This window comes from Tinamus guttatus, unplaced genomic scaffold (assembly GCF_059628265.1).
Source record: "Tinamus guttatus ecotype Peru unplaced genomic scaffold, ASM5962826v1 Tinamus_guttatus_pri_ptg000055l, whole genome shotgun sequence".
NCBI classification, from domain to species: domain Eukaryota; kingdom Metazoa; phylum Chordata; class Aves; order Tinamiformes; family Tinamidae; genus Tinamus; species Tinamus guttatus.
In genome coordinates, this window is record NW_028288589.1 from 232,974 (window position 1) to 374,754 (window position 141,781).

The 141,781-nt window shown below is 40.0% G+C and overlaps 8 protein-coding genes and 1 pseudogene across 9 annotated transcripts; 3 read left to right on the plus strand and 6 right to left on the minus strand.

Moving 5' to 3' along the window:
* Positions 1–1,170: 1,170 nt before the first annotated feature.
* Positions 1,171–6,376, plus strand: LOC104576288 (opsin-5). Its single transcript, XM_088540086.1, has 4 exons — positions 1,171–1,243; positions 3,326–3,619; positions 5,040–5,371; positions 6,029–6,376. Exons 1-4 carry the CDS (start codon positions 1,171–1,173, stop codon positions 6,374–6,376), a joined length of 1,047 nt encoding a protein of 348 aa, XP_088396212.1.
* Positions 6,377–11,165: 4,789 nt separating this feature from the next.
* Positions 11,166–27,163, minus strand: MMUT (methylmalonyl-CoA mutase). The gene is made up of 13 exons (XM_010223662.2): positions 27,149–27,163; positions 26,159–26,570; positions 23,947–24,314; positions 23,081–23,238; positions 21,631–21,802; positions 19,852–20,100; positions 18,778–18,889; positions 17,527–17,642; positions 16,724–16,839; positions 14,150–14,281; positions 12,490–12,637; positions 12,198–12,365; positions 11,166–11,569 (listed from the first exon to the last, which is right to left on the minus strand). The coding sequence occupies exons 2-13, from the start codon at positions 26,535–26,537 to the stop codon at positions 11,441–11,443; spliced, it is 2,247 nt and encodes a 748-aa protein (XP_010221964.2). The 5' UTR covers positions 26,538–26,570; positions 27,149–27,163; the 3' UTR covers positions 11,166–11,440.
* A 601-nt stretch (positions 27,164–27,764) lies between these two features.
* CENPQ (centromere protein Q) lies at positions 27,765–31,606 on the plus strand. Its single transcript, XM_088540089.1, has 8 exons — positions 27,765–27,939; positions 28,785–28,842; positions 29,414–29,537; positions 29,722–29,790; positions 29,977–30,106; positions 30,516–30,635; positions 30,889–30,966; positions 31,427–31,606. The coding sequence occupies exons 1-8, from the start codon at positions 27,787–27,789 to the stop codon at positions 31,553–31,555; spliced, it is 861 nt and encodes a 286-aa protein (XP_088396215.1). The 5' UTR covers positions 27,765–27,786; the 3' UTR covers positions 31,556–31,606.
* Positions 31,607–34,817: 3,211 nt separating this feature from the next.
* GLYATL3 (glycine-N-acyltransferase like 3) lies at positions 34,818–38,051 on the plus strand. Its single transcript, XM_010225191.2, has 5 exons — positions 34,818–34,904; positions 35,351–35,458; positions 35,762–35,888; positions 36,573–36,699; positions 37,587–38,051. Exons 1-5 carry the CDS (start codon positions 34,827–34,829, stop codon positions 38,011–38,013), a joined length of 867 nt encoding a protein of 288 aa, XP_010223493.2. The 5' UTR covers positions 34,818–34,826; the 3' UTR covers positions 38,014–38,051.
* A 5,810-nt stretch (positions 38,052–43,861) lies between these two features.
* LOC104567297 (cytochrome P450 2K1-like) lies at positions 43,862–54,569 on the minus strand (annotated as a pseudogene). The gene is made up of 10 exons (XR_015914407.1): positions 54,361–54,569; positions 51,535–51,697; positions 50,314–50,461; positions 49,059–49,221; positions 47,685–47,857; positions 47,333–47,339; positions 47,092–47,233; positions 46,201–46,381; positions 45,836–45,977; positions 43,862–44,100 (listed from the first exon to the last, which is right to left on the minus strand). The product of XR_015914407.1 is annotated as a cytochrome P450 2K1-like (transcript).
* A 3,387-nt stretch (positions 54,570–57,956) lies between these two features.
* Positions 57,957–63,540, minus strand: LOC104579399 (cytochrome P450 2K1-like). The gene is made up of 9 exons (XM_088540090.1): positions 63,351–63,540; positions 62,339–62,501; positions 61,482–61,631; positions 61,019–61,179; positions 60,246–60,419; positions 59,822–59,963; positions 59,471–59,655; positions 59,101–59,242; positions 57,957–58,295 (listed from the first exon to the last, which is right to left on the minus strand). Exons 1-9 carry the CDS (start codon positions 63,534–63,536, stop codon positions 58,108–58,110), a joined length of 1,491 nt encoding a protein of 496 aa, XP_088396216.1. The 5' UTR covers positions 63,537–63,540; the 3' UTR covers positions 57,957–58,107.
* Positions 63,541–73,109: 9,569 nt separating this feature from the next.
* LOC148595843 (cytochrome P450 2K1-like) lies at positions 73,110–78,607 on the minus strand. Its single transcript, XM_088540099.1, has 9 exons — positions 78,401–78,607; positions 77,393–77,555; positions 76,536–76,685; positions 76,069–76,229; positions 75,296–75,469; positions 74,873–75,014; positions 74,522–74,706; positions 74,152–74,293; positions 73,110–73,344 (listed from the first exon to the last, which is right to left on the minus strand). Exons 1-9 carry the CDS (start codon positions 78,590–78,592, stop codon positions 73,157–73,159), a joined length of 1,497 nt encoding a protein of 498 aa, XP_088396225.1. The 5' UTR covers positions 78,593–78,607; the 3' UTR covers positions 73,110–73,156.
* An 8,458-nt stretch (positions 78,608–87,065) lies between these two features.
* RHAG (Rh associated glycoprotein) lies at positions 87,066–100,781 on the minus strand. The gene is made up of 10 exons (XM_010212680.2): positions 100,611–100,781; positions 95,105–95,288; positions 94,317–94,467; positions 93,152–93,299; positions 92,188–92,354; positions 91,137–91,274; positions 90,163–90,284; positions 89,439–89,524; positions 88,816–88,889; positions 87,066–87,152 (listed from the first exon to the last, which is right to left on the minus strand). The coding sequence occupies exons 1-10, from the start codon at positions 100,747–100,749 to the stop codon at positions 87,078–87,080; spliced, it is 1,284 nt and encodes a 427-aa protein (XP_010210982.2). The 5' UTR covers positions 100,750–100,781; the 3' UTR covers positions 87,066–87,077.
* A 16,476-nt stretch (positions 100,782–117,257) lies between these two features.
* On the minus strand, positions 117,258–123,563 carry LOC104570687 (cysteine-rich venom protein TEL1-like). The gene is made up of 7 exons (XM_088540098.1): positions 123,504–123,563; positions 122,123–122,245; positions 121,123–121,213; positions 120,458–120,603; positions 119,469–119,563; positions 118,642–118,730; positions 117,258–117,513 (listed from the first exon to the last, which is right to left on the minus strand). The coding sequence occupies exons 1-7, from the start codon at positions 123,561–123,563 to the stop codon at positions 117,386–117,388; spliced, it is 732 nt and encodes a 243-aa protein (XP_088396224.1). The 3' UTR covers positions 117,258–117,385.
* Between the last annotated feature and the right edge of the window lie 18,218 nt (positions 123,564–141,781).

Here is a 141,781-nt window from a genome sequence, read left to right on the forward strand (position 1 = left end):
CCCCTCTGCACCATCCTAGAGAGTCAAGTACCATCTGTTTTCTTGCTCACTCCACCTTGGGACCTATGTATAGAGTGATCCAGCTTCAACTGGAGAAGGAAGCATCTTTCCCTTACCTTGTTTTTCCCAAGACATTTATAAACTGCAGGAAAAAAAAGGAAAAAAAAAAGTGTATTTAATCCTATGAAACCAGAGGAAGGGACCGAGTATTCTTTTGAGGAGAGGATGGCTGTACTTTTAGCATAATTTAGAATAACTCAGCTCATCAATGTATTGCCTGGATGCCACCCAGGCTAAAAGCCAAGTTAATGGCATTTTAACCACAGGTCTGTAGACTGCATGCACTAAAATCAAGACTCGCATGTGCGAATTGATAGATGAGCCTATAACACCTGTTTGGAACCTGGAACAAAAGTTGGCATTGATTCTTGAGGGAGCATTATGGTGATTTTTAGACTCACACATTATAAGGAGAAGATGGGTTTGGATGTGAGGCTTTGTTCTCTCCAGTTCCTCACCAAATAATCACAAAAAGACCTAGAGCAACTCAGGATGTGATTCTGATTTGCAGCTCTGCTGTTGTGAGCAGACTGAGAGCATCCTCTGCTTCTGCACATCTGTCCTGCATGCAGCTGTGAAAGCCTTGCCATCAGCAGCACCACTGCGACCTTCTGAACACTGCTGGTGAACAGCTTTCCTCTCATAATTCAACATAGAGACCCTCCTGCCCCCTCAACCCTGATCTCTTATTTCCCTGGGAAAAATCTGGGAAACAAAGCTCCTAAGGCCCCTTCCCCTGCCCGAGCTGCAGCCGGGATGTATCTGTCCCCCGAGCTGCCGGGAGCGGGATGGCACCGATTTTGCTCTGGCACTCAGGGGGTTTGCGGTGTGACGCGGCTGCAGAAGCGGTGGCGGGAGCGGGACAGGAGCAGGGTGGGAGGAGACCTGCGCGGCCAGGCGGGATGGCCCTGGCAGCGGCTCTGCTGGGCGCTCCCTGCGGCTCCCCAGGGACGGAGCCCGTCCTCGCTCCCGGCTTCTCCCACTCAAGAGGGGGCAGGAGAGGAGGAAGCAGCGGGTCCCCTCACACAGCAGCACCCACGCGCCGGCAGCAGACAAACCATGAGGAGAGAGCTTCTGATCTAAGAGCTTCTTCCACTTCCACGAGGGACAATGGAGGAGCAATATATTTCCAAACTCCACCCGCTTGTGGATTACGGAGCTGGGGTCTTCCTGCTGATCATAGGTGAGTTCACAAGCTGCCTGCTTCTTTAAGGATGCTAGGAATGCATGCATGGAAGCAGTCCAAGCTCGAGGGAGATGGGAGGCAATCTGCTGCAGCACAGGCTGTGCGTCCTCGCTGGTGGGGAGCCAGGATTAACCTCAGATTTGCGATCCTTTGCTCTGATGCCTGAGACTTGCCAGCACAGCTTCATCTCTGCAGCATCATGAGTACTCAGGATAAGTTCCTATCTCTTATCCCGACATCTCAGCCTGGCGTGTGGGACAAGGCAGGCTGTCACAGGAGTCTGCTCAGTCTGACCTTAGTGTTGCTTGGCGTGGGGAGGAAGGCTTTGTATGAGCAACAGCTGTGCTTTGGGAGGATAACATGGTAAAAAGCAGTAGTAGTTTCCAAATCACACTTCTTTCTGTCTAATGGCCTGTTTGCCCTGCCAAAGGCAAACATACATGAAATGCAGGTGGGGATGGGTACCACACATGGCTTTAGTGGAGCATTTTCTTCCTTGACTGTCGCATGTGTCCAGGTGATCTGTTGGACATAGATGCAGATTTGGAGGGGAGATTAAATGGTTTAGGCATGCAGTCCTGCTGAATTTTAACAAGATGTGAGCACCTCCCTGCCTTCAGCTCACTTGAAAACCCTGGATGAGGTAGATTTAAGAAAGACAACTCTGAAGAGCTCAGGGAACTTTTAAAGCATATACACAGGTGCCAAATAAATGTGTGTGATTAGAAAGCAAAGGCAAGAGATCACTTGAGTCTCAGATTTTTTTCTCTGTTCCACTTAATTCTTACTCTTATGTTTGCTGTCCTTTCTTGGGTTTGTGCCACTGTATTTGTTCCATTTTGTTGCATGTTACTTGATTCATTCCTCTGTGGGCACCTTTTAATGTAGTATCTGTTAGTAAATGCAACCTTCCTCCTCCTCAGCTACAAGGGGACACTGACAGAATCTTTTTCCATGTCTTTTTCATTTTCCATGTCTATTTCATTTCTGACCTTACAAGATACCTTCTCAGGAAAACCTTTGATTAAAACTTAGCTCCAGAAAAATATTCACTTGAAAGAAAAATGCAAATGAATTGTTTGCTGAATGTACTTCTGATACTATTGTTATAACAGTGTTATACTTTGAACTCCTATGGCATATCTGGATAATAAACGTCCTAGAGATCTGTGACACTTGCAGTGTAATCCCTGTTTTGTCACATGCCTCTGGCAAAACGACTTCTATGACTTGTCTCACCGCACTCAGAGAGCACCAGGACAGTGTGGGCACCTGAGCTGTGGCACATACTAATTCTCAGCTGCCAGGCAAGGGAGGACCCTGAGCTGCCCTGCCAACCAGTCCACTTAGTTCATCCAGGGAGCTGAGGCTGCACAACCAGGAGTAGCACCTTCTGCCCCAAGGAAATACACGTTCTGAGACAACAGTGGATGATACATTGCCAAGAAAGAGGAAGGTCTGGGGAAGTGGTGGGTGCCAGATGGGGACAAATGAGTGGGAGAGCTGAAGTTCTTCAGTAGGAAGAAGAGATAGGTGGGGATACTACTGGAGAACAATGAATAGTGGATTGGTACTTAATGGTATATTTATATAAGATACCGTATGAGAGTGGAGAAAAGGAGGTGGGCTGCTCAAATGAGATAGGAGCCACAGAGGAATAAGTGGGATCCAGCTCATGGAAGGGGGAGGTGGGTAACATGACAGTGGACAGCTATGCTGTGGCAGAAAGGAGGGCAAGATGTGGTCTAGTATTTATATAACAAAGTTTTCCCCAGTCATTATAAACTGTAAGAGGCTGTGAACAGGAATCTGAAGCCCTCTTTGCTCTAACTGATCCATATCAGCAACAGCCTGACAAGGTTGGGTAGGAGAGCATGGCAGATTCACACCAGCACATTTTGAAATCATCAGTGCAACAAAAGTTTGGCCTGGGCTGAGGCTGAATTCTAGCCAGTCTCCCGGTGTGTCCTGTGTTTGAGACCTTAGCTCCTGGCTAACGATGGGCATTTTTCAAATCCTTTGCATAGCCAAGCACTTCACAGGTGTGCTAACCACACAATTCTGATTCTTCTATTTTAGCTATCCTGACTATCCTTGGAAATTCAGCGGTCCTTGCTACAGCTCTGAGGCGCTCTTCGCTCCTGAAGTCACCGGAGCTGCTCACAGTAAATCTGGCAGTTGCAGATATTGGGATGGCCATCAGCATGTACCCCCTGGCTATTGCATCTGCCTGGAACCACGCTTGGCTGGGAGGAGATGCGTCCTGCGTGTATTATGCCCTGATGGGTTTCCTTTTTGGTGTGTGCAGCATGATGACCCTGTGTGCGATGGCTGTGATTCGATTCCTTGTTACCAATTCATCCAAATCTAACAGTAAGTCATGAATTACCTCTCTGGTACCCTAGTAGTGGTACATTTGGGCTGTATTGCTCAGAGAGGCACTCTGTTGCATATGGCATACAGTACCAGTTCAATAACTTTAGGTCTAAACAGCAAATTTCTAATGATCCTAGAAGGATCGATTAAATTCCTTATTCAGCAAAACATTCAGGCTCTTCTCTCTATACTTACATGAAAAAAACTGTCCAAAGCTGGAGAGTCTGGATGTTCTTCCTATTCATCTGCAAACTGACATATTGAAACTTAAAAGGAAGGAGAATGCTCTCCTGGTGTTCCTGGGCTGGGAGGTGTTTTTGTCAGCTTGATCTTGCAAAGCTGCCTCCCTGAGCAGATTGCAGATGGGCACACAGGGCTGCCCTCAGGTCTCAGCTGATCCAGGGACATTTTCTAAGGAGTTTCCCAAGAAGACTTATGCCTGTATAGCCTGTGAGACTTAGTGTGGGTAAAGGTTCTGTTCTGGACCTCAGAAACTGTCAGCTCAGGTCTCCCTGCCTCATAGGCATTTATATCTACCTGTGATGTAACAAGAAGCATCCAGAGCCCTTCTCCCAGATTATCCACAGTGGAGACCTATTAAGAGCATGATACAGCTTCCATATGCTCCAAACACCTGCAATTTTCATGGTGATTAAGGTCTGATAAAGTCTGAAAGTTGATGCATATCCAATATGGAACTGGGTTATAGCTGAAATGTTCAGTGACACTCAAGAAATGTTGACTGCTTCTCAGTCAGGCAGTCAGTCAGGTATTATAATCCGTGCTATTATATACCTTTGCTTACCATGCTTATATACCCTTGAAAAGAGGTATTACATACCTCTTTTCTGCATTTTTGACAGTAGTATTAAGAGATGACAGTAGTATTAGAGATTGGTATATGGATGCACAAGGTTCTTAAGGGTGGGAGAAGTGAGTCCACACGCCATCCCTCACACACCCACACAGACAGACGAAGCAGGGAGGTTTCCAGTCATATGAGCTGGTAGCAGCACACCTTGCCATCTAGAGCATGGGTCCATCCAGTCCTCTGTGTGTGTGTAAACATTAGCACAATGGTGCTGCAGCATTAGAAGGAATAATATGACATAGTTATGAAGATACTGCTCATTTATGAGGCATATCTAGTCCTTTAAAATGATGCAACACCTGAAAACTTGGCAGTATTAAGCATAGCACTATATTTTGATGAGTTTTGAGCTGCTGGAAGAGTACATTGGGAATAGTGCAGTTGCAATATCTATAAATTGAACCTTGATCATTGACTGGCAGCTGTTGATCCAATGGTTGGGGAGCTGCAGTAGAAGTACAGCCATCCTGCTGGAGAACAGGTTATGCCTCAAACTGTGCAGTTGAGGTGAGATCCATGCAGACTTGTGCTTCCTCTTTCTTGCAGGTAACAAAATCACCAAGAACACTGTTTGCATCGTCATTACTGTCATCTGGCTCTACTCCTTGCTCTGGGCCATTCTGCCCTTGATAGGCTGGGGCTACTATGGCCCTGAGCCGTTTGGGATCTCTTGTACAATAGCCTGGAGCAAATTCCACAACTCCTCCAATGGCTTTTCCTTCATCCTGAGCATGTTCCTCCTGTGCACAGTCCTGCCCGCACTGACCATTGTTGCCTGCTATTTGGGAATTGCCTGGAAGGTTCATAAAGCGTATCAGGAGATACAGAACATTGACAGGATTCCTAATGCAGCTAAACTGGAGAAGAAGCTGACTTTGGTGAGTTATCCAGGAGAGTCTGCAGTAACCAGGAGCTCACAGGGAACTGGCTGTGCTCATGCACAGCCCACGGTGACCTTCACTGCTTTTGTCTAGGACCAGCCCAAGGTGGGGACGGGCTCCAGGCTCATCCAGACTCTGAGTACTCCACTCAGAGTAGCAGAGGGTTCTTGGTAACCTTGATATTTCAGTAGCTTGATAACAATGGGTAAGATATCCTAGATACCATGCAGACTACTAAACATTCTTTAGAAGTTGCACACACAATTTGCAACTTTATATATACACATTATATACATTTATATATATACATATATAAAAATAATAAACATAAATATATTCAGTTGCTCATTTGCTTTGTAAATTCAAAAATGTCCCAAGTTTTCTATTGGCCACTCTACTTGATAAGATGTATTTTCTGGTGGGATGATGTCTCCCATGACATAATGCAGCCAGAGCCAAGGAAGGAGATAAAAATGATAGTTCCCTCGTAGGAATCTTCTGTGTAGACTTGCTAGATGGGCATTAGAGAATATAAGCACTCTCTGGAGTTACCTATGCTTATGTCACAACACAGAGAATACACTGTTTTGGGTATTTTATCAATTTAAAGTGTGGTTTCATCCATACACCATGTGCCTCCTGTTTCCCTTTCAGATGGCTGTACTCATCTCCGTTGGGTTCCTGAGCTCCTGGACACCGTATGCGGCAGCCAGCTTCTGGTCCATATTTAACTCCAGTGATTCCCTACAGCCCATCGTTACACTGCTGCCCTGTCTCTTTGCCAAATCTTCAACAGCATATAACCCTTTCATTTACTACATCTTCAGCAAAACTTTCCGCCACGAAATTAAACAACTGCAGTGTTGCTGTGGCTGGCAAGTTCGTTTCTCCAGCACCGACAACTCTGCTGAAAATCCTGTGTCAATGATGTGGAGTGGGAGAGACAACGGACGTCTCTCTCCAGCTGCAAAGGTGGAAAACCAGGGAGCCCCAGCTCACTGAAATGTAGTCAAGGTTCCAGAACACAGGTCAAAACCTGGACTCCCTCGTGAGTCTGAATGAATAGGGATGCAGCACATGGGGTGGCCACCGCATATCTTATGTCAAATACTCAAATTTCAGCACATATTTAAGTATATTTTAAGTATATATATTAAGCATATATTTTAAAATAACACCTGATGATTATTTTTAAGCTATGCAACAGAAAAGATTATTTTTTTCCAAGAATTTCCACTTTATAAAAAAATAGATAGATTTATGTCCTAAATAAAACCATTATAAGCTTTGGTGCCACTTATTTTCAGGAAAACAACTGCAACTACCAAAGAAAATGAATTATTTTTGTATTCTTTTCTTCTGCTTTTCACTTTCTGGTATAATCTACCTGCAAACTCTTAGCTCTGTCACTAAAACACCCGTCAGACAAAACGGTAGGTTGAACACAAGGTGCTAGCAAATGAATAAGACTGAGAATGTAGCTCTCAACAGTATGGGCAGAAAACCATATGGGTCACAGGAATATTCACTGCCAGGAAAACTTGTTAAGTAGCTGGTATCAGGATGTCTCAAAGAGATATCCTGTTCCTTGCTCCAGCAAAGGCAGTGTACCAGCTCCGCACATCCTAAGCTGGATGTGAGGAGTTTATAATGTGGCACAGCTGGGTATAACATGCCAAAAAGCTGCCGATTTGGTTTGAAACATATTTACAACCACAGGATCATACTGCTACCCCATTTTCACAAGAGATTCTGAGGTGGAAATGGTTAGATCTACAGTTTAAATCTCTCTCTGTCTTACTGTTTGCTGCTAAAGGGCACAAGGACAGCTCTAATTTCGAAATATGGATGCTGTACAACATATCGCTTCATAACTAGGTCTTGCTTTCACTGCTCACTCAGCTGAACACATCTGTCTTTGCTAAAGGTGCAGTGAAAATGGAGGAGTTAAATGAAAGGCAGATTTGACACAGATTTTTAACAAAAATCTGAAATAACGGAGAACACATTTAGAATTCTCAAAAACTTCTCTCACTCTCAAACCCTAATAATTAGTTTTATTGCCATAAACTACAGCTGAGGCCAGGAATAGGATTAAGACAGGGTGAAGCACTCTGTGGAATATAACATGCTGGGAAGGGGGCTGTTATGGTAAATGACAATTATTATTTTTGCTTTTGAGTTAAAAAATAATCCGATATGAAAATGAAGCTTTTTTTAATAATCATATCTCAGTTTTTGCTTTAACTGGCTCAGCTGCTTGATGTTTAAAAGAAACAGCAACACATACATTTTTACCTGGCAATTGCAGATTGTGAAAGGAACAATGGCATGTATGTTAAAAATGTAATATGAGATTCCCTGGTGAAAACCTAGAGCAGAACAGCTACACACCCTCACACAAACGCTTTTAAAGGAGGTGTCTGCAACGTAGAAAATATGCCACTCTATAATACATACAAAATTTCTGTAAAACTGAAAGATCTGTATTTTGCTAATGTTTAAGACAATGTTTTAATGGCTTGATCTATTACCTATATACTTATTTTTAAAAGTCTTTGTGTAAGAAATATGACTCAAATCTCTTTTTCCTTGTCTAGACTCAATGAGGATCAAATCTGAATTTCCCATGGGAGACTGTGCATTTTAGATGTTTTTATAATACACAGACAAAAAAAAAAAAAAAAAAGAGACAAAGGAAGGCTCCCCTTGGGGCAGAGAACTAGGCCAGGGGATTAGTCAGTTTTTGTTAAGTCTCATCAAGTTGATTTACAGTCCAATTATCATTCAGAATTCATAGTATTTCCTGTCCAACCCTGGACTGTGTTGTCAGCTAAGTGATGTTCTAGACGCTGAAGCACTTAGGGGTGAATCCACACCCTAATGTTCACAATGACCAGCACAATCATCTCATGATATAAACATTTAAGGTAAAAAGTTCAAAACATCTAACCTGATCACATTAGAGGTAAGAGTTACCTGACCAAGCTGCAGCAGTTTGCAATGCAGACATCCATATCTGAGCTAGTCACTTTTAGTTCCTTTTGCAATTCATAGGAAGGGATTAGTAGTTAGCAATCCATAGTTACAGATCAATTCCTCATCGGATAGACAGGTTGAAATGTGCCCTAGAAGTGCTGATTTATTTCCTTTGAGGATAAATGGTGATGAGACATGAAGTTAGTTAACATAAATACCACCCTGGCTTGCATGAAAGTGAAGTGGAATTCACTTTATTTTGAGAAGCCTTCTAAGCAGCCTTCTGTCCACGTAGGCTCAGAAATCCCTTACAGATCTAGCCCACTTCAGTTTTCTCATTTGCAAAATGAAACTAGACCCACTTCAGACCAAAGATAACTGTTTGATAGAGATCTTTGCTAAGGGGCAGTTAAGGAGCCAACTCTATAGAAACTTGGGTTCCACCCTTTCCTTTGCCAGAAATACTTGTGATCTTAGGCAAATTATTTTAACTTTGCCTGGAGTTCTTTCCCTACCCATACAGCAAGAGAGGGTCTTGTTGTTCATCACTGCAAAGCAGAGATTATTTGATAAAAAGCTAAACAGAAGTGTAAAAGCAGTAACACTGAAGGTGTGAAGCACTGAGAATGGAAAATGGACTACATTCCCCTTACAATGTTTTGCTCTCTGCAAGATCAAACTACTATGTTCTGCAAGCTACTCTTCAACTGAAAGTCAAGAGGAAAGTTTGTTTTGCAATTAGGTCACTGGCCTGGGATTTGGTACTGCACTCAAAATTCCTGCTTTTTCACAGCTTCTTTCCATAAGGGTAATGCACTGAGGCAAGGTAATTTCCATCTGTAAATCAGATGCCTTCCTCCAGCCTCTTGGCCTGTCTTCATCTTTAGGTGTTTTTAAAATATAAATCGCCTAACATATACAGAAAGATCTATTGCTTTGGAACTAGTATGACCATCGACTGTCTGACAAATAGTGACCTGTGAATAGTGACATATTTGCAATTATGTACTTGCTTTTGCCAATTCTCATTGGAATGAACAGAGTAGACTTAAAGCAGTCAGTAATGAAGACTGCCAGAGCTTTGATTTGATGACCATAAAATTGTTATCCAAGAGTACTCACAACCTGACATTAATTTATCAGTAGCACTACATTCATGCTTCTCCAGCAGCAAATACATGGAAAAACACAATAGATTTTAGCTTGCCATAACATAATGAATCGCTACCTAGGCAGTGAAGTGATGGCTAGCTTAAAGAAAAGTTCACTCAATTACTTTTTTTTCCCCCCTTAAAAGACCTAACGCAAATATTGCATGTGAAAGCCCTGGTGAGAAAACTACATTTTTTTTTTCCTTGATTCACCATTTTCTTTTCCCACTTTGATATGACAAGACAGAATCAATGTACTTCAGTCGCTCCTAATCTTCTACTTTAAATGTCCCCCCCTTGAACATTAAAGGCCTGGAGCGATTCCAATTGAAGTTGGTGGGAACTTTTTATTGAACTCAAAGGGAACACAATGCTGATTTTAAAGATTATTAGAATTTTAGAGTTTTTAAAAAAGAATCTGTAAGGCAAGTCTCTCTAAATGATATACATTACCAAAGAGTGCAGAAGCCATAAACAGGAAGAAACAGATAAAACTAAAGTCATAACAAAGTTTAGAGGTCAAAAACACTTTGACTACATCTTTTCCAGTTGACTGGCAAGACAGGTTGGTCTTGTGCAAAGATAGAACATAGTATTTTTACTGCTGATGCTACTGTGTCTTCTGATTTCAACCATAGCAACATGCCCTGAATCAGATGCTAATAAATAATCAAAGATAAAACCTCATGGAGTTTTAAAGACAAAGATTTGCTTAGGTGTCAATACTGTCAACTTTAATTAGAAATACAGAGAGAAGAACACAGCAAGCCAATTAACCTGTTTAGTTCTGAGCAATGTGAGAGTACGAGCACAGATGCTTTCCTAAGGAAGCTTCTTTTAATTAAAGATCTCATCAGCTGCAATCCTTGAAGGGAGGGCAAGGTGCTATTGACTGGATGTGCTAATTCCAGCCAACTGCAGAAAATCTCACTTTATGTAAAGAATGATGGTGCTGAGCCTCTCAGAAGTGCACTACATGCTCTTTCATGGCAGCTATGTGAGTGTTATCACATAGAGGCTTTAGTATTTTATGAGGTGACACAATGAGCAACGAGGCAAAATGAAATGAAGGAGGGTAAGTCCAGAACGTCAGGGACTGACCCCAGCAGACCCTCACACCTTTGTTTCCTTTCTAAGGATACCACAAAGGATTTTGCCCTACTCTTTGCCTTTTATATGTATTAATTCAATTCCTCCTCGAAGGGACATAAAAATGGCAAAAAAATCACTGATGTGAAGAGTCCAAATGCTAAGTATATTGGAATAGCAAGAGCAATACTGGACACAAGCACAGAATTAAGAGAGATGGAAGGAAATTAACTCCATTTAAGGAAGACGACAGCATCAGGAAAGAGCAGCAATGTACACGGGCCATCGCTGCACAGCTGCTTCTGTATGGATAACTGCCAGATACAGGATTTGTATCCTATCAAACAAAATATGAACTTTGAAACACTACGGTTTATCTACTTGGACCTTTCTAAATGAGCTGAGTCAGATTAACACTAAGATCTAAGTGTTGTAGGAGTCAATCATGTCTCTGCTGAACTTTAGTGATTTTGGCTGAAGACTTCTATCTCTAAAATGTCTGTCTAATATATGATTCCAACATTTCAAAAGTAATTCATATGTAAAAGGGATCTATGGAATAACCAAACAGCTGAAACAGTTATTTTATTTAGCAGTACACATGGAAAAAAAAAAAACAAAAAAACATTTACTAAGTTCCCTCCATAGTTCTAGAGATAAAATTTTAATGTGGATACATACATAAATAATCTTCAAATAGAACAAGCCATAGAATTAATAACTTTCTTAGAAAGCACATAACACCATGCCACTGGGCAGTGGAACCAAAGGTATGTGGCTGGCCAACTCTTGCTGATGATTAGAAGCAATTGCTATAAGACTGGTTGAATTGTGCGAAATTTCAGCATTACAAAGATTGCTGCCTCTTATCCAGGCACTTCTCAATATTATCGAGCACTTGGACAGCTGCTTTTGGAATACGAGTCCCTGGACCAAACACACTGGTCACGCCAGCTTCGTAGAGGAAGTCATAATCCTGTTCAAAAGAAATTTAAGATCTATAGTTAATATTGCAACAGAAAATTGACTATTGCAGTAGGTGTGTGCCCAATCCCATATGCTGGGCCTGAGAAAGCATTTCCATCACCTCTCAGTGAGGGCATGACAACATCAAGGGAAACAGAAAGAAAAAACAGTTAAGAAAAAAGAAATACTAAAAAAGCACCAGCAGGAAAGGTTTCACCTGTTTAGCATCAGATTAATGGCAGATCCTTGAAGATATTCAATAAACAATTGGATGTGACACTGAACTAACCAAGCGAACTTTCATGAGAGGAGATAGTCTTTATCAGTAACACACAAAGTACTGGTAATCAGAAACAACCGAGTATAAAGAATATCTCCTCTGAAGCTGGTCTTTATACAACACAACTTAATATTCCAGCCAGCAAACACTGTTAAACCAGGACAGGGTGTACAAGAAGACACATCGATGAGAGCTGACAGCACTGTGACCATCCTGCAGATCTATACTGACCCTGGTGAACACACACAGCACCTTTCAACAGTGTAACTCGACTCTGGCATATAGGAAATAGCTAAAAATGGCAGAAACTGAAATAAAGCAGTCTCCTGGTTTTCATGGAACTGGATATTGACCTTACCTGAGGCGGGATGACGCCTCCACATATGACAAGAATGTCTGGGCGGCCCAGGGCATTGAGTTCTTTGATAAGCTCAGGCACAAGAGCTTTATGACCTGCTGCCAGGGTGCTCACACCAACACAGTGCACATCTGCATCGACCGCCTGCTGGGCCACTTCTCGAGGTGTCTATTTAAAAGAGGAATTAAATTACAGATCACATTTAGGCTCAACCTGGTTGCTGAGCAAGCATCACAGGGAGAATCCCTGCATTCAGAATACACTGAAATGGACACGGTTAATTCAGTCATACCTGGAAGAGGGGACCTATGTCCACGTCAAAGCCAATGTCTGCAAATCCTGTAGCAATAACTTTAGCTCCTCTGTCATGGCCATCTTGACCCATCTTTGCAACAAGCACACGAGGCCTGCGCCCTTCGCGATCCATGAACTTGTTAACTCTGATTGGAAACACACGTTGCAGCACTAAGTCACTGAGATCCATTAAAAGCATTTCCACAAATAAAAACAAACAAACAAAAAACACTGTCTGCAACTGTAGCATAATTTCTGTACCTTAAATCAAAGAACTTCCAGGTCATGGTTGGTCTATGTAGTCTACATGCTACTTTTAACACATATGTTAAATGATTACTCATGAATTTCTTATATTTAGTACCCTTAACAATATATACAAGAAAAACCCTCCACTATTTTTAGGCTCGGCAACAATACAAACACTGCAAAGAATTCCAAACAACTAAAGCATAAATCTCAGATTTTTAGTAACAAGCCATGACTTCAAAAGTACTCACATGGCACACAGGATAAAGAGATGGGTCCTGGACCTGTGCATTTACACATCATCATTCAACTGGGCACAAGGATGACTAGGCACTCATTCCAGTGCCTCCCTTTTTCCTAGGTTAGTGGCAGTCCAGATTTCTGTTTGATTAAAGAACTGTATAACCACAGCCTCAGAAAACAATCTTTCATTTTACATCTTACTGTCAGTCAGAGTGCCAGTCTCCATCTTGTACTAGGACACTAAGATTACTCTCAGAAATACTACTAAAAGGGTTTTTTTTATTTAAATATTGTACTTTTATGCATTCTATTAATGACAGACTGTATGGATGTGAAACCATCTGCTGACATGGCTGGGGCAGTCACCATAGGAATCCAGCGACTCGAGTACTCAAGCGACTCAAGTGACTCAAAATAAAGCACTTAATGACTAAGGCTTGAACAGCCCCAGGAGGTGATGTCAGGACAGGAAAAAGCTTCACAAAGTGGTGGTGAGGGAGACTTGGCCAGTTTAGAAAGGAATAGGTCAAGGGAGCTGGGAAACCAGAGAAAGACTGACAAAGCTTCTGCTTGAGGATCTAAGGCCAAAATAAGAATATGGGAACGCAAAATAATACAAAGAAGAGGATTTTAAGAAATCACATATGAAGTCAGATGCCTACTACTTAGCACCCCTTCTATTCTGCAGGCCAAGCTTCTTTAGAATTTTAGGAACATTAAGAGTGAAACTGCAGGGATAACTTATGGACTGAACAAAACCCCATTTTGAAAATATGAATTCCTGGAGTTATTTATAGAGATTATTATTACATAGCCTTTGAAAGAAGCAATGCAGTATATGAGAATTTCAGGCAAAGTTTCTCAAATTCTTAATCTTTAGGCTGACTGGTCTATTTGAACAAAATCCTCAAAACATTAAACCACCTGGTGAATTTTGCTTATAAGCCAATAAAAGCTTTGACTGCCCTCTTATTGCACTGTACTCTTTTCATTCTGCTTACAGGCACGAGAATGTGTGTGCAATGCTTGTTTTGTTCTGCAATCATTTTTGGGATTGATTACTGCTAACTTGTACCCATGTCTCGGGGAACGCTTCAAGCACTATTACAAAAGCCAAATGGATTCAGTGTGACGCTGCGTTCAGTTTCTTTAGGAGTTATTCTTACCTATTGATGGCATAAAGAATTTCATCACTCTCTCCAAACTCCTGGCGATAAGCTCCACTCACCATTCGGTCACTAGCTTTATGCTCCCCAAACACCTTCTTCATTGCATCTGTTATTTCTCCAACGGTGCACCTAAAGTACAGAAGCAAATCATTAATGCTATCAGTATTATATAAAAACAGCGGATACAGTGGCCCAATTATTTGCCTTGAGCCAGGAGCAGATTCAATCATACACAGCTCTCCTTCGGCTCTACAACTGTAAGCATCTGACTTTCTCTACTGTCATCCACTAATAGAACATTTAAGAGTATTTATTAAAAAATATAATAAAAATCTCACACATTTTTCTGATGTGAAAAGTAATGTTACAAAGGACAATGCAACTAAGGCTGTTTCACAGCAAAATGTTTCAGCAAATTAAATTTTAAATTCTCTGCCTCAAAGCATGTAAAAATCTTCTACTTATCTTTCTGTGAAAAATCTATCATGCAGATCTGCTGAGCATCTCATGATATTTTTCATCAATATATTCAGCAAAATTATGTGTGAATGGGAAGAGAATAAGGAATGCACACATAAATACATACATACAAAGAAGTGAATACAATTTGTTACATACTCTGTCAAAGTGAAATGAAGAAAAATACTACCCTTATAATAGTTTGAAACCCCATCCAATCTGGTCACTGATAAATACATTTCATCAGGTGGAATTTATACTTTTTCTTGCCATTATAGCTAAATGTAAATTTAGGTACAAACTAGTCTTAGCCAAAACCAGATTAACTATCCTCCATGCTTTTAAAATAGGATAGTAATTGTTTTTTTGGACAAGTTACAACTTCTTGCCCACATGCTTTCAGAAAGAGATGGCCAGTGAATTGTACTCAAGACTGTACTCTCTGCCACACACACTCTCTGGAAGTATATTTTGCAAGCTCTCTGCTTTTATCCATTTTTTTGTTTTGTTTCTCAGCATACTAAGGAATTCACATCTGGACTCATGAGGACCACCGTCTAGAAGAGTAACTAATGTTAAATAGTACCAAATGGACAGTATCTGTGCAGCTCTGTGTGAACATAACTTAGTCTGCCACTCTTTTCAGAATTATTTCAGTAATGCTTTAGATTTAGTCAGTATGAGTTATAAAGCAACTTGTCTGTGTTTGTCTCAGAATTGACTGATACCATTAAGTAATACTTCAATTTTGCAACACCTGTGGGATCCCAGAAAGTTTATCAAACACTACCTGAACCACAGTGAAGAGCCTTCACAGCAGTTTTCTTTTCAGAGCATCTAAATAATCAATTCTCTGGTGTTTAGCAGTTTGTCTAGTAGATTTTGAAGTGGAGAATAGAAGAATAGCTATATTCTCTGTTCTGTATTCTATTAATCTGTAGCCCTTAAAATTACTTTCCTTCATCCTGAAAACCCATCTTTTCCATTCAGTTAGAGGCAGGCGTTGGTCTCTAACATGCCAGTAGCACTGGCCTCCATCCACCCCTGTTAAGACTTGAAGTATCTTCACTTAAACATCTTTTATCCGGTGTTGTCCGTTACAGAAGAGCTCCCTGTAGACACTCACAGAACTCACAAAACTCCTTCACTCTTTATCAGATATAATGATGATTTCCTCCTATGGTCATACCATAGGGGACACAGGCTACACAGTTCTACAGGCAGATGCAAGATTTTTATTTTGTATTTGCACCTTACTTACAAAAAGGAGTTGCAGTGCACTACTGCATTTACAAATATTAAAAAAAGGTCAGTGAGTAGAGAAACTGGAAGACACGAATCTCTGCTAGCATTATCCTCTAATGACCTCCACAGTTCAAAGACAAATGCTGACATACTGCTGAGAGTCCTGACAAGCTCTCTTTGGAAGCAAATGTATTAAATATGTGGCTATTAGTGTTGAACAAAGAGGAATGAAGGATTTTGAAAAAAATCACAGTAAAAAATAAGACAGTACTCAGTAAAGAATAGGTTCAGTTTGCTCATTTCAGGGCCACTGGATTAGAACAGTCTTAAATACCTTAGATAAAAAGAGTATGTGTTCTGCAAGACTCTAAAGGATGCCTCACTCTCCTTTTACATTTTAACATCTTGGCCTGACAAAGTGAGCTTATTTCTCCTGCAACCAAAAAATGTTTTCACACCAATTTGTGGTGCAAGGAAGGATGAAGCAGCAGACCAGGAGACTGTGTGCATCCCTTTGCACATTTCAAACACTTTAAATCTCTCTGACCTACAAAACAGAAGGGTGGCAAATCAGGGAAATCTAGTTACATTCTGAAACTGGAAAAAGCTTGTGCTTTGTGATAACTCAATTATATCCATATGGGTTCTTAATAGTATCCATGCTGTTCTTAAAAAGATATTAAAGCATAGCTTTAAGAGACTGCAAACCATAACAGTCAAACTGCAACCACCTTTTACTTCCACCTCTGAATAGAAAGCCCAAATATCTTGACAGGTCAAACTTCAGAAGACTTCAAAACTGTTGAGAGATGAAAATGAACATTAAAAATTTAATAGAAGTTAGATATTTCAATCCCCCCGCCATACCTTGCACGTGCTGCATCCACTGCAACTGCCAGTAAGTTGCCTTCCCCAGTGGCAGCACACTGTGTTAGAGCATCAAGACACTGCTGGGCTGCTGCTTGGTCTCTACTAGCCTTCACCTTCAGTGGAGAGTAAACAAATTAAATCAAACAAGGTGAAGTCCAGCATGTTCTGCTAAGATCTTCTGTTTTCAGATATTTATGTTGGAGACACTAATTCAACCATTGTCAACCTACACCTTATTTTTCAAAAAGGCTAAAATTAAAAAGGCTGTTCTGGTTGTAAAGCATGTGTACAAGTCCATTAAGTAACTCTAAAGCAATTTTCTCCACTTTTTTTTTTAACTAATTGTAAAACTCAATCTTGACTACTGATTGTAAACAGCATTTCTTAATAGTATCTGACAGACTGCACCAAGTAGTCTGAGTGTTGAAATGTTACACACTTTTAGAAAAAAAATTACAGTTATTTTCTATTTTCAGAAAATGTAAAGCTCTTGATTTGAAAGATCAGATATATTTCTGAGACATTCCAAATGCTCCAATGATTAAAACCAAATGAACATACTGAAAACATTTTTGTTACAAATACAAAACATTTTTGGATTTTAATACTGTGTTTCTTTGAGGTCTCCATCAATCTACGCTAAAGCTGTTAAACAGAAATCCAGCTTCTCCACTAGGTTTTAGACTCGATCCTCCCAAATTTGAGAGTCATTTTTATTTGGCAAGCCACATTCCCCTAATATTTACTTTTGTACTCTCTGAAAGTATAAGGACTTTTACTTTTGGGAAGGTAAGTCCCACCTTATTAATCTTCTCAATCTGCTTGTTACGGACTGAAGTATTATCAATAGCCAGAACTTCAACTGTCTCCTCTTTTTCTAGCTGGTGCTTGTTTACTCCAACAATTACTTCAGAACCTATTTCCAACAGAAACACCAGAAACTAGAGTTGTAAACTGTTGTGAAAGAACACAATAATTATATCACAGGAAAATTTTGAGCTTTGCTTTAGAACAGTTTTGACATTTCAAATATTCAAAATTTGCTTTTTTCAGGAAGGATCTAGGCCTGTATTTTTCATTATGATTAAAGATGGTTAGATGTAAGAATATTCAGTTCAGTGAATACTAACATAGAAAACCAATTCAAAAAAGAATACTGCTTAGCTTACAAACTAATTTAGTAAGAACACACTAACATATATTACCTTCTAAAATTTGCATAGTTTAATCTTACAGAAATGAGCAGAGACACCCCTCTCTAGCACAGCACCAGATTTACTCTTCTGATTTACCAGAAGAATAAGAAAATGAAGTTTCCATCTTAAACTATTCCTCATGAATAAAAATAAATTTATCAAGTTGCAGTTTTCTGCCAATATGGATGCCAACGTGAAGTAATTCACCTTGGGAGAGGAGATACAGAGCTTTTTACAGAATATTGATTTTATTATTCTCTAATGGTCTTAGCACCTGCTTCAAACTTATCTTCCAAATGAAAAAGCTTATATATCTCTTTTTATGTTAGAGTTATTTCTGGTTTCTGCTACTGGAACACAAACTATAAAACGTAGAATACGCACACACAGGGATATATATACATACATACATACATATATACAAACAGTGCATGAAGAACTGTATCCCCTCTGATTTGAGATAACTGCAGTTTTCTGGTCTTCAGTAAAAATTAGAATTTCTCAAGCAAAAACAGAATTCTGGCCATATATATTCCATACTGCCATCTGCTGGTGGCCACATTTTTATATTCAGAAGACATAATTCACAATTTAAAGATAATTTTTCTACAGCTTTATCTAGTCTAGTTTTAAATTTGTCAAGCAAGACTGTTTTCATTCATTTTTCTTGACAGACTCCCATGCACTGATATTTACTTGAGAATCTTTCACTGTTATTCAACTGAAATCCTTCTGTTCTACTAGTAACAATCTGTTAAACTTAATCAAAGAAGTGAAAAGAAATGAAAATGTGTGTGTAAAAAAAAAAAACTCTTAAACGGAATTCTTCATTTCTTACATCTTCCTGCTCCCTACCAGAGTCAATCCTGGCTTGTCTCCGAGCTGCACACTCTTCAATCCGAAGTTTGGGGATTCCTTCAGCTACAGCTTTGGCCATTCCACCCATTTCTTCAATCTCCTCAATGAGCTGAGAAATTAAAAGAATGGAAAAAAAATATGTAGTAAAAAGTTTCAGAAATCTAGCTTTTCTTCTTCTGTTCTTCTGCTATTAAAAATTTGGATACACAATTACAGCCCCTTCCTCACCAAAACAGTTTGACTGTATTGCAATTACCTACTGAAAATGGTCCTCAGAGCATGCCTAGGTCCTGTCTAGAAACGTTTTAGTTGACATGGACTAAAACCACAGGGTGATAATACAGCAGTGTGTACAGTCCCAGGTTAGAGTTTAAATCTATTTTAGTTAATTTACAGGCTTAGAGACTTTTCATAAAAGCAGTAATTTGCTCAAAAGGAGAATCACTAAAAGATTTAGCTTCACAGCCTAATCTTGCAGATATATAGGTAGATAAATTTCTTTGGGATTGCCCCAGACCACTCCTGTGCAGAAAGAAACAAAAACCCTGGGTTCTACATAACGAGCCCATCATATGTATGGCCAGACAGCTGCCTGCCTACATGCTCAGTTATAAAATTTTGCAGTTAAGAACTAGTTTTAAGGTTTTGAGCAGAATACCACAGACATGCATCTAGTAGACTGGTTTGACTTCTTCTATAGAATCTTTGTTTTTATGGACAAACTACAGAGATACAAGAAAATGAGGAAATGAGGAATCCCCACAGCACATGAGAAGTTGACAGATTCTGATTATTTGTTCCAAATGGAAATATTTCCTTTCTAAACATAACCTGCTGAAAGGTTGAAGTCCATATAGATACACACACACAAACACAAACACACACATATAGTGTATTTTTATCAGGTTCACTTACAAAAAAGTAATAGAGCAGGACTGTAAAAGAATTCCTTCACAGTAAGCTAATAATATGCCAAATAACCCCTAAAAAGACATTTCTGAAATAAAACGTGATGCTCCTAAACCAGATTATAACAAATAAATAAATAAAACAAAAAACATGCAGTCTGACCTTTAAAGCAGCTTCATAGACATCATTGGTGAGGCACTCCATGAGGTAAGATCCCCCCCAGGGGTCTGCCACTTTAGGAATACCTGATTCCTCTTGTATTATGATCTGCGTGTTCCGAGCAATGCGAGCGCTCTTCACTGTAGGCAAACCCAAGGCTTCATCGAATGAATTTGTGTGCAAGGACTGTGTACCTCCAAACACCGCAGCCATTGCTTCGATTGCAGTACGAATAATATTGTTGAAGGGATCCTGGGAGGAAAAGGAGAGAATTAAAGCATAAACGTCCTGCCAAGTGCCTGAGGCATATTACAGCTTAAGAAGGAATGGTTAGTCTGAAGAACTTCCATCCCGGAATTCCAAAAGTCTTGGAGGTATGAAAAGCATATCTGGCAGGTAGGTTACTAGTCAAGATCCTCAAGATCTGTTTTGGAACAAAACGTATTTAATATTTTCATTAATAACAGCATTACAAAAGATAGGAGTTAGTGCTGAAACTTCATGATGCTGTAAAATTGAAAGACATCAACAGGAGAACTGGGATATTAACCAAAACAATTTAACAGAATATAATTTAGCCTTTTGACCAAGATTTTTCTCAGCTCATTTTAAACATCTTGATAGTCAAGATTTATTTATGTGTCCTTATAGTCAAAGAATAGTTATGATGATCTCCGGCGAGGGGACTCGTATGCTAAAACGGGGTAAAGAATCACCTGCTGCATATGTCTGTTATTGTTAATTATTTTAACTCACACAACTGTTCTAATCTGAGAACCCATAAAGGCCACTGTTACAAAAGTCAGTTTTACTGTATTCCTGTGACAGAAATATTGTATATTGCATTTAAGGAAAAAAAATAAAATAAAACCAAGACAAGGAAGTTAAATAACAATGTTCGCAATCAGAATAGAATCTAAACATAAGACTTATCACATGACTTTTTTCGGGAAGCAGTCCTCACAGTAAGAACTGAAATCCAGTTCTGATGTCATTTAAGTAACTATATATGTAGTACTCAGAGTTATTTTCTTGTTGTAAAGTAGCATAACTCAAAAGAAATAGCAGAAAGAGTACCCATTTTCAGAAAAGCTGAGGAGCTGTAACCAGCACTGGTCTCTCAAGCAACTAGAGATAGGGGTGTAAATGACTTCCTTGACTACCAGAATGCATTTTCAACAAAGTGAGTTTGAGACAAGGGTGCTGCTAACTGCTCCATTTGGCCACATTCTCAAAGGATAACTAATATAATCAATCCATGAGAGAGCTTAATCAGTCATTCCTGCATTAATATAAGCACCTCTCTGCATTTACCTATCCACTCAACTGTTTGGGATCATATTTTCATTTCAGTATCTTAGAATAGGAGCACAGATGCTTAAGACAGTGAGCCCAATATGAAAATGAAACGAGACTGTGAAAAGTTAGGCAGCACTGAGACTCTGGATATCACCACATCTAAATTATTTTGTGATTATAATCTAAAGCCTTTAATTTCAATGCTTTTAATTGAGCAATTTAGGGTAGCCCAAAATATTGAAGTGTTCCCAAAGAAGCAATTTGGAAAGCAACACTGCTGGTGTTCAACAGCCTTCCTTTTTTTGTAATCAAAAAGATGGATCAAATATTAGCGTGTGCACCTGTCAAAATAAAATAAGTTGTCTCATTTAGAAAGCTGCATCTTTGCTAGTAAAAGCAGTAACACCCTTTAGATATATGAAGCTTGAGGACTTACATAAATCATGTACATTATAAATCACAAATTGAAGACCAATTTCTAACCTGCTCAGTGAGTGACCAGCCTGAAGTCTGACAATGAGCTCTCAGAAGAAGAGACTTGGGATCCTTGGGCTTAAACATTTTCTCTATTAGATGAGCCCACAGCCGCCTCCCAGCTCTTAGCTTAGCTATTTCCATATAGAAGTTCATGCCAATTCCCCAGAAGAAAGAAAGTCTGAAATGAGAGCACATGGACAGGATAAAATACTAAACAATTCTAATAATTCTATTTAAGTAATGGAAGAGTCATGTGGCAAGTTGATTTATTTTAAATATATAACTCTTATATAAGATGATGGGAATGATCTCAGACACCGATGCCACTTGTAATGGAATGGCACAGATCCACACTAATAAATGTAGTCTCCAAACAGGATGAGTGCAGGCCAATAGCAGTAGCAATGGTGTCAATATAATTGTTAAAGTGTCTTCAGCAAATGTCACTGGCACAGGTCACTAATACAGACAATCAGCATCCACTAGAATAGGAGCACTACTCTAGTGCCAGGGAAAGCTCCTAGGCACAATTTACTGCAGTGTATAAGGTTCATGAGCTAATTAGAATAAGAAAATGTTGCAAGTGTGCATTCATCCTTCTCCTGAAGAATTTAATTAAAACCCAAATCAAGCAACAGTTCCAAACTGGACCATATAACAAGAAACAGTGATGAACTACTTTTCCCCATTTATACTTTCTTTGACCTATGAAAGTAAATATGTACAGTTAAAACAAGTACTACTCTTTATACAAAAGCACACTTTTTAACAGTCAATTTGTTACCAAAACAATCTGCTAAGGCTCTTTATATTTCCTGGTGAGAAAGAATCTATGAAATAAAGCATTTTCTTTTTCTGTAAATCCAATTTCAGTGTTGTCACAAATCTTGGAAACAGGGGTTAATTCACCTGATTTGGACAGCCTGTTGCAGAGTCAAGCTATATATGATGCACGCTGGCCAAAAAGAAAGAGACTTTTTAGGAAACTTCTAACCTGCAAATGCTGTAAATGCTCAATTACCTGAACTTTTCTTTGATAAGTAGATTTTTTCCAAATAAATCAAAGTAGTGTTAGTGATCAGAAGATTCAATGATACTTTAGCATAAAACAACAACCAGAGCTCTTGACGGATTCTGAAATCTGCACTAGATGTCATATAAAGACTATGGGTCTTTCTGGCCCCAAGACCAATTGTCACAACAGACCTTGGCAATGTTTGGGCTTCTGAATAAGCTTTATTCAGTTTATTAGCATAGATGTAAATTACGTGTCTACTGAACCACACATATTTTCACACTGCTGAAATTGCATAACAAACAAACAAAAAAAGATCCACCTGCAATATGGGCATTGATAATGTTACTTGTGCAGAAATACTGAAGTACATTTCAAGTTCTAGAGATTTTATTCACCCTTCTGGAGTGAGTTTTGCATTTGCAGATCTGTTTTTCTCACCTTGGTGCAAATTCATCAATGGTAAGGCCTGCTTTAAGTCCAGTTCTGCAGTATTCCAAGCCATCAGCTATAGTATAAGCTAATTCCAGAATGGCATCAGCTCCTGCCTCTTGCATATGGTATCCACTAATTGAAATTGAATTAAATTTTGGCATATGCTGCAAAAATAAAAAACAACAGTGTATTACAACAGAAAGGAGGAAACTGTACTATCAGTGTTCACAAATAGTCCATTCCTTGTAAAACACCATTAAAATATATCTCCATTAGGCTGTGTTTGCGGGCGTGAATTTCACTTCAGAGTAGTATTTCCCTCTCGATATAGTAAATATGCTTTTTTTTTTTTTGCATTATTCATTGTGCTTATACTATCATTCACCATGATAAGCCTCTTTCTCTTTTGACTTGATTACAGGCTGTGTTCCATCTCTCCAAAGAAATTGCAAATAAGAAAATATTTGGTACCATCAAACTTTCTTCCTTTCTTATCTCCTTCTTGTGCTCCATTTCATAGCTGAAGTCCCCAGATGTCTTATCTTTTTGCTCCAACTTATAGCTGCGCTATACTTCTTAACCATGTGATTTCTTTTATCACTTTTTGTGTAAAATATAGCCTCTCTACTCCTTGCCTACAAGCTTCCTGACTTCCTTTCAGGCTTAGCCTTATCTTAAGAGTTGAGGTTGCCTTAATAACCCTAGAGAGCACACTTCAAGTGATTTGGGATCTTAACTTCTCCTCCCTCCTCTTTCCACGACCATTTAATCTTCACTATGAGAAGTCTCTCTCTCTTCTGCCTTGTTCTACAAAGAGCTCTGCCAAGTACAGTTAACTTGATAGAACAGAAGTAATTAGACTTCAACAATACCTTTGAGGTATACTGAAAAATGTCAGCAATAATCCGCATTGATGGTTCTGGGGGGAAAATATATGTATTTCGGACCATGAACTCCTTCAATATGTCATTTTGGATTGTCCCTGTCAGTTTGGCTTGGGGCACTCCCTGCTCTTCTCCAGTTACAATGAATGTTGCCAGCACAGGAATCACTGCCCCATTCATAGTCATAGAAACGGACATTTTCTCCAAAGGTATTCCATCAAAAAGGATTTTGGTGTCCTCCACGGTATCAATGGCAACTCCAGCCATTCCAACATCCCCTCGAACTCGTGGATTGTCTGAATCATAACCACGATGGGTGGCTAGATCAAAAGCAACTGACAATCCCTGCTGGCCAGCTGGAAAAAAAGACAAAGAGAGATTGATTCCAAAGTGTTAAACAGGTTTGCTTTAAGAAAAGGGTTATTTTTATTTCAAATCACCTAGGCTTGGCTGATAAAACATTTTTGATGTTGAAGACAGTTCCCTCCCCAAACTTGCCCAAAGTTTTCTAACCTATGCAGAACTTAAGCTTTAAATGAAAAAGTTTTTAACTAAGAAAAAAAGATGTGGTCTGTTGACCTGAACCACACAATCAAAACATGGTTATTAAATCAGTGAGTAGCTGCTCATCCAATAAGTTAAATGTGGATACATGGACAGTATTGTGGCTCACATACACTAACTGTACTTGGCTTAGCTGGAGACAAGTGCAAATCATATTATCTCATCTTTATTGCAGTTTAAACACAAGCAAACACACTGATACCCTGCTCGCTGCTCACATATGTTGTTTATTCCTAATGTGAAGTGCTGCATTACTAAAATCTGCACTAAGTTATTCATATAAAGCAGTGAATTAGGCAGTTCAAGCTCTGTCAGACTTGTTTCAGCAACGTAAAAACAGTATTTGAAACCTCACTAAATACAGTCACTGGTGTTGCTGCTTCTGAAGAAAAACTCTATCTACTACTTTGGCAACTCAGCATCAGCAGAACTCTTGTCAGATACCAGCTACTCTTGTTGGTCTAAAAAGCTACATGTTAGCTTTGAAGTACAGTGACAGCAGTTTAAATTTTTATTGATTTCATAGCTTGGCCCACTGATAGGAATTCAGTGATTCTGTGGATGGATAATGAAATCTCCTCCAGCATTCCTCTAATTGCAGAGTGATTAAATGATTTAAATTGCTTTACGAACAACTAGGCCAAATTCACATAGTAACATAGTACAAGCATAAGTTTTTCTGTTAAAATATTTGTTTGCAGATCTTTAATGTTCTATATTTGTGATTTGTTAATTTACTGAGGTTTTAATAAATGGATGGAATCAAAAAGACATACTTGCAAGAATATGATGGCAGTCAATATTAGTCTGCTTCCTCCTAGCAAACACTGGTAAGGAAACCAGCGCTTCCTGCCATCCGAGAATTGACATTTTGAGCAGGAACATCAATAAATGGGGATAAAAAAAACTTCTCAGAGTTTTTCCCAGAATGCAAATTTTAGACTGGCAAGGTTATAATTAGCTACTCTTCAAAGGTACTAGGTGCAAACCAATGGCTGTTGCAAAACGAATGCTGCATTCTGTCGAGATCAGACCACTTTTTAGCAGTGGCTTTGATAATATACTATTCATGTCTGAATAGTATATTATGATGATACTTTAGCTATTATCCAAAAGAACTGCTATAAAGCACAATACTCTGCAGAAATACTGTTCTCAAGGAAATTATCAAACTTTAGGGACGTAGTTTTACTAATACCCTACTCATATACTATCATATGAATACATTTAAAACTAACAATACGAGAGGAAAACAAAATGTCAGAATGCACTATCAGAAGTTTAACCAAGTGACAAAGTTCAGCAGATTTTTCCACTGCAAACCTCTCTCATGATCACAAAATGAGACTAAAGTGCTCCACACTCTGCTGGCTGGACCCTGGGATGATGCCAAATTTTGTCTCTGTCAATGTCAAAGCAGAATATCTAAAAATAGCACATAACAGACATTTTTCCATCTCAACGGTAAAATCAAACCAGGATAGTCAGAGAAACGATCTAAAAAGTGCAACCGAAAAGAAGCTAGCAGAAGTCAAAACTTGGAAGGCTGAATGATCACATTCATTATATAGTTCCCCATGTGGTCGCTCTCTGTTGCTTTGCCAGAGCATGTCCTCTACCAAACAACCTGTCTTACCTTTAATGTTGTCCTTGTAGAACTTGTTGCTCTCCTCCACGGTGCTGAAGCCAGCATACTGGCGGATGGTCCACGGCCTGTACGTGTACATGGTTGGGTAGGGTCCTCGTGTGAAAGGCTTCACCCCCGGCAGCTCCTCAGGAAGGTTCTCCGTGTCCCTCTTGGAATACAAGGGCTTGATGTCGATGCCTTCGGGGGTGCGCCAGATTAAATCCTTCGGGTTCTTGCCTTTCAGCTGCTTCTCAGCAAGGGCTGCCCACTCGGGGTGCAGAGGCTGCCGGTGCAGCGAGCGCCGGGCCAGGCGGGAGGCTGGAAGTTGTGCCAGGCACGCGCAGCAGCAGGGCCGGAGGCGCCGGAGGGCATCCTGGGCTCTTAGCATGCCTGCCCCAGCAGGTTGGCAATGAGAGATAAGCTGAAGGAATTAAAAATGCAGAACACTGTGTTTTGCACTGCTATACAAATCCAAGGCGAGGAGAGTGTGAGAAGTCAACTTGTTCCAGTTAAGCCAATTACTCAGGAGAAGACAGAATTGAATTTATTTACTTCACAGAAAAATCTCCAATCAGACCATGCATAAAGCAGAAGTAAAAACAGAGAAAACATCCCCCCCCCCCAACTTCTCCAGCTCACCTGAGACATACACATAACTTATGGCAACCCCTAACTTGGTACCATCACTATTAACCAGGCAGTGCAAACCTAGTATAGCATAGCGAGGCCAATAACTCTCCCACCCCCTTCTCCCTCAATCTCCTAAGGGCTCCCTTAATAATACGCACTGCTGATTTTGTCCTACCAGGCACCACAGAGGCAGGAGGGGAGCAACAGGGAAAGCCAAGCTGCTGCTCCCCAGCCCTACACTTCCTCCCAAGCGGTACAGCCAGAAACTCTACGATAGCGTTTTTAATACCATAAATGTTACAGAAAATACATACATGAAGCACTACGGGGGCCCCAAAATGCAACCGCCCCCTCCCCTCCAACCCCTACCTGCCCCCAGCCCCTCAGCAGGGCCCCAACGGCCGCCAGCGGCAGTGCGCATGCGCAGTGCCACGCCCCGCGCAGGGGCCCGGGTGCTGCAGTGCGCATGCGCCTGGCTACTTGCGCGGGAAAAACGGTTTCCTAACGACTCGGCGGGGATCGCGCGCAGTCCGTCCTGGCGGGAGTGCTGAGGAGACGCCGAGGACGGTGAGTCCCGTCGCAGGTAGCCCCGATGAGGGGGGTTGTGGAGATCTACCCTGTGTAAACCGGCAGCCACGGGGAGACGGAGTATTTTTTGGGGGGGGGGGGGGGAGTTTGGCAGAAACTACAACTCCCGGCATGCCTCCCGTCCTGAGGGTGGAGGGCGTGAGGGCGGCTGAGCAGCGTTGCATGCTGGGAGTTGTAGTCCTCCGCCCTCCATGTGCAAGAGGTTGCCTGCTGTCGCGACAGCCGCAACCTCGGCGATATGGCGGACCGCGACCCTGTGTTTCAGTGGGCTCTCGGTTGTAGCTGTGGCTGTCGCTACTGCCAATGTGAGCACCTGTTGTGTCGTGACAGGGGCTGCTGTATGTCAATGGGTGCCGTTTCTGATAATTGCTATTTTTCTTGTGTGGGGTGCTTCTTCCCTTCCATTTGGTTTACAGATAATGAAACGCTGCCACGCTTCTTCCAATAAGACTGGGGAGACCTCTGTTGAGGGAACAGTGAAAAAGTCCCGTAAGTCAATACATGGACGAGGGTCTTCCAGCAAAAAAACAGGAACAGGTGGAGGAAGAAAAAAACAAAGTCAAAAAGCAGAGGTAATTACTACTTTGAGTCAAACAGATGTGAAAAGTAACATTAGAGAAAATAGGGATTTTGCCTTTTTTTTCTTTTTTTTTTTTTTTGCCCTTTTTATTTATTTATTTATTTTTATTATTTTCTGGGGGAATGTCAGAGAATATTTCACAAATTCACAAAGAGAGAGTATTTCACAAAATCGAGGTAGTGCTCTTGAGGAAGTATTTGTACAAACATTTCCTTAGAGAAGCACTGCTGTATCTATGAAATATGGAAACCAGAAAGCAACATGTGCTATTATGTGTGTGACCAATAGAGGGAAGTATTGTCTGAAAATTAAAAAAAAAAAAGGGGGGGGGGGGTGGGGGGGAAAACTGGCTGTGCTTTTGAGCAGATTGATGAAATGTGTTCCTTCAGCTTAAGTGAAGCTGGGTCAATTCCAGAGAATATCCTTTGCACATCTTAAAGTTGGCCTAAAGAGCTTTCTATTGGAAAAAGCCTGCTTGACAGCTCATATCATGAGCATCATTGTCTTAAGATGTGTCTGGATAGAAAAAAAAAAAAAAACTTTCTTAGTGCATTTGTTATTTCATTATCTTAGTTTTGGAATAAGTGGAAGTAAAAAGTGGCTTTATTTGCTTTAGAGGAATACTATTTCCTAGTTCACAAAGCCTTAGCTATAGTCACTAGTAGCAGACCTCTGTCAAGCACTGAAGTGCCTTCACAACTTCTTCTGTAGCAAGTTATAGTACAGTATACAGTAGTTCTTATTATACTTTTATTTACAGTATAGTCTACAGTAAATAAATGGTTCTGCAGCAGCAGATGACTCCTAGTCGCTTTTGATTTAAACTTTTCTTCTCAGCAGGTCACTCAGACAGTCAAATGGAAAGCTAAGGAACACAGGAACTATTCTCCTGCAGGTAAGAATATATTTCCTTATGTTTATCTCACAACACTTTAATGTTTTGGGAAGCACTAAAATGAAAAAGTAATAACTGATATTTTGAACTGATAGATTTATGAAATATGCCATTGAAATAAGTTTCATGATTTTCTTTCTAAACAGTAAAAATGATTAATCACAGTAAAGTTTTAGTCACTGTGTATTCATATAATATATGATGTATATGCATGTACTAATTGTATACTTTATTTGTAGGTAGTGTTCTCTGGTTCTGGATGCTTGTGATAGATTATTTTACATTTTAACTCTATTTCGTTCTTGGTTTTCTTGCTTGTATCACAAATGATTTGAGGAGGAACCTACTATTTTGTGCTTATTGCACAACACACTACTTAAAACTGTGAAGTACAAATCAGTACCACTTAATATTGAAAGATAGTGAGATGATATATTTGTTGAGAAGGAAAAATCTTAGCTAATACATTTTTGACCACCATGTGGTTGAATTTTTTTTACTACAAAGCTGTTTATCTACACTTGAAAAATCCCCCCCAATTTCTCTTTCCCCTTCTCCCTCCTTTTACTAGTACAAACAAAAGAAAATGGTTCTTCAAAAGAGATGAAACTAAGCAGTGCTGAAGTAGCATCTTGGCAGACTCTGTCGGAGAGCAGCAAGCAGTTTCTGGAAACTATGATGAATTCAGTAATACTGTAAGTGCAAAATATTCTGGTGATTCTTTTCTGTCTGCTTCTCTAAGCAATAAAGTAAAACACAAATACTTATCCGAAGTTGTAAATTCTCACCTAGGCAAGGTTTGACTATTTACTCTGCTTGCTGAGTTCTTTGTGCTGCCTGGGTCTGTGATTAAAAATTATGCCTTTATTTTATTTCCAGTTCTCTTTTGTGCCAACAAAGAGAGAGGAAAGAAGATGTTCAGAAACACCTCAATTTACTGAAACAAAGGTAAGAAATTTAAAAAGGGGGCAGAGAAGATGTGTGGAAATGGAATGTGGTTTATCCAGTTATTTTTGTACCACGCTGATAGGATTGCTTCTGAGAGCAATCCTATCAGAAGGAAAAGTTGATGGAAAATCAAGGAGGGAATCATCTTGATAGTACAATTCAGGCTTTCCTTTTTTCCTAATGCAGGATATTGAGATTTTTCAAGACCTTAAAGGCACCACCAAGGAAACTGGGCAACCTGAAGAGTTTGCTGAGTCTTCAAGTGGCAGAGAAACAAATGCTTGAGACAAATGAAGAGTCTTTGGTACAATTAGAGGTATGAAAAATAAGAATGGGAAGAAGATGTATCTTTTCTGTCTTTGGCTTTTTAGTGTGTTGCAACCTTTTAGCAAAGGTGCTGCCCCTCTAGTCATTATTGTCATCCACTTTCTTATTAAGCAGTGTGTCTTTTTGACTGTTTTCTCAGTTATTTAGCTGGTGCTTTGGAGAAGGAACTTAGAAGAATTGGGAAGTTTTGAATACTCTATCAACAGATAGAGATGATAGTTCTTTAATCCTGTTAACTTTTTGTTCTACTTTGTTATTTGTTTGTTTTTGTGAATCCTCCTCTCTAGTCTTAAGGACAATTTGTTTGGGAACTCCTGCACAGTATTTGATACACAAATGGGTCACTACCTCTAGAGAAATTTTTATTGCTGTTCTCTCTTTCTGTCTTTTTACTTCAGGAAGAAATAAATGAGGCTAAACGATCAGCAGAACGCATAGAGGAAACTGTACAGCAACTACAGTACAAAATCCAGGTGCTCAGGAACCAGTTGGAGGAAGATGAAAAAAAGGCTAGCAAGGTATTTGCAACAAATATTGCTGCCTTCAGATAAGGAGAAGGTGTGTTTCTTGTGTTAGCCCATCCATGTTGTTTCCACTGACAGCTTAATAAAAGGGAGGTCTCATCTATCTTTTGGAATTGTACCTTTTCAGTCGTTCTAAGCTCAATTGTAAAGCTAAGATTTTTTTTTTAAAGAAGTTGAGTGATAGCAGGCAATTTCTTTTTTTTTCCTACTTCCATCTCTTTTTTTTTTTTTTTAATTCACACCATAGGTATTCCAGCAAGACTGCAGTGGAGCACTCCACCTTCCGGAACTCCCTACGCGTAGTTTAGAGGCACCCACTCTGCAGGTGAGCAGGGAGTGTATTTTTAAAAACAGCGTGGCAAGGAGAAGGAGTGGCACAGAAACTGCCTTTATCACTTAGCTTTCTTAGCCAGAAGGGGCAATATATATTAATCTTTTTTTGTTGTTGTTTGTTTTGTTTTTCATTCAGAACTATATGCCTGTGTGGGTTGTTTGAGTGAGTGTGGATTTGTTTGTTGTGTTTTTTGTTTGTTTTTGCCTCTCTAGAAAGCATACAATGTAAGGATCCCTTGCATCTTTCTAGTGGCACTGTGGTTCTAGGGAGCATGTAATCATTTCTGAAATAAACCACAATGTAGCTCCAGAAAGAAAGTGTAGTTGCTTAAGTTTAGAGAGGGATTAAAGATGCACATTTATTAGTCTGATGGAGTGAATTTCCTGTTGGAGTCAGTAAAATAAGTCTCCTTATTGCCTCTTATTCTTAATAATTTTTTTTCTTTCTTTAGAAAGAAATTTTGAAGATAAAAAACAAGAATGGTCTTCTAAAGGATATGAGCATTATTCAGCAGTCAGCTGAAATGAAGGACATGTTAACCCTCATGGAAAAGATCTATGAAAAGGTGGACTTCATTTGAGAGACCAAAATATATGGCAGCTGCTTTGAAGCAAGATAACCTCTGCCAGTATTCTATACTATACTGACATGTAAATACTTTTGAAGACTCTCGTGATTTATGTACTCCATCAGGAAATTTTTTGACCAGGGAGGTCCTCTTCCAATGAAGATACATATTTTCTTAGAGGAAGAGAGATTTATTTGCATTTTTATAGGCTTGGGCAATGTCAAATTAGAAAATGCAGTGCTGCTTGTGAAACTATCACATATTTCAGAGTTAAAATCCTCTTTAAACTTGAAGCACCTAGTAAAGTTAAGTCTATGTAAAGCAGAGTTGCAAATCCCCTTTCCAGCTTCATTACCTTTTTTTAATAAAAAGGCCTATACTGCAGGAGACTGAGTTATTTTTATCAACTATAGAGGTTTTCTTACCTTGTTTTAAGCAGTAAGTTGAAAATGTATTTATACCTCGTTTATGACTGGGGAAAGCAGATGAGAACATTATGCAGTAAAATTTTCTCAATAAAAATCTCAGTTACGTACTCCATATTTCATTAATTGCCAGGTATCCTTCAGCCTTAGAAAATGAAGCTAACTGTACACTTTCCTTCTGCACTTCCTTGTCGGCAGTAGAATTTCTCTATTAAAGGATCCAGTTATTATATAGCACTTTCCCTAGCTGAATTATCATTTAGAAAACTTAGCAGTGTTTTTAATGTTGACTTACCAAGAAAACATTTGTGCGTTTGTTTATAAGCTCCTAGTACCTTTAATGAGGCACAAGATAATTATCTCTATTTCCCTCTGAGAGATGGGTTGCTATGTTTCGAATCAGGACAAATGGGTATGAAAAAGAAGCAGACAAGTTTATGATGGGTATTATCTATCAGTGGCTATTAAATGGTTAGAAAGCAGTGTTGATCCAGGAAATCCCTGAACTGCTGATTTAATCATACATAATGATATTCTGAAGGATAAGATACTGAGTTCAAATGAATTATTGTTTGTATCTGTAGCATTTCTTATCTTCCTACTAGAAAGGCTGTAATCAGAGTGCTTTGCAGTTGTTCCTGTTTGATTAGATCTTGATTTTTGTATCATCAGGCTGGTCTGACAGGAACGAACAAAGAGTCAGGCAAGGGGCCAAGAGGGCTGCAATCCTGCTGTCCCAAGACAATACTTGTGGCTGCTTTGTTAGGTTGATTTCCTCTTGGGCAGAATACGTCTCAGTTTACTTCAGGTTCCAATTCCTCATGGCATGCAGCTTAGCACTGAGCATAAATCTGATCCCTGAGAGGAAGAAAGATAAGTATGTATAAAGCGGTTCATTGATTGATACCAATGTGGAGAGATTAACTTCCCAAGGAAAAATTAAAGGTTCTTATTGGAGCTCTGTACTTTTGTACAAACCACTTAACACTGAATTAGCTCTGCTTATGGAGTCCCTCCTCCTTAGGAGGTGTGGTTGGCTCTTGCTTTCATTTCTGTGCTTCCCAAAAGAAATAAACAGTAAAGCTTTTAGGAAAAATACACCACTTTGGAACAATACAACTATATTTTCAGTGTCAGTTTTTTCTCTGCTTGTGCAGAAGTCAAGTGCATGCATTTTCTCGTAACTTCAAGCTCATCATTACGCTTTGGAAGTACGAGGTACGAGACTGATCAGGTAATAAGGTAAGTGATCAGTTGATCTATCAGTGCAATATTTATTTTCACTCTAAATGTATTTCTAGACATAGAACTATAAGAGGCATCCTTCTGTAAAAGTAAGCATACACTCAAGCACATCAACATTGTCTTTAGTTATAGATGCACATGCACACTGACTGCACTTTTGTGACATGGAAGCAATTTATGCCTTGGAAAGGGTTAGAAAATGGCTTTATGAAAGGTGGATATGCTCATGTTATTGTAGGTATTTTTTTGTGTGCATGTGAAATGAAATAGGGAACTAGGAGAGAGCTTGAAACTCATGATAGACCATATTGATCTTGAAAGATGTTTTCCTGTCTAAGGCACAAGTATGTTGGTGTGACCACGTAAGCTTCACTACATTGTTAATATTCCTTAGCATTTATCGGGGGAGCAAATTGCCTGTACACGTGTTGTTAAATACTGTGGCTTACTCGGTAAGGACACCAATAAGCAACTCGATTACTGTTGATTGTTAGTTGTTTTCCCAAATGACACCTGTCATTTAGAAATTGGACTGGCTTGAAATATACTCAGCCTGAAGCAATTTCAAGCACGCAAAAAAAAAAAAAAAAAAAGTGGAATATAATCTTAGAAGAAAGGCAGGTGAGTCCATTTGTATTTAAAATAAGTCCATAGAAGCCTTTTTCTATAGGCAACAGATCAACCACAATACAGTGATCTCGGGAAGACTCCATGCTCCGTGATTCATTTTTGGCAGAAGATCTGCTACAAGGCTCACAGGTATTCTGATTTATGTCACCATGTCAAGACCCTTCTATATTTATAGCAATTAGTACTTATTTCCTACAAAATCATAGGAAAATCATGTTAATTAACACCAACCCTATTTTTTTTTTGTCTGAGTTATCTCTCTGTTGGATGAATCCCTTTGAAGCAGCTGTGTGTGTCTGATAGACAAACAGGATTTGGAGATGGATGATCACAGAACCCTTTGTTACAGGATTTGCTGTTCCATCTACAATCTTAAGTTGTGATTAATTTCAAGACCTTTATTAGGTGAAGACTGAAGGTGTTTGATGGCTACAATGTAAGGTTATGCTTATAAAGGTAAAATACCATAAGATGTGATAGGTTATATAGTGAGCTGCAGCAAACGGATTTTTTTTTTTATGTAGATTGGTATAGATTGGAGGAGTCAAAAAAAAAATAGTGGATGTGATAGTTTTGGGAAATTGCTCATTAGTAGTTAGTAAGAGTTCAGCCATATATAGGCTTAAAGACTTTAATGTTAACAGTTTACTTATGACACTTATTTCTGACATTCACCAGCAAAGGTTAATGTGTTTTCTTGTCAAATGTTAGAAACACTTCTTTGAATCTCTCTGTAAGCTACCTGGCTAATGTTGCCAAACACCATCCCATCTCACTGATCTCTGCACGTACATCTATTGAAAAATAAAAAATATATTTATCCCCCAAAGCTTTCCATAGGAAAATGGTGAAAGGGAGGACTTGTAGGAGCTACTGTATTTTATGAAGCTGTCAGTTATATCACCCAGTTCCCACTTTTTTTTTTTTTTTTAACATGACTCTTCACACCTTGTCTGTATTTCCCAAGCAGGTCTGCAGGAAATATGCTGGTGCTGAACTCTTCCACTAAACTGCAGATGCTGGAGAAAATGTTAATGTGGAGTTTTCCCGAGTCCCTCAAGGTAGCACAAAATTGCTAGTCTTTTAATGGTGTTTTATCCATGCATTAGGACATTTGTCAGGGAATTAAAGCTACAGGCAGATGATTGTGGTTCTTGTGGACTGGCTGAAGACTACACCTGAGATATCTGTTTGCTTCTGCTTACTAAACCGCTTCCACATACTTAAGAATGAAGCAAACCAACTATTCCCCTCTCCAAAACAACTAGAGTTGCTACAATGGATGGAGCAACTAGAGTTGGACAATGGTTTATTTGTCCAGTAATATGCCTTACAGATCTACGTGTATGTATGCATCTATAGCATATGTGTGCCTCCAACTGAGAATCTGAATGTGTACTTTCAACTCTGTGTTCCTGGTTCAGTCCTTGGTTTATGAGGAGGGCTGACAGATACCACATTAACATGTCTCAAGCTGCCTTTCTTCCCTTGGCTCTTTATCCTGCAGGTTTATGGGGCTGTGATGAATATCAACCGAGGGAATCCCTTCAGGAAGGAGGTGGTGGTGGACAAGTGGCCAGACTTCAAAGCTGTTATCACCCGGCCACAGAGGGAGGTCAGTTGAGGTGTTTTATCTCTGTTCCTGAGCTGCAGATAAAGCTTCTTCTCAGCTTCGACAGAGCAATAGTATAGCTATAGAGCAAAGCTCTATAAATAAATCTCTCTTGCTTGAGAGTCCCTGCTGAGAATACCAAAATAGTTATCCTAAAAAAACACTCTTTCAATCTCCAACTATCTGTTGGATTTGTGGGGATGGATTTTTCTGAGTCTTGGAAAATGGAAAAAATGCAGGGAAGAGGGGGAGAATTTTTAATTCTTTTAAGTTTTTTTTTTTTTTTTTTTTTTTTTTTTCCTCCAGAGTGACATGGATGACCTTGACCATTACACCAATGCGTATGCAGTTTTCTACAAGGAGCTGCAAGCTTACAAGGAGCTACTGGAAAACACAAATACTATTAACTGGGGGCAAATTTTTCAGATACAAGGTATAGTAGAGCTCTAATTTATTTTAAAAAAGCAAAATAGATGAAGTAGGTGGTTTAAAAAGTCTTAAGTCAGTGTGGATCCTGTCATTCTACTTTTTATATAAAAGTTTATTTCAGTTATTTCTTTGATCTAAGATTTTTTTTTTTCTTTTTTCCCTTTTGGTCACAGGATTCTGTAGATGACATACAGACTGAGCAGTAGTGATTGTAAATGTGGTAATTAGAGGTCCTTTAAAAGTCAGTGGTTGGAAGCTAAGCCTAAACAAGATCAGAATGGGAAACAAGACTGAAAATTTTAGTAGTGAAGGATACTAACTAGTAAAAACAAAAACTTGCCTATGCAGTAGGTGAATTTTCTGACGTGAAATTTTTGTATTAGGCCTGTCTACATTACTAGGGTTCTAGCTGAGTATTAGATTTAGATGGGGAGGTCATGGGGAGAGTGACTGTGTGTTTTAGGAGGTTCAGATTAGATGAATAGCATGACAGCTACTGATCTTTAGTTATACAAAGTTATGACCAGAGTGTGGAGAGTTGTAAGTTTGGAGGTCTTGTATACCTGCATTGTTCCATAAAAGGTGTAATCTTGAGCTTTTATTTTCAAAATATGCTTTATTTTAAAGGTGTATTACTTTTATTTATATATATATATATGCACACGCCTATATATATATACACACATAGGGCTCCAGGATGGAATATGGGAAGTATCTAGAACTGTGGCTTTAACTAAGGAGGTACATGTGAAAACATCCTCTTTCAGGGCGATTATCCATTCAGATCCGGATACACTGCCAGCTATCAATTTCCAGTATGTATAATCCTGTTGATAAATCTTATTACTCTCATATTATATTTACAGCAAGTACTTTTTTTCTGCTTTATATTCTAGAATAGTTCTCATCCCTTCCTCTCTTGACAAATGAATAGCTTCCAGAGGTCCCCTTTCCATCTTATTGGAGTTTCCTGTGTTGAAGCTCATTAGGTTTCCTAGATGGATCTGGGATTTCTGCAAAGTTTCAATACAGGGCTGTACAGAATTGTTTGAAGGACTTCTATATTTTCTAATGTTCTCTGCTTATCAGATATTGGTCTGCCATCAGAGAAGAAGAGCAGGGGAACCAGAGGACCAGTTTTTCCTGGAATGTCTGAGTAGCAAACTTGTAAACTAGAGTGAATCCACCAGTCTGGGAGGCTGAGAGATTAGAAATCAAATCCCTTCCACTCTCCTGTGGTAGCTAGGATGACACTTTGGCTACTTGCCTTCCTTAACATGTTGTCCACTCTTCCTGCAAGGATTAAAACACCCCTGGCCTGTGTCATACATACTTAGGATTTCACATGTGCAAAGACATAAAATAGTCTGGAGTTGAATAGTTGAGAAAACATTTTATTCAAAAGAAACAATGCAATTTACAAATGTTCCAGGAGGGAGTTTAAAACATTACTTCAATTATGTTGTTAGTAGGACTGGAAGATAACTTGCCAATTATTTGCATGGCAAATTTAGAGAGGCCCTCCCCTACCCAGTGATTCCCAGACCTCCAGCTGAAGGAATTCAGTTGTCTTTGGTTCCCTTTTCTGATAAGGAGCTGGAAATCTATTCAGCTGTAGAATGTGTCTTTAAATCTAGTGCAGTTGCTTGGAGAATGTTAGGAACAGCTTTCTGCCTAATACATTTACTCTACTGTTTCTTAGGATGGACCCTAAACTAACAGTGTCTTATCTGGACATCTCCCACGCCAGCCTGCTCAATGAAACGTGGTCGCGCAGAGGCAACCCAAGGTGCCAGCGGTACCTTGCTAACCTCATTTGCTGCTTCCCCAGTGTCTGTATCTTGGATGACAAAGGGTGCCCCCTCTCCTGGAGCCTGACAGACCAGTTTGCCACCATGATTCATGGTTATACTCTTCCAGAGCATCGAAGGAAGGGTTACAGTCGGCTTGTGGCTACCACTTTAGCTAAGAAATTACATAGTCAGGGCTTTCCGGCACAGGGCAATGTTGTGGAGACAAATATGCCATCTGTAACAATGCTGAAAAGCATGAATGCCCGATTTCTTCCCTGCTCCTTTTTTAGAATGATTCATACGCCTTTTCATTTTTTATCTAAACCTCGCTTATAGCTCTGTACTCAATTTGTGCGCTATAGAATTATTGGTGACACTTAACAAATTGAGTTATATCTGAAATCAGACAGAAGAATCTGGTTCAAGCCTAAAGTCAAACATGGAAATTGCTTGTGCCTTCTCTGCTCATGGCAAGCTGCTTACGGCAAGTCCAAAAGACTTAGAAATGCGTGTAAGTTTAATAGCTGTACTTGATATTTCCTTTGTACTGCCCCTATTGAAGAATTATTCCTTCTGTGTAACCTTCATAGTTGAGGAATTAGCTATCTACAACAACATCCTTCGACATCTGTTTCACTTGATGTCAGCCCTCAGGCCTCTTCTTTCCCTAGGATGACTTAGAAGACATTAGTCTGTGAAATTATGAAGCAGAGAAAACCGTAAGATTATTTTTTAAAAAAATGAAATAAAACTGAATTAAAAAATAAAATAATAATAGAAAAAAACAAACTTTAGTAAATAAGTCTTTCAAGATCCAGTTCAGGAAAAAAATCCTTTCTTTACTGTATCTCCTTTGTAATCAAGGTACATTTATCAAGGTCACTTTTTTTGCTAAATCTTAATCCTGAATCCTTTAGATCCTAACCAAGATCACACAGCAAGACATAATGCAAAGCACTGAGCCTGGGTCAGGGGAGACCCACGCTGGTGCTTTCACTATGGCATCAATAGCAAAGTCCTGCTTTGATTTCAGGTAGTTACGCAATAACAATCCCTTAGCTTTGTAATCTCGTTAAGTAATAATGAAATAAATACTTAAAAAAACAACCATTTTGGCAAATACTATTTTGTTTTTAGCGAGGAGTTAAGTAGTGGGTCAATTCTACTCAATTCTCTGTCTACATGGTGCAATAGTACCCAATACAATGGGGTTACACAGTGTTACAAGCATTACATAGTAAAGGGGTCAGACATTGGTCACACAGAGCACTCTAACAGACATGCATGTTTAGATATAGGAATTACACCACTGAAAATCTCTAAGTCTGGGGGAATAAAATTGTCTTCTTTCTAAAAGTTTCTGTATTACAGTATAATGCAGATTCCCACTTAATAGTGATAAAGTTCTTTTATAAATTAACAGGACCTCCTAAATCTGAAATTATTTTCTTAGTGTTGCTCGACATTTTTCTGTGAATAAAAGAGAAGGTAAAGCCTGCTGCTTGGTTAAGATGGATCTAGAGCAGTATGTAAAGCTCCCATGTATGACATCCCAGTAAACCTGACCATAGAGCAGTGAAACATCTCCCAGATGCACCTCTTCCACTGCCCTGCTCATGCAGGAGATGACATTTGAAGCCCTTTCTATTTGGGTCTGTCCTTCCCATCTCCTTTGCCCTTCTCAGCATAGCGTGAAAGAGTGATTTATGCGAGGTAGGAATCCAATCTGTACTGCTTTTTTGCTATCAGTTAGATCAGTCATTACATGATTAAGTGCAAAAGATTTGCTTCCTAGTTTTCACAGGCATATTAATTTTCACACATGGGTGTGGGATTCACACAACACTCGCCTGCCTCATGCTCCCCTGAGATTAGACCTATTTTTGCAGCCTAACTCTGGTATTGTCCTTCCACTACAAACTGCACTCCCTGGGGTCCAGATGTACATGGTCACTCTGATCTGGGATTAGAGGCCCAGCTGAAGGGTGCAGCCAAGTGCTGTGATTTTTTTTCCTTTTTTTTTTTTTTTGTAACCCTTTCATTATATAGCAGAATAATTCAGAAACCACCAGCTTGCTTGAGTATAAAAAACCTCTGTGGGGCTTAGATAAGTGAGTTTTATATTACAGTTTGCTCATGCAGAATAGTGAATGCAATGATAAGTAGTTGCTAGTGCATCAAGGTGTAGGTTGACCCTGTTTCAGAATAATTGGCACTGAAAAAAAAAAGGTTTCTGCTTCTTGAGTTTGTTATAATAGGAGATTAGTTACAGACATGATTTGCTGAGTTGGAATGATGTCGAATTGCCCTGACAGGTCTATTTTTATGTATAGATGGAGAAGTTCAAATTTAGATTAAAAATAATAGTAATTGCAAAACTGGAGCAAGCATCTTCTGCTTTGCTCATTAGGTGAATTTCAGTTTCAGTGCACCAAGGCAGAACTTTGGCATACATCTGAAACATACCAAAAGCTTTTCAAATTTTATAGTAAGAAATCTCTAGACCATTACAATACAACTCTATGCAAAGAGCTTCACTGTGGAGAGAATCATTTCTCCTACTTCTGCAGGTGAGCACTGGTGAACTTAGTACCGTGGAGCTGGAGAATGATACTAAGCCAGTTCTCCATAAGGGACATATAAGGGACATAAGGACAGTGCACAACTTTAACTTTGAGTCAGGCCCCAAATCTCATTTTTTTTTGCTGTTCCAAGACTTTACATGCTCATGAATCCATTAAAAAAGGAAAACTGTCAAAGGTTTTAAATTCCTATTAAGAAATTACATTTCATTTACAATTGCATTAGTCTAAATCATCCAGTGATGATTTAGATACATTTAGATTTATTTAGGCTTAAATCCCTAGGCTTTTGTCAATTGAAGTAAAGTACATGTTTTACAAAATCTTTTCTTCATGGTGTTTGTACAGTGAGAAGTCCTGTATTTTTCTACTAGATAACATAAGCTCTTTCTATTCAACATCTCATCTGTGTCATCTCATCAACTGTCTCATCTCTGACACATTTTTTGCACCTTTTTTCAAATTTTCAGCGGTTTGTTTTTTTAATCTTAATTATGACTGCAGTGGGTAATACAACATGGATAATATATCAGTAAATATGGTACAAAAAGCACAGTTGAGGAAAAAACTCATTCTCAGCTGGATCTGCTGGGGCATGGAAATTATGTCTTCCTGTCTGGTTACTATTCCAAAACTCATGGAAGAAATGGACTTACGGTCATAAGTTTGGTGAATGCAGTTAGTCTTAAGTCTGCTGGGAAGAGAAGCTTTTAGCTGTGTGTCTCCTGTCATGCAGTAATCTGTGGTGTGGATACCTGGAAGCTGACTGCAAAGCATCACTCTTGAGAGTACTGAAGTCTATTGGATGAGATGGGAACAAGGACTTAATGCGAGTGCTTTAGAATCTGGTTTTATTTCCAGATTCATTTCCAAAACAAATTTCAGAGGACATTCATAACTTTTATATTTCCTCTAGGTTTCTGGTGTTGTATAAAGGTAGTTCAGCTACCTTTGGAGGACTACTCCTTTTCTAAAGATGTGGGTATCGCCCACTTCTCCAGTACCTTGCAGAAGCTAGTTTCAAATGGGAAGACTAATGTTTCACAGGGCATCTGGTATGTCCTCATTGGTTCTTTTTTTGTACTTTAAAATTTACTAGACTTTATTATTTAATATATATTTTTTTCATGTCACAATCTCCAGTTGGAGCGTATATGTTTACCCATCTATCTCCAGAGACGAGCAAAGTAGCGATGAAGAGCAGTTTCCTCAGGATGATTTGACTTGTGGGCAAGGCAAACATCCTTGTGATGATTTGCCTTCACTGTTTTGGAAACTGCTTTTACCACACTGTGCTGGTGCCTTTTGCTCATGATAACGTGCACGATAAAGCATCATACCATAAAATGTCATCTAAAAAGCACAAATCTTAGCGCAAATCAGACCACCCTGGGAAAGTGGATGGTAAAAGACTTACCACACCACCCTGTCAGTGAGGTTTGACCTTGCAAAAGGTTTGACCTTGTGCTGTTCCTGTCTGAATTCAAAACCATAGTGGTGGAAGCCTCGGGCCTGGTCTGAACTGGCAGCTGACCCTCTTTTGAGCAGGAGCCAAGAAACAGGCCCAGAGCCCTCCTGCAATCCCTTCCAACGAGATTATCCTGTGGTCATATGAATCTATCTGTCTTCCAGTTTTGTGCCACAAGGTTACTTTTTCCAATTAAGGAGAATTTGAATTGGTATAACTAGAAGCAGGATGTGACTGTGGAGGGAATATTTGTGTTTGCAGTTGCTGTATTCTGCTGAATTTGCTCGATATCTCTAGTATTTGGGGATATCTCTGTGTAAGCATGTTTCTAGAACTGCTGGCAAGGTTCCTAGCAGATCTAAGTTGAGATTCAGTCATTAAATACTAATAGAAGACTTAATATTTAGGTTTAAACTTGTGTTTACCTACCAAGGTTTAAGCTTGTGTTTACCTACCAAACTGGAAGGGGTCATGTTCACAGCACCTCAGAGGAGTCAGGTGCAGAATAAAAGGCTTCTTATTTCTCTTTTCAAAGGAGGATTAACTAAAGCTTGAGATAGAACCAGCTCTTGCAAATCTAGTTGGCAAGGAAGGAGAACAGAAAAGTGGATCAGAGCCAAAAGTAGAACAAAGAATCCAGGTGTTGGAAAGGACTGTGTAAGTCTGTGAAGGTTCCTGTAATTATCTGAGAAATAGAAAATGTGAGGAAAGGAGAGAAGAATGAAGGTTTGAGGGGTTAGCCTGCTGGAGAGACCAGACTTTGTACTTGAGAAAATGACCCGTGAATTTTAGGATAAGGAACTAAGCCTACAGAATGATGAGACTTGGAGAGGAAATGAGGGACTACTCGTTATATTATTTGCATCTGCTTATTTCTCCTGGTACTTACAGATATGGTGGTTTTAGTCCTGTATGAAATCTAAGATAATTAGATTCTGTTTCTGCAAAGGTTTAATACACAAAACATATGCCCTGGAGGTGTATCATAGAAAGCAAGAGAAAAATGTTGTCTATACAGATCCAAGAAAACGTAGATTACTTAATTACCCAAAGACTTTTGGCTCTTCTTCCAAGGTTTGCCTCTCCTCTAAGCAACTAGCTCAATTTATGCCAACCCTATCACTCAGATCTTCTTTGATTCAGGCAACCTGGACTAGAAGCCCAACAGTGGCATGTTGCTGGCCAAATAATTTCCAGGGAGGCTCTGAACAACAGCTGTCAAGCTGCTAAAAATTCAAAGAACAGGAGCTGTGGTTTCACGCAAGTGCAGATCTTCGCATGTTACCTGGCTGGATGGCTTGCTTATGCATGCTGCTTTTCTCCCTTGCATCTGCTTTGGCATCACTAGCTGTGTGATCTAAACGTGTTAACTAACAATATCTCAGGTAAACAGCCTACATGTGTAGACCTGTAGAAGGGTCAGGGTCTCTACAGGGCTGAGTGCCTCCAGGTCTGGGAGAAGGTTGTGCTCAGTGCATCTACCTATTAATTCCAGGGCGATTTGACCTACCACATGTGCCTCACAGGATGGTACTAATGGGTGCCTCTCCCCTTGCTAAATCGATGCCTGGAGCAGAGTTGGGAGCAAAAGTGTTTTTCCATGAAGGATTTTAAAATATCTGCAGATCCTGGACTAGAAATTCCAGAATTCTCTAAAAGGAGGAAAAAAAGATTGAGACATTTCATTTTCCTAAAAGGCAAATATTCCATTATTATTTTGGCTTCTTAAGTTTCATGTTGTCTTTAAATAGATGAATGCACAAACCGGTGCAAAGCTAAAGATGTTCTCCCTTGTATGTGCTCTGCCATTTGAAACACTGTGTGTTTGAGTTACTTATGCAGGGCTGGCAGAGGTGGTTATTCTTAACAAGGGTAGTATAAGTTGACAAAACTTCACGGTCCATAAATGTAATTATAAATCTGGGCTTGGGAGCCTTCCAGGGGAATATGCTTTCAAGAAATACACATTATTAAGTGAAAATTAAAGTAAGAAGGGGAGAGCTGAGGGTCTCTATTGCTTTGTCCGTAGGAAGTGACATCCCCACAGTAAAAATAATAATAAAAAAACCTTTATTTTAGAGGTACTGGTAATGTTCATTCAGATATAATGTTGTGAATGATTTGGGCTGAGGAATTAAGAAGGCAAAAATCATGAAAATGTAAGCTGAAAAATTTTGAAATAAACTCTAAGAACGCTTTACAGCACAGATTTTATAGGGTTTTGGGACAACGTTAAACCCAACTGCAGGAGTGAGGTCCAGGTCTGAAGAAGAAACTCCAAGGGGAGGGTGGAAGGTGAACCGCTGCAGGAGGCTGGTGAAGAAGAGGAAGAGCTCCATTTGGCAAGAGTTTCACCAGCGCAGATCCTCTGCCCTAGAACAAAATGTGGAACATCCATAAGACCATCATAGCAGCTGCCTTTTCAATGATGGGAGGGAATAAAATCTTCTGAGCAGCTGTAATTCTGAGGAAGAATGGCAGGAATCCATAATACATGGAATACTACATCCCAAGTAGTATTCCATGTATTAGTAGTGAAAGAACAAAGTAGCACTTAAAATAGCATTGACTAGTAAATCAAAGAATGGAAGATACAAGAATCATCTAAGAGGAGACCTTGTCTTCAGAAGCATCATAATGAAGCCACCATGTGAGATTTATTTTTTCCTTTTCTTTGTATAAATGGGCTAGTTCCCATTTATATATACTATACATGCTATAAGCATCCATATATGCTTATATTTGGGGGGAGATATATGGAAATCCCATCTCTATTTCTTCTTTTTTTTAAAAAAAAAAAAAAGGTTTTTTCTTCATTTTCAGGTCTTGACTTTAATCAGGGTCAGTTTGCTTTTTGTATCCCACGCCAACTTAGGTCACAGGTAATATGTTTAAATTAAATTTTGTCTGAACAGACCTGGGAAATTCATGAATGTTGGCTAGGGAGGAAGAGAACGGGGAAGTAGTGGAGATAGTGTCTGGAACCCCTAGTATAACTTGTCTTCCAGTACACAGTGAATGTATGTTTTTTTTCAATCTGGGACATATTCAGCAAATTATAAACTTCCTTAATCACAGCACAATCATTTAAAGCCTGAATTTACAATGACATGAACTAAAACTTGATTTTAGCTCCCTCATGTGACAGAAAGTGGAAAAAAAAATGAGGAGTTACTATTTGACTATGCTATGAATTAGGCTGTCAGGAAATGCTCAGGCCTGACAATTCCTGTATGTGCTTTTAGCTAGGACATGGTGGGAAGAATTTGGGCCTGAAGATGGTGAAAAAGGGATCTGTGCACCGTGTCTCTGTTCCTTGGTTAGTAAAAGGAGTGTTTTGAATCCAATCTGAAGCTGACAGGGTGAAAGATGTTTCGCAGACCTCAGTCTAAAACTGAAGTCATATGAGTTTGGAACATTTAAATTTTACTTAATGAAAGAATGGATTTTATTGTGTTGGGTGGTGAGTATCACAAGAACAGGCTATATTCAGACACCATACAGAATTAAAAATAAACACATATAGCCTGGAAAAACTCCAAGGTATTATGGGTATGAGAAAAAATTAACCAGAGACTGATGGATTTAATTGAACAATGACAGAGCCTGAAGAGGAGGGAAAAAAATGCCAGAGAAGTAACAGTCATTATAGTAGTAGAAATCTCCCATTCTTTGGGCTATGATGTTGTCATGTAGATGTGCAGGCTTAAGTGAATGCAGCTGTTTGCAGAAGTCTCAAAAGGCAACCATATTATCTTCCTCTTCTTTGATTTTATAGGGAACCTTTTTTTTTTCTTTTTCTTTTATATACAGGTATTTATTAAAGGGAAACCTTTTGCACAGGAACAGGATATGAGGACTTAATCTCAGTAGTTACTCAAGACTTTCATATATACTAGTTGAGAAACTAAGAACACCTGGAGGTTGAAAGAATTAGTAAAGTACTCGACCTGAGCAGAAGTGTGTCCTGAGAAATTTGTGACTTCTGAAATATGAAATGGCCCATGTAAAAAACCGTGTGAGGAAGCCAGGCTTCGGTAACAAAGAGCCTCTCGTGAATTAATCTTGTCTAAGATCTGTACTTCCAATGGCAATTAAGAGAAAGTACCTGCTGAAAAAGGCATGAAATCTTCTTTCCTTGTGAACTTTCCCTGAGAATCAAGGAAATGCTCAGGATAGAACATCTCTGCTTTCTCCCACTGCAATTTGTCTTGCAGGACAGAGGTCAGCAAGGGGATGATGTAGGTTCCCTGAAAAATTATACAGTGGAGTTATTCTGGGGAAAAAATATGTTCTGTGGGGAAGGGATGGTGATAAAATCTTAACCTAAAGAAATTCTCCTGAACATCGAAATTATTCTCACTGCTGCCTTATGATTTCGCAAAAGTTTGTGTTTATCGTGGTTTCATAACTGATATTAACACTTTTGAAATAGGAGAAAATATAGGAAAAGCACTGCTGTAGGTATCTCACCTTGGGAATGAAATAGCCTTTGAGAGTGACGTCTGCAGCCGTCTCATGAGGCAAGTCCAATGGCAGGATGTTAGCAAATCGCTGAACTTCATGGATAACAGCATCTGTGTATGGCATTTGAGTTCGATGCTCAGTTCTTGGGGGGTTTGACCCTGTTACTCTATCTCTTCTTGGACTTTTCCTGAGGAGAAAATCCACAGCATAAAAGACATGGACTCATTTGTCCCTGAGACATACTGTGCTTTAAGTATGGCTTAGGCTTTTTTAAGTATAAAAAACCTCAAGGGAAAATAATGACTTCTCTCCAAATCTGTTTTTTTCTTTCAGAAATAACAAGATGTGAATGGTATTACAATGTCTGATAATTTCTTTACCAATAGGAAAGGTTAATGGGCAATTTCAGAAGACTTTAGTGATCAGTATTTTCCCTTGTCAAACATACTTGTTGATACAGAAGCGTATGTTCTTACAGTAGAACAATAAAAATAGTAATAATTATATATTTTTTTAAAAAAATTCATATTCAGTTTTGGACCTTGTGCTTTTATTTGACTTCTAGAAGGTGGAAGACAGTAACTTTGAATGATTTCCAATCATGATGCACTGGAATGTCCCTTTTTGAAACTTAGACATGGTACAAGTCCCCTGCCTGCATGTTCTGCAAGCTTCTATGGGCTCAGATAGAGAGCAGATTGTCATTTGTGTGTGAATCTCTGCAGCCCCTGTCAGTTACAGGTACACGGAAATGAAACCTAGTGACTTCATACCTAAAATGTTACAGAGGTAGCCAGGGTTTCTAAATTATCATTTCATGCTACAACATAGCGTAATATCCCAGTCCAAAGAAAAATAATAAATATGTCTTTGCTTTCGTCCATTCTTAACATTCACTCTGAATTTCAGGATACTTTAACATCAGCAGAAAGCTCCAGTTTAGTGTGGTAGAAATAGTCTCAGCACCAGCAGTAAACAAATTGCTCACCAAGCTTAGCAAGTTCCCATTATGGAAATACCTATAGGTAGTGGATTTCTCCTGAAAGAAGTAGTAGGTGAGATTAAAGGATGAAATCTTAAAGGTTTTCTTTGTGTGTGTGTGTGTGTGTGTGTGAAAATGCAGTTTAGTTAGCTAAACATTTTTACTTAGAAACAAATCTTGTATTAAAAAAAAAAAAAGAAAGAGAAGGAAAATCTTTGAGTTTGGTCCTTGAGAAATCTGCTGATAATGATTCTATTTTGCATGATTTTATGGGAACCAGCTGCAAGGAGAGTTAGGCTTTTGCGTGAAAAAGGTGACCAAAATATGTACTAATCACCAAACAAGGATCCCTATAAGGCCTAGGGACTGTTTTTGGTTCTGTAATCGCTTATGTATGTTGTAGAGTCAGAAGCACAAGAGAATAGATAAGATAAAGCCTCAATAAATATAAAATCATATGGAGAAAACCTGAGAGAAAAGATCAGGTCATGAGAAAAGATTCAGTTACCTCTGCTGTTTAACAAGCAAAGCATCAATAAAACTTCTCTGATCATTTTTATCTAACCTTTTGAGATGTTCTACAAAAGTAACTTTTATATAAGCATGGAATTCATCTCTGTTTTGAAGAAGAGTCTTCTGAGCCCTTAGGAGGAATCCAAGGCATGGAAAGATGTTGTACATCTACAAGAGCAAAAAGCATTATATGGAATTTACCAGCCAAAGGTCTGAAAGCACTTACAGAAACAAATGAATACTATTGTGGTGATTTCACAGATAAAATAAAGACGTGATGGTGGAACAGAGGGATCTTGGCCCAGATCTGGGTTATGTTATTGACAAATGCTTCCTTCTCACAGACCAAATCTACCATGGCATTAATGGCAATTAATATCACAGATGCAAAGGCCACAAAGACAGTTATTTCGTATGCATTTTAGACTCATGATTTGGACTCTGTGACCACACAAACATATACGGAGCACAGTTTCAAAATAGGAGTAAGAAATCAGGGACAAAGCCTTATTTTACTACTATTGTAGCAGTGTGAATGGTGAAAGGTAAAACTCTTGTCCTTTTGTGAATGAAATTCAATGTTCAGACATATACAGTGGGATCTATGCAGATGAGTGGGTTTTTTTTTGGTAAAAAAACGACCTATAAAACCTACCAATTGAAATGCTGTCTTTAAACTTATTATTTTGGCCAGTAATTCTGTAGTATCTTTTTCTTTTTCAAAGCACGAAGCAACAGAAGTGGAGCTAGTTTTGCTAGTTGCTGCTGCAGAATTAATTCAAGTAGCATGGTCCAAACTGCCATTTTTTCCCCCATGGTTCCTGTCCCAACTCAAGGATGGAGTAATCACCCTGGCAAAAGTAGCCATCTCTTCACCGCTGTCTTTAAGGACCATCATGCCTCTTTCCTGATGTGTAATTAGCTTTGTGCTCCAAGACCGAAGTTCCTGCTGCCTCCACAATAATTATTCCAGCCTGTATCCTAGTCCAGAGCGGCCTGGGGCACAGAATAACTTCTGTCCTGGCACTCATTTTGTGGTCCCTGAGAAGGATTATTTTCTACATCTGTATCAGTCACACCAAGAGAACAAACAACTTAGAGCAGGAAGAAACTGAGAATAGTTTGATTTTTTTAAACACACTCATCAAAATATGGCTCAAGCTTTTTTTTGAGAGAGATGAGTTTTAACTGTTCACTTCAAGATGGCAAAATTGTCTCTCAAGCTTTGCTTTGTCTCAAATACTGATAAACTTAAATAGTATCTCTCAGTATCTCCGATTTTTCTGGTTATTACAAATGACTGACCACCAGAATAACTATGTTCATATTGCATCTAGTGGAATAACAGCAAAAAAATCTTCAACATTACCATAACAAAAGGGTTCCCAGTAAGTCTCACACTTTCATTGGTCAAATTTAGTAGTCTTAGAAATCTGGAGTCTTTATAGTCAAATCATTTTCCAAGTAATATTGACACTATTATATTAGCAACTGCAGAGTTGATGATTTTACTAGCATCAAAGGGTTTTCCTATATAACAAAGAAAAGAATATATAGCATTGTGGCAAAAGGCTGTGTAAATACTAGATTATTGATATTTACTATTCTCATTGTTGATTGTTTTTATGATTATTGTTATTTTCTTTTAGAGAACGATGCCAGCAAACAAAATTTACTAGACACAAACAGACGTGATGGGTATCCTTAGGTGTCTGAAACAGTGCTAGACCTCTAGTTTTATGCAACTGAATCCCATTCTAGATTCATTTCATTTGAATGAAATGGGAGCTGGGGCACCTGTCATCTGTGTCATCTCTTTGAAGAGACACCAAAGCTTAGAAAATCTCTTATCAAAGATTCCATCTTTTCTTTGGGATCTAGTGACCGCAAAGATTCAGAGCCATTTGACCAGGACCATGAAGATGTTTTCCAGTGAGATGTAAAGAGCTTGCTTTGTTCCCAGGAACAACAATCTAGGGTCAGTTCAGAGGTATCAGAAACTGAAGAGGGAGGCAAATGTAGGAACTTGTAACTCTCCACAGTGACTAGGTAGAGAGAGATCCCAGAAATGAATCATCCTCTTCTAAGTCAGGTGGGAAGAATCATCCTCTAAACATGCACCCGTTCGTCTTTTTCTCAACTACAAAATAAACGTAGCTGATTAGCTTAAACATCTGCCTTCTGGGTGACTCAAATTTGATCAGAAAAATTCCACCCCTGCAGATTTTTTCAATATCATGTACAGCAACCTGTTAATTTATTGCTGCTCTCTTTTATGCCTCATGTCTAGGTCGCCTCAGAAAGAACATATAAAATTCCCCATTCCTCAGTTTCTGCGTGTGCTATGTATGTCATGCCTTCCAACTGCAATTTTGATTTAGATCAGGAATACTTTGGGGCCAAAGACTACAAATCTACACAGAGCTCAGCCAGGTGGCATCTGCTAGACCATTCGAAGAAGCCTTTCACATTTGCAACAAGCAACTGGGAAGAGCCAAATCCAGCAAAGTTGTTTCAGACCTGAGAACAGCATTTCTTTTAAAGGTCAGAGTTTGAGAAGGCTTTGGGCCTCTGGGTGTTTGAACAAAACCTAGGGATTTGAAGAATGAATCATCTACCCATCATGGTGTGACCCAATGGCATCTGCCAGATACCCATATTTCTCCACAATGTGGTCTTCTATAGCCCTCTTTCCCATTCCAAAGTCTCGTAAGGTTGTGAGAGGAAATCTGCGTGTGACTTTCCAGTTGCCACCATGAGCAAATAAAACCCCTGAAGCAGTGAGAATGTTTCAGGACAGCAGAAGAATTTAAGTAACTAATCTGTAGATATATAATGTAGATATTTACTATCAATCACTTTTAAAACAGGTTAAATCCCAAGCTTTTCACTGCACAAAAAAAAGGGAAGCTATTTAATAGGTGTTTAATTAATTCTTAATGACTCTTCAGAGACACCTGTCAAAAAAAAAAAAAACACCTGGAAATTCAGATTCATAATACTTTGGAAACTGCAAGTTTCCAGAGGCAATTTCACTGATGACTGCAGTAAATACCAGACTAGGCACAGATGTCTTCACAGTTTAAGTTGGACCTTAAAACATTCTCAATGAAATTTTCATTGAAATTGCTACACAGCCTACAAACTACTCTACTTATACTTTTTTCCAAAAGAAAAAAAATAAGGTGTGAAGAAAGCTTACATGTGATTAAATGTTACAGGAAATTATGAAAATGCCTGCTTATGAATTATTCATGAATTTGTCAGAGAGGCTTTGGAGATGTAAATAGCAAATTCAGATGCAAAATCAGAATTAAGTTTGGGGGTCAAATTTTCATTTGGAAACCTGGGTTAGTATATAGGATTTCCCTCATTCACATAAATCACCAATTCTGTATGTGTTCCAACTTATTGTCACATGTAGATTTTAACACTACTACTACTACATATAAAATGAATGGTATATTAATCATATGATTTTTTTTTTAAAAAAAAAAGGTTTCATGATAAACTCCAAGTAACAGAAGCCCAAAAGTACATCATGAGAGTTAGAAATGCTTTCCCTGTGTGCTCCATTCCAGATCCTGAAAGTGTGGCACTGTCTCCATTAGCCTTTTGGTGGTGAGAAAAACTAGATGGACATTATTATTTTGCAGTTTTTACATGTTTTTGTTGTCACTGTCCACAGCTTCAAATTTGAATAAACCTGTTGACGTCAATGAACTTAGCCCCTATTCCCACTGCCTTATATGATCTTTGATCCAAAATGATATTAGTCTCTTCTTCATCTATACTAAAACCTTTCTTGAATAAGTCAAACAAGCAAACAAAAAAAATCAACTTACCATTTCCTCTGGTCAAATCTTAAAAGATTGGGATTTTAGGTCTCTCTGCAAATGCATCTGCCTGGTTTAGAAGAGCCTCCTTCACTGTCTCATACCCAGAGATCACAACTACTTTCCTTGGCCCCATCTGCACACTGAAGACTGGACCATATGCTTTGGACAGCTGATAGAAAAAGATAACAGGATTTACAGCCTTAATAGCTTACAAAGAAATTCACAGCCCTTCAGTGCTGCTTATCTTCCTGTCCTGCCTCTAGGTTGCTGCAGTATTAAATTCTTAATAGGAATTCTTAACAGAAAAAGAGAACTCACTTCAATAATACTAATGTGCCAGATATTGTATGACTAATGACTACATTGAGGAGTAGAATCTGATATGCTAAACAGAGCAGAAGTATTAGCAGCTTCAACCATGCCTCATTCAAGGATTGCACCCATGAGCTCCCTATGGTCTCCTCTGCTGACAGATCTGTCTTTCCATTTGTCTGAGAAAAATGCCCACAAAAGCTGCCTTTAGGCTTCAGGAACCCATGTGAATCGAGTTTTATGACTCATGTTTGCACTCTGATCCCTATGTTATTATGTTTCTTTTGTTCAGGCAGCTTCACTTCAGATGAATTCAACTATTCAATCCTTGACTATTGTAACGGTATAAAAAAGCAGAGCGTTCCTAGACCAGGCTATAGTCCTGGGTATGTTCTCACTATGTATGGCTACGTTTACCATGAATCTCTTTCCAAAGGGGATCACAGGGATGATGCTTGACACCAGCTGGTAGCTGCTTAACTTGCTTAACAGGCAGATTTATATTCACACAGTTCAATGATGTTCTTGATTCTCCTAACAAGAGGAGGTGTTTTTCCTGCCTGCACTTAATTTCTAATGTGCTTGGGCAGAGAAACACAAAGCAAATATTTACCAGTGGTATACAGAATGGTCATCAGCTGTTTTAAGAAAGGCCAGCCAACTATATGTAAGCACAGAGCATCGATGACACATGTTTGAGTTGAGGGTAACTTATCTGATGGTGAGATGGTTATTTCGGAGTAGTGTAGCTGCAGCAAAATCTCATATTTTCAAAGTGTGTTCTTCAGTCAGGGCTCTCCAACATTTGAAATGTCAGTGTTTTGGATTAGTATATGGCTTTCATTTGCATTTGGACATAGAGTATGTGTGAGTTTTAAAGCCTGCACTAAGCTTAAATCAGAAGACCAACCTCCTGCACTGGAATGGATCCACTGGAATTACAGCAGAGGCATGCTGGTTCTAGCATGTGAGCAGATGAAGACTGCTTTGGCCAACCCAATTTGAAGAACTACAGATGATTTTCCAGATATTCCGTCTGAGTGATCTTTGATCTGTATTTGTAACATACATGTGAACATATAAGTTCAAATATTCTTTTCAACATCATAAGCAAGTAGGATATGTGGAATTTCAGTGTCTAAGTAGGAAAAAGAGGTTGTGGAGTCTCCTTTGGAGATCTTCAGAACCCACCTGGATGCGACTCTGTGCGAAATGCTCTAGGTGTCCCTGCTGGAGCAGGGCAGTTAGATGAGATGATCTTCAGAGGTCCCTTCCAACCTCAACTATTCTGTGATTCGGTGAAAAATCCTGATATGTTCTTAGTTCTCCACCCAAAGAACAGTCTCCTGTTCCTTGCTACAGGTCTACATCATTTGTATGTGTTACATCCAGACTTTGGTAGAGGAAACTTTGATGTCTGTGGAACACAGAATCACAGAGTCACAGAATGGTTGAGGTTGGAAGGAACCTCTAGAGATCATCTAGTCCAACCCCCCTGCTCCAGCAGGGACACCTAGACCATGTGGCACAGGGTGGCATCCAGGCGGGTTTGGAAGATCTCCAGAGAAGGAGACTCCACAACCTCTCTGGGCAGCCTGTTCCAGGGCTCTGTCTCCCTAACAGGAAAGAAGTTATTCCTCACAAGGAGATGGAACTTCCTGTGTTTCAACTTGTACCCATTATCCCTTGTCCTGTCACTGGCCACCACTGAGAAGAGTTTGGCCCCATCCTCCCTACACTCTTCCCTCGGGAGTACATATGGATCAGATCCGCTCTCAATCTTCTTTTCTCTAGGCTAAACAGGCCCAGCTCACCTAGTCTTTCCTCATAAGATAGATGCTCCAGTCCCTTAATCTTCATGGCTCTCTGCTGGACCCTCTCTAGAAGATCCACATTCCTCTTGTTCCGGGGAGCCCAGAACTGCACCCAATACTCCAGGTGCAGCCTCACCAGAGCTGAGTAGAGGGGCAGGATCCCCTCCCTTGACCTGCTGGCAACGCTCCTCCTGATGCAGCCAGGATCCCATTGGCCTTCTTGCCATGAGGGCACATTGCTGCTTCATGGTTAACTTGCTGTCAACCAGAACTCCCAAATCCCTCTCTGGGGAGCTGCTTTCCAGCAGGTCAGCCCCTAGTCTGTACTGCTGCCTGGGGTTATTCCTCCCCCGGTGTAGGACCCTGCACTTGTCCTTCTTGAACCCCATAACGTTTCTCTCTGCCCCACTCTCCAACCTGCCCTGGTGCCTTTGAATGGCAGCACAGCCCTCAGGAGTGTCGGCCACTCCTTCCAGTTTTGTATCATCAGCAAACTTGCTGAGGGTGCACCCTGTTCCCTCGTCCAAGTCACTGATAAGCAAGTTGAACAGTACCAAGTCCAGTACTGATCCCATGGCGATACCACTGGCCACAGGCCTCCAACTAGACTCAGCCCCATTTATCAGCACTCTCTGGGCTCTGGCACCCAGCCAATGTGGCTTGATGATATGGGCAGTGATGTAATGGTATAAGAAGTAATGGTTACCTGCAAATAAGTCCTGTAGGGTCTCTTCAAATCAAACAGATGAAGATTTCCAATGATAGGTAATGCTCTTGGTCCTGGGGGGAAATTCTCCCTCAGGTAGCCATTCCAGAAACCTCCTATTTTCATAATGAATAGAAGAGTCACGATGAGCACTAAGCCCATGGAAGTACAGTTGTTCCAGTCCATTTCTATTCAGCCAAGTATTTGCTGCAGAAGAAGAAATGCTGCAGAAGAAGAAATTTGCTGCTGTCAAGAAGAAATGAAAATCTAGATCCCTATCTTCCTGCAGAAATTTGCTGAGACACACACTAACACTAGTCCAAAACTTCTTTTCCAGAGAAGACTATATTTTGCCTATGGTTTGTGGTAGGTTTGATCTGCTCCCCTGTGCTTGCTAATGCATCCTCACTGTGATACCCAGCCAGGTGAATGTTTGCAATACAGGCTTATGTGACTAAGTGTTTATTTCATGCTTTACAAGAATAAAAGTCCAAGAGGGGGAACTAAGGGTCACCTGCCTGGTGTGTGGGAAGCACTCATGCATTCTGTTCAGATTACTGATTGCAGATATATTTTCAAATATATTTTTCCTAATAGTGCAAGCACAGCACTGAAAACCCTGAGCATACTGAGCACTGAAATCAAAATCAAATAATCGAGTGATTAGTGAATACAGAGATATTTACTTCCAGTAAGTATTGGTAAAACTTTGCTCCCATTGAATTCTTTGGAGCTGCAAATGACTTCGCTGAAGGCGGGACTAGGCTAGCCCTAAACATTCAGATATCTGCCAGGGTTCCTAAAGAATTCAAACTTCTCTTTCTCTGCTGAGACATCAAACAGTTAAAAGTAGAAATCAGTCTCTGGTCTCCTCACTTGCGTTTGCCAATGATCTTTGTGCTTATGCTTGCCAATGAATCTTCAGAGCAGGGGACAGCCCAGGTAAATGTTTGCCAGGCAGACTTATGTAATTGGGTGGCAGACTCTTTTGTATGTCTTATTGTCCTAGATGAAAGTCCAACAGTCCAGATTAGCAAAGGTTCACTGACCATTTTGCCATATATGTAAACCTTATGAAATCTATAACCCTGGCCAAGTTAATAGTTTTCTATGGCTATGGCTTATTTAGAATTAAATAGTGACAAGACTTGGTCTCTGGTCTTCGAGTTAGCTAGTATGACTTGATTACAGACATATCAACAAGCAAACCATCTTTATGAAATTTTCCCTGAACGGTACCCAGGAGAAGCTGACCAAGAACAAATTCAGTATCAGTAATGATTATGTCACTTTTCTGGTATAATGGTAGAGTTCTAGTTCCTTTTAATTGACTAATACAAACATAGCCACCAAGTCCTTTCTCAGATATCATAGGGAATCACATTATAGTATAACTTATGCAGCCAGTACACCAACTCTTAAGCTTATTAAGGAGTTGCCCACAACTCCTACTTTCATATTTTAGAACCTTTTTCTTCTTTTTCTTTCTGCTTCACTGTGTTAACTAGTTTCTCTTCAGTTAATTATTTCTCAAACACACCTTTAAGCACATGTTATTTCTCTTCCTAGTGGTAACGTGGATTTTGAGCATGATAGAGGAACTGGACTCAGTTAAACAAGCACACTGACAATTTTTTGAAGCAGGGCTGAGCTATCAAACTATTTAGAGCCATTGCTGAAGAGTGAGGAGCATCTAATTCAGCATCCCAGAACATGCTGAAAGTTAAATAAGATTATTCCAAACACATCTATTTGAATCTTTCATATACAAAAACTTGGATTAAAATGGTATTAGTCTGTGTCAGATGCCTTTTGGTCATGAATGGTGGATGGGATTAGCTCCAGTTTAAACCAGATCCCCATAGGAGTCCACATGTCAGGTGACTATTGTAACTAACTGATTTTTGGAGTTATGGTTAGCCAGGTGGACTGCACTTAAGCTTTTAGTTTCAATTAAATTTAAAAGCTGCCGAACAACCTACATAATCATATGTAATTACCTTGGATTAAAACTAGTTTATCTTACTTCATTTGAGATGCCCCCTAGTTCCCACAGTTCTACTATTTTACCTTATTTCATTCGGGTTGCCTCTATAGTTCTAATGTTGCAGAAAGACTGGACAAAGGCAGAGAAGAAGAGTCAGTACCCCAGGGAATGGGGATCTGGAGTCCACTGTGAATAAAGAGAAAAGGCAGGTCCCTGGGCAGGAAGCTTGGAAGAGGAGTTAGAGCCTGCTGTTGCTCCAGATGTTGTCAGGGTCTTTGGAAACAGGTGGCCTATATCTACCCCACCTCCGCAAAGGAAGCAAAAAGACACAGTGCATGCTCATGCCTTCCACACATATTCACAATTTAATTATTAACAAGGAATGAATAAGCCGCCTCTTGAAGTGAAAGGGCAGTTCTATGTTGTCTCCTGAGAGATGTACTCTGAATTATGTCCATGCAGTATCTCAGAACAAGCAGTACCTCTAGCCACGTGTGCAAAACTCTGGCATTTTGGGAGGCAGCTGGGGGAGCAGGAGTGTGCTGAAATGCACTGGGAGGAAGAATCCAGCCCCCTGCACCATTCCCCTTGTCTGCTCCATCCTGCTGGATTCCTCCAGTGCTTGCTACCAGGCCTTCAGGCAGTGAGTGAGTTGAGCAGGGTGACATTATAACAAGCTCTGGTGACAAGCTGAGAGTTGTTTCCTTCCTATTCGGGGGCTTTTGTTTTGTCCCCCAGACTTATTTTGAGATGAGGACAGAATGACAGCTTGTTCACTATCTTGCTTCAGGCCAAAGCAGGATGATTCCTCTACCATCAGATGCCAAATACACTATTTAGATCTTAGGATACTCTATTTTACCAGCTTTCCAGCTTTCCTGTCCTGTGGATCCCTGCCAAGTTGTGTTTTTCCCATGTGAGTGGTCTGTGTTACAGAGGGTATTACCAACCTCCCCATTTCTGGGTTGTCCCTTTGGAATATTCCCCCAGGCTCATGCTATAGGCAGAGATATCTGTGTCTGTACTGGAAGGAGCACCTTTTAGTGTAGTTGTCCCAGATGTTATAATGGGAGTGGTTGTTCTGCTGGTGTTCTTACGATAAAACACTGCAGAAGGGGAGCATGAGCAAGAAGATGGTGGTTGCCCTCAAGGTTACACAGAACAGGTTCATCTATTTCCCACTGGAAGCACAGCACTGGTTGTCTGTTCTAAACAAGAGTGCCTCCACAGAAGACATTTTAAGGTGTGCAAGAGGATCTTGCAGCTTTTAAGACAACATTGAGAACAGCTTGATTCCTCAGTGGAGAAGGATTTTTTATTTTTTTCGAGGTTTAATCATTTTCATTAATATCTGCATTATTGCTGAAGTCAACAAAATCATTATCATCTTCCATCCAGTGGATTTCCGTATACTATCATGCAATGGTCTTCTGTGGATCTTCTCTGTGATTCTGAGTCAGACTGACATCTAATGTTGTTTTTCTACACTGTTAAGCTATACTTGTGTGTGCGTGTGTGTGATTTTGTTGTGTTTTGTGTGATATGCTCTTTCAGTGACCACCAGTTTCCCTTTCAAATAGTGTTTGAGAGTCAGAACTCGCCTCTGGAATAAAGGTGGGTGAAACACCTTGAGCTAAGATGTGAGATGTGGTTGGGCTATAAATCCCTTCTTGGATTCTGAAACTGCAGATGTGCGACTAGAGAAGAACTAGGATATTTTCTCTGGTGTCTTGGAAGAAGGATCACGTCCGAGAAAAGTTCTAGGAACGTCGAACTGCACAGACCTCATGACGCAGTGGAGGGGTTGTGATCCCAACGGCAGGAGTGAGGTCCAGATCTGAGATGGAAATACCAGCAGGAGGTTGGAATGTGAAGCGCTGCAGGAGACTTGTAAAGAAGAGGAAGAGTTCCATTTTGGCAAGAGTCTCGCCAGCGCAGATCCTCCGTCCTAGAATGAAATGCAGAATGGCATAAGAGTGTCAGTAAAAACTGCTTCTTGGACTGTTGTCAGGGGCTTTGAACTCTGAGTGGGCAAATTCAAAATTCAGGCTCTTTGGTAAAGCTGGACTTGTGAAATTAGCAGATGTGAGTGGAAAAGCAAAGAGGATATCTCTGGGAACTGTCAGAGGGGCATCTTATATTCATTCGGTAGGACCCTTATCCACCCCAAATCTGATTTTGCTTTAACAGATTAGTTCTTGTATTTATTGACCCTCGTTGGAAATAGCTATCCCCATACAGGATCAAGATACCCAGCATCAGAGGGACGTGATGCATCAGGCTGGACGGGTATTGAAGTGTCAAGGCCTGGCCTGACCAGTCAAGGCCTTCCTTGTTGTGAATGGATTGCAATGACCTTGTCTGACAGTGGGTGCAAACAGGGCTGATGTCTTTCCTAGATGCTATGCCTTCATTCAGTCCCCAGGAAGGCAGGGACACCACACTTTATCATTCGGATAATTAGATAGTTTTGCTGGACAGATTGTTGGCTCTGTGCTATTCCTGAGGAGTTTTGATGAGGAACTTATGTTGATGAGAGAGGTGCTACACGCTGAATGCCCAAGTAAAGGTAGAGAAGGTGCATTTGCCATGTTCCCATGATAGTCATGGGCAATACCATGGGACTTGGGGGAAGGCCACAAGACAAGAGACCTCAGGACAATGGCATTTAGTCCTGGGTATCTATTCACTGGGGAAAGTAAGTCTGAGATGCCCAGTTCCCCTCGGAGCCTGACAAGTAGAAGAGAAGGTACCTGCTGAAAAAGGCATGAAAGCATCCCTCTTTACAAACTTGCCCTGGGAGTCAAGGAAATGCTCAGGATAGAACATGTCAGGTTTCTCCCACTGGGATTTGTCTCGCAGGACAGAGGTCAGCAAGGGGATGACGTAGGTTCCCTGCAAGCCAAAGCAGAGTAGTTATTCCATTGCTAGCAGCCTTGCTGTGATTTTCACAGCAATGGTGAGTGTTGGAGCTCCAGAATACCACTTTGTTTAACATGGAAACTACTCTCACAGTAGCTTTGAGAATGCCAGAGTGAGCATCTCTTGACACAAGCAGGACCTAAAAGGGGATACTTTGCAGAAGAGACAAGGGCAAGAGAAGGAATGCCCTGAACTTCTCACCTTGGGGATGAAATAGCCTTTGAAAGTGACATCTGTCGTAGTCGCATGGGGCAAGTTCAATGGCACGATATTGGCAAATCGCTGAATTTCATGGATAACAGCATCTGTGTATGGCATTTGAGTTCGATGCTCAATTCTTGGGGCGTTTGATCCTATCACCTGCTCTATCTCTTCTTGGACTTTTTCTGTGGAAAGAATAGGGGTCATACACAGATTTCTCACTCCAAGCTCTCTCCTGCTAGGAATAATTAGAACTGGGGAATTCACTTTTTGTTTGGCCCTGCCCAGTGTGGAGTCCCATGCACCGTGACCTGGTAAGAAGCAGGCTGCTGGATGCCATGTGCCACTTACTCTGAATTTTAGGATATCTCATCATTAGCAGAAGGGCCCAGCGCAAAGTGGAGGATGTGGTCTCCATGCCAGCTGCAAATAGATTTCTCACAATCTCATTTAAGTTTTCATTATGGAAGTACCCATTGGGGTTACCTTTTTCCTGGAAAAAAAAATGAATTATTAACAATAGTACCTGATTAAATCTTTCAAATAGCCCTTTTAAACTGCAGGACCAGTGATTAATTTCATATGTAAATCTCATGAAAGAGTTAAGTTCCAGGGAATGGAAAGAAATGTGAAACTATAAGCAAAGATAGCATCTTTGCTTGGTGAAATAGGGATTTTATTTTACTTATGAACCAAGGGAGCAACAGAAAGCTGTCAATTCAAAGTGAGCAAAGGAAACCAAGGAGATTTGAAGAAGCTGCTGGGATTCTAGTACCTCTTGTTGTCGGACAAGAAAAGAGTCAATGAAACTCCTCTGGTCATTTTTGTCAAGAGTTTTGAGATGTTCTAAGAAAGTGACCTTGATAAATTCACCAACTTCATCTCTGTTCTTTATAACGGTTTTGCGGTTCTTCAGGAGGAATCCAAGGCCTGGGAATGTGTTGAACAGCTGCAAGATGCAGAGTTGGAGAGAAAGCAAAAATAACTGCTAAGAAAACACATCACAGCTCAGCAGTGCATATTGACAAAAGTCCTTATTGAAAATAGTGTGTGTTCATATGGTTATGATGCAAACTATCTCTTTGTCCTTTCTCCTCCCTGGACAACCATGAAAAATGGTTAAAATTTCTCCACTATGTCTTAATCATACTCATCAAAAGTAGTTGAAAAGTGTTGTATTTTTCTTTTCTGTAGGTGCCCTTGACTATAAACACAATTCCCTGGAGAAGGTTCAGACTTGTTCTCACGCTGTTTCTTGATCGTGTTGCTAGTTGTGGAAGATGGAGAAATTTGACTAACTTTTGTCTTGTGGGTACACATTCCTAGTATTGTATTACAGTCTTGGATTCCACTTGTTGAAATGAGGAACTAGCAATCTCTCAGGCCATGCTGGCAGGATAAATTCATAAGTTGTGTGAGAGGTCCCTTTGGGGAATCATCTGCTGTGTGCAGGTAGATGTGTTGTGATGGTGATGAGTGAGGGAGTGTGCGGTTACCATCTGTGTAATGCTTGCCTTTGAAGAGCACTATACAAACAATATGAATTACCAAAATTGATGGACTTCCAAGAAGCATGATATTTTCATTCACCAGAGACAGGAGCTTTTTGAATGTGGGATCTTCATAGTCATACCGTTTTCCAAGCAATATGGACACAATGACATTAGCAACAGCTGCATTCAGCGTAAGGGTCATCTCCAGGGGTTTCCCTAATATGGGAAAAGGTTGTGCATACATATGATTAATACTTATTCAGATAAATCAAAGTATTACAGTGGGAATACTCCATGCTCCATCTGACTGAATGAGGAACATTCGTGAAGCATGCAATTGCCAGGTAGACAGGCAGATAAACCTTTCTGTCAGATAGATGTAAACTCATGACATCATTGATACTGGAAAACAGAACATCTTTGAGGGAGCTATGACCTTCTTCTTCCTTATCCTTGGTATTCTTGTAGGAGACTTTAGGAAAATCAGAGAAGTTCTATTGAAGTAAAGTTCTGCTCACCTTTGTGCTTCTCAATGGTGTCTACCAGGCTTCTACACTCTTCTACAATGAAGTCCTCTATAGCCTTCTTGCCCATTCCGAAGTCTCGTAAGGTTGTGAGAGTAAATCTTCGCATCACTTTCCAGTTTTCCCCATTAGCGAATATAAGTCCTGAAATGGAAAACAAAAGCACAGAATTAGAAATTTCAGAAACAGGTAAAGATCCCTTTCCCACTCTGGATCCTGGCAAAGGAAACACTTGGAAAACTGGTAGGAAACACTTCAAACTCTCAAGGTACATTGCATCCTCACTTAGAGTGAAATGAGACAGGAAATAAATGCTGGGTGAAAGCTATGAGAGAAGCAGCCACTGCTCAGAGTTCACATGATTGCTGATGCCTTTCGATAGACTAAGGATTTTGTTCATCCCAGATTAGAGCAGAGACATAAACTTCTCTTCTTTGTGGAAGTTAGGTGTGCTTGTTATCACACATGTCCTCTTTGGGAATAGATGCAAATCCTGCTAGGGAGTGCAAGTGTTCTTCCATAAACCATAGGAAATAAGTGACAGCCTCTGATGTGGGTATCTGTGTGGAAAATATTCCCACTTGGTCAAGTGAATCCCATCCACATGCGTCTTAGCAAAGCCACAGGAATTCTCATTGACATTTTCAGAGAAGTTTAGATAAAGCAGGTGCTGCAATTTACTTTCCTTGCACCTATTCCTATCATACTCTCTTATTCTTGCTGAGAGCCTTTTCCAATAAACTTTCTCCAAGTCTCCAAGTCAACATGGCTTGACTTCTAACAACATGTAAGTTACTCACAGTTGGTCACCAGACACAAAAGCGTCCATCCTTGTTCACCAGCCAACTCACCAGTTCCTTTTACTCTTTTTCCAAGGACTGGGATTTCAGGTCTCCCTGCAAATGCATCTGCCTGGTTCACCAGAGCTTCCTTCACTGTTTCGTATCCTGACAGCACTACCATTTTTTTTTGCCCCATCTGAATGCTGAAGACTGAGCCGTACGTTTTGGACAGCTAGTGGGATGAAGGGAGACAGTGATGTCAGACAATAACCAGAAAGCCGCAAATAATTAATTCTCAGCCTGTTCAAGACTCTTTTTTACACCTTTCCATGCAACACTAGAATGTCCAGACTGTGGAGATCATGGAAATATTCATGGAAATGCTGTAACTGTTATGAAGATAATGCCTCATGTTAGGGTCTGCAATCTCCTCCATTTTGAAGAGAACAGCTTAAAGGCTCTGAGTGCCCAGGTAAGTGAGGATGGCATAGCAGAGTAGGACCATGCCTGAGGAGCATCCAACAATGGAAGGACAAAATACAGACTGTGGCATGGATGCAGCCCTGTTGGGAGAATACTCAAAAGCATGAAGCAGTCTAGGAATTTTAGTTTTGCATGCTAGCAGCGCTGAAAGGCCCTCAGAGAGAAACATTTCAGGGCCCTGACTTGGTAACTAAGATAATTCAGAGCTCTTTAGGCTAGCATAGGGCTGCTTGTAAGCATAGGTAAGCATAGATGTGCTTATCTATGCATGGCTTTAAAGAGATAAACACAAGGAGAATTTTTCAGTAATTTTTGTGAGAGCTGTTCAGTTCACAGTCAAACGCTTGACACCATGGGTAACTGCACTTCACTGAGTCCACAGTTACTGCTTTTAAGGGAACAATGCTAAGGCTCACATCACCCACAGCAACATCCTATCTTGAACTTCCAGTGATGGGAACAGCATTTAGAAGAAAGAGTAAATCTTGTTGCAGTTGAAGCTCTATGCTCAGAGAAATTTGTGTAGCTCTGACTGTGTATCAAAATCTTCCTTGGACTCACAGGGAGATGTAAGAAAAAGAATAACAGAAGAGGTTACCTCTAGCATTGTCCGATAAGGCCTCTTCAGATCCAGGATGTGCAGATTTCCTATGATGGGTAGAGGTGTAGGTCCTGGTGGAAAGGCCCCTTTTGCATGGTTCTTCCAGAAATATTCTCTATTCAGAACCAGCAGGAGAATCAGCACAACAACTAAGCCTGCAGGAGCGAAGCTGAACCAATCCATTGTCATTCAGCGGGGACTCGCTTAGCTGGAAAGAGGAAAATGCAAGGCAACGTGCAACCTCTTGTCAGAAGTCAGGAGTCTGAAGCACTAATATACTCATATACTAATAGAGATATTCCTTTCAATGCTAACAGATGACAGGAATTCTCTTCTGGGTTCGCTTCACTGCATAATTCCGACTAGGCACTCTCTGCACCGGGTGCAGTGCTTTGCTTTTCTTTGCTCCAAGCTGGCTACTCTTTAATGGGAGGCACGTGGCTTTCTAAACGAATCCTGTGCATTGGCACATAAGTCTTGGGGCATCAGTCCAATTCAATAACAGATTAAACAGGACTTTGAACTTAATGGGTTAAAGTACTGTCACAGAATGAGGGGTGGTGGGAGTGAGTGACACAATGCACTTCACTTGTGGGAAAGAAATAGTAATAGGTTTTCTTGATAATGACAGTGGTTTCATGAGATTCTATGGCAAGATGATTTATTATTTACTGCATGGATATACACAGATATACACAGATGTTCAAGATACACGCAGAATTACCTCTCGTTGGGTCACGAGGTTCAAATTGGACTCCCTTGCTTTCCAAACTCCTTCTGAGAGGAGTCTGGGTGCGGCTGGATCCAGTCCTAGTCGCAGACCTGGTCAACGGCTTATGACTAAAAGGGATTTGTGCACAAAGTAAGGTTTACCAGTTCAGAAAGAGAGTGCGCTATAGTCACTTCCCACGAATCTGTAGTGGCAAGGATCTCTCAACTCCGAGGAGTGTCCTTGAGAGGAGTCCCTGCTCCAGGGGAGATCCTGGCATGCAGCCCACTGCGATGCAAGGAGAGCTCAATGGGCTCTCGGATTGTCCCCATATTTATGGAATAAGACGATTGACTCAGTCATTCTTTCAATTCAGAAATGACCGTTGGCTGCTGTGTGCACAAATAGCCTTATCCCCCCATCAGGATGCAGCCGTCAGGACTGTTATTGATGGTTAATGTCCAAATGGGGGAAGATATCAGAGAGGCAACTACCAAGATCAGATAATGTGGTAGTTAACGCCTGAATAGGGCTACGTGTGAGAGGTCAGGTTTTGCTAGGGAAGGAGCACATCTGTCACAAGTTCATATCAAACAATAGTTGGCAGCAGAGGACATGGAACCCCAGCGAAACATGTTTGCAAAGCATATTCTGTGGTCATCCCTATCTGTTAAGGATGCCTCTTATGCCTTGCTGTCTCAATGTCTTCCTTAAAACTATCCAGACTTTGGTGGTATTAGATTATCAAAAGACTGCCTATTTATTATTATCATAAAAATTGTATTTATATACAATATCTATTGCTTTGCACTATACATTGAAAACTAGGTTCTTCTTGTCTGCCTCCTTTTCTGTCTTTCTCTATAAAGCTACTTGCAGCTTTGAAGCTTCTTTTTCACCAAACAAAACCTCTGGTAAAAACATTTCAAGTTCAATCTCTTTATATTATGAAATTATTATGCAGTAGGGCCTGGACTTGCGTCTTCAAAGGCAAGTTCCTTGCCTTGGACTTCTGACCATAGTAATTTCAAGAAGACGCAAGAGAGAAGAGTCTGCAGGATTCCCTGGGAGTGGAAAGTCAGCGTTGAAAATAAAACTGAGAAGAGATAGCCTTGTCTGAGGAAAGAGGGCTGAGGTAGAGTTTTTCTATGTATGTCTTCATGCCTGATAGAGTGAGGAACAGAGAAGTGAAGACACAGTGAAAAAATCATTCAGTGTTTTCACAGGCCCTGGCTGGTGCAGATGAGCTGTGGCTCTAGGATAGTGTTTGGAAGAGTTTTCTAGAACAAGAGTAGTGGGGGAAATCATACTTGGTTGTGGGGTGAGAATGTGTTGCCCATATGAGTTGAAGTGCTCGGGCAGATTTCCTTGCTCTTAACTCCCTAGCCATGATCCCTGCAGAGATAGGACCGAAGGCAAAGGAGAAGACTCAGCATCCTAAAGAATGGGCTCTAGGCTAAAGAGCAAGGCAGTGTGAGTCCCTGGGCGGAAACCCTGGAAGAGGATTTAGAGAGAGCCTGCTGTTGCTCCAGTCTGTGCTGTTATCAGAGTCTCTGGAGCAAAGGCTGAGCCATTTTGCCTACTTGGAAGGTGTCCTGGAAAACTGTCGAGGGGTTACGATCAGCTGTGTGCCAATCAGCTGTGAGACAAAAGGGCACAGTGCATGTTCATGCCTTCTACACATACTCACAATTTAACTGTTAATGAGGAATAAGTTAGATGCTGACTATTGAAATAAGAGAAAAGGGCAGTTCTGGGTTGTCTCCTGAGAGATGTGCACCAAGTTATGTGCATGCAGCGTTTCAGAACAAGCAGTGCCTCTAGCCACGTGTGCAAAACTCTGGCATTTTGGGAGGAAGCTGGGGGAGCAGGAGTGTGCTGAATTGCACTGGGAGGAAGAGTCCAGCCCCCTGCTCCATTCCTCTTACCTGTTCAGTCCTAATAATTGCTACAAGTTAGTACCTGTGAAGTGAGCAACAGTTATCATACGCATTGGTGACTGACTGTATTTCCTCTCATCCTGAAGTGCAGGAAGATGTTCAAATGTTTCATCTCGAATGTCTTGAGATATCTCAAATATCTTTTCCACTTCAGCCCAAATATTGGGGCTCCTCTAAGGTCTGATAGGTGATTTCTCTAGACATGTCGTGAACTGCCTGAGGTTTTAGCAGACCATTTGTTAAGGTCAAATATTGCAGTGCTCTATGCTTTTATAAAGTATAGGCGGGACAACTCATGCATTCTTTTAGCAGCATGAAAAATTTTTTCTGGTCCATCATTATCTCAGTAGCAAACTTAATAGATCAAGAACAACTCTTCTAAATTTCCCAGTTCTCTTTATGTAAAATGAACCAGAAAAAAATGAGCAGAGGTGTAGGAATCAGTGGTCTGGCCATCATTCAAACTTTCTGGAAATTTATGAGATCTGGACATACTGTCTTTGTCCCCTATATCCCTTGTAGTAAGGTAAGCTGTGCCAAGGCACTGGAACATGAGCTCGATTTTTTTTTCAAATCATCCTAGGTTTTCACATAGGCCAGGACCTGCATTTTTGGTGCAGGAACCTCATCCTAGAGGGGAAAAAGCAGTGTATTGGCATCCATGCATTGATGGTACTCACTGGATATCTGGCATCGAGTGAAGAGAATGTATCTTGTTTCCTGTTGAGGTTAATAGGATAGACACAGCCTCTGTGGCAGGTTCTAAACATATTGCACAGGCTGTTTCAAGAAAGGAGCAAGTGCTGGGCATCGCACTAATAAGTTGGTCCTTAGTTTGGGTAGAAGTCAAACTGCAATGGGAGCAACTGTGTGTGAAGAGATTTTGTGAGTACTTCTGGGTGCAGAGAAGACCTTCCCCTGCTAAAACCACCTGAAACTTTGACTCTGGCTTACAGTGCAAATTTGTGTTGTTTGGAAGATCTTGGATATTGAGGAACAGTGACTGTGTGGCACTTCAGCAGCTTGGCTGAGTATTTCGATGAGACACAACCATGAGCGGAGTCCTCTTCCACTGTGCCACAGCCTTCTGTCTGAACCGGTATGTCAAAACATGCTTCCTAATGCTTTAGGACAGTAGTCTTCAACAACTGATGAGTGCTGCTAGAAATTATATAATTTATATGTGCTCTTATTTTATTAGGGCTTTGTAAAGAAACAGGAACTTGTTCCAGTAGAATAAGCCATAGGAGTGCTTATATATTCTTTAAATTTAGTTGGAACACCTGATAGAGTGCTGGTAAGTAGTTTTGCAAGGTTCTTGTGATTAAGATGCTATGGCATGGGTTAATACGATGATGGAGGATTATCAGAACCATCAAAGAAGGACTAATTCACCTAGTAACCAGGGAAATCACAGCATTGGTTTCTGTTCTCTTCCTGAAGACTGTACGACATAGTTCTGTGTGCGTGTGTGTGTATTTGGGGTATTGTTGAAGGGTAAAATGTGTAAGGAATCATGGTCTGCCTTGGAGGAGAGGGAGGAGAAAGTCTTGTGAGTCTCTGTGATCTGGACAATGCCATTGGATCCTTGACTGAAAGACTACTTCCTGGCTTCTTTCCTTGATTTTAGCCATCTAAAATGCCTTTTTCCAGGCTAACTAGTGTTCTAAAATCTTCCTTTGTCAAATAAATAAATCAGTAAATACTCATCTCTAAATGATCTATAGTTTAGGTGGAATAAATCTCACTGTAGAAGGACTGATCCTTCAGTTTTTTTGAGGGAGCTAGAAGGACTAATTTCTCTGAGCAGCAGGTTTTGGAGAAAAGAATCAGCACTTGGTGGACAAGGTTCTAGGTAACTTTAGAAAGAATATAAGGCAGAATAGAAGAGCAAAACACTTTTATTTCTTTTCCTTTTTCTTTTAACTAGCTAAATATAAGTATTGAGGGCATCATTCTGAAAGATTTATTCACAGTACCTTCTCACATACACAAATAATCCATTGCATTGAACAACAGTCCCTGAAATTACCCCCAGTGGTGCAGGCGGACAATTTGAATCATCAAATAGGACTTTGAGGAATAAGATTTTTACGGTCTTTCTACATATGGCATCTGTTTTTCAAGTGTTTTGATCCTCTGCAAATTATGCACAAAATACTTAATAGAATCTACATATTCAACATTAACATTGTCAAATCCCTTCTCCATTTTCAAAAAAAAAAAAAAAAAAAAAAAAAAAAAAAAAGTGTGTCGCCGGCCGCTGTCTCCGGTCTCAGCTCGTGGCTGTATCCGGGCTCCGGTCAACATGGAGTGTATTCCGCCTGTTGCCAGCGGCTGTCTCCGGTCTCGGCTCGTGGCCTTCTCCGGGCCTGGCACCGAAACGTGTACACCTGGAGGTCGGTCCTCCGGGGACGTCCCCAGCCCGTGAGGGGACAAACCACGTAACACCAATATGGTTGAAGTGGAATGCCGTTTATTGCTTGTTGCTTACTACAGTTATACTCTTTTCAAATGCGGAAGCTGACTTAATAAGTGCTTAATGTGGAATGCAATTGCAGCCTTTCTATTTATGGTTAAAATTGTCCTTATCACTACTTCCCCCTAGACTTTCCCCCTAGACATCGTGATATCTTCCAACCACCGGACCCTTCCTCTTAGCCTAAGTCTGGTCAAGCCAGGCCGCTGTCTTGACTCTTTCCTTAAGCCGTGAGGCCAGCCTAAGCCTGATCTGGCTTCTCAAACTGGTCTCATCCACATCTCCCCCTCCCCATGCTAAGGGTTCCTCCTGTGGAGCTCGGAACATTCCAAGCCCTAGTTCGGGGTTCTGAATGACTTTCTTATAGGTCCTAATGGGCCTAGTGACAGACCTTTGGGCTTTATCAGGGGGCAAAGAGGACGGTGGGGCCGTCTCCCCCACCGGGCCGCTGGATGATGGAGTCCAGCTGTTATCAAAGCTGGTTTTGCACAGTGGGCAGAGAGCCTCTAGCATGGACTCTAATTCCTCCTTCTCCTGCCAGAGCCTAGCAACCTCTCTCTGTAGGCATACCTTTGCCCCCTGTAGCAGTTCAGCTTCCACGGCGAGTATCTCCACCCATTCTTAGGGATATGAGCGAGGGTACGGGCTCAACGCGGAGGTGGCAACCGTGGACTGGGCCATCCATTGCAGGTCTTGGCTGGTCGCGATGGCGTTGAAGGTCGGGGTAAAGGCGTCGCCTACTTTCTCATAATCCTCTGTCGTCAGACAACAGAAGGTGAGGTTAGTAAAGCCCAGGTATCTACATCCCCCCTACATGACAGCATCCATAACGACCAATATGGCTTCATGGAGGGATAGTAGGACAATCTCCGTCTAGAGACAAGGTGTCGACTTTCCTTGTCCCCTAATTATAATACTTTCTGTCCCACACCAACCCCTTTTCCTCAAGGGAACAGGGAGACGTCTCTCCCAATTCCCAGCCGACTCTCCTTCGGTGCGTCCACCTGGATTATTGTCGGCAACCCCAAGGCCTCTCCCAGTTTATTACCTTAGGCCTTACCGGTCTCCTGCATCCACTTCGGATCCCGGACTGTCTTAAGCACCTTGTTAGCCAGTTAAGAGCTCCAGGTCTTGACAGTCTTTCTCGGAATATTTATCTATACTATTTATCTATACTATTTATCTATATTGTAATATAGGGTATACGCAAAATATAACTAAGCCTCCGCAAAGCTAGACTACTGGCGGCTTAAAGCAGAATAGGCATCCTTATCGCAAGTAGCATTACCACAAGCGCATGTTTGGTTGCGCTGTTTGGCCTTATTGCATTACCGCAAGCGTAAGCAATATAGTACAATACTCTTTGCGGGGGCGCGTCCGTCACACACGCGCCCTGTGCCGCTTTTCTTCCTCATGCAGTCTTTCATATTTTTCTTCATACTTCTCTAGTTGCAGGAGCGACGCCTGCTCCTCCTTCTTCCTCTTCTTCCCGATCATTCGATCCTGTAGGCCAAGAAGCATCTCGGGTCTCGGTTAGCTCTGGTTTAATACACCTCGCTGGAACCCATTCCACCCGTTCACCCATCTGCACCACAGCATGCCCGCAACTCTCGGCATTTGCCCTGCTCCTTGCTTTCCTCTTTTGAAGTGAGCTCGGATGGGGCTTCCGACCCTTCCCCTCAGCTATGATGGTTTAGAATGTACAGCGCGCAGCTTAAAATTCTCTGCTCTTCTTTCTGGGGTACTCCTCCTGTACAACCCTCCCCCTCCCCAAGGTGGGTTATCTGTTGCTTGAGGGTGCGGTGGGCTTTTTCTACAATGGCCTGTCCTTGGTTGTTGTAAGGAATGCCGTGCTTTAGCCAAATGCCTCATTTCTTTTTAGGTTACAATCCCTAATCTAGTCTATTATTGGTATACACACATAGTGAAGCTATCTACTAACTCTCACTTGCGCAAGCTTAGCCTGTCATGTACATCTTTGCATCTGCATCCTGTTGGTCTGTGAGTTCTCATATCTATCTTCTCATCTCTGTGTCCCACTTAGCTATGTTAAGAGAGTTCCCTTTCTAATCCCGATCTGTACCGATCCCGCTCTTTTCCTTTATAAACTACAACATACGGTCCCTTGATCTCAGTAGGTTTACCCAAATTCTTCCCAATATTAATAAGATATACGGAGGGAAGTGTTCCGAATATTATCTTAAATGGAATAAACTCCAAAGCATACGGGGATCTAAAGACCACACACACACACACAAACAGCACAAACGCAGTTTCTATCCAGTGGCACGACCTCACGTAGCTGTGCACTCCACTAGTGAGTCCCACTGTTTCAACTGCCGAAGCCCATCCTCGTCGCCAATTACGTTGTGAGTGGGGTTGGGATTTGGCAATAATCACACAAAGAAAGTGGCTACAGAGAGCCTCTATTCAGGTGAAAGCACATTAAAGAAGCAAAGTATGAATAATTACTCTTAAGGTACCATTTGCTGGCAGCATACTGAGACTGAACGTTCTCTCAGGTGGGCAGATTGGAGGGTGGCCGACAGGCTCCCAACTTGGCGCCGGTGCTAGGAGTCTCGCCCCCCCCTCCTCTTTCTGCACTGTCTGTTTAAGCCCGGTGCATCCTGCCACGTAGGGCCAGTACGTGCCAGCAGGCAAACCGAGGGGCGGACAAACTCCGCCTTCAGTCACCTAACCTTCCCTCCTGGTCGCGCAGGTGCGCGTACCAGTAAGTGGTCCCAGCCGTCAGTCTGAGGCTCCTGCCTTTCTCATCTTCCTCCCTTTCGGGTGCTTGATCTGCAAACTAGTTTAGAGGAAGTTCGCCGTTAAGTTCGCTGCAAGCCCGGTCGAGCAGCCGCCTTCAACTGAGGTCGGCTGTGAGCCTGGCTGAGCAATTGCCCCTGTGCTTCTTATTGTGCAGGCCGGGCAGGCAAACATCTTCTTTCTGTGACTCTATAGATTATCCGAATCTCCACCTTTCAACCATACCTCACATCAGCATTATTATACAAAGGATACAACACATAATACAGACGAACACAGCAAATAGAGATAACAGCCCTAATAATGGTTTCTGCCCTCACTTAAGGTATTACAATTCTCCAACCTCCACTTTAAAGGGCAGATCAAATCCCTCTATGTCCCTTACGGTAGGGAAGGCAGTTATCGTCTCCCCGTACCCGGGAGCAGCCCTTGCCCCCTCCTCCTTCTCCAGTGTTTGCATTTGGCCCTCCTGGGTCCCAAAAGACCCCACCTCCACAAAGGAAGCAAAAAGACACAGTGTATGCTCATGCCTTCAACACATATTCACAATTTAATTATTAACAAGGAATGAATAAGCCGCCTCTTCAAATGAAAGGGCAGTTCTGTGTTGTCTCCTGAGAGATGTGCTCCGAGTTATGTCCGTGTAGTATCTCAGAACAAGCAGTGCCTCTAGCCACGTGTGCAAAACTCTGGCATTTTGGGAGGAAGCTAGGGGAGCAGGAGTGTGCTGAAATGCACTGGGAGGAAGAATCCAGCCCCCTGCACCATTCCCCTTGTCTGCTCCATCCTGCTGGATTCCTCCAGTGCTTGCTACCAGGCCTTCAGGCAGTGAGTGAGTTGAGCAGGGTGACATTATAACAAGCTCTGGTGACAAGCTGAGAGTTGTTTCCTTCCTATTGGGGGGCTTTTGTCCCCCAGACTTATTTTGAGATGAGGACAGAATGACAGCTTGTTCAAGCAGGATGATTCCTCTACCATCAGATGCCAAATACACTATTTAGATCTTAGGATACTCTATTTTACCAGCTTTCCAGCTTTCCTGTCCTGTGGATCCCTGCCAAGTTGTGTTTTTCCCATGTGAGTGAGTGGTATTACCAACCTCCCCATTTCTGGGTTGTCCCTTTGGAATATTCCCCCAGGCTCATGCTATAGGCAGAGATATCTGTGTCTGTACTGGAAGGAGCACCTTTTAGTGTAGTTGTCCCAGATGTTATAATGGGAGTGGTTGTTCTGCTGGTGTTCTTACGATAAAACACTGCAGAAGGGGAGCATGAGCAAGAAGATGGTGGTTGCCCTCAAGGTTACACAGAACAGGTTCATCTATTTCCCACTGGAAGCACAGCACTGGTTGTCTGTTCTAAACAAGAGTGCCTCCACAGAAGACATTTTAAGGTGTGCAAGAGGATCTTGCAGCTTTTAAGACAACATTGAGAACAGCTTGATTCCTCAGTGGAGAAGGATTTTTTATTTTTTTCAAGGTTTAATCATTTTCATTAATATCTGCATTATTGCTGAAGTCAACAAAATCATTATCAGCTTCCATCCAGTGGATTTCTGTATACTATCATGCAATGGTCTTTTGTGGATCTTCTCTGTGATTCTGAGTCAGACTGACATCTAATGTTGTTTTTCTACACTGTTAAGCTATACTTGTGTGTGCGTGTGTGTGATTTTGTTATGTTTTGTGTGATATGCTCTTTCAGTGACCACCACTTTCCCTTTCAAATAGTGTTTGAGAGTCAGAACTCGCCTCTGGAATAAAGGTGGGTGAAACACCTTGAGCTAAGATGTGAGATGTGGTTGGGCTATAAATCCCTTCTTGGATTCTGAAACTGCAGATGTGCGACTAGAGAAGAACTAGGATATTTTCTCTGGTGTCTTGGAAGAAGGATCACGTCTGAGAAAAGTTCTAGGAACGTCGAACTGCACAGACCTCATGACGCAGTGGAGGGGTTGTGATCCCAATGGCAGGAGTGAGGTCCAGATCTGAGGTGGAAACACCAGCAGGAGGTTGAAAGGTGAAGCGCTGCAGGAGACTTGTAAAGAAGAGGAAGAGTTCCATTTTGGCAAGATTCTCGCCAGCGCAGATCCTCCGTCCTAGAATGAAATGCAGAATGGCCATAAGAGTGTCAGTAAAAACTGCTTCTTGGACTGTTGTCAGGGGCTTTGAACTCTGAGTGGGCAAATTCAAAATTCAGGCTCTTTGGTAAAGCTGGACTTGTGAAATTAGCAGATGTGAGTGGAAAAGCAGAGAGGATATCTCTGGGAAGTGTCAGAGGGGCATCTTATATTCATTCGGTAGGACCCTTATCCACCCCAAATCTGATTTTGCTTTAACAGATTAGTTCTTGTATTTATTGACCCTTGTTGGAAATAGCTATCCCCATACAGGATCAAGATACCCAGCATCAGAGGGACGTGATGCATCAGGCTGGATGGGTATTGAAGTGTCAAGGCCTGGCCTGACCAGTCAAGGCATTCCTTGTTGTGAATGGATTGCAATGACCTTGTCTGACAGTGGGTGCAAACAGGGCTGATGTCTTTCCTAGATGCTATGCCTTCATTCAGTCCCCAGGAAGGCAGGGACACCACACTTTATCATTCGGATAATTAGATAAGTTTTGCTGGACAGATTGTTGGCTCTGTGCTATTCCTGAGGAGTTTTGATGAGGAACTTATGTTGATGAGAGAGGTGCTACACACTGAATGCCCAAGTAAAGGTAGAGAAGGTGCATTTGCCATGTTCCCATGATAGTCATGGGCAATACCATGTGACTTGGGGAAAGACCACAAGACAAGAGACCTCAGGACCATGGCATTTAGTCCTGGGTATCCATTCACTGGGGAAAGTAAGTCTGAGATGCTCAGTTCCCCTCAGAGCCTGACAAGTAGAAGAGAAGATACCTGCTGAAAAAGGCATGAAAGCATCCCTCTTTACAAACTTGCCCTGGGAGTCAAGGAAATGCTCAGGATAGAACATGTCAGGTTTCTCCCACTGGGATTTGTCTCGCAGGACAGAGGTCAGCAAGGGGATGACGTAGGTTCCCTGCAAGCCAAAGCAGAGTAGTTATTCCATTGCTAGCAGCCTTGCTGTGATTATCACAGCAATGGTGAGTGTTGGAGCTCCAGAATACCACTTTGTTTAACATGGAAACTACTCTCACAGTAGCTTTGAGAATGCCAGAGTGAGCATCTCTTGACACAAGCAGGACCTAAAAGGGGATACTTTGCAGAAGAGACAAGGGCAAGAGAAGGAATGCCCTGAACTTCTCACCTTGGGGATGAAATAGCCTTTGAAAGTGACATCTGTCGTAGTCGCATGGGGCAAGTTCAATGGCACGATATTAGCAAATCGCTGAACTTCATGGATAACAGCATCTGTGTATGGCATTTGAGTTCGATGCTCAATTCTTGGGGCGTTTGATCCTATCACCAGCTCTATCTCTTCTTGGACTTTTTCTGTGGAAAGAATAGGGGTCATACACAGATTTCTCACTCCAAGCTCTCTCCTGCTAGGAATAATTAGAACTGGGGAATTCACTTTTTGTTTGGCCCTGCCCAGTGTGGAGTCCCATGCACCGTGACCTGGTAAGAAGCAGGCTGCTGGATGCCATGTGCCACTTACTCTGAATTTCAGGATATCTCATCATTAGCAGAAGGGCCCAGCGCAAAGTGGAGGATGTGGTCTCCATGCCAGCTGCAAATAGATTTCTCACAATCCCATATAAGTTTTCGTTATGGAAGTACCCATTGGAGTTACCTTTTTCCTGGAAAAAAAATGAATTATTAACAATAGTACCTGATTAAATCTTTCAAATAGCCCTTTTAAACTGCAGGACCAGTGATTAATTTCATATGTAAATCTCATGAAAGAGTTAAGTTCCAGGGAATGGAAAGAAATGTGAAACTATAAGCAAAGATAGCATCTTTGCTTGGTGAAATAGGGATTTTATTTTACTTATGAACCAAGGGAGCAACAGAAAGCTGTCAATTCAAAGTGAGCAAAGGAAACCAAGGAGATTTGAAGAAGCTGCTGGGATTCTAGTACCTCTTGTTGTCGGACAAGAAAAGAGTCAATGAAACTCCTCTGGTCATTTTTGTCAAGAGTTTTGAGATGTTCTAAGAAAGTGACCTTGATAAATTCACCAACTTCATCTCTGTTCTTTATAACGGTTTTGCAGTTCTTCAGGAGGAATCCAAGGCCTGGGAATGTGTTGAACAGCTGCAAGATGCAGAGTTGGAGAGAAAGCAAAAATAACTGCTAAGAAAACACATCACAGGTCAGCAGTGCATATTGACAAAAGTCCTTATTGAAAATAGTGTGTGTTCATATGGTTATGATGCAAACTATCTCTTTGTCCTTTCTCCTCCCTGGACAACCATGAAAAATGGTTAAAATTTCTCCACTATGTCTTAATCATACTCATCAAAAGTAGTTGAAAAGTGTTGTATTTTTCTTTTCTGTAGGTGCCCTTGACTATAAACACAATTCCCTGGAGAAGGTTCAGACTTGTTCTCACGCTGTTTCTTGATCGTGTTGCTAGTTGTGGAAGATGGAGAAATTTGACTAACTTTTGTCTTGTGGGTACACATTCCTAGTATTGTATTACAGTCTTGGATTCCACTTGTTGAAATGAGGAACTAGCAATCTCTCAGGCCATGCTGGCAGGATAAATTCATAAGTTGTGTGAGAGGTCCCTTTGGGGAATCATTTGCCGTGTGCAGGTAGATGTGTTGTGATGCTGACGAGTGAGGGAGTGTGCAGTTAGCATCTGTGTAATGCTTGCCTTTGAAGAGCACTATACAAACAATATGAATTACCAAAATTGATGGACTTCCAAGAAGCATGATATTTTCATTCACCAGAGACAGGAGCTTTTTGAATGTGGGATCTTCATAGTCATACCGTTTTCCAAGCAATATGGACACAATGACATTAGCAACAGCTGCATTCAGCGTAAGGGTCATCTCCAGGGGTTTCCCTAATATGGGAAAAGGTTGTGCATACATATGATTAATACTTATTCAGATAAACCAAAGTATTACAGTGGGAATACTCCATGCTCCATCTGACTGAATGAGGAACATTCCTGAAGCATGCAATTGCCAGGTAGACAGACAGGCAGATAGACCTGTCTGTCAGATAGATGTAAACTCATGACATCATTGATACTGGAAAACAGAACATCTTTGAGGGAGCTATGACCTTCTTCTTCCTCATCCTTGGTATTCTTGTAGGAGACTTTAGGAAAATCAGAGAAGTTTTATTGAAGTAAAGTTCTGCTCACCTTTGTGCTTCTCAATGGTGTCTACCAGGCTTCTACACTCTTCTACAATGAAGTCCTCTATAGCCTTCTTGCCCATTCCGAAGTCTCGTAAGGTTGTGAGAGTAAATCTTCGCATCACTTTCCAGTTTTCCCCATTAGCGAATATAAGTCCTGAAATGGAAAACAAAAGCACAGAATTAGAAATTTCAGAAACAGGTAAAGATCCCTTTCCCACTCTGGATCCTGGCAAAGGAAACACTTGGAAAACTGGTAGGAAACACTTCAAACTCTCAAGGTACATTGCATCCTCACTTAGAGTGAAATGAGACAGGAAATAAATGCTGGGTGAAAGCTATGAGAGAAGCAGCCACTGCTCAGAGTTCACATGATTGCTGATGCCTTTCGATAGACTAAGGATTTTGTTCATCCCAGATTAGAGCAGAGACATAAACTTCTCTTCTTTGTGGAAGTTAGGTGTGCTTGTTATCACACATGTCCTCTTTGGGAATAGATGCAAATCCTGCTAGGGAGTGCAAGTGTTCTTCCATAAACCATAGGAAATAAGTGACAGCCTCTGATGTGGGTATCTGTGTGGAAAATATTCCCACTTGGTCAAGTGAATCCCACCCACATGCATCCTAGCAAAGCCACAGGAATTCTCATTGACATTTTCAGAGAAGTTTAGATAAAGCAGGTGCTGCAATTTACTTTCCTTGCACCTCTTCCTATCATACTCTCTTATTCTTGCTGAGAGCCTTTTCCAATAAACTTTCTCCAAGTCTCCAAGTCAACATGGCTTGACTTCTAACAACATGTAAGTTACTCACAGTTGGTCACCAGACACAAAAGCGTCCATCCTTGTTCACCAGCCAACTCACCAGTTCCTTTTACTCTTTTTCCAAGGACTGGGATTTCAGGTCTCCCTGCAAATGCATCTGCCTGGTTCACCAGAGCTTCCTTCACTGTTTCGTATCCTGACAGCACTACCATTTTTTTTTGCCCCATCTGAATGCTGAAGACTGGGCCGTACGTTTTGGACAGCTAGTGGGATGAAGGGAGACAGTGATGTCAGACAATAACCAGAAAGCCCCAAATAATCAATTCTCAGATTGTTCAAGACTCTTTTTTACACCTTTCCATGCAACACTAGAATGTCCAGACTGTGGAGATCATGGAAATATTCATGGAAATGCTGTAACTGTTATGAAGATAATGCCTCATGTTAGGGTCTGCAATCTCCTCCATTTTGAAGAGAACAGCTTAAAGGCTCTGAGTGCCCAGGTAAGTGAGGATGGCATGGCAGAGTAGGACCATGCCCGAGGAAGGTCCAATAATGGAAGGACAAAATACAGACTGTGGCATGGATGCAGCCCTGTTGGGAGAATACTCAAAAGCATGAAGCAGTCTAGGAATTTTAGTTTTGCATGCAGTGCTGAAAGGCCCTCAGAGAGAAACATTTCAGGGCCCTGACTTGGTAACTAAGATAAATCAGAGCTCTTTAGGCTAGCATAGTGCTGCTTGTAAGCATAGGTAAGCATAGATGTGCTTATCTATGCATGGCTTTAAAGAGATAAACACAAGGAGAATTTTTCAATAATTTTTGTGTGAGCTGTTCAGTTCACAGTCAAACGCTTGACACCATGGGTAACTGCACTTCACTGAGTCCACAGTTATTGCTTTTAAGGGGACAATGCTAGGACTCACATTACCCACAGCAACATCCTATCTTGCACTTCCAGTGATGGGAACAGCATTTAGAAGAAAGAGTAAATCTTGTTGCAGTTGAAGCTCTATGCTCAGAGAACTTTGTGTAGCTCTGACTGTGTATCAAAATCTTCCTTGGACTCACAGGGAGATGTAAGAAAAAGAATAACAGAAGAGGTTACCTCTAGCATTGTCCGATAAGGCCTCTTCAGATCCAGGACGTGCAGATTTCCTATGATGGGTAGAGGCGTAGGTCCTGGTGGAAAGACCCCTTTTGCATGGTTCTTCCAGAAATATTCTCTATTCAGAACCAGCAGGAGAATCAGCACAACAACTAAGCCTGCAGGAGCGAAGCTGAACCAATCCATTGTCATTCAGCGGGGACTTGCTTAGCTGGAAAGAGGAAAATGCAAGGCAACGTGCAACCTCTTGTCAGAAGTCAGAAGTCTGAAGCACTAATATACTCATATACTAATAGAGATATTCCTTTCAATGCTAACAGATGACAGGAATTCTCTTCTGGGTTCGCTTCACTGCATAATTCCGACTAGGCACTCTCTGCACCGGGTGCAGTGCTTTGCTTTTCTTTGCTCCAAGCTGGCTACTCTTTAATGGGGAGGCACGTGGCTTTCTAAACGAATCCTGTGCATTGGCAGGTAAGTCTTGGGACATCAGTCCAATTCAATAACAGATTAAACAGGACTTTGAACTTAGTGGGTTATAGTACTGTCACTGAATGAGTGGTGGTGGGAGTGAGTGACACAATGCACTTCACTTGTGGGAAAGAAATAGTAATAGGTTTTCTTGATAATGACAATGGTTTCATGAGATTCTATGGCAAGATCATTTATTATTTACTGCATGGATATACACAGATATACACAGATGTTCAAGATACACGCAGAATTACCTCTCGTTGGGTCACGAGGTTCAAATTGGACTCCCTTGCTTTCCAAACTCCTTCTGAGAGGAGTCTGGGTGCGGCTGGATCCAGTCCTAGTCGCAGACCTGGTCAACGGCTTATGACTAAAAGGGATTTGTGCACAAAGTAAGGTTTACCAGTTCAGAAAGAGAGTGCGCTATAGTCACTTCCCACGAATCTGTAGTGGCAAGGATCTCTCAACTCCGAGGAGTGTCCTTGAGAGGAGTCCCTGCTCAAGGGGAGATCCTGGCATGCAGCCCACTGCGATGCAAGGAGAGCTCAATGGGCTCTCGGATTGTCCCCATATTTATGGAATAAGACGATTGACTCAGTCATTCTTTCAATTCAGAAATGACCGTTGGCTGCTGTGTGCACAAATAGCCTTATCCCCCCATCAGGATGCAGCTGTCAGGATTGTTATTGATGGTTAATGTCCAAATGGGGGAAGATATCAGAGAGGCAACTACCAAGATCAGATAATGTGGTAGTTAACGCCTGAATAGGGCTACGTGTGAGAGGTCAGGTTTTGCTAGGGAAGGAGCACATCTGTCACAAGTTCATATCAAACAATAGTTGGCACCAGAGGACATGGAACCCCAGCGAAACATGTTTGCAAAGCATATTCTGCGGTCATCCCTATCTGTTAAGGATGCCTCTTATGCCTTGCTGTCTCAATGTCTTCCTTAAAACTATCCAGACTTTGGTGGTATTAGATTATCAAAAGATTGCCTATTTATTATTATCTTTAAAATTGTATTTATATACAATATCTATTGCTTTGCACTATACATTGAAAACTAGGTTCTTCTTGTCTACCTCCTTTTCTGTCTTTCTCTATAAAGCTACTTGCAGCTTTGAAGCTTCTTTTTCACCAAACAAAACCTCTGGTAAAAACATTTCAAGTTCAATCTCTTTATATTATGCAATTATTATGCAGTAGGGCCTGGACTTGCGTCTTCAAAGGCAAGTTCCTTGCCTTGGACTTCTGACCATAGTAATTTCAAGAAGAGGCAAGAGAGAAGAGTCTGCAGGATTCCCTGGGAATGGAGAGTCAGCGTTGAAAATAAAACTGAGAAGAGATAGCCTTGTCTGAGGAAAGAGGGCTGAGGTAGAGTTTTTCTATGTATGTCTTCATGCCTGATAGAGTGAGGAACAGAGAAGTGAAGACACAGTGAAAAAATCATTCAGTGTTTTCACAGGCCCTGGCTGGTGCAGATGAGCTGTGGCTCTAGGATAGTGTTTGGAAGAGTTTTCTAGAACAAGAGTAGTGGGGGAAATCATACTTGGTTGTGGGGTGAGAATGTGTTGCCCATATGAGTTGAAGTGCTCGGGCAGATTTCCTTGCTCTTAACTCCCTAGCCATGATCCCTGCAGAGATAGGACCAAAGGCAAAGGAGAAGACTCAGCATCCTAAAGAATGGGCTCTAGGCATAGAAAATCATAGGAAATGATCATAGGAAATGATCACAGAGGGTCCTCTTTCACCCCTCCTGGGAAACCTGTGGCCTCTGTTGCTTCCCTGAAATGCCTGTATACCAATGCGCGAAGCATGGGGAATAAGCAGGATGAACTGGAGATCTGTGTGCGGTCCCAGCGTCATGATCTCATTGGAATCACAGAGACATGGTGGGATAGCTCGCACGACTGGAGCGCTGCCATGGAAGGCTATGTGCTCTTTAGGAAGGACAGGCTGGGAAGGCGAGGTGGTGGAGTTGCTCTTTATGTGAGAGAGCAACTGGAATGCATGGAGCTCAACCTGGGAGTCGAGGATGAGCGAGTTGAGAGCTTGTGGGTAAGGATTAGAGGGCAGGCTAATGTGGGAGACACTGTGGTGGGTGTTTGCTACCGGCCACCTGACCAAGACGAGGAGGTTGATGAGGCCTTCTATAGGCAGCTGGATGTTGCCTCTCGGTCACAGGCCCTGGTTCTCATGGGGGACTTCAACTACCCCGACATCAACTGGGAGGACAACACAGCCAGGCATAAGCAGTCCTGGAGGTTCCTGCAGAGCGTCGACGATAACTTTTTGACGCAGGTTGTGGAGGAGCCGACGAGGAGAGATGGGCTACTGGACCTCGTGCTATCAAATAGGGAGGGCCTAGTAGGAGATGTTAAGGTGGGGGGTAGCCTCGGCTGCAGTGACCATGAGTTGGTGGAGTTCAGGATTCAACGAGGAGGAGGCAGGGCTGTAAGTAGCCTTGCGACGATGGACTTCAGGAGGGCCTACTTTAGCCTCTTCAGAGACCTCCTCGGTAGAATCCCATGGGCTAGTGCTCTAGAAGGCAGCGGGGCCCAAGAGAGCTGGTTAGTTTTCAAGCGGCACTTCCTCCACGCCCAGCAACAGTGCATCCCTGTGTGTAGGAAGGGAGGCAGAGGGGGCAGGCGACCTGCGTGGATGAGCCGGGAGCTTGTGGCAATGCTCAAGCAGAAGGCAGCGGTATACAGAATGTGGAAAAAAGGACAGGCCCCCTGGGAGAAATACAGGAACGTAGTCAGGGAGTGCAGAGATGCGACAAGGAAAGCTAAGGCACGTCTGGAAGGCAAGCTGGCAAGGGACGTTAAAAATAACAAAAAAAAATTCTTCAAATACATTAACAGCAAAAGGAAGATCAGGGAAAACGTGGGTCCGCTGGAGGACGGGATGGGCACCTTGGTTACAAATAACACAGAAAAAGCAGAGTTGCTCAATGCCTTCTTTGCTTCGGTGTTTACCAAGGGCAGCCCTTTAGACCCCCAGGCCCTAGAGGCAAGAGAAGAAGCTGGTGGAGAGGAAGACTTGCCCTGGGTAGAGGAAGATTGGGTCAGAGAGCACCTAAGGAACCTCGATACCCACAAATCCATGGGCCCTGATGGGATGCACCCCAGAGTGCTGCGGGAGCTGGCAGATGCCATAGCTAAGCCGCTCTCCATCATCTTTGAAAGATCCTGGAGAACGGGGGAGGTGCCGGAAGACTGGAAGAAGGCCAATGTCACGCCAGTCTTCAAAAAAGGCAAGAGGGAGGACCCAGGCAACTACAGGCCAGTCAGCCTCACCTCCGTCCCCGGAAAAGTGATGGAACGGCTCATACTGGCCGTTGTCTCCAGGCACATGGAGGACAAGAAGGTGCTCAAGAGTAGTCAGCATGGATTCACCAAGGGAAAATCTTGCCTGACTAACCTGATAGCCTTCTATGATGAAATGACCGGCTGGATAGACGAGGGGAGAGCGGTGGATGTCGTCTATCTCGACTTCACCAAGGCTTTTGACACCGTCCCTCACAACATCCTCCTGGGCAAGCTCCGGAAGTGTGGGATAGATGAGTGGACAGTGAGATGGATTAGGAACTGGCTGGATGGCAGGGCCCAGAGAGTGGTGATCAGCGGTGCAGAGTCTAGTTGGAGGCCTGTGGCTAGTGGGGTCCCCCAGGGGTCAGTCCTTGGTCCAGTCCTGTTCAATTTATTCATCAATGACCTGGATGAAGGCACAGAGTGCTCCCTCAGCAAGTTTGCTGATGATACCAAACTGGGAGGAGTAGCCGATACCCCAGAGGGCTGCGCTGCCATCCAGAGGGACCTGGACAGACTGGACAACTGGGCGGTGAAAAACCTCATGCAATTCAACAAGGCGAAGTGCAAGGTTCTGCACCTGGGGAGGAATAACCCCAGACACCAGTACAGGCTGGGGACCGACCTTCTGGAGAGCAGCTCTGCGGAGAAAGACCTGGGTGTCATGGTGGACGACAAGTTGACCATGAGGCAGCAGTGTGCCCTCGTGGCCAAGAAGGCCAATGGAATCCTGGGCTGCATTAAGAAGAGCGTCTCCAGCAGGTCGAGGGAGGTGATCCTGCCCCTCTACTCAGCCCTGGTGAGGCCGCATCTGGAGTACTGTGTCCAGTTCTGGGCTCCACAGTACAAGAGGGATGTGGAGCTGCTGGAGAGAGTCCAGCGCAGGGCTACAAGGATGATCAGGGGCCTGGAACATCTGCCCTATGAGGAGAGGCTGAGGGAGCTGGGCCTGTTCAGCCTGGAGAAGAGAAGGCTGAGAGGGGATCTAATCAGTGTATATAAATACCTCAAAGGAGGGAGTGCAGAGGACGGGGATGGTCTCTTTTCAGTGGTGGCCACTGATAGGACTAGAGGAAATGGCCGGAAACTGAAACATCAAAAATTCCATAGGAACTTAAGGAAAAATTTCTTAACAGTGAGGGTGACAGAGCACTGGAACAGGCTGCCCAGAGAGGTTGTGGAGTCTCCTTCTCTGGAGATCTTCAAAACCCGCTTGGATGCAGTCCTGTGCCATGTGCTTTAGGTGTCCCTGCGTATGCAGGGGGGTTGGACTAGATGATCTCTAGAGGTCCCTTCCAACCCTAAGCATTCTATGATTCTATGATTCTATGATTCTATGATTCTAGGCTAAAGAGCAAGGCAGTGTGAGTCCCTGGGCGGAAACCCTGGAAGAGGATTTAGAGAGAGCCTGCTGTTGCTCCAGTCTGTGCTGTTATCAGAGTCTCTGGAGCAAAGGCTGAGCCATTTTGCCTACTTGGAAGGTGTCCTGGAAAACTGTCGAGGGGTTACGATCAGCTGTGTGCCAATCAGCTGTGAGACAAAAGGGCACAGTGCATGTTCATGCCTTCTACACATACTCACAATTTAACTGTTAATGAGGAATAAGTTAGATGCTGACTATTGCAATAAGAGAAAAGGGCAGTTCTGGGTTGTCTCCTGAGAGATGTGCACCAAGTTATGTGCATGCAGCGTTTCAGAACAAGCAGTGCCTCTAGCCACGTGTGCAAAACTCTGGCATTTTGGGAGGAAGCTGGGGGAGCAGGAGTGTGCTGAATTGCACTGGGAGGAAGAGTCCAGCCCCCTGCTCCATTCCTCTTACCTGTTCAGTCCTAATAATTGCTACAAGTTAGTACCTGTGAAGTGAGCAACAGTTATCATACGCATTGGTGACTGACTGTATTTCCTCTCATCCTGAAGTGCAGGAAGATGTTCAAATGTTTCATCTCGAATGTCTTGAGATATCTCAAATATCTTTCCCACTTCAGCCCAAATATTGGGGCTCCTCTAAGGTCTGATAGGTGATTTCTCTAGACATGTCGTGAACCAACTGAGGTTTTAGCAGACCGTTTGTTAAGGTCAAATATTGCAGTGCTCTATGCTTTTATAAAGTGTAGGCGGGACAACTCATGCATTCTTTTAGCAGCATGAAATTTTTTTTTCTGGTCCATCATCATCTCAGTAGCAAACTTAATAGATCAAGAACAACTCTTTTAAATTTCCCAGTTCTCTTTACGTAAAATGAACCAGAAAAAAATGAGCAGAGGTGTAGGAATCAGTGGTCTGGCCATCATTCAAACTTTCTGGAAATTTATGAGATCTGGACATACTGTCTTTGTCCCCTATATCCCTTGTAGTAAGGTAAGCTGTGCCAAGGCACTGGAACATGAGCTTGATTTTTTTTTCAAATCATCCTAGGTTTTCACATAGGCCAGGACCTGCATTTTTGGTGCAGGAACCTCATCCTAGAGGGGAAAAAGCAGTGTATTGGCATCCATGCATTGATGGTACTCACTGGACATCTGGCATCGAGTGAAGAGAATGTATCTTGTTTCCTGTTGAGGTTAATAGGATAGGCACAGCCTCTGTGGCAGGTTCTAAACATATTGCACAGGCTGTTTCAGCAAGGAGCAAGTGCTGGGCATCGCACTAATAAGTTGATCCTTAGTTTGGGTAGAAGTCAAACTGCAATGGGAGCAACTGTGTGTGAAGAGATTTTGTGAGTACTTCTGGGTGCAGAGAAGACCTTCCCCTGCTTCCTGGCATCCTTGATTTTAGCCATCTAAAATGCCTTTTTCCAGACTAACTAGTGTTCTAAAATCTTCCTTTGTCAAATAAATAAATCAGTAAATACTCATCTCTAAATGATCTATAGTTTAGGTGGAATAAATCTCACTGTAGAAGGACTGATCCTTCAGTTTTTTTGAGGGAGCTAGAAGGACTAATTTCTCCGAGCAGCAGGTTTTGGAGAAAAGAATCAGCACTTGGTGGACAAGGTTCTAGGTAACTTTAGAAAGAATATAAGGCAGAATAGAAGAGCAAAACACTTTTATTTCTTTTCCTTTTTCTTTTAACTAGCTAAATATAAGTATTGAGGGCATCATTCTGAAAGATTTATTCACAGTACCTTCTCACATACACAAATAATCCATTGCATTGAACAACAGTCCCTGAAATTACCCCCAGTGGTGCAGGCGGACAATTTGAATCATCAAATAGGACTTTGAGGAGTAAGATTTTTGCAGTCTTTCTATATATGGCATCTGTTTTTCAAGTGTTTTGATCCTCTGCAAATTATGCACAAAATACTTAATAGAATCTACATATTCAACATTAACATTGCCAAATCCCTTCTCCATTTTCCAAAAAAAAAAAAAAAAAAAAAAAAGTGTGAAGGCTTTGAAAGGATAAACAATTTTTTTCCAACTAATAAAGTAGCTAACAATCCTTGCAAAAGAACATGTCTTAAATAGTGCAAAGTGTGCTACAATAATCATGATAATTGTAGATATAAATCTGACACACAAAGCAGTACACTGCTGAAATGTCATAAGAAACTGTCTTGTCTAGTATGTTTCTTAAGTTTTTCAAGGAAAAATATGGTAACAGAACAGAAAAAAAATCCTTTGCTATTTCATTTGAGATGTGGTTTCCCCTTAAATATGCTAACTAATACCTGAAATAAAATGCCAATACAAAAGTCTTGAAAGTTCATCCACTGTAGCTTGTTCTCCAGAGACCTTAGTGGTAGCTTTGTATGTATGAATAAAGCCTAGAGGCCCTATAACCATTTTGTTAGTTCTTCAGCTTTTATCCTTTGCCTCTTGATGGAGAACACCATTTAGGTATGCACAGATGCATGACGCAAATGATGATGCATTTACTGTTACCTCAGAGAACTCCTTCACTTTCCTCAATTTTTATCTTGCTTAGTGGATGGCTTGTATATGGATGGAATTAATTCACCTTGATTTAGCTTCAATTTTCTATTTCTGCTTTGTCTTAGTTAGGAGGCCATGATTTAGAATATAGAGAGTTGCCACTCAGATGTTCTCTCTGAAGTCTTCTGCAGTTTGAACATAGGTGCTTTATGACCTGTCCATAATAACACACACATTTTTTTTGGAGCTAGCATTTTATTCAGGTTCTATCCACGCACATTAACAGCTCTATTTTCTACTTATTAATGTTGGCTTTAGCACGACAGTACTGTATAATCATATTTTAGCTCCTTTATCCTGTCTTTGCAATAGCTTTATCAATTCTGCACTGATAATTTTATTTGTCACTAGTTCACTTCCTTCTTCTTTTAAATAAATATATTAACAAAAATCTTGTCCGTCATATTGCAACTTAGCATATTTCCTCGATCACTATATTCCATGCTTTGCAGTTCAAGTTATCTCAACACTTTGCTTCCTATTGTTTAATCATTCTTTGATTTATGGTAGTTTTTTTTCTCGTACAGCAAAATGACAATACACTTTCTTAAAAGTTGAATCTGAGATGCTCTGGTGAAAACCTTATTAAAATCCAAATAAAAATATCAATCCATTCCTTCACTATCATCTGCTTAATTATCTCTAAGTAGTTAAAAGATATCACTCAGTAATTTTGCATTTAAATATGGTGTATCCTGTAAAGGCTTGAAACACACAGATTATTTCAATGGTTATATTGTCTCAGTGATGACAAATGTTAACATACAGAAAACTTTCTTCTAGAACAATTCATGTTCTGGGATATATTGAAAGGAGCCAATTATTTCAACTGACCTTAGCGTAGTAGCAACATATTCTAAAACAAAGCTTGTTTTATACTACAAAAATGTAGCTATCTGCAGCTTGTTTTTGAAAATCAGGAGTGGTTAGGATGATACTCAGATTTTTTTTTTTCTACATCATGGTTTCAGATCTGCGCCCATCACGGTTATTGGTAAAAATCTCAGGTAGATTCATCTCTTCTGGAACCTGCCATGAAAACCAAAGAAGAGTTCAGTGCATAACATAAATAACTCATTTTGTCCTGAGAGGATATTAATGAGCACTCATAAGGTCATTCTCTTTATATGTATTACTTATTTATTAACAGTAATCCCGACTTACATCAGCCAGCAATCCTGAACTCTAAGGAATAAATTCAGGGTGTTACTAATAAAGGAACACCTTAACATTCACTCTAGAATCCAGTGTGCAAAAGAACTCTGAAGAAACAAGGTGTCTACCTCTAAGGAAACTGAAAGAAAGTTGTATACCAAACATAACCCCTCCTTTCCTATTAAAGTTCACTTATTTCTATGAGTACTTCTGCTGATTCTACAGGACCTTCGTCTGAGCACCACCGTATTGTTATCACTGCTGAGCGATAATTCAGTCATTCACATGCTGTGAATTCTTCAGTCACACTACAAAATGTTGTTTTTCCTGCCATTTTTCAGCATGTATATAAAGCAGCCTGTTTCAAGTCTTGCTGTAATGCCTGTGACTCAAGATCAAACAGCTAGTGACTTTCACAGATATTATTAAAAGGTCCTTTTTAGGTTTGCAACTTCCCCTTAGACCACAAGCTTTCTCTGGCCAAAAGCCAAATTGCATCATTTTTGTCAGAGGTTTATTCATGAGAAAATTTATAAATTCTCTTTTGGGTTCACAATGTTTTATTTACATGGAATTTATATACTGCCTTTTTTTTTTTTTTTTAATCTTGCCTTTTTTGAGCTTTCCTAGCTTAAAAGACAAACTTGAGACAGCCTAATTTAAGAATATATTGTCAGCCTATACTGAAGGGAGATGCAAGAAGCCTACGAACAGAACTGTGTCAGGTTAGTCAAGAAGACATGTATGTCTGAGTTTGTGCACCCAGTTGTAGTCATCTAACTCAGGGTCATGTGTGGGACTGATCAAATATGGATGTCTGCAGCACAGAGCTCCAAATTTGAGATAGTCAGTGAAGGGTCCATCATAATCAGAAGAGGGTTTATGGGCTTTTAAGATCCTAATCCATCTGACTTGAATATAGGTCTGAAAATGAACCTCAATCTAACACTATATTTCTTTAAGTGTAGAAGGACTACTTCAGATGTAGTTGTTTCTCATCCCCATCTGGGTCTTCATGCATAAACCAGTAATTCCAGGAGGCAGGTCTTCTTCTGAATATGACTTCAGTGGTCAGAGCACTCAGGAAGCTGGAGAGATTCTGCTCAGTTTAAGGAGACTGCCCTAATAAATTTTGAATATATGCTCTAAACGACACTAGAAGAGTAGCCAAGAATATTGCTAAATATATTCCTAAACATCAACAAGAAGAAGGAACTTGAAGAGTAAGCAATTAAAAGGGAGTTAAAAATAATTCTAGTCTCAATCAATTGGTTGTATTTCTACTTTTTTTCTTCTCAAGGCCCATCCGAAGTAAAAGAGACAAGAAAAGGTAAGAAGTCCAAAAAGGCCTTGGTAAAGTCAAAGGCAAGTCAACAGTTTCAAGTTCTTGTGTGAAAGTGATCCCTCGTATTTTAAAAAAGGGCCACACTGTGTTTTCACAAAACCCAGAGGACTTTAGTATACTCTAATTCTCTCTATGTAAGAAAATCAAACCTTCTCTAACAGGATTATTTTCCAATCAGAAATTATATCTTACCTCCCAATAAACAGAGTCATCAAAGCAATTTTCATCAGATGCTTGTCCCAAGAAGGGCAGCTTTAGAATGCTACCTGCAGAGAAATGGGTATCAGAGGTTAAAAAATGGACAATATGCCCCAAAATATGTTTCTTGTATGTGTCCTGGGGAGTCATGTAAGTTTTTTGCCTTCTTCTCTAGCCTACAGAAATTTCCAGTCCTCCTGGGACATCATACCTCTTATTGTTGGAGGTGATGCAAGTGATTTAGGTTGCTGCATGTTAACATTGATGAAGGGTTGCTTTTAATTATATTAATCCTTCCCAGATTTCATCCTGGCTTTTTTTTTTTTTTTTTTTTTTTGCTTCAACATGAACTTTTATTTGGAAAGTATACACTTGTTTTTGCTATGATGTGGGCTATGTCCTTAAGCAATCTGCACAAACACATTTCAGTTATCAGGCTTTGAATATCGTATTTGTCAGCTGCACAGTACAGGTTTATCTGAGATCGGTGGCTCAGAACATGTAAGTTTCCCTTTACATATACCAGAGTACCTGCACAAGTCCTACATTAGACTAAGGAATCCTCAGTTGAAGTCCATTTTTGGGGCGAATATGTTTAAGTGGTTTAGAGTACTGACCTGTGAATGATCCACCTGCCAGTGCCATTACGATTGTGCTGCCCAGGGCAGCAGCCTGCATGAGAGGAGTGAACTGGACGGCTGCCCTGAAAAGTACAGAAAAACAAAAACTGTGACACTCAGAGCCTGAACTTTTGTCTTACATCTCATTTCATGTTTGCTCTCTGCTGGACAGAATGGCCATCCTATCATCGCTGTGGCCAAGGCATAAACCATGTGAGATTGGTTTTATTTCAGCATTCATTTAGAATAAAATTCAGCATAAGTCTTTGAAAAGGTTATTAGTATCTTAGAAGCCTTCTGGGAATGTTCCTCTTTGTGAAAAAGACCATTTCATCTTCTTGTAGTTTTTGTCGTAAAAGAGTTCATAAAACTTTGTAAAAATCAATTTGCCAATTGATTTTTTTCTTGGATATTTTACAGCTGCCAGCAGTGTCATTGTAGAATCATGATAATGATTCTATTGTTTTTGATGCACTGTGCTGTGAGTTGTTGCTTTTTATGATTTTTTATTTTTTACCTGAGCTGTTAATTTGGAACAAACTTAGCATACAGACAGTGTATTAAAGGCAGGATATCAATAAGAGTTGTATATAACCAGAAGACCATGTCTGGCATCAAACCAAACGTACATTTTGTGAAAATAAATCGTATTTAGATCCAAGGGAAAAAAAAAAAGCCTTCCCTAAAGGAAACTTCCTTCTCTCTTCTTTCTATAACTTACCTTCTTTCGTTTCTCACTGCAGTTGCAATGATGCCTGCAACACCTCCCAGTATTCCAGGTAAACCATGTAAATTATGGACTCCACAAGTGTCTTGAATGTGCAGCTTGGAGGCCATTAAAGGCTGAAATAAAAGGGAACACAAAGTTAATGGTGAAGTTATAGTCTTCCATTATCTGTAGAACAACAGGCAAAAGAAATAAAGAGAGAATAACAAGTAAACATGCTCCATATAGGTAAAGTTTGACTATGAAATCTTCTGTCTTCCCCTTCATTATGAAACTATGCACATGGAGAAAGCCATGTAGCTGAGCATAATGGCACAAATATGCAGTGTGCATTTGTAAGTATAATGGTATAAAACATGGTGGTTCTGTGATGCTCCTGATGTTTTCAGACACTGTAATAATGCTACTACAGACATTCTGGTTATGAGTCTACTAGGCTCTTATTTTATTCCAGAGTGTTTCTCCATCAGGAAATTCTAGTTTGTTGAAATCAAAGCAAGCAGCTCTACCATAAGGCACCAAAATTAGTCAGAACATTTTGCTTTGACATTTTGTGTATGAAACACTTTCACTTCAAAATTATTTTCCATTACAGATTTATTTAGAAATCTTAAAACTCTGAAATTTGATTAATACGGTTTCAATATTAATCTGAAGCACAGTTCTTCTGATGGAAATTCTTAAGGAAACATGGACCTTGGAGTAAAATTCTACCAGTTTCTTGAGACTGAAAACACAGGTTCAATGAACTTTAATATCTATAGGATGAGTCTACATTTTTATCTAAATGATAAATTCAAGATGGTTCAGTGCCATATATTTAAATCACATTGATTTCAAAGTAAGTTAACTAGTATGTGCAGACTCTGTGTGTGCAGAATAAGGCAATTACTAAAATTCCTTTGTAGTAAACCAAGTCGATGAAGCGATAAAGTTAATGAGAGCAGAGGCTGGTCCCACATACTTACAGTCAAGAACTTGAACCCAAGGACAGAGATGATTGCAGCAAAGCTCCCAATGCACATGGCAGCAAAAGGGTAGATTGACATGTCAGCGCAGGTGCCTATAGCTACTCCTCCTGCCAGCGTGGCATTTTGAATGAGAACCTGCACAGGATATACAGCAGTGAAGATGATATATGCGGCATAAACACTTTGGTGGGGGGGAGATCGGAATGACTTGTAAGATGTGCTTGCATTTGTTGTTGTTGTTAGGTAGGAATTGTCCAATTAATATTGAATACAAATTTAAAATGTATCTCCAGATTACGTAATTGTGGGTTTTGTTCAAAATACTCTAAGCCAGTTTAGCTTGGGTCTGCTATGGGCTTGTCCTCCATCCTGGCTTCTGACAGCAAAATCCCTGTCCTTTGTTTGTGAAGTTACTGAAATTCATCTAGACTTCTGCTAAGCCTGAGTCAACAAGATCAACATCCCACAAAAAAAATCTGAAATTCATTAGGCTGGAGTGCCTCATGTTGGGCTTAGATGAGCTCTGCAACATCTTGAAAGTGAAAACATGGATTTTAGATCAAGGAGAGGAAAGCATGGAATCCTGACACCTCCAAAGTCATTTGACTTTGGCTGCTGCGCAGCTGAACTCTTAGATATCAGACCACTGGTCAGTGCCTTCAGAGAGTTATTTTAGCTATTTCAATAGAACAATTCATGTAAGAATTTATTAGGAATAAGGCCCCAAAGCCCACCTGAACTTTGGAGCAATTTGCCAATGGCTCTTGTCCACAGCTGGTTCTGTGGGCAAGCAAGAGCAAGGGAGCAGAAGTATAATGTCTGAGAGAATTGGATTTTCCAGCTGAGCTGATCCCACTAAGATAGCGCACACAAGGAGAGATGACTCATGGTCCAATCTGACATTGGCCCTTTTAGAAGCACATATTAGTGCTAATTTTGCCTAAAATATGAGGAAAGGCCCAAATAGCTCATAGATGTTGGATATCTACAGCATTTTCTTTACTTTATAGGGTTGACTCAATTTAACAGAGGGTTTGGCATGACTTACCATACTAAATTTGCCTCTCTCATCCACCAGGCTGGAAAGGGCAAATGTTACAACAGTACATGCAGCAAGGGAGTAGTAAGTGTTGACAATTGCTATAGTCCGGTGGCCTGAGTCATTTGCAATAGCAGAATTAAAACTGGGCCAAAACAACCAAAGGAATAGGGTGCCTGGATAAATACAAGACAAAAACAAACAAAGACTGTTCAGCCACAAGGAATATTTTAGTATGAAACATTCAATGCAAAAAAAACTATAGGATATCAGGAAGATTGTCATGAAACAAACAAAATCCTAGAAGAAATAAAAGATTTTGCAGAAGCTTTTGACTCTAGCATCTAGAATTGTGACACATGTTCTCTGTCAAATCTTACTGGATAACTTTAAGATATCTTAAGACGCCCTCACTGTGTTCCACCAACACCTCACTTGCAGAGCTCAAAATCTCTTTAAAACAGATGGCAGAACAGGATGTGTCCTGGTGCAACACAGTTCACATACAATCCTTTATCACCTATTGTTATAACTCATCGTTTTAGCTGATATATTGGTCTATGGACTCATAGAGTCTCAGTGAGAAAAAGATGTATGCCCCTTTCATAAACCGTACATTTTGTACATTTATTAGAAGGACAAGAGACAGTTAAATATGCCAAATTCTATAGAGATCCTGTTCATAGTAGAAGTCACAAGAAGGGACTCCCCACCCATGCACAGTAAAAAGGCATGTTTTATTTGATATTGATATTTAATATTTGGTCTTTTTATCCAAAGAAAAAAATGTAAAAATATGGGTTTCGTTGAAAATTTGGTGCATGCGTCAAACAAAAAAGAGAATGACTGTAAGACTGCATGCAGAAAAAAATGGATGCAGTGTAAAAATAGGCAATATTAAAAACAAACTGAAAAAAAAAAAAAAAAAAAGATGGACAACTAACCAGCACTTCTCTGTGCTTCTTGTACTTACCAATCATGGCAAATATATCAGAATGGTAGGTTGACTCTTCGTTTTCATGCTTGTTTTTCAAGCCAGAACGATACAAGACTAGAGCTACAGCCAAACCAAAATAAGCTCCAAAAGCATGGATAGTCATTGAGGCTCCAACATCTGTGGCCTGCAACAGGAATCCAAAGCAATACCACAACTTTTAAATAGAGGAAAGGTGAGGATCTGATTAATAAGAAGTCTGGCTAACTCTGGTAGTTTATTTTCTGTGCTGGAGAGCAGAATGAAAATAACACAAGGTGATATTTCACAAGGTGAAACATCACTAATAAGAATGCACATGATGCTAGAATCTATATGAAACACTTTTTTATTGAAAATCTTTTTCAAGTGTGGTCTTCAAAATGTTTCATGACTCTTGTTTAATAGGATTAGGAAGAATTAGTGATCACTGGTGAAGGATCACTGTGGATTTTATGAGGGAATACAGTAAAAAGTGGAACAGATTTGAAAATCATTCAAAGCTTTTTATTACTCAAGTGCCTCTCTAGTTTAAAATGCAACATTCCTTGATTAGGCTTGACTATACTCTTAAGAACAGTATTTACTTATTTATTAAGAAAAATAAGATAGTTTAAGATCAAGGAGAAATTATTCCGAGATTTCTATAATCAAAAGCAAAATCAATGGAATAGATACAAGAGGATCTTTAGATATGGACACCAGTATGCTTTTAGCTTTCCTAGACATATACATTCGTATTTCCTGTAATGCTTTCTTTGAATACTTAGATGATACTCTTACTTTCATGAACATTTTTTAAATATATACTTAAAATTGCCATCATTTTTTGTCCAAAACAGGGCTTCTGGAGAATGTAGAAATATTGGGCAAGAGTTCTCTTTCTGATCTCTGAAACTGAGATTAAAGTCACTTCACCTTGCATCTAGGGGGAAGCAAAAATACTGGTGGTTCAGCCCAAATGTGCCATATAGACCAAAGCAGTATATTCAGGTGACATAAAGTAATGAAACATCTCAACGGGAAAAGCTGGACTGTAGAAGCAGAAGAGAAAAGGCTTGAGAAATACAATGTGAGAAGAGGTAGATGGCTGTGGAAGGCAAACCACCCAATATAGATTACTGTTTGTTATAACCAGGGGACATTTATTTCTAAATATTTGTACCTGAAGTACTTCTGTAACAACATATTCATTGCATGCAAATAATGTGATCTCCAAAATCGTCAAGGTCAGCATCTGAACTGGACTTGTTTTCCCCAGGAGGGCTCCAAATGAAATTAAAGCAGCTGCTGTGCTGAAGTCTGCATTTATCATGCTGAAGTTAAGAAAAGAAATTAAACAAAGACAAAAAAAATGCAGAAATAGATTTTTTTTTTCTGGAAATAAGATGGACTAAAACTTGCATCAGTAAAATGATAAATCTTTAACCATGAGGTTTAGAACTGTTAGGATACATTCTGCTCTTTGTGGACAAAATTAAAATCAAACCTTTCCTTTTTTAGGCAAGGACATCTTAACGCTTACTGAGGATAAAATGTAGGAAAGTTACCTTCTGCTTACACCATATTTGTGTGCAGGTAGTTGAAATTATGGTGAAGTAGAGACATTTTTGTGCCTGCTGGATACAGGAGAAGTATGGAGAGGTCCTGGTGCTGTGCTACTGAGAGGAACATATCAAGGTCCAGGTCTCCAGAGATTCAAAGGGGTCTCTCAACATGGCACATGGCCACCAATTGCTTACAGCCTCAATTTTATCCTGTTTTTCTTGGCCCAATATACTAGTGTTGACTCTCGAGAGGTGAAAGACTGATGAATGCTGAGTGCTGGGCAGTAATGCTGCATCAAATTTTAGTGAGATCATATATCTGATCTCACAACTGTTGTAGTTTTATGTTTTTTTCCCCCTGATATCTTAAGGGATAGATGGCCAATTTTGGAAATGTCACACATACCTTTTCATATTAATAATAATTTTCTCTCCTTTCATATGCCAAAATCCTTGCATTAGAGTGCCCCACTGCAGACCCAAGGCAGCAATGAGCATGTTGATGCCAACACTGCTGAATCCATATTTCTTCAGAAAGGTCATCAGGAAACCAAATCCAACAAATATCATCACATGGACATCCTGAAAGACTTAAGGGGAAAAAATATGTAAAGAGGGTCTATACAGATAGAGGAAAGCCAGGAACAAAGGAGGGTTTAATAGAAAAAAAAATGATTCCAAACTCATGTTGTCATTCACCCATATTTGATGATAAGCTACTTGTTGCACATTGAATGTTTTGAAAATTTGCAACCCAATAGCAGATTTATTACTAGCTGCACCATTCTCCAAAGATCACTAGTTCTATACTTGTACTAGGTAATTTAATATGCCTGGAACTCTCCTGGAATATAACAGCTCCCTGTCCATACAGCAGACTTTCCCCCTCAGATCGGAGTTGTCACCTCCAAAATGTTCTGACCTAACTCCAAAAGAATACACGATAATTTTCTGGAAACCTGCTAGTTTGCCAACAAAAAAAAGGATGCCTATGATTCAAACAATTTACTAATTAAAAAAAATATATTCTAATTGTTTTACCTGGGCAATTGTAATATTCTAAATGCTTTTGAGAACTAAACAAATATTAATATGGATAATCAACATATGCTTATACCTCCTTCAAACTCTTCTAATTGTTAAAATATGGCTAATTATTTCAACTACTTTTTTGATTTTTTTCATTTTTCTGACTTTTTAATACAAAATGAATTTATCATTTGATGTGGATATTATTTTCCATTTTAAGATATTTTGCTATTCTGAAATGTTTAACGTGATGTAATGATCTCTGAATCTACCAGATCTAAGTCCAGTAATTAAGATTTTTTTTCTGATTTTATTGTTAGTAAGAAGCTCAATAGAGAGAAATTTATTGTTCACATTTTTCTTTCATTGGACCTGAGATGCAAATATATAGGAAAAACTAAAATATTGTCCTACTAATGTTGTATTTGGCTTAAAGTATTTGCCAGTTGTGCTATTCTCATGTTTCCTCTAGTTTTGCTATATGCATTGCCATCTTTAGCCAAAAGAGGGCCCAAAAGTATAATAAATTACTGGAGATTCCTAATAAACCTTATTGTATTTGCATTGTGTCATGCTAGTTCTGATACGGCACTGAAATGCATGCATACATACAAATAAGAATGTTTACACGGGGTTACAAACTTTTAAGAATTATGGTCTAAATATGCAGACATTCCCATAACTTTTGCTTCCTCTCCAGACAGGATTTTTCACATGTTTTTATTGACTTTGATAATAGCCAGTAATGAGGCTTTCTGAGACTCGTGTAGTCCACTGGAACTTCCATTTTCCATAATGTCACTCAATTTCCAGAACTATTTTCCAAAATTCTCTTTTGCACTTACTTTAAAGATACACAGCCAACTTAGCTCCCCTATTTGGACTGCTTCTCCTTTGGTACCATTTGCTAATTTTGTATCTCAGAGCCAAATGAAAATACTCATCTTGCTTACCGTTCAACATTTTTATTTCCTTGCTTCAAAGAGTAGTGCAAGAAACTGAAAAGATATGTCTTGGGATGACATAAACCATGCTTAATCAGCCTTTCTGATATTCCCAGCAGCAAAATTTATATGCAGTCAAGAATTTTAAATAGTATAGTACACATTGTACTCAACAACATTGCCAAGGGTCCCATTATTTTGAGGATGGGGACACTATCTACAGCTCCCCTGGTGTCTCTTGGCAGTGTGGCGCTCAGCAGTTTAGATGGAGTCCTGAGCTTACAAGTGAGACAAAAATATGGTGGTGCGTCACATGAAAAAGATCTGAAATAACAGAGGGTGTAACCAGAGATTCTCCCTCCCCATTTTGTAGGATGTATGGAAACTGTATGCCTAACAAACCTCTTCTCCTCTTTTTAAAATAATTCTCTACCAGTGATTCGTCACCTGGTAATGTGTGGCATCTGCACCTTGACATATTAGAAATGACCAAGTTTATTGGACTGACTCTGGTAAAACTATTTTATAAAAGGCCTGTTAATAGTGTCAAATATGTGCAAAGAAGTAGATTGAAGTATAAATAGATGCAAAGAACTAGAGGGAATAATCTATAAAAGAAGCAGCTTCAACAACAGTAGTCTTTTTGTTTGGCTTTAATGGGTTAGATAAACTATTAGCATAATGATTACAAAGAGATTTAGGACTTCAGCAGTTTAGATTATATCACAAAAATGTAGGGTACACTTGAAAATGACCCATTGCTTGTCTTTTTAGACTCTTAATACACCTAGATTACAGACTTTCTAGGAAAACCTAAGGAACAACCTGATCATTATTTGCACACAGCCACCTCTGCAGAAGAGAGTTCCTGCAGTCTCCCAGAGAAGCCTACAATTTGTTAGACTTCAGTGTATTATTTTCTCTCTTTTTTTTTCTTTTTTTTTGTAATCTTCTGCTTAAGTCATTGCAGACAAAGCAAGTAAATTGCTCTCATCAAAAAAATGTATGCATGTTTACAACAATGCAAAGAATCATTTCTGTATTAGTAAAACATACTTTGCTGCTTAAGTAACTTGACATTAATTATGAACCAAAGAACAGTTTTCAAAAGCACCTTGATGACCAAGTAGTTTAATTATCAATGCCCATCAACAGGGCTTCTGCAGGTTCATGTCTTTTTTGAAAGATACTTTTGGAAATCTTACCCCCATCCCAAAAATGCAATTCTGTTGGAAACAAGTGGCTTGTTGACATGTAATTCTGGGGCCTCCTGACAGCTATCCAAGATTCATAGAAATGTTTCACAGCCATCTGGACTAATTTACACATCAGATTAAAAGTCCTAGTGAAAACTTGGTTAATTCATAGATATTAGGACAATTTTCACAAACCAAAGGTCTTGAATTTGTCAAGTATGGACCTTGTGCTTGAACTACCTCTTACACAATTTTTTTAAAGAACAGTAGGTCTGGAATGGTTTCAAATGATGGAGAAAACAGCACAAAATGAAATAAGCATTTTCAATGACTAATTGTATTTAATAAAATATAGCAGTTCTATTAATGGAGAAAATGACACAATGTGCAATAAACTGTTTCAATGACTAATTGTTTTTAATAAAATATAGCCCTTCCATTCTGTAAGACAGGAAGAGAAAGATTGGGAAAAATGCTCCAGCCAATCCTGGACAAAGCCAATGCACGCAATACTCCAAGGCCGTTCAAAGCTAATATATTAATTTCACTATATGGTATGATGGTCAGTCTCAATGCAAAGATGCTTGTGGAATTCAGGTTTATACTTAAATTATAACTTTACTTTGCTGAAAAAGCAGAAAACATCACAGAACAAGAAACCTTTCTGAGCATGGGGCATAAATCAGACACAGAACATTGCATCTTAGGTGCCACCTAGAAGTACTTGCAAAACCACTGCACACTGTTTTTCCCCCATTCCACCACACATAAAGTGTGTGGTATTCGCCATTCCTGTATTTAGATCCTCCAAAGACAGGTACGATGCAAAACCATATTCTGGGAATGATCTCAGCTCAGACCTCCTTGTTTAGGTGGAAAGCTATGCTGACTTTCAAGTTTTTTTTTGTCTTTATAAGGGATGTATCCAAAAATGCTGAAACAGCTTAGGTCCATGGTATGGGTGGATTTAATGTATACAAAAGCAGGCCTTGTTTTATAGATCTGGCAATATAAATTGGACTCTAGCTGAAGCAACTAAATCTACCATAGAATGAGGTATTAATTAACATCCCAGGGCTTTCTGAAGAAAGCATGTGAAGCAGTTTGGCCCCATCATTTTGTTGGCTCAGAGGAAGTCCAGGCTCAGAATATGTCTCAATATATCATATATATATCAATATATCAATATATTGATATATATAACAATATATATCAATATATCATAGTCTTAACTCTTGGCAAGATATTCCTGCAAATTCTATTCTTTTATGTGCACTTTGGAGACAGGGATTTTTGAAAGAAGATAGTCTAAAAGTGAAAGCACAGATATCAGTAAATAGCACCTTTTATTTTTTTATTTATTTTTCCCACTATTTTGCTGTGAATAGGACTCATTTAATCTTAGGTGAGCACCTAAAAGCCCAACATTATATCTAGCATGTTTCCGTAGTTTATATCCATACCAGTAAACTCAACAGCCCAAGATCTCTTCTCTGGCTGAAGGACAAATGACATGGCTTGACACACAACTACTCTTACATTTTGCAGCAGTATTCTCACCCCTGCCATTTACTGTGAATAGTCCCTTACTCATGCAATGTCTAAAGCCATGTGAAGGCAAGTTGGGAGACCTGGGTGCTGGTTTCCAGGAGTCAAAACCATGCCAGAAGCTTCCTAAGAGCTCAATAGTATGGATGACTGGGGGATAGGGTGTCAGTATAATCTACTCATACACTGCCTGTGAGCAGGGAAAGGCAGAAGTAGAGAGAGACAGAGAGAAGGGCAATTTTTCACATGTATCTATCTCAGGCACTAGTCTTGGGGAGATGAAGACTATAGATGACCTCTAGCTCAATAAGCTATGCCTTAAGGCCTTTCTTTTTTTTAGAGTTAGGTGAGCAGAATCCTTTTTTTCCATGAATTGGATGATGATCCTGCCATTTCTTTGCCCTCTTTTTAAAGTATAGAACTGAAATTGAAAAACAGGTCTCCATGCAAGGGCAAGGCCGGGGTTTTGTTTAATGCTAGAAGAGTTACTCCATTAGAAACTGAGTACCTGTGGTACTATGCATGGCTCAAACAGCCTCTGTCAAAAATAATCCAGAAGACTCATATTTTAGAAGAATTTTGCCTAATTCTTAGGTGTGTGCAACTTTCTTTCATTTTCCGCCAGGAACTTACTTTCGTTTTCATTGGTAAGCAGGAGTCTAAGAAAGCCAGAGTACTAGAGCTCAAAATGATCATATTCCACCTGAAGAAGGTAGTTCTTGCCTATCAAATAGATCTGAACCTGAATCTGAGGGATATGTGGCCTAGATAACATCCTCGATAATGTTCTAGATAACAGCTGAAATAATACAAAAAAGGCAATACATACAAATGCACTACATACAGGTGAGGAATTCTGCATTGTTATGACCATCGTTAAAAGGATTCCAATCAGGGCATTTTTACAATATCGGATCCAAGAAGAGCAACAACAAACTTTCATTAGTGTAAGAAAGCCAGAGGATGTTCTTCTGCAAACTACTCTTGCTATTTATTCACCAGGGCCTGCTCTTTGCATAAGAAGGGAAGGGTGGGAGCAAGCAGCTACTGCTTTTCATGCCAAAAACATTCTCTCATGCCAAAAACATTCTGTCTAGCTGAGTCTTCTAAGCTATATCGTCTTTTTTCAGAAAGCTTTCTTAGGATTATTTTAAAGGACTTCTAACTACTATCAGCATTAGACAGCAATACTTACATGGGTATAGAGCATCCTGAGCATGATCACTGCTGTCGTATCCCACATATAAACTGAACATAATAATGATGGCCACTTCCAGAAGAAGAGCCAGGATAGAAAACTTGAACTTCATGTTGGTGTCAATGGCTGAAGGCATCGCGGGACAGCAGCAGGCTGTGAGAACCTGATAGAGGGTTGCCTAAATCAGGGGATCTCGGTTATATAGCGAGAGAGAGACAAGAGAACCCCCGTCACACCCACTGTGGGAGGGAATAGTATAGGTCAGTATAGCAATTGCTGTTCCTCAGCTATTTCTATGTGTGAAATGCTGGATTACAAATTCTTATGTTTGTAATACAAAATAGTTCATTAATTCATGCATATACTTCTCAGTATCTTTTATATATATATATATATATATATATATATATATATTATTTTCAAGGTAATAATAGCCTGGAAGAAAATCTTGCATCTTCTGATTTGCTGCACATAATGAGGAACACAACTGCTGCCTGTTGTGTTTCCTGCAGTCAATAATTTCTCCAAGTTGTAGCTTTAATTTTAAATAGGTAAATTATTTTTCATGCGATGTGAAATGTGGATAATCTCCTATCTCTTGGCAATAGGATAACTAAACAAAGTGAATTTGTTTCAGTAAAATGCAGAAGCACTTTCATTTCATACTGAATGAAATGTGCATAAATCCAGCACAAGTTGCTTAAAAAGAAAATAATTATGCTTCCTAAAAAGAAGAAAGGATATTTGTAGTTGCTGAAGAACAAAACTATAGAAGCTGTAGATTATTTTAAAAAAGAGAGAAACATGAAGAAGAACTTTATTTTTCAATTTTGATTTTTTTAAAAAAATTCACTTAGCTCAGACAATCAGATCAGAGATGAATGTTTTTAAAAGGTTTTAAAATGTAAACCTCAGTTTGTGAATATTCTCATGAATAAGGAGCACATTAAATTTCATCAGGATTAATAGGAGAATGATTATGTATTCTTGAATATTCATATTGCTTGTCAAACTTTCTGTAGAATCTTCAAAGTTTTGTATATATTGCTATAATACTGAGTATCTCTCCCTCTGATAATTCAGTATTCAGAATAGGACTAAAAATGTTTAAACATCATCAGTATATACACTTTTTTCAGGTAGAATTTCTATATTGAAGACCACATGGTAATATCAAAATGAAAATGGAAAGTCTAGTTCTTGAGCCAGAATGCACCAGAAAAATAGTAGTAAATAATGAATGAAATAATTCCTTGATAATAATTCCTAAGTCTGTAGGACTTTTTATGTTGGGCAGAATTGTCTTTACATATTATGCAATTAACCAAAGTGCTAGGCATCTAGGAATAAAAATATAGATGAAAATTACATTGTAGGAGTAAGACACAAATATAAAAAGACTGATAGTATCACAGTAGAAAACGATTTGATCAAGTAGAAGCAGTGCTAGGATACAGGAATAAGCACCCATACCGACTGTTGGGAGTAAAACTGACATATTCTGCATCTGCTGGGAGATGATGCTATGCTGGGCTGCAGTCCTGGTGAAACTACTATTGGAAAGGGGCTCACACAGTTTATGAGACTTAAAAAAAAAAAAAAAAAAAGAAAAAGAGAATCAGGGTAAACCTAGGTACTGTTGCTCAGACCCTGGCACTATTCAGACCCTTGAAAAGGAGGAGTGGAAATGAAGATATTTTCAAATGGAAAGAAGATATTCAGCAAGGCAGACTTAACAATGTATTGCATTTGCAAAGCTAAAATGTTCACATTCATTTTTTTTTTCATTGTAGGAACTATATTTCATTTCTACAGTTAAAAGAGAGGAAGCAGAGCTTTCTTAAAAGCTGTACTGATCCTCCTTCCTGCACGACAGGATAAGGCAGACTCCAGTGTTTGACTGTAAGGAGCTGCTAACCACTTCATTTTTGCAGGAAGTGGTTAAAAAGGAGCAAAATCATGAATAAAATTAATTGTGTTTTACAAAAGTTTTTTTTTTTTTTTAATTCAACCATGAATATCTCAATTATTCCAAATTGAAAGGAATTTTCCCCTGGGACTTGTAATCTAAACACAATTACATTTTTTTTTTTGTTCATTATCTAATTATTCCTGAGTGAAAATCTCATATGCAGTAAATACAATGCTGAAGATTGTTAAATTATTTCAAGAGTGCTGAAAGGGCTCCTGGTTGATCTCTTATTGGGAAAAAGGACTATTTAAATTTAGAAATCAGTCAAACCAAGTTAATTTAAGCAGAATTGCCCAAGAGTATTTCACTATATCTTAAATTACATGTTGATTATAATTATTTGTTGAATATAATTATTTGGTGAGTAGCTCAGACTCACCCGTACAATTTTTAGAAACCTAAGTCAGGTGAGCCCACCCTTCTCATCTGAGAATCTCAAGAACTTGTCACGTGCATTCTTGTTTGCTCAGCAGTAATTCATCCCTGTGCACGTGCCCTGCATGGTTAGTGGGACGGGGTCTTCTTCTCTGAGAATGTACAACAAAGCTGCGCTCCAATATATACATGTATGTATATGAGGCCGCATCTGGAGTATTGTGTCCAGTTCTGGGTTCCACAGGACAAGAGGGATGTGGAGCTGCTGGAGAGAGTCCAGCGCAGGGCTACAAGGATGATCAGGGGCCTGGAACATCTGCCCTATGAGGAGAGGCTGAGGGAGCTGGGCCTGTTCAGCCTGGAGAAGAGAAGGCTGAGAGGGGAGCTGAGCAGTGTCTACAAGTACCTCAAGGGAGGCAGTGAGGAGGATGGGGCCGGCCTCTTTTCACTGGTGACCACTGACAGAACTAGAGGTAATGGTCACAAATTGAAGCACCAAAAGTTCCACAGGAACTTCAGGAAAAATTTCTTAACAGTGAGGGTGACAGAGCCCTGGAACAGGCTGCCCAGAGAGGTTGTGGAGTCTCCTTCTCTGGAGATCTTCAAAACCCTCTTGGACGCAGTCCTGTGCCACGTGCTCTAGGTGACCCTGCGTGTGCAGGGGGATTGGACTAGATGATCTCTAGAGGTCCCTTCCAACCTTAAGCATTCTATGATTCTATGATTCTATGTCAGCAAGCCGACATATCAGTGTAACTGGAATACCACAGGTTTTAGGAATTTCATTTGCTACCATCACTTCATCTTCTGAGTAGGCCTATCCAGCTCCTAGCTCTCCCCTGAATTTTTTTTTTTTTTTTTGATCACACGAAATAAAAAGAGTTTAGCTGATGGTGCACAGGACAGAAGCCACAGATAAATGACCCCTATGCATATACAGCTGAGTTGTATATTATTAGGGCTTCAGAAGAAATTATATTCCAATATTTAGAAGGAATTTTAGAGAAGGCAAATAATGTATATTGCATCTGTAATAGTCTAAAAATATATGCAAGGCAGAAAAGGGACTGCTCCAGCTAGAGTTCAAAGCTCAGCTCCGTAAATGCAGTTTGTCCATGTATTGCTTAAGTAGCCTCCCTCACCTTGGAGAGGAAAATGACACTGAATCTGTTTTTCTGACTCCTTGGATATCAAGAACTAATTTGTCATGACTAGATTTACATAATCCATGCAGGCCTCTTACCTCTTGCACAGTTTCTTACAAAGTACAACAACAACAAAAAAAGAGATTTTCTACCCCTATTAATGCAACACTTTAAAAATTTCTAATCAAAAAGCAAAACAAGAGAAGGGAAATATGATGGACAAACAATAGCCATGGCTTAACAGATAGACCAGAGTTTAATCTGCTGTAATCAGGCTGTTACTGAAGTAACTAAGTTTTTCCTGTTACAAACTATACAGACTTTCCCTCCAGAGGAAACTACTTGATTGCTATACAGGACACTTCCTTCTTACAGTACAAAGAGACATAATAGACGTTAAGACTGGGAGGATTTTTTCATTCTTTTAGCCCTCTTTAAATAAGGATTTAAATCTTTAAATAAAATGGAGAATTTTGTCTAAATAAGCTTGTGAATCTTGTAGAAAAAAAGCAAGGTAGATTTAAAGACTTCACTGTTTTATGTTCTGCTTTTACTTCATTGACACTGCGAAGAAGGAACAGAATGCACAGGCGGAAACTATTGGTTGAGGTGTATCCCAAAGTGGCTGGAAAGCTGCTTATAATAGATAAAGGGGCTCATTCTCTTTGACACAAGAGGCAGTTTGTACTGTTCTTGTGATAAAAAAAAGGAACTACTTCAAGGTAGATGGATGTTTTACATACACGTTAAATCTCTGTTTTCTTGACAAAGCAATGTGCAATTATGTAAATTAGATTAAGGCTTAAAGTCTGGGCATCTACTTGCAAAAAGCATTTATGATAAATCATATGTTTTCCCATGTTAAAGCAAGTGTTGCTCTTGCTCTCCATCAGACCTCTATGCTGAGTCTTATCTGGGCATTACAGCTGGTGGAGAAGCTATTGCTGCCAGTTTTAAGTAAGTCCTTTGCAAACTGATATTAAGGTTGTGAGAAAGACTGGGAGGTTATTTGAGACAAGGCAAAGTATCATGTCAGTTGATTTTCCCCAATGAGAGCTGTCTCTATGGTACAAAGTCCAGTAGAGAGCTGAAGAGAAATCTGTATGCCTCCGTGTTCACGCTACTCTTGCCAGAAAAGCACAAGGAAAGACCACTTGTTGCAGAAAATGAGAAGTCTTTTGTTCCCTATTCACTTTTCATGACATTACTTTTCCCATAGGCAACAGCAAACATGTGACAACTCAAGGGACCCCCTAAGTTCATCTTGGGTGACATGTGCCTCCACAGCATTGCCTAATTGAGATTTCTGACGTCCAGTCTGCTTTTTCATATTCATGAGAATCAAAACCAAAGCACCAAACAAAAACCCAAAACACAAGGAAAGATTTAAATGGAGAGAGAGATTATTATTCTACCGAAGCAAAGGCTTAACTTTCAACAGTGGAGACATGGTTAAAAGAAAAACTGGAAAGGTGCACCTGAAAATGAGGATTTTTCAACATTGTTTAGAAGACATTTCTTAGCTGTTTTAGCTACAGAGTTGGCTGCGCGGTTTTGAAGTCCATTTCTTCTGAATTCCCAATTATCTGAAGATTACCATGAAATTCCTTTTTCTGAAAAGGAATCTCTAACACACTTTCTAGCAACCCCTTCAACTTCTATCCGTCAGTTGTGATGGAATTTAAGGGGACTTTCAGGTTTGAGTGAGTACTTTTAGGAAATATTGTTTTAGGTTGTTTCAGTCCAGATTCTCTGGAATGGCACAGGTTTTTTAATACGCTGACTTCCCTCATTGGATTCAACTTTCTTAGGAACCACCAACTCCTTCCTTCCCTGGCAATTTCATTTCACAGAGGACTTTTTCTGTGACTTAATTGCTACTTCCAAATTCCACATCCTGGAAACTGTTATCTACACAACAGTTTTGTTAGACTAATAATTCAAGACCTGTTTTGGGACTTATCAATCAGAGATCATATGTACCACATTAATAATTGCAATGAACAACCTGGGGTGCCTCAGTTTCCCCTCCTCCTTTTCTATTAGGTTCACACAAGAGTGGAGATTTGTTTATCTGCAAGGATTAATGTCAAAGAAAAAAGCTTTTGAAAAATAAGGAGGTACATTAGACTCTGTAACTGCAACAGAGCATATCTGTTTGCCTTGTCTGTGGCAAAATAGATTGCAAATTTTGTTTTGTGGCCCAATAACTTTTTGTTTCTCTTTCTTAGGTTTGTTATCAATTTTCCATCTGTTTCTGAGCCTTAAGATTTCCATTTCCTCTTTTTTTTTTTTTCCTCCTTTTCTTTCTAAAATGACCCACAGGTGTTATTTGCATTTCCATCAACCTCTTCCAGCTTTATAAATCCTCCTTTTCCTCTTCCCCACTGTTCCTTCACAGTTACAGTCTTGCTCAGTGCTGTGCTGTGCTGTTCCTGCAGAGGTCCTGTATGCTCCATTTGCTATAGGAGAAGCTACATGGCTGAAATAGTGATTACAGCAATATCCACACGCGCTCTGTTTCAGCAAGAGGGCATGTTCCTGTCACTGCCGCTTCACTGTGCCCTCCCGTTGAGAAGGTTAAGTACTTCTCTCTCCACTAAATCTTGCAGAGTACACAAATGGTACAGAAATCCTAAGCGAGCTACATAATACTGAATTTGCAGTAGTAATTGCAATGCATGCATGAAGAGCCAGAGTGGGTGGTTAGGGAATATTCCCCAATCAAAAGATATGTTAACTTCAGTTTCTCTGCGTAATATCGCTCCCAGTGCTACTTTTGTGGAGCAATTCATCCATAGTAGCCAGATCCGAAGAGGGTGTCTGCAGACTGAGACCGTAACAAATAGGCTCCAGAGAGCTTATCCCAGAAGACCTCCTGCTACATGCAGCATTATCATCATTTATCTAAACATCAGCCTCTCAGAGGCCGTGCTCTAATGTTCTTAGTGGTAAAACAGCAAGATGCTGTTTAGCTGCTATGCATGAAATAATTGGTCTGACCTACTTGGGGATTTTTCAAGCCAAAGAGAAAATTACTATGTGATATTAATAGCTTAACAGCTAGTGTTAACTCTGGGGCACACTACAAGTTAGAAACCAATATATACTATAATACATACATTTTGCCTGTATATTAACACTGATTTGAGAGCCACCAATTCTGATCTGTACTGCCTTGTCATGAGTCACTAGTGTAGGTAGAACAAGCTGTACCTTAAAAAAATGCACAAAAGAAACTCCCATATTCTTACTTTTCCCTCTGTTCAACTAACATCTCTTTCAGTTGCCTGAACATTAGCTAAGTACAAACTTCTTTGTTTATAGCTTCAATACTGTTCTAATGAAAGACATGATTTGTGACCTTCGTAATTAATTTACATCTCTCTCTTTTTTTTTTTTCTAGTTACCAGGAAGTAAGTACTAAATCACAGAATACTCAGAAGTAGTTTTGTGCTATTGAACTGACAAGATTAATTTATTATTTCCCTGTAATGGGCCAAGTAGAAATTCAATGAACAACTGTAACCCAAGTTATTTTCTGAAATACAACACTCCATATGAGACAAGCCAACACTGGATGTACTGTCATGAATTGAAAGTAAATAAATGGAGACTTATCGGGAAAAAATATTTCAAGGAAAAAGTCCAATATCTGACATGTTCACACTGGCTTATAAAAGAAATGAAGCTTTCATCCCATCCCACAACTCATGGGATACCATCAGTTTGCAGGTATTTCTGAAATAAATGATTACCAGCACTAAATAGCTCATGCAGGGCTGGACAAAATTTTTTCATACTGGTTTATTCAACTTGTCTGTAGAGCTAGATCGACAACAACTGTAAGAAGAGTATAATAAATTAAGCTCCAAATAACTAAGCTTGACTTGTGACATTAAAGAAAAAAAAAAAAAAAAAAAAAAAAAAAAACTTTCTCTAAACATGTTCAAATGGTCAGGGTTGTTATTTTGCTTCATGTGTATTGATGACCAAAAGGTTAGTCTTACATAATTACGCCAAAGTGATGGTTGTGGTTAGCTTATCCTGGAGCAGCATCTTGTCTAAATGTTTTCTCACCTTTCACAACGTTTTTTAAGATCGGTATTTTCAGTAGCTGGCTGAGTGCTCATTGAAGAAAATTACCCGTATGGACTGGGCACAATCTTGATGGATACGAACACCATGGGCAGAGCTGGGTGCTGGCAATAGGGTCCATCAGCTTCCACAGAGGAAGCACACCCGGGGTCTCTTCAGAGGGTCCAGATGGGAGCAAAAGGCGATGGAACTGGAGACAAAGCTACAACGTGGGTCCAAAATCCACCTCTCAGGCAGCACCAGAGGTAAGATACTTTTGGATTGTTATTAGAGATAGAATGAATGATCGTTCTTAGATGAGTAGTCATTCATATTTCTTATGATTCTGCCCATCTAGCAAACTTTTTTATCTAGACAGCCTCTGCCTTAGCTCATAGGGTTTTTGTTTGTTTGTTTTGTTTTTCCCTTGACTTTTGTTCTACTATTTATTTTCATCTCATCTCATTCTTTGCCCATTTCTTTTTCTTCCAGCATCTACTTTTTTCTTTCCTATTCTCTTTTATGAGCTGATTTCCTCATGAATGCACAGCCAATACAGTTTGTGGAAGAAACATGACGACTGCTTTCAACACCTTATTTATTTTGACTTGTATGCTCTCCCTTTTCCATCACTCAGAATTTGTCTGTTCTGGGAATTTTCAGAGAAATTTTCACTTGCTGAGGACTCTTCCTTGAATTGCAGGTACCTAATGAAGTAGTCTCTTCCATAAATGTTTTCCCTTCTTTCTGTAAAGTTAAGATTTAAGTCCTTCTTAATTCAGCTGGAAAGCTGTTGCTTGTTTTTCCAATTTTAACATTTAGGAGCTGACTTCTCCCTTAAATTTATTCATAGAAAGTATATATAATTCCTTCTTATGACGAAAATATCTGGCAGCTCAAACAGCTTAATTCAACAATCGTAACGTTTATAGAGAAAAAAAAATCTCTTTCAGCTTTTGTTTTTATAATACAACAAGCTCTTTAGTTTTGTCTTATATTGCAGGCTGTTTTTCCGTACATTCTCATAATATACCAGCAACAGCAGGGAAAATATGTCCTTGGGTGCGTTCTTTTCTGGAGTTTCTCATAGCAATTCCACAATTAATACACCAAGTTTTCCTGTGTAGAGGTTCTTCAGGTTGATGCTCCTGCCTGAGAGAGGTGGTAATGAAGCAAAGAAAGGTATTGAGCTCCAGCAGTGTCGGGCCCTGACTTTTTTTTTTCAGGTATGCTTGCCTGGTGGATTTTCAAGAAATCTGACATCAGAACTCTCTTCTGTTATGCTCCAGGTCTAATGTCTTAAGTACAGACACTGTCCTAAAGCTGCTGAAATGAAAATGACAGGAAGATATGTCAAAGGGTTAATCTCTTTTGGGAAGTTTGCTTCAGGACTGCAGGAAACCTGGTCAGGTTATCTTTATGTTCTCAATGTCAAGTGCCATCATTAAAACAGAAAGACACCCATCAAAAAAATCACTGGCAGAATGGCAGTGAGATGTTTGGATGTATCTTTTGGCAGATAAAATACCTCTCATGTTTTACCTCATAGAAGGGCATCACACTTACTCATTCCATTGCCTCCAAGGGGCTTTTGAAGGAAGAGTACTCTTAGTATGTGCCAAACAGACACACAGAATGAACAGAAGAAAAAGGTGTTTTAATTAAGGACTGCTTTAATTTCTCCAAGTGCATACAAGCAAATTGATTTCTCTAAAAGACTTTTGTAAAGTGCAGGGGACTGTGTACTGGGTAAGCTATGCTCTAGGAACAGGTCTAGCTGAGGGAATGGTGAGCTAACACCGTCTATGCACACAAAGAACTAATTCAATTTAGAAGCCTGAGGAAAAAGAAAGGGTGAAAAGGTTCAGCTTTCCCTATGAGTGTGCTAAGAGGTAAGCAAAGCTTGTCAGGCTGCAACAATAGCTCTTCAACAATCATTAAGTAGCAGAATTCCAGGAAACCTGCCAGATCACCACCACTCTGGAACAACAGGTCCTGCTTTGGAAAAAAATGGCAGGGAGGAGACTCAAAGCCTGATTTTGATCTGGAATAGACTTGCAAGAAAAATGTGCCCAGATTTGCTAAACTTCCAGAGAAGGGGCATTTCCCTCATTTCCTGCCATTGGCTCAGATACCTGGATGCTGACTTGGATTTGGATCAGGACAAAACATGTAGTACCTTACCGTCCTAGTAGAGTTGGAACTAATGGAAACTATCTGTTTCCAGATCTTCTTTTTCTTGGGCCTTAGCTGACTAGCTGACTAACTGACTAGCTCTGACCTACTCTGTTGCTACAAATAGTTAATAGGCTTTCATATTTCCTGAAAGTATTTATGGATAGAATCTTGCATCCATTAGACTCTCATTGCCCTGTGAATCAAGAAGTGAAAATAGAACATAATTGTGAGTTAATCTGCCTGTAGATGAGATGTCCATAGTCATACACTACCAATCAGGCATCCTGCCAGCCCCTTCCCAGCTGGATACACAACTCATCCTAATCAAAGAGTTCTTTTGATACCATCAGTTTCCAATACTAAAAAATGAATGTCTCATTAAGGACATCTTTTCTGTTATAAGCTTCTTTACATTTGGGATTTATCAAAAATGAAAATGGTAGAGGGTCAAACATCTTCACACCTCTGAGCTGACAAAATACCCCAATAAAACATTCATAATAATCAGACTACACTTGAATGTTCGTACTTTGCTTTTGTCTAAGCCTCCCATAGCCTTCAACTGGGCTGCCCATTGAGCTTTGATCTTCTGCAACATCCTAACTTGGTTCATTAGGACAGATGGAGGGTATGAAAAATTAAGTCTGTGGCTGGCAAACCTCCATCCCTGTACGAGCTGCATATTAAAATTATCATATGGCCAAGAGCTGCAAGATGTGAGGTGCATACCTTGGAAAACTGAGAGGCAACTGCATTTCCCCCAAAGGACTGAAGGTTGAGACTGGGTTGAGTTTGTAGATAGGATGATGCAGTGGGTAGCTCAGGAGTCTGTGGGTAGCTCAGGAATCTGTGGGTATCCTCTTCATATTGAAAGAGGTTCCGAGGTATTGGGCTCCTTCCTCTGTAAGCTGCCCGGCAATGCTGATCAACCTTTGTGATCTATGTCAGCCTGAAGTAACGTGTATGAAATATGAGTGAAAAAATGTACAGGGAACTTGCCTGTAAGTCACAAAGTGGGAATGAATCCTGCAAAGCACATCTAGATTAAACTGTGATTATGATTAAACTGAATGGTTAAACTGTCTAGTTTTAATTAATTTCCAGGATATTAAATGTTCATGCTAAAGCTCAAATCTCTTTCAGGTTTATTCCTTTTAATCAAACACAGTTTTGCAGTACTAGTACATCACCATCCATACAATAGAAAAAGAGAAAGAAAATTCTCCCCTCTTGCCCCCTTTCCTAAAAAACCCAAAACAGTAATGTCATTTGCAGTAACTAATTCTTTGTGATTACAAGTGATCTCCTGATATATGAATTTTAGGAAAATACTCCTAAGAAAAGAGCACTGTCTTAGGAGTCTACTGCAAAAAAATGAGACTTTTTCATTTTCTGATGTGTGGCAGGGTGAGGAAGGAAAGTCTCTTATGTTGTGTCATTTGACTTGATCAGAACTGTGCAGTAATGTCCACATTAGAGCTGAACTCTTCTGTGAAATTATTGGTTTCATGTAATCTTGCTTTGGAAGCAGCATTGCTTAGACATTCTACTTCTGCTTTTCAGTCCTGCAAAAAAATCTCAAGGAGTTCAACTCTTGCCAAAATAAACTGTTTTTGACCATCTAAGAATCACATAGTAAATCAAAATAACTTGTTTAACATATTCCCACTTCATCATCTTTGTTTGCTTGTAGGTTTCTGGTATATAATTACCTGAAGCAAAGAGAATTATGCTCTACCTGTTTCCTAATAAGTGTAAGCACTCATCTGGGTAGAAACAGGGATTATCAGCAGCCTAACTGGGACACTTACATTTAGAAGAGGGATTATTTAAGCAGAGAAGGTGCAAACTTTCATGCAAAGAAATAACATTAAACAGCAAGTGGAGTCCTTATTCTTCCCATACAAGTGCATTGAATCTCTGCCACTTATTTGGATGGATATTAAAATTGTTTCCAAGTTCACATAGTTTTTGTAAACAATAAGGACGATAAAGGAAGCATGGTTTGAAATGCTGGAATTGAATTTACAGGAAAGATTCTGTTTCTTTTACTTTAAGAAAAGGAGGCAACAGAATTATCTGGGAGTTAACAAGAAGTAGTCATACTGTCTACTGGAAAAGATTATTTATGTAGTAAATTATGTTGCATTGTGAAGCACTAAGCAAGCATTCATGTTGCTTTCTGTGAATTATTGCAGCTTTTTACAACATTCAGCATGAGCCTTGTGAAACCCACAGTGTTAGGACAGATCCGCGGCATGGCTTGAACCATGGAGATGTTATTAGAGTGGGAACCTGTGGTAACTCTCCAGTGAATGGAGAAATAACCTCTGCAGCAAGATGTGTTTTAGGTGTCTGCCTAGAGTGAGAGCAAAAGCCGAGTCATGTCATTTTCTCTCCATTGGTTGTAAAAGAAATCTACCAGAATCTGTCTAAGATGCAGGTAACTACATTGCAGGCATATAAAACCGGATAAGATGAATTCTAGTGGAGCACAATGCTCTGAGCATCTCCCCAGGTGTAGAATAGCTGTAGCTCTGAAGGAAAGCAGCTAATGGAGAAAGGACAGCGAGTCTGGAGACCTGACATTATTTTTATCTTTGCCTTTTGTCTCCTGAATGATTCTGGAAAAGCACTTAACATTTTTAGCTTTGGTATCAACTCAGTAAGAGTGACCTCAAGTGTAAAGAAAGATTAAATTTATATAAAATGGTGGAGCAGGTAACCCTCTGAGATCTAAAAACATTTAAAATACGTGAAAATATGTAGTGTACAATGCATTAATATAGCATATTAAATTTAGACATAGATTCCAAGTCCTCCTTTACTGCTATCACTATATATGCATGTGTGGGAGGAGGAGAGTGCAGAGGAGTGTTAACAATGCAGAAGTGAAAGAGAAATACACCATTTGACTTGAAAAGATAATTTCAGTTACTCCAGAAAAAAATTCTGATGATAACAAACATTGTAGAGAGCCATTTTCACTTACACATTCTGAGCATTGTTTTGTTTTTCAGTAACTGCAATGAAGAGTTAATGTGGGCAATTTCACTAAAGCATATGAAAATATTTCCATTCCAACATAACTTTTCCTAAGAACAGTGTTTCCACAAGACTTAGTAGTGGAGTCGGAATATCTTTGTCAGCTCCAGTGAGACCCTGGACCGGATACCTAAGCCAGTGTAGCCAGTGCGGGGACTTGTGAGCGTCACCAGCAAGACAGTGCAGAAGGGAGCAGCATTTCCAGCAGCATCCCCTTGTCTTGTGGTTAAACCAAGATAAAATTATGCTGGAGGTGTGTGTACGCAGTGTGATATTATAATTAACAGGTCTTTAAGGGCTCCTTATCAGCATTCACTAATTAATCTCCTCACCTCTGAGTATGCAATTTATCTACCTGTTGCAGTCAGTGAGACCAAAGCACAAGAGGTTAAATGTATTCCTTCCAGCCCAGAGTGGAGACAGTAGCTGTCAAATGACTTCTTAATGAGAAAGTCCCCTCTCCTGATTTTCGTGTTTGAAACATGACCTTTTCACTTGGAGGAATCCTTTTTTTTTGGCAGAAGTGCTTGTAGCAGGCCGGGAGCTGGGAACATTCTGATGGTCCTCACTCTGACACCCCTGTGCTGCATGGGGTTCAAGATGTTCAAGCATCTTCCTACAGCTCCAATTCTTGTGGGTTGATCTGAGGTCCCAAATTCCTAATGGCACATCAAACATGCATAATTGTGTGAGTGTTTGAACTCAAAGCTGAAGGATACCTGAGGCTGAAAAAAAGAGACCTGAGGTAAGGCCCAGGCCAAAGTGGGGATCTAATCTTCTTTGTGCCTCAGGATAAGGATTTCAGAGGAAATATTGAAAAGTGTGTCCTCTGATGCTATAGAGGTAATTTGGGAAATGGTATATAGGAAGGAAATGTGGGATCAGATGTGAATATGTGAAAGAACATTTTTGAAAGCTGGATGCACTGTTGTGAGCAGGTAAATATTTTGCCTCCATTTCATCTGGGAAGAAAGTTCTCATCTCCTCAGCTTTGGAGTCTGTCCTGTTTCATCTAATTTCGCATCTCTAAAAGTTGGCCATCTAGTCTGAATTAATCATCTCTGTTCAGTGCAAAGAGACAGGCATCAGTCTCTTGCAGATCGCAGTGGGATCTGTTTTAGCCTGTGCTCTCTAATAACTCTTGTTTGGCATGATGGCATCAGTCACTCTCTGGAGTTACCAAACCTTGTTTTTCACTACTTTAAAGTCTTGTCTTCAGTTACTTAGCCTGCTGTTATTGTAGACACATTCTGTAGAATGTATTGTAGGTACATTGAAGATTTAAGTGATTAAAGATTGATGGGAGAGTTGTTCTCTTTACCAGAAAAATAAACAGGGACACTCTTAGGTCCATGACAGTGAGCAAGTCTCTGTGAAACTGAAAGTGAGTGTTTTTTTTCTGTTTTGCTTAGGCCAGAGAAAATGTATGATTCTTAGATGTCTAAAATAGGTAGCATGGATACTGCACTTAGCTTATGTTAAATGTCAGAAGTGTTCTTTCTTCATAAGCCATAAAACTGGCATATGTGGCTTCATAAAACTTTTTCAAAACTGTGTTTAAAATCTTTCTCACCTAAGTTGTCTGCTTATGAGCTCTTACATCATTCTCTGTAGATAAAAGACTTAAACTTGTACTGTAGTTGTTACTCTTATCATCTTTCAGCGTATGTGCTATTTATGAGTATATCTGGAATCAGAATAGAAATGTAAAGACATTTCTTTGGTGTTATTAGTTTCTCCATGATGTTACCCTTAAAAAGTAACACAAATACAGGTATAATTTCTGCACATTTCAAAAGATATATGCTAGAGCCATAATAGAAACAAAACCCAAGGCATCAGTATTAAAAGTAAGTTCATGAAAAATGTTCAGGGAAAGGACAAAAGCATTTTAAGACATGCAAGATCTCGATGGATGCAATGTTGCTTTTGTCTCCCCTGCCATGGGGCATTCAGAAGTTTCTCTGCCTTCCCAAGGAGATGAGCAATGACCTAAGTCCTCCTTACAATGTATGATGAGAAACAGGGTCTTCCAGATAGCCTTAAAGCTCACCTGCTATACCTGTTGATCCACCTGAATATGAAACTTTAAATTAGCTATGAAAGCAAGAAGCAAAGTGTCTGTACACTACACTAGTGGTCCAGTAGGACTTAAGGTGCTCTGGGGTGGCATATCCTGACGTGGAAGATCTTCTGGTTCCTGCTGCTGCCATAGCTGGTTAGCCAAAGTGCAAAACCCTGGGTGTTTGGGGATCTGGCTCTGTCAGAAATCTCTGCTAATAGAGCATTCTTCAAATGTGCCTTGGGCCAGAGAGAGAGAAAGAAGAAGAAAGTGTGTGCAAGGAATGATTAAAACCCCCTTCCTGTTTTTAAATGCAAGTTAAATGTTGGAAAATATCCCAGAAATTTCCTGAGAGTTTTGGCAAAGTTATTTACTCTCCTGTAATACATCTTGTGTATGATTTTTTTTTCCCCCTGAGGAAAGTATATCTTCCTTAGGAATTTTTTCACCCTACTTTTGTTTTACAGCACTTTCCATAAATAACACTGCAAACCATGAATAGTGGGATGCAGTCATGATCCGCAGAAATCACTTCAGACAGATAACAAATGAAGGCTACCTTAGCTAGCCAGTGATATCCCGGAAAATTAAAATTACCTAAATACAACAGAAATTTGGCGAGCAAAGTCAGTATGAAACAATATGGGGTAAAAACCACTACACAAACTGGTTTTATATGTAGCTATTATTTATTCATCCAGTATTTGCTAAGAAATTCTATGCAACCAAGTGTTAAAACTAGATCAGGCCAGGACGAGATCTTTAATTTCTAGTAAAAGGAGAAGCCCTTCATGCAGAATTTCATGCATGAAACCAAAAACCGATGCAGCTGAATGTATGGATATGGTTCACCCTCTTGTGTTGGCAACCAGAATTACAGCCCTGCAGAAAAAACATTTCAGATTCATCTAAAATTGAAACTGAAGGTGCATATATGATAAATATATGATAAATGGGGATAGAGATGAATGGAGACAATCCCCTCTATGAGGAATTTGTGTACTGAAGAGGAACCCTAAATTATGTTGTTTGTCGTGTGCTAATACTGCTGGTGTAATTTTGTGCAAGTGGTCAAGTAATAAGTGTCTGAGCAGGGAGATAAATCTGAAAATGGCTGAAGGAAAAGCAATTTGTTTTCTCTGTCTTGAAAACCTCAAGTGCAATCTAAGAGTCCCTTTGAATAGCATCCATTGCAGGGTTCTAACAAGAACCAAAAGAAATTTTCTTCTTGTAATGTGCATTCGACATCCATGTTTAAGATACATGTTTTGCAAGTAGAATGTATAGAAGCTCTGAATGTATAGAATGTATCAGAAGCTCTGTGTTTAAGCCCAAGGCAAAACTTGGCGAACTGTGTGTGCCTCTTCTTTTGACTGTAAAAGAGAATCCATCATTTTTCTGTTTGCTTTTCTTTTCCAGACTCATCCCCACTAGCACGAACTATCAAAGAACCTTGAAACATTCGTAAGGAATTTTCCAAATGAAAGGACCAAATTGTGAAGAGCTGGAAATAAAAGCTCTGTTTGGGAAGTGATGACAAACTAGGTGTTTATTTAGCAAGAAAAAAATCCATTTATAATCAAAAAAGAAAAGACAGCGGAAGAAAGTTAAGCAAAATTTATTGTATATTACAAAAATAGTTTTAAAAGAGTAATTCCCATTAAAAAGAAATTAATCAGTCAGAAGTCTATTGCAAGAAAAAGGGAAAAAGTAATCCAAATGATTGTTTGTTAAGCCTAAAATGACATCAGTGGTAACTTGAGCTATTAGGACTGTAATAATAGGTGTGATTTCATAAAAAATGCTAACTACAACTCAGTTTTAACTGGTAAACTGAGAGCAAATACACTTCATAGTTAGTTTTATTCTTTCCAAATAGGTTCGTCTCAAAGCCACTGTAATGACATCCACCTGGACTTTATCTGATTTCAGTGGTGCATCTGCAGGTAGCAGAACACTTATTTTTCACCATTGGGACCTCACAGCCAAACAAGGTTCTCAGGTTTGCACAGTTTGAGAGAAGATCTTGATGCCGGCAGGGGTTGGCTAAAATAAACAGAAACAAAAATGTGAAATAGTAATTGAGAAACTGGTCCTGATCTGATACTTGTGTATTTTCCAAAATGTATTTTCTCATTTATTTTCAAGCCTATGTTGTTTTCCTTGTACCATTTCCTCTGCTCTGGTGTTAATATTACTTGAATATTAATTTTGTATAGAAAAATATAAACCAGATGATAGTAAGCAAAATAAAGATCTGCAAACAACAATAATCCTTGCTATAAATGTCCTGAAATTGGGAATGCACATTGAATGATAGGACATTCTATGTAGCATGGTTGTTGCAGATAGTTAGGGTCCGGCGGCCGGAACATATCGTGCTGTATGGAAAGATAGAGCCCCTAATAGCCAATAGCGTTTAGTTTATGATGTAAGCAGACGGATGTGACGTTGTAAACCTTAGCTATATAACACTGTGTTACCCATCAATAAACGCCATTTGCCGTTCACCACATTGGTGTCAGCGAGCTGATGGTCCCAGTGGCTTGGGGGTGGTCGCCGTGCCGTCCCTAAACCAGGTCGCGGCGCCGTTTGAACTGCAACATATGGTATTACTGAAAAACATTTCAATTTACTAAAAAAAAAGTATTCTCTACTTGAGGGTCTCAGGATATTTGCAAAACTTTCAGGAATTAAATAGACCAGTAAACCCAAGAAAAGCAAGGCAATTATTTGCCTCTGTTTTATAGAAATGGAAATACAGTCAAAAAGTTGGTGCCTGTATTGCTCCTGTAGATTTGCATACATTGACATGCTCCACATGAAATCTGCAAAAGGCAAAGGCCTGAGCATGGCCATATGGATGTATAGACTGACAAGTCTTACATGTCTTTAGAAGCAGTGTAGTATTTAGTCTTGCACATTCCAGGAGAGGGCAACACAACACTGATTATGGCTTTGCGTTATTCTACACAGTGACACAATTTGTTCATTATATCCATTACACTGGGATTTTTAATTACTGCTATTATTGGGGGAGGAAATGGAAGAGGGAGTTCTAGAGGGGGCTTGTTTCCAGAATGGCAATGGGTAGAAAAATGGAAAGGTTAAAAAAAATTATGCAGGAACAACGCTATCATCTCAAATGATGAGGAGGAACATGGAGTCACTTACTGCAAAGCCCACGGTCACAGTGGCCTAGACATTCGCCGCATCTTGGTCCTTTTTTGTAAGGTGTAGTTATTTGCAGTGGGTTATTTCCTCTGAAAGTCCAAGAAAGACAACATGAAAGAAGATGAAAGGGCAGCTCTGAGGCTGTAACAGAAGCTCAAATCCTTTCCCACAGTGAAAGTGTTCCACCAGTTACTGAATGAAAAACTTTCCATGTTTGACATATTCTATGACTACAAGAATCTCAATTTCAAATGGAAAGGCTGGGAAGATTTGGGGGCAGAGGAAGGAAATTGAATTGATAGTATTTCTTTGTATAGCATTGCAAGTTATTTATTATTTGTTTTTTAAAATCTTTTCTGGTTCCAAACTGCTGTTTTCTTAATGACTTCTATATGCACTGAGAATTATAAGGAAATAATCTCAGCAGATCCCTTCTGACATACAAGGGTTGCAGATGTGTTGTTTACTCCTGTAAATGCTCATTTGCTCTTGGCCTTCACTTAGCTTCCTACTTTCCCATTCATAATCAAAGTTTGTGATCAACAGCTTATGAAACATATCTAGGCTTATTCATATGCTAAGATACCTTAATTTCTGTTTAAATATGAAATAAAATAAACATCAATATCTTGACTGGTTTTTAATTCACAATTGTTTACACCTACTTCCCATAGTCATAATTTTTATCAATGGTATCAATGGTTTTTTTAGAATTGTCCAAAAAAAATGTAAGCATTTGATCTTGCTCATGATCAATGGACCTTTTTTTTTTTTAAAAATGTGTCCAGAATTATATCACCATAAATGAGTAAAAGTGCAGTACGTACGCAGGGCTGTAATGGCAAACATAGAAGTAGTTGTATCGGCTGTTAGGACAGTAGGCAACTGCACATCCAATCTGGTAGCTGTTATACCAGATTAGCTGTAGAATTGAAAATAAATACATTAAGTCAGAGGCATATTTTATTTACTCTCTGAATCCTCATCAATGAGTTCACAAAACAGCAAAGTGTGAAGATGTTTTTTGCTTTGTTCTGCATGAGTTTTTTAGCTGTTAAATACACAATTTAGCACTCAGGAGAACAAATAGGAAAAAGATTTAGTTATGTTCTCCAGTTTGCAAATGTTTCAGACACATTTTCTGGGAAGACATAAAAAGCTTGTATTTAAATATTTTCATCATAGATATTTTTCTAATTTTTCATAATTAAATATTCCAACCCCCTACATATAAAATGCATACATATTTTTTTTCCTCTTATTTTAAGATTAAAGATATTTCAATATTTTTTCCCAGTGAATCATATTTATCTTCTGAACAACTCTTCTTAAACACATGGTGAAGGGTCTCTGGAGTACATGCAAAAAGATTTTAATTTATGGCTTTGGATAGAGGTAATGACCACAAACTGAAACACCAAAAGTTCCACAGGAGCTTGAGGAAAAATATCTTAACCGTGAGGGTGCCAGGGCACTGGAACAAGCTGCCCAGAGAGGTTGTGGAATCTCCCTCCCTGGGAGGGATCTTCCAAACCCACTTGGACGCCACCTTGTGCCACGTGCTCTAGGTGACCCTGCGTGTGCAGGAGGTTGGACAAGATGATCTCTAAAGGTCCCTTCCAATCGTAAGGATTCTATGATTCTATGGTGTGAATGACTGATAAATAATGGTTTGAGGACAGTGAGGTAGATAAATATATATATATGTATGTATGTATGTATGTATAAAATTTTTCTTCTGATGATAAAACTCACCCAGCTCATTGTACTCATATAATTTTAGAGTATCATTGTAGATCACAGCAGTTTTCCATACCTGAGTGTAACTGTGGATATTGGCATTTCTTCTGACTGGTCCAAGCCCATACTTGAAATTGGCCATCTGACTATACCATATTTTAATCGCTTCAGGCCATGTGTTGGGGTAATTTGACACCAATATGTTCTCACCACAGGGGACACCTGAAAATAGAAGTTAAGTCAGTTTCATTACACAGGGAAGAAGAAACATCTAGGGTAGTAGCTATGACATATTTACACCCTAAAAATGGTCTATAAGGCCTATGCATCTGCTCTGTGGTTTTGAGAAGATGACAGTGCACCTGACCCTATGAAAGCTGCAGAGCTCCTCTGATTTCAGTGAGCTTTAGGTCCCCTATATGTATTTGACTACAAAATGTTACACAATAATAGCTATATTTAACTTCAGAAAGGTTGTTCATCTTTGCACTGTCCTGTTTCCAGCAGGGAACAAAAGCAGATACTTAATGAAGGGTAGAAGAACAGGGCTTCCCCTTCTCAGACTTTCGCAATTTCTCTTTAAGGGTCTTTCTATGGCAAGAATGATATTTTTGTATTTAAGAATCCTCAAAAGATATGCTGTGTCTGATTAAAGTTATCCTCATTTCTAATTAACAGGCCCAGAGATCATCAGCAGATCATCATTAACCTTTCAGGTTAGACTCCAAGTTCTTCACATACCATTAACAAGTCTCTCCTCCGGAGGACTGGTCTTCAGTTGACACTTATTTGCCCATCTCCGAGCACTGGCGGCAGCTTTGTCACACCACTCCTGAAAGACACAAAATATTAAGTATCCAGATCACAGTGCCATCCAAGAGGGAGAAGGAAAAAAAGCAGGAATTGATTTGGGGATGGTGTGCTGAATGTTCCTCAGTATGCTGAATGGTGCTCAGTCGAAAGCAGAGTAGAAGGTTCTGCCACTTTACTCCAATTGGACACAAGAGTTTTTCAGTCTGCAAATCAGTAATATGGCACTGCTTGTGCTCCTCTTCCACCCTTGTTTTCCTGGGCCCAGGAAATTTGTTTCTCTCTCCCTTTTTTCCCTTTTTTTTTTTTTCTCTCAATTTCCCTCTTTTTTTTTTTTTTTTGAGAAAGAGAGAGAGAGAGAAAGAGAGAGAAAGAGAAAAAGAGTGTATAGTCTCACAGGCTAGAGTGGTATCTGTAACCCAAGAAATACCCCTATATTTGCCCTCAGTTTAAATCCCTTTCTGATGCTTTACCTTTTCCATGATGATGTTGTGATTTACTCTGGAGACTGTGTAAATTTAGGTGTGATGGTAGTAATAGCCCATGTTTGGGGCAAACTTGTGTTTTACAGTTCCACTTATTCTCATTTACAATTTCTTCCATCCTACCATAGAATAAATCTCCTCATGGACATTCCCCACGCTGCCTATCTGAGTTTTGCTAACTTGGGAACTAAGGCATGGTGCTTAAGAGAAAGATTATGAGTAGCAGATTGGACCTGTTGTGAGACAATTGCAATGATTTTGCAAGTGAAAGCATTAAACTGTACAAGACTAACTGCAGAAAAAGAGAGATAAAATTCTGTTTTCTCCCCCTCTCAAACTCCAGAGTGTTTTTCCTGCTCTCTGTTCACTGTGTTATACATTGTTTAGAAGGTTACAATCTTCTGCTTGTGATCTGGAAAGAAGATTGGACATAATACATATCTTACCATCTTCAGCATGTTGCTGGCTGGAGGAACGACAGATCTCCGTATTTCATTGTGTTGGTCAATAATCAGTCGGCGGGTTTGAGCCGTAGAATGGCTAGAGTAAGAGTACTCCAGACGTCTACTCTGAAATGGAAAATAATAACAACGATGGTCCTGGTTCTCAAAGGTTTAATGAACATTAATCACTAGCTTCTTGTCAAAGTAAAGTTCCTGAGAAATTCTTGACTTTCTTTTACTGGTTTTTGAATTCTTATAACTGCTGATGTTTTCTCCCTTTGTTCATATGAACTGCACTTTTCATAGGGTGACATGAGCCTAAGTGGAACCTGTAGATTTCCCTGTTCTCTCCAGATGTCTCCCCATCAGACATGGACAAAGCTTAGTTCTGGATCCAAATCTCATAACTGGCTTAATTTCTTGCATGCTCCTGTTGGCTGCAAACTTTGGACGTATTTGAAGCTGGATCAGAAGTCAGTGCTGTTTGCAGACCATTTTCTGAGGTATCTAAAGTCCAGAAAGCAATGAATAATTTTGATTGTCTGCTGTCAACAATCTCAAACCATGGATCATTGCTGAGAAAAATAGTTACAAGGCTTACTTTTTCTTTTTTTCAGGCTAAAGAATCACTCAGAATGGGGTTCTTCCCACTTAATGTCTAAAATCTAATGCCTATAGTAGGCATCTTAAATCTCTGTTATTGCTTGAAAGGGCAGCGGTGGTTCTATCCATGAAATTCCATCATAAGGCTGAAAGAACCATCAACTAGAAGTACCTTTTTCTCATTATACTGATTGTACAGGGAGTCTGAGACCTGAACAACTAATTTTTTGATGATGAAGTCTATTCCAGGCATTAATTCAACTTATTTAATTTTAGATATCCACATCATAGAAGTAGAAATCCAAAAAATATCTCAGTTTTTCTTTATGGTCAAGGAGAAAAGTATAAAATGAGAGAAAACAAATTCTATGATTTGCAAGTTATATTCAAATTAATCACCAATCAGATCTTGACAAATAACTCACATCTAAATGTCTGCTTAGTAGATATCTACATTTTATTAGGTTAATCCTCTCTGAGGAGTCATGAAAAGTGTTTAGATACATGATTTTGGAGCAGTTTTGTTTAACGTTTGGTGAAAAAACTTCTATTCAAAACGGCTGTATTCAAGTTAAGAGGAGAATATGATAGGCAGATTAAATATTTTAACACAAATCCTATAAAAATGTGGAAAGAACATGTGAAAAATGATTTTAAACTTGAATTTTAAGGCTTTAAAGATTGCTTTAGACAGATGAGATGGATGAGGAAAAAACAAACATGAAACATGCATGCTACAGGCTCAGATATGAGTCTTGTGCACAAGGATGAATGCTCTTACCTGTCCAGCAGATTGATGTAGCAAAGCAGCCAGGAAAATGATTCCAATTAGTGGACCCATTGCTGAAGAGAAAACAAAACAAAATGCAAAATGCTTTATTTGAATTAGTTAAAGTATTTAGAGTGATGTAGTATGTGAACAGGATACGAAACTGTTGCAAAGTGAAGCGTGCTGCACATATGAATGCTTTATTTGATACTTAATGTGGTTGCGTGTGCACTGCATTTTCTGCAGAATTAACTGGGCAGAGCTGGTGTTGACTGGAGGATCAAAAGATTTTTCTTTGAAACTCGGCTATTTAAAGAGCAAAAGGAGGCATGATGGTGCATGACCACTGCTATCACTTCCAGAAAGAAGACACCATCCATCACTGAGGCAGAGCCTTCAAGCAGCATAAAGTGTGTTCCTTGCAAGAGCTACTCAACTCCCTCTTTGACTTCCTTTACAAAACTATGTCTGATTTAGCAATGTTTATTTATTCTGAAGAACACTTCTATGAAAACAAAAATAAATTGTGGCATTCAAACTTTTGAAATAGGAAAATGAAAGACTGGAAACAGCAAATATTATTGTTACCCAAGATATGTTGAGTTTTTTTTACTTTCCTTCATCTTTTTCTCACTTCATGAAAACCATGATCCAGCGAGCTTCATTGTTACATGATGATGACACCTTGCCTGGACCAAGAAATCTTACCTTTGAGGAAATCAGAGGTAAGATTTTGCCCTACAAAAACACCAAAATGATGTGGTCTGATGTTTATAATGCTCCTGTAGCTAGACAGGCTACAGTTAGACTGGACAGGTAAGCCAGTGTTGTGTCTCATCGTACAGTGCAGGTTAACGAGACACACTACCACTCTGAAGACTCTAAGTCATTCAGATGTTCAGTCTTTGCATTGTTTTTCTGACCCTTGCCCAAGGAAATCACATCAGTGAATTCATCCAGCAGCCCTCAAAGACAAACCTAGGTGTCTGTACTCTTTTTACTGAAGAATAAATTCTTAGACTGGAAGGATGTCTTTGGCTGCAGAAGAGTTGTTTGACTTTTCCTCCAGTACAGAAATTCTCTTTTAGTGTTATATACAGAAATAAGATCATTTTAGCAAATTCATGAACAAAACCTGGGATTCCCCAGACAAGGGCATACCTTGAAATGTATGCCCAGAAATATAAAGCTTACTTAAACTTGGTTCAAACATTATTGCATATCTACAGTGCCCAACTGTACAATCAAAACCACTCCTTAGAGTAAATTTCTTTTGAAATATTTATGAAGTCATAAAATGACTGTTCTCAGATCTATGTAAAGAGTATTTAATATACCAAACTACATTTAATGCATTGCTGATTTAGTGTAAAAATAAAGGAATCGAACAATTAAAAAGCTAGGAAAAAAAAATCTAAATGAAAAGTCCAGTCTAGACTTTTTTTTTAAAAAAAATCTTAGTGCTTCACTGCTCAGCACAGCCTTTTTTTCCTGCCAGAACATAAAACTTTCGGTATGAAGCAGATCTGAAAGTTTATGATATTGAAAATATTTGTCTTTTCAGTTACTTCAATTATTGAAGTCTGAAGTAAGGGATTCAAAGGGCTACCTTTTTTATCTAAATAAATTTTCAAATTCTGCCTCTAGGAAAATTGCAAATAGGCATTTCTTTTAATCACCCAGTTTCACATGACTTAGATATTAACTGCATTCCCCTTTGTAAGAGCACATAATCAGTGCTGAACAAATGCCTCTATGGATATAATTTCTAATACCAAAATTAAATTCTGCATACATTACCTTTCTCCAGCTAGAGTCCTTCTATATCTTGAAAAGAGCTGTAAGAATTAGAGGTTCTCCTCACCCTAACTCTGTATTTATACATGCATATATGCATGCCCTTCTCTTTCTTGGCCAATACTTATTGCAGAAGATGACGTCAGCTTTGGGGCTGTCCATTTCAAGAGAATGAATCTTTTTTAGGAAATAGGTGACTGAAAAGGAACCAATCCACTTGCACTTTTCTGGCTTTTTTTGTTGTTGTTTGTTTGTTTTGTTTTGTTCCTTGTCTCCAGGGCAAGGAAAGAGAAAAAACAGCCTGTTTTTTCCCGGAGCAAAAAGACTTTGCCATCAGCAGGCTGCAAAGTTGGCCACAGAATGAAAATTTGAGTTTAGGGATGGCTGCTTAGCCTTTTCCAGCTCTTATCAATCTGGCCAAACTAAAAAAAAAAAAAAGAAAGAGAGATTTGAGAGGGAAAGATAAGTCAGTGACTCACATCATAGCCATGCACGGAATGACCTACCTATTGGAGAACTCCTTTCCTGAACTTGGTTTGCTAAATAAAATTAGCTTATTGAAGCCAAAAGCCAGGGCTTTATTTATATACACAGTAAAAGTCTGTTGCCCAATGTGTTGCTTAGAAATAATGCACCTGCAGAATGGCTACAGGCATGTGTGTTTATGTCTTGCCTCTTCCCTTGGTTCAGTGGGAGGCTTTGCATTTTTCTTCAGTGCAGTGACCCTCAGCTCTTCTTTCCAGTTTCACAGAATCTTTACTGTCACTGTCACCTCCCAGGTAGCATCAGGAAGGCTCCAGTGTTCTTCTTCTGCCCTGTGCAGGCACAAACCACCTTGTTACCTTTCATGCTCCAGCTGTCCTCAGGAGAAGCCCCATATGGAGCATCTGGACATCTTCTCATTCTTCTGCTACAGTTCCCTCCTTCACTGTTGCCTTTGTGGTGATGTCTACACAGAGAACATCACTTTGGGTGATGATGTGTTGGGGTTTCTGTCCAAAATGCAACCCAATATTGTTCTGTTGTTTCCTATTTCCTCTGGAATTTCTGGTTCTTGCCATCATTTTAATATTGGATTATACATCCAATGCGACGCATCTGCTTTTGTCCTTTATTTGTACAGCATGCAGTTCTTTGGAAAGTCAATCCTGATAAGGTCTCCCACATACTTTTAAGTCCTGAGATAAATGTGAATGTGTTTTTTGTTCTGAAGTACTTGCAATAGTCTCATCAAAGGTTGATGAAACTATGGTTGTAAGTACCAGAAAGCTTAATAACCTATCTCCCATAATTATTAAGACTGTCTTTTTCTATTCAGTGTAATCTAGAGTCTAGCAGTTCCAGATACTCAGCATCCCAGGAGATCATTCCAGTTTTCCCCCGATATCATGCAGAAAATATTTGTCCAAACCTGTCTGGAACCTCTAAATGGGAAATACACCTTCCCCTTACCATTCACTGCACTTATCAATTTTCATTATTTTTTTATGCTCACTGGATCTTTATTTATATTGTTAAAATGAAGTAGTGCTACCACAAGTGTGTTTTTAGAACATGCCACACCTGTTTAAATAGTCAAATCCATTTGTTTTATAAAGAATGACTGTCAGATTTGTTACAATTCATCGTCCAAGGGTAAAAGCATTGGAAAAAAAAAATCAACAAAACTGGCATCCGGGACCACGGCACAAAGAGTAATTTGTCACATTAATTCTGTCTACCTTAGGTAGGCTGCCTGAAAGGGAGAAGTGGTTTGATACGGAAATACTGGTTTATTCTGCTGGTCTCTGCAAATATATTTTGAAAAATAAATCTACGGAAAGTTAGATTAAAAAAATAAATAAATAAATTTAGCTTTAGAGAAATCTGAACTATTAGAATCTGGTTTAAGCCCGAACAATGAAGGCCAATTTCCAGTTCCACTGAAGTTAATGAAAGGTTATGAGTGCCTTTGATTAAAATTCCTGTTGTTCTGTCTTATTCGCATTTTACACGGACCTTTTTCTTTCTGTACAAGACTCCTTGGAGATTTGACCCCTCTAAATAACTTTGTTTTGCAAAAAGAAGTGTTATTCATTTTCAGTAAGTCAGATCACAGACTACAAGGTGTGCATGACTGCATACGACTGTCTGATTACCTGAAACAATGTTATTCAATAAATACTCATATCTGCCTTGGATAAATCCTTTAAAAACATATTCAATAGTTCAAACTATTTGTATGTAACATACAAAAATGCAAAGAGAGCACCTCCGGATTTTCTGATCTCTTGCTTTGAAATGAAAGGGGTATTTTTAACTTCTTTTGGCTTGTAGAGAGTTGATCATTACCCTTCTATTCCTCAGAAAAAAAAAAAAAGCACCCTAGAAACAGAACAGGGAAGAAGAAAACTATAAAGTGTTTTTTCTTCTGGCCAAGTGCAGAAGATTTTGGCACTCGATGGCCTAAAAATATAAGGGATCCTGTTCTGTAATGATGAATACATGAAATAAAGTAGTCTATTAGTGTTTTAATTCTTTAATCCCCCATGCAGATTGGATTAGTTTTACAAATCATCTGTCATAAAACACGTCTAATATTTAGTGAGGTATAATCATTTGAAAAAGAGCATTGGATTCATAGCTGAATTCAGAAATATTATAAGAATCCTATGTAGAATTGTTTGAACAGCAAACAAAAATATATAAAAAATATAAAAAATCAAAAAAAAATCTATACATGGGCATAGCTTCCTTGTATTATTTTTACCACGTAACTACAAATCTCTCCAGCTGTATTCAGAAATTAGTCTTGGGGAACATTACTGATAGTATCAGCATGTATAATATTCATGATGGTACATGGGATGCCACGCATAAAGGGAGAGGTTGAGCTCCCTAAATCTAATGCTGAAATGTTCAGGTTTTACAAAGACATACTATATACTGACAGCAGAGTATATTACCTGGCAGGCCAGCAGAATTAAATGAAATGGTCACTGACATTTCAGTTGAAAAGGATGTTTTCATGACTTATGGTGAATAAACCAGTCTGCAATATCCTATCTGAGACTAACACACCCAGTCCAAATCCATTATTATTCTTGGTTGCAAAGGTTGGGACTAGTTTTTTACCTTAGCTAATAAGTAAATGGAGGTAATTTATCTTTAGGGAGTAATTCTGCTTTTTTGAAGATAAGCGTATGAGAAAGGAGAGATAAATCACCTTTGTCAGGGAGTTGCCTCCCTCTGGACAGCAAAGGGAGTAGAACGTGACTAGCTTAGATTTAGACATTTCACTGCTAGACAGCTAAATTAGATGCAATTGACTCTTCCCAAATTTTAAAATAAGAATTGTCTGATGGTTTTTATTGTTTTCTTAAAGCAAATAGTACAATTAAGACCTGCAAACAGCAAACTGACAGAAGAATTGCGCACATTGCACATTCTCTGTAGTCCTGAAGATTACTGAAATTAAATATTGGTGTGTTTGTGTTTTTGGCTTTGGTTCTTAAGAGATCTCTGGAAACAAACATTCAGTCTGCATGCAATTTACTCAATGAATCAAAGTTAAAACAATAAAATTTAGATATCATAGAATCATAGAATGCTTAAGGTTGGAAGGGACTTCTAGAGATCATCTAGTCCAACCCCCCTGCACACACAGGGTCACCTAGAGCACGTGGCACAGGGTGGTATCCAAGCGGGTTTTGAAGATGTCCAGAGAAGGAGACTCCACAACCTCTCTGCGCAGCCTGTTCCAGTGCTCTGTCACCCTCACTGTCAAGAAATTTTTCCTTAAGTTCCTGTGGAACTTTTGGTGCTTCAGTTTGTGGCCATTTCCTCTAGTTCTGTCAGTGGCCACCAGTGAAAAGAGGCCAGCACCATCCTCTTCACTCGCTCCCTTGAGGTACTTATAGACGCTGATCAGCTCTCCTCTCAGCCTTCTCTTCTCCAGGCTGAACAGGCCCAGCTCCCTCAGTGTCTCCTCATAGGGCAGATGTTCCAGGCCCCTGATCATCCTTGTGGCCCTCCGCTGGACTCTCTCCAGCAGCTCCACATCCCTCTTGTACTGTGGAGCCCAGGACTGGACACAATACTCCAGATGTGGCCTCACCAGGGCTGAGTAGAGGGGCAGGATCACCTCCCTCGACCTGCTGGAGACGCTCTTCTTAATGCACCCCAGGATCCCATTGGCCTTCTTGGCCACAAGGGCACACTGCTGCCTCATGGTCAACTTGTTGCCCACCATGACACCCAGGTCTTTCTCTGCAGAGCTGCTCTCCAGAAGGTCAGTCCCCAGCCTGTACTGGTGTCTGGGGTTATTCCTCCCCAGGTGCAGGACCTTGCACTTGGCCTTGTTGAATTGCATGAGGTTTTTCACTGCCCAGTTGTCCAGTCTGTCCAGGTCCCTCTGGATGGCAGCGCAGCCCTCTGGGATATCGGCTACTCCTCCCAGTTTGGTATCATCAACAAACTTGCTGAGGGAGCACTGTGTGCCTTCATCCAGGTCACTGATGAATAAATTGAGCAGGACTGGACCAAGGCAAAGTGCATAAGAATGCTCTTATTCAAGAAATGTCGTGACATGACATATAAGCTGCTCTTTTTCCATATGGGCCAAATCTATCTTCTACTGAGTAGTTTCCCATTGCAGAGGGTTCTAATCGCTATGTCGTTACGAAAAAAAAAGGAGAGAAGCAGTTCCACAATGAAACTTGGCTATAGCTGAATTCAGGTAGTACAGTGGTTATTACAAGTCAAGCCACAATTAATCCTCCATATCATTTCCAAAGGGCTCTTCATACTGGGATATTGTGATTTTAAATGGCAATTGTCTTAATGCATCTCTTTGGTGCCCCAAATGTTTCTATCTGCTTATTGCAACCAGTCCAATAGAATGGCCTGTGCAGGACTAAGTGCCTTACAAATCATTTTTTCCTAATTTCTTCTATATTTTAACATGTTTTTTAATCTTATCAGGTTCAAGATAACTTTTACTGGCACTGTCAGAAGACGATCAGCCATCTTGCTGTGTTATCCACAATACACTCCTACAGTCCTTTATATACTCCTACATCAAGTATATGAGAATGCTAAAATATGGAATGAATTAATGCTATTTTTAAAGAATTCATGGCAAGAGTCCCCAGCTTGTAATTATTATTAGATTAAAGAAACACCTTTTCCCAGCAAACATGCATAGCATAGCAAGGCATTCATGAGAAACTGTAATTAGCCAGATAGATAGCTATTTTGTTGAAGTCATTAACTGTTGAAAGTGAAGTTGAGCCCTTAAAACCACTTTTATCTATGCATAAATATCTCTAGATCAACATGACATTTGAGATGTCTGTGATAATATGGGGTCTGTATTGCTTTGTGTCTCCCACTATTAACTAGAGGGAGATAAATGTATTTTTCATTTATTTTTTCCCACTATTATTCATTCATTAAGTAATCTATGTCAAACATGAATATAGGTTCTTAGGAGTGTTCTGTCGGCCAGATTTACTTCCCAAAAAAATTGTTTTGAAAAATCACGTGGGCTTTTTCTTTTTCTGATTATACTGCTGCTTCCTGCAGACTGGAATGCTTTTTCCTTTAACAGAGAGATGATCAGATAGAAAATGTATACACATTGCATGAAGCAGAACTTGGAATGCTCTGATTTACTGAGTGTTATAATGACTGTAAAAAAAATTATCTATCTGCTTTAAAAAAAAGTTTCCTGGCTGAAATGGATATACTGCTTTTACAAGCTTCTGATACTGAAAAGCATCCAGCTATTCACTCTTGTATCAATGATATCTAAGCTGAAGTGTTTACATTGGTGTTTTTTTGAGAATCAAGGTGGGGAAAAGCAAATATATATTTTTTTCCATAAGTCAATGAACAGACTCTTTAGAAGAAGTCTTGAAAGGTGTTTTTGTCTAGCTAAAAGTGGGTATCTAAAATGCGGGTGCCTACATCTGAGTTAATTGTGTTGTTGGAAAAAAGAACTACGTCAGAGGAGATCTAGTTCTCCTTGCAGTGACATATACGGAGGCACTTAGCACCATTTCATATATCTCAGGTCGTCCAAGACACCCTTGCAGTGCTAAATATATAGCACAGGACCTATGGAAGACCTGCAATCTACTAGAATGGCACCTGGAAGCTTGGTAGGATACTGTGAAGCATCTCACCTGGTATTGGATTCTCATGTGTGGGCAACTGAATCAAACTATTACACATAACATTCAGGAGTGTCCTGTTTGAGAATTATCTCATGCTAAGAGGCGTACGTGCAAGCGGACTTATGTACCTCACACTCTCATCTCCATGGACCTAGTCTCCACTGAGGAGGGGAACCTAGAGTACTTGAAATGTTAACGTTTGAAGTGATGCAAAGGTATCTCCAGGTGCAAGGCCGCCCTGTTTTTTTTTTTTTTTTTTTCAAGTGTACACGCCTGTATTTTTATTTCATTTTTTAACTGATATTTCTGATATTCTGTTATGATATATTCTGATATACTATTCTGTTATGTTATGTTATTCTGATATCCCTGCTGCACATACCTGTCACATAGTCTACATGAAGTGGGGTAGAACTTGTCTTACTAACCTGTGCTTATCTGCAGCGTAATTGTCTTCATTTGAATTTAGTTTTCTTACAGTTACTGGAGGAAAATAGTCCTTTCCAATATGTGATATGTGTCACACTGAATGTCTCACCCTAAAACAGTCCAAATAAATCCATGTTTAAAACATGCATTTTTCTTGGTTAGCAATAAAAGGACTTTGAAGCAATTAGGTCAACCATGGACATTTACACTATAAATATAACAGTCCAGGAGAGATGAATCTTGTTTCCAGCTCTTCTGCATCAGAGTGTAACCAGATGAGATATATTTGTTTAGTTTGGGTTAGAAATCCCAAAATAAATCTGAAGAAATTAAAATTCATGCAAAAACAAACTTGCAGCAGTCAAAAAAAATTCAAAAGCACAGTAAATGAACACTCTCAATCTTGCATTTTTCCTATGTTATGATGCCCCATAAGTAATGTCTATACTAATTAAGTAATTTTGCTCAGAAAAATTCTCTTCGCAGATGTGGACCTGATAACTTTCTTTTGCCTATGGTATCTAAATTGATGTGCATTTACTGATCATGCCTGGTGTAAGTTGTTATGTTGCATTGTTAAGCTTTTCCATAGAGAAAATTCTGAAACATCAGATATCTTTTTAATCAAATAGCTTTAAATAAATAAATAAATGGAAAAATTATAACTCAAAGTGAGATATTGATGTACCCTTAAGCATAAAACCAGTCTATTTTATGATTTTTAGCTTTTTGATAATTCATCAACTCATCTGATGTTTATTCCACAACAGCAAATATATCCAGTTGTGTCTAAAGAGCATGTGCTCAGGACAGTAAGCTGAGCTGACTAAACAGGTCTAGGGTCACAGCATTATAGACTAAATCAAGTTGAAAGGGACCTCTGGAGATCAGCTAGTCCAACCACCTGTTCAAAACTGAGGCACCATAGGCCATTCCAGGGCTCAGCGACTTTTGAATTCGTGCTCACCCACTGTTACATTTTGTGACAGGGAGTTGCCCAGCTGGCCAGAGTTAGCTTCCGCTCTCTTGTGTCCATGACCACAAAATCAACAACCACTCAGGCAACTTAGCAAGCAGCTACTCCAACAGTAGCTGCGCTTTTCTGCGCCTAATCACCTCTGGAAGTAGGAAGCAACTCCAAAAAGTTACAAAAAAGAGTTGCAACCTGCAGATGCAAAAAGAAATAGGTATTAAATATCTTTTATTCTTCTCACTGTAAAAAGCTTAATACCCTTGGCTATCATTTTATTTAGGTTTAGGACTTTGCTGGTGTGGAAATCCTGTCCCTCACTTCATCAGTACTGTAGAGCACCAGGAGAGATTAATTTCTTCTTGTAACAGCTGTAGAAAGGCTGAGCAAAAGGCTGCAGCTGAATGAAAAGAGGAAATGGGTAGTGTAGGATACAGCAGGCCAATGGTTCATAAAAACCAAAACATAAGGGCAGAAACCTATGATCGCTATGTAAACAGTGCAGCAATAGCCTAGGGCCATTTACTGAAGGTTGAAGCTGTTCCAGGTTTAATTTCTGATCCATCCATTTCCAACTAAGCAGTCAAATGTGTTTGCCAGAAAATTGAGGCCCATAGGGGGACAATACGCCAGCTGACAGTCAACTTGGAGTTGAAAAAGTCTCTGATGCTGAAAGCAGCATATCCTTCACGTCCTACATCTGACACTGGAGATGACGAAGGGATATCAAGTGTGTGCCAATGTGAGCTTAGGATGTGTAGTTAGCTGGGCTCACATACAGTGAAAGGAAAGCCAAGCCTACAGAGAAGCCATAGAGAGTGCTGGGGCTGAGATAATATGCATTTTAATTGGTCCTTTCGCAGGTGTGACAAACTGTCCCTGCACCTGCACGATTCAGGAACTACAGAGTAACTTCTTTTCAAGGAAAGAAGTATCTTACTGAGATGGTATTCCATAAAGAAAGAATACTGCTCTGGTATGTAACTAGATTGCTTTGAACCTATGAGGTTTTTTTCGTACTTTGAAACTGCAAGAAGACAGTTATTTTGACTGCCTGACTTTGCACGCAGAGAGAGGACTGTAGTTTGGCTGATGATGTACCCCCAGAACACTTTCCCAGTGGTAAGGCTCCAGTCCATGATATCTACTTTTATCTCAGTCTTTTAGACCAGACTATTAAGCCATGAAAAAATGTTTTACTGATTCTGCGCCCTTGTGTTCAGCACAAGGGGTAGGAGTGTTTTATGTGTTCGCATGCATGTGTTTGTGTGCTCACATTTGGAAAGTTGTTAACCAACTGAACAACAGTGTTCTAGTTATCTTGGAACTATTGCAGGCTTGTGTCACATTTGCCAAAGAGTTTTGGCTGGAAGTAATTTTTCAGAGCTGACTAGAGACTGTTCCTTTCTTCTACAAGGATGGGATCAAAGCACTAAAGCAGGATGCATGCAATCAGTTTAATTCTCGCTTCGGGAAAAGGACAAAACAACTGTAAATATAGTTGATCAGTTGAGGTCTATGCATTATTGTGGAGGAGGGTATTCACCCATTATGGCACCAATTCTGTGGGTGGTTAGGAAGCAGGGCAGACATCTTCCAATGTTGTTTTAGAGGCTGTAACCCTGTGTAGATGTAGGTAGGCTCCTGATGCTGCTGTGGATGCCCAGTATGTCTTGCCTGGCCTCTGCCTTCTGCTCCAAAAGCATGTGGGTCTTTCCCAAGCACTTTGTCATATCTGTCAGCCCCATGCAGACATTCTGCATACACTGGGGCTCTTAGACACTTGTGTTTGGGTGCTTTAGCTGTTTTCAACAGTTAATGGGAAGAGGGAGATGAGGGGGAAAATAAACCATGTTCATGAGTGCAAACCATGCCAAGTGTCCAGTGGCTTGAGGATTAGGACCACTCTTCTAGGAAGAAGACTCTTCTAGGAAGGATGCATACTTCTGTGTACTCGGGCAGGGAGTGATACAGACGAGTTAGAATCATAGAATGCTTAAGGTTGGAAGGGACCTCTAGAGATCATCTCGTGCAAACCCCTGTGCATGCAGGGTCACCTAGAGCACGTGACACAGGACTGCATCCAAGTGGGTTTGGAAGATCTCCAGAGAAGGAGACTCCACAACCTCTCTGGGCAGCCTGTTCCAGTGCTCTGTCACCCTCACTGTCAAGAAATTTTTCCTTAAGTTCCTGTGGAACTTTTGGTGCTTCAGTTTGTGGCCATTTCCTCTAGTTCTGTCGGTGGCCACCATTGAAAAGAGGCCAGCACCATCCTCCTCACTGCCCCCCTTGAGGTATTTATATACACTGATTAGATCCCCTCTCAGCCTTCTCTTCTCCAGGCTGAACAGGCCCAGCTCCCTCAGCCTCTCCTCATAGGGCAGATGTTCCAGGCCCCTGACCATCCTTGTAGCCCTGCGCTGGACTCTCTCCAGCAGCTCCACATCCCTCTTGTGCTGTGGAGCCCAGAACTGGACACAATACTCCAGATGTGGCCTCACCAGGGCTGAGTAGAGGGGCAGGATCACCTCCCTCGACCTGCTGGAGACGCTCTTCTTAATGCACCCCAGGATCCCATTGGCCTTCTTGGCCACGAGGCCACCCTGCCGCCTCATGGTCAACTTGTCACCCACCATGACACCCAGGTCCCTCTCTGCAGAGCTGCTCTCAAGAAGGTCAGTCCCGAGCCTGTACTGAGTTGCCCACACCGTGGACAATGTGAAGAGGATTTGCTCTGATAGCTACTGAGTATAAGAGAGATGAAAATCTAACTACTATGTGCACTTCTGATTGTCTCTGTTTTTCCTAAAAATGCCCCTAATTAAACTCCTGATTCTCAGCTGAATGAAATATTCTGGTCGGAGTTTGGTTTTGTATGTTTTTTTCCTAAAATGTTCGAAAAGATAGAAAACAAAAAGTTATATTTAGTTATCACTGCCATTTAAAGATTGGTGATGAAACTTCAGTGCACATATAAGTGTTTATTGTGAGTAATCATAGAGTCTTTCGTTAGGACTAATTGTGAGTATTTAATCTAAAGTTTAAATTGTGAGCATTTGAGACTAAAGAAAGCCCACTGCTATCTTCAGTATGGTGCTCACAGTATGGATTTTAAAACTGAGTTTGTGACAGAGTCTAGAAAATCTAGAATGCCATTATTGATGATTGTTGATTTTCCCCTTTTTAAATTTGTGTTTTAAAGGATTTTTTCTTTATGCAAGAGAAATATTTATGGGTCATCTGTTCTTGAAAATATGTACTGCAGCCTATGTGCCACCCAGAGCTCTGACTTGGATTATTATTACATGATGGCTTGTAATTTATTCTGACAATCTATTCATGTTGGTCTAGTTCCTCCTTCCCCATAAAAATAATAAGAATAAATAAATCCCTTCTGTTGTATTTGCTCAGATTACTTTCTGCTATTTTCCTTCTAATAGTTAGCAGTCTCAAAATCACCATGAGAAACCAAAGAAGGTCTTGAAATGAAGTATGGGCCAAAAATAGCCTTACTAAAATTCCTGTTGCCTGAGGTAGAATGTTTCTCAAGATGATCAAAAATTATGACTGGGATTATCACAACTCTAGCATTTTAGGAGGAAAAAAAGTGAATTTGAAATATCAGCAAGAAAAAAAACAACATTCTTCATTACTTTATCCATGTAGTGTTTTAGGTTATCAGGAAGGTTACTTAGCTCAACATAATATTGAGTTCATACATTCCTCTTTTAAAACCTGTGCTAGGAATTTCCACAATGTTCAGTACAGTTGCTATGTACCAAGTCATCTCTGTACTAATATTTACAGAGCAGTATATTGTAAAGTATTTTGGTGTATCCCCAGATCAATATTACTGGGTGTGAACAGAATGAAATAATTAGCTCACAAGTCTTATGACCAGGATACTAGCTAATACGTTCCAGAAAAAAGATATCTGGTTTGATTTCTGATCATTTTAAAATCCTTAGGTCGTTTTCTGCCATGATCATTATAGCTTGCTCTCCATCACTTTGCATTTATATATCTTGCTATTCTTTTGTCTGCTCTTTTTATTAGCCTGCATAATGTTGCTAATTTATTAGGATCTTTTTGAATTCCAGTCCCATCCTCTATACCATGGAGAACCTCAGCCAGTGTGGTGCCAGCAAACGTTTTTATAATTGAGCTCCCTGTTCAAATGCACAAGTAAACAATGAAAATTCTGATTGCCTCACACAGCACAGGTACCCTCAGGGCCTTTGCCCGATATGAATTCTTCATATCAAATTGAGATGTGATTTGAAACTTTCAAAGTTTCAACTAAGTGTGTGCTCTCTTAATGGCGATTTAATCTCAACCATATTTTCTTCATGTATATGTAATGACATATAAGGCAATATCAAAAGACTTATTAAAGTCAAAGTATGTCTTGCCTGAACTGCTTTCAGTTTATTCATTTTTCCAATTATCCATCTGTTACAGCCAAGGTTGGATACTCTACCTTTGGTTTGGAGACTTGAGATGTAACTGATACAATATGATCAGGTGTTTATTGATCAGTGAACACACTGAGTTAATTAGCAAAGCAGCCAACAGTCAGTAATCTAAATAAGCAAAACAATCAATCATAGCATCATAGAATCATAGAATGCTTAAGGTTGGAAAGGACCTCTAGAGATCATCTAGTCCAACCCCCCTGCACATGCACGGTCACCTAGAGCACGTGGCACAGGACTGCATTCAAGCGGGTTTTGAAGATCTCCAGAGAAGGAGATTTCAAAACCTCTCTGGGCAGCCTGTTCCAGTGCTCTGTCACCAGCACTGTTAAGAATTTTTTCCTGAAGTTCCTGTGGAACTTTTGGTGCTTCAGTTTCTGGCCATTACCTCTAGTTTTGTCAGTGGCCACCACTGAAAAGAGGCCAGCACCATCCTCCTCACTGCCTCCCTTGAGGTACTTATAGACACTGATCAGCTCCCCTCTCAGCCTTCTCTTCTCCAGGCTGAACAGGCCCAGCTCCCTCAGTGTCTCCTCATAGGGCAGATGTTCCCAGGCCCCTGATCATCCTTGTGGCCCTGCGCTGGACTCTCTCCAGCAGCTCCACATCCCTCTTGTACTGTGGAGCCCAGGACTGGACACAATACTCCAGATGCGGCCTCATCAGGGCTGAGAAGAGAGGCACGATCACCTCCCTCGACCTGCTGGAGACGCTCTTCTTAATGCAGTCCAGGATCCCATTGGCCTTCTTGGCCACGAGGGCACACTGCTGCCTCATGGTCAACTTGTTGCCCACCATGACACCCAGGTCTTTCTCTGCAGAGCTGCTCTCCAGAAGGTCAGTCCCCAGCCTGTACTGGTGTCTGGGGTTATTCCTCCCCAGGTGCAGGATCTTGCACTTGGCCTTGTTGAATTTCATGAAGTTTTTCACCTCCTAGTTGTCCAGTCTGTCCAGGATTACAGTTATTTCAGTTACTGACTCAAATTTACCTGAAAAATTTATACCACGGTCTGACTGTAGCGCCCCAAATTTTATGAGGAGCTAGTGAGTCCAGTCTGCTCAGCAGCAGGCAGCAGAAAAGGTTAAGAACAAGAGAAGGAAGTAGAGACATAGAATGGCAAGCGCAAGGAATGCACAAGACAGGAGGGCGCAGGAATTCTCTGACAGGAAAGGAATTCCTCTGATAGGAATTCGCTTTTCCTCCCTGCAACCCACAGCAGTGAGGTAACCAGCAAAGCTCATCAAAACTCCAAGCTCCGACTGCACTTCAAGTCTACAGAAGACTTCCCCTACACTTCAAGAATCCCCACGCCAGTTTATTAGTGGTGCCCAGGTGGCCCCAGGCGCGGAGCCACTCTGGACACGCAGCTGGTCCCGCAGGGATAGAGCTGGCCCATGTGGCACGTGTCCCTGTGCCCCTCTCCAGCGGCCAACAACCCAAATAACTAAACACCAAGCTACTAATATTGTTTCGCCATTATATAACTATTAGGCTATTTTGAACAGCTATGAAACTGTTAATTATAGATCTTAAATATAATGAATCACATATGCAGCTACTATTGCACTGCAATTCTGCAAGTATTCTTTCACAATTCTATAAGAATGCAATTCTATTCTCTGCTGACATCAAGTCTTAAAAACATAGACATGACGTACAACGGGTTGCCCAAGGTGGCCCCTCTGTTGTCCTGGTGGACCTGGGTCTGCAGATCAGCATCACTGATATCTGTAAGTCTGAACACTGTTCCTGCTGGAATACTCACCTTCTGTTATTCTTTGATTTTATTTCTTATTCTTTTTTTTTCCATTATTTTTCCTGAATTTGGGCTTATCTTTTATCTGTCCTACATCCCCTTTTCTTTGCTTGAACTCCTCCCTAACAACAGTCCTTCCCTGACTTTTTTCTAATTGGTTCTAGTTTTGCTATATCTGTATCCAAATTTGATTTTTCTGATACCGTTATGCTGGCAATCTTGGAATAATACCTTATTATTGATTTAGTTATCTAGGTATGAGAGACCTGGCACCCCCAAGGTCTCCTATCATTTCCAGTTCTGATTAGATTTAATTTAGTATGTTCAATTTAGTATATTCCTTATTCCGCCTTAGCCTTGATTACTCTGTGTAGGTTGTAGCTAATGCACAAGCAGGATAACCACAAGCAAGTTCTTATCTTGTGTGCCGATAGTTTACATAGCAGAGAGTATTTTTTTCTTTTACATTTCTTCTTTGTGTGTGCTTGGTTCCCTTTTAAGGCCGCAACTCCTGTGAGGCCTCATGCTCCAGCAGGAATTCACAGTCCTGCAAGATATCTGAAATATCTGACATGATTTGCTCTCGACAGACTTTTCTGGCTTGTTTATAATTACTTTATGCACGGTTTTGTTCTTTTTTTTTTTTTTTATAATCTCTGGATCAAAATAGGCCTACTGGATAATCCAAAGTTAGGACTGAAAGGCTCCTTTTGTTGTATTTTTAGACATGAGATCTATATTACTTCTTCCTCAAGCATCTAGCATCTCTTTCATGAGAGCTTCATATTCATGACTCTGTTTGATTAGGTCCTTAAGTGTCTGAGGCAAATTTCATGCAACGTGGCTGACTTGATAAGATCTCTGCTTGTCATTGCAATCTTTAACCTCACAAATGGGCATGTCCTGATTTCTGTTGTAGTGTAGGCAATTTGCATGGAAATTTCTTACGTGTATATCATATATGACCAGATATTTAACCTTTACTCCATGACTCCTCTCATGTCTTGATGTTCTCATGTCACAGATCTGCAGATTGTAGTCTCATGTGCTTTTGTCTTGCTTGTCCTTTGCTTTCTGAAAAGGAAACACCTCGGGTCAGTGAAGGAGCACTCCTACAGATTCAGAAAGTGCTTGCCAGGAAACTTTCTCTTAGCTGAAGATATATATATATATATATACATATATATATATATATTCATTGTTGTACAATCAGGGCATATTTTCATCTGTTAAGAGATGTTGTTTAAACAACAAAGCACAAGCTCTGCCTAGTTTATCTAATAAACATATACCCTTATATATATAGACCTTATTTAAGGATTATTATCATCTGAAACTGTAAGTTTAATTAAGAATTGACTTAAACTACAACTTCTGTCCATGAATTATCTTCCTAAACCTTCTGTTTTCTCTTTTTCTCCTACAATCACATGTGAAAGACCTGGGCAAGCAGGGAAAACTTTATCCAGTGGCAACAAAATTGGTCTAATGTGTGGACCAGGGTGGAACTCAAGTAGTTTAGAGGAGTTTCATGCGATGCTTCCAGCTTCCCAGCTCCTTGTTCTGTCATCTCACATTTTACAACCTCTCTTTTGGGTCAGTTTGCTCAGGCATGAACTCTCTAAGCAGGATATGCACAGCTTCAAAGCACAGAGCAATTATTTATTGCTATAAATGATTTTTTTTTTCCTATACAAAAGGTAGCAAGGATTTGACAAGCTTTTGAGCTCCCTGGAGCAGATCCTCAGTAATACTGAAATATTGATTTCCGCCAGCTCTGTTGACATTGAAGGAACCAATGACTTGCACCAATGGCCCCATTACTCCCAACTACTTTTTGTTATTGTTGTTGTTTTCCTTTAGGACTTTATTTATTTCCATTTTAGTGTTTTACCTTTTGAATCCTTAAGCTCATAACAGCCCTCTCTCAACAGTGCCACATCTCTTCTTGTCTTCCTACAGACTTTCCCTCCAATCTTTCTCAGCATTAGGAGTCAGTGTTATGTAGCTGGCCCATCTCAGAGACATGATGTAGGTCTCAGTAATGCAAGCAGCCAAACCCCACCATGACAGCAGGAACTCCGGAGCAAGAAGATTACACTTACTGTCAGTGTATGAGTCAAAACTATCTGCATGTTTAATTTGTAGGGATACTTTTCTGGGGAAATTGTTGGAGTCCATGGCTTGGTCACATCTAGTGACAATGAACTTCAGATGAAATAAATGTTACATAATGCTTTGATCTTCCCATCACCTCCATGTTCACAGCACATAAAGTCCATTGAATACAGTGGGAATTGCAGCTGACTGTCAAAAATCTGTGTAGAGCCAATTATGCAAGGGCAGTTCAGCCAACTGAAGCCTTCTGTGGAGTGGGAGAGGAGTAAAGCAGTGCCAGGGATGCTGCAAGCAGGTTTGGCAAGGAGAAGAAATAAGAGTTCTGTTGAGTATTTCTACTACTTAAAAAAAAAAAAAAAAAAAAAAAGACAGCTCTGCATACCTATATACAATCTTGTAAGCCTGGTGTTGTGTTGCCCTCTAATGGGGACCAGCTCTCCTCCTCCTCAGCAGAGCTAGATCTCCAGGAATGACTTGTGCATTGGGCTTTGCCATGGATCTTTTCCCCCTGTGCAGGCTGGGACCACGCTCTGGGGATAGGACAGGATTCTTGGAAGCTGAACTCCAAAAGTTTTTATATTAGTTC

What these genes read in the sequence shown, in the direction of transcription:
- LOC104576288 (XM_088540086.1), top strand. Translation starts at nt 1,171, where the DNA reads ATGGAGGAGCAATATATTTCCAAACTCCACCCGCTTGTGGATTACGGA. An exon ending in GGTCTTCCTGCTGATCATAG is followed by an intron (nt 1,244 to 3,325) that starts GTGAGTTCACAA and finishes CTTCTATTTTAG; the next exon opens with CTATCCTGACTATCCTTGGA. An exon ending in CAATTCATCCAAATCTAACA is followed by an intron (nt 3,620 to 5,039) that starts GTAAGTCATGAA and finishes TCTTTCTTGCAG; the next exon opens with GTAACAAAATCACCAAGAAC.
- MMUT (XM_010223662.2), bottom strand. Translation starts at nt 26,537, where the DNA reads ATGCTAAGAGCCCAGGATGCCCTCCGGCGCCTCCGGCCCTGCTGCTGC. An exon ending in CTACAAGGACAACATTAAAG is followed by an intron (nt 24,315 to 26,158) that starts GTAAGACAGGTT and finishes CTTTTTTTCCAG; the next exon opens with CTGGCCAGCAGGGATTGTCA. An exon ending in GCTGGTCACTCACTGAGCAG is followed by an intron (nt 20,101 to 21,630) that starts GTTAGAAATTGG and finishes TTTTCCTCCCAG; the next exon opens with GATCCCTTCAACAATATTAT.
- CENPQ (XM_088540089.1), top strand. Translation starts at nt 27,787, where the DNA reads ATGAAACGCTGCCACGCTTCTTCCAATAAGACTGGGGAGACCTCTGTT. An exon ending in AACAAAGTCAAAAAGCAGAG is followed by an intron (nt 27,940 to 28,784) that starts GTAATTACTACT and finishes TTTTCTTCTCAG; the next exon opens with CAGGTCACTCAGACAGTCAA. An exon ending in ATGATGAATTCAGTAATACT is followed by an intron (nt 29,538 to 29,721) that starts GTAAGTGCAAAA and finishes TTTTATTTCCAG; the next exon opens with TTCTCTTTTGTGCCAACAAA.
- GLYATL3 (XM_010225191.2), top strand. Translation starts at nt 34,827, where the DNA reads ATGCTGGTGCTGAACTCTTCCACTAAACTGCAGATGCTGGAGAAAATG. An exon ending in TCACCCGGCCACAGAGGGAG is followed by an intron (nt 35,459 to 35,761) that starts GTCAGTTGAGGT and finishes TTTTTCCTCCAG; the next exon opens with AGTGACATGGATGACCTTGA. An exon ending in GCAAATTTTTCAGATACAAG is followed by an intron (nt 35,889 to 36,572) that starts GTATAGTAGAGC and finishes ATACACACATAG; the next exon opens with GGCTCCAGGATGGAATATGG.
- LOC104579399 (XM_088540090.1), bottom strand. Translation starts at nt 63,536, where the DNA reads ATGGATTGGTTCAGCTTCGCTCCTGCAGGCTTAGTTGTTGTGCTGATT. An exon ending in CTTATCGGACAATGCTAGAG is followed by an intron (nt 62,502 to 63,350) that starts GTAACCTCTTCT and finishes TCATCCCACTAG; the next exon opens with CTGTCCAAAACGTACGGCTC. An exon ending in TTTCATGCCTTTTTCAGCAG is followed by an intron (nt 58,296 to 59,100) that starts GTACCTTCTCTT and finishes ATTTCATTCTAG; the next exon opens with GACGGAGGATCTGCGCTGGC.
- LOC148595843 (XM_088540099.1), bottom strand. Translation starts at nt 78,592, where the DNA reads ATGACAATGGATTGGTTCAGCTTCGCTCCTGCAGGCTTAGTTGTTGTG. An exon ending in TTCTTGTCCGACAACAAGAG is followed by an intron (nt 75,015 to 75,295) that starts GTACTAGAATCC and finishes TTTTTTTTCCAG; the next exon opens with GAAAAAGGTAACTCCAATGG. An exon ending in TTTCATGCCTTTTTCAGCAG is followed by an intron (nt 73,345 to 74,151) that starts GTATCTTCTCTT and finishes ATTTCATTCTAG; the next exon opens with GACGGAGGATCTGCGCTGGC.
- RHAG (XM_010212680.2), bottom strand. Translation starts at nt 100,749, where the DNA reads ATGCCTTCAGCCATTGACACCAACATGAAGTTCAAGTTTTCTATCCTG. An exon ending in TTGTTACAGAAGTACTTCAG is followed by an intron (nt 93,300 to 94,316) that starts GTACAAATATTT and finishes TTCCTGTTGCAG; the next exon opens with GCCACAGATGTTGGAGCCTC. An exon ending in ATGACTCTGTTTATTGGGAG is followed by an intron (nt 87,153 to 88,815) that starts GTAAGATATAAT and finishes TTTTCATGGCAG; the next exon opens with GTTCCAGAAGAGATGAATCT.
- LOC104570687 (XM_088540098.1), bottom strand. Translation starts at nt 123,563, where the DNA reads ATGGGTCCACTAATTGGAATCATTTTCCTGGCTGCTTTGCTACATCAA. An exon ending in TACATCAATCTGCTGGACAG is followed by an intron (nt 122,246 to 123,503) that starts GTAAGAGCATTC and finishes TTTCCATTTCAG; the next exon opens with AGTAGACGTCTGGAGTACTC. An exon ending in CCAGCAACATGCTGAAGATG is followed by an intron (nt 121,214 to 122,122) that starts GTAAGATATGTA and finishes TGTGTCTTTCAG; the next exon opens with GAGTGGTGTGACAAAGCTGC.